Below are 133,629 nucleotides of genomic sequence, written 5' to 3'. Positions count from 1 at the left end.
GACAGAAGAGTGGGAGCTACACGTGCCACATGACTGTGAAGTTGCAACTTCAATCTAGTCTATAGTTTGTTTGGTGTTGAGCACCAGAGATTAAAGGATATCATAAATCACTTTGATGATGCTCCATCTCAGAATGAATGATGCTGCTGCGTCACCCCACATTTTGCATTTTTTAAAAACTGGTGCTGCATGGGCGGTTGGGTTTCCTTCTGTAAGTGAGCACGTCCGGCAGTGGAGATCTTTCAGTCCCTATGGGCACTGTATCAAAGTACCAATAGTGTAGATTTACTCAAATGTTTCAATCTATCCATTAGATTTGCCTCTTTGCAATTAACATTCCGTAACAGATTTTAATAATGTGAATATTATTCAGGAGTTGAAATATATGTGTGATGTAAGTATTTAGATATCATAATACTTTTTACTTGTACAAATAAAATGTTTATTTTAAATTAAATATACACAAGTCAATTTGTTTTAATTTATATATTTGTAAGGAGGTGAAAAATGCTGGTGCAAAGAGAGGTAGCAATTTGTTTACTTAATATGTGTCCTGGTGAATTAAATGTTATAAAAGTGTTATTGGTTTTTTTGGCCACTAGGTGGCAGTAGAGTAATTTGGGTATAATTAAATAGAACATGCACATGTGCGCAGTGCCACTGACCGCTAGGACAAGGTTCCATGGTAACAGAAACCTTATTAAGTTTTCATTACGCAGAAAGAAATACAGGAGAAAAACAAAAAAGTAAAGGAAATTATAACACTGGAAATATAACATACAACGTAATAAGATAATTAGGAAAAAATGGTCAAATGATCATGAGGTCAGAGGTCACACCATTTAAAGCACCAGAAGCTCAGGTCAATTACATATGGCTTACATCCCCTTAATACAGTCTTAAGGCAGGCCATACACAGGCAGATTTTAGCTGCCAATTCAGCAGATTATCTGCCTGTGTATGGGTATCCCCGACGGGCCTACCCGACTGAAATCTGGCCTAAAATTGGCCAGATTTCGATTGGGCAGGTTTGATTTTGCATCAGACCAATGAACGTATTGTATCACTGATAGAGTCCTCAGTCCAACGGTGCCTATGCCCGCAGGTTTAATTTGATCGTTTGGCCCTAGGGCCCATCTTATCACCCATCTTAGGTGGCAACCTCGCCAAATGAGCAGATCTTACAGTGTATACCTGTCTAGACTGTCCACATAATTCCAGTTTAGCCAGACTTTATGGAAATTCACTATAGTATCATATTTAAGAGATTAGCCCCCTTATGTAATAAAAGGTACTAAATTTGCCCAAGAGCACTTACCCATAGCAACCAATAGATGTTTGCTTTAAAACAAGTTACCAGTAATTCTACCTGCTGATTGGTTGCTATGGGTTACTGCTCCTCGGCAAACTTAGTGCCTTGTATTACATAACCCCCTAAATGCTAACTTTAACGTGAACAACCCCTTTAAAGGCAATAAGCCTTTTTATGCATTAGAAAGGGACAGTTGGGAAGATTGCATTACAGTTTTCCCTCTTTTATTTAAATGTTATTGGGTTGAGGTATTGCAGTCTGTGTTTTATTTAATTTTTAACCAAACCACTGTCAACCAAAACTAGTATAGTGCAGTATATGTGAGTCAATAAATCAGGCAGCAGCTATATAAGTATATAAGTGCCATACTTTGGGGCCGATTCACTAAAGGTCATTAACACTTTATGCATAGTTTTATGCATTAAAAAGTGTTCGTTAATTAAGTAACAACAACCTGGGATGTAAAAATATGCAAGCCCCGTATACCCTTAATGGGACTGCACTAGGCAAATCCATAATGGAGAAGGACCTTGGAGTCCTTGTAGATAATAAACTTGGCTGTAGCAAGCAATGCCAGGCAGCAGCTGCAAGGGCAAACAGGGTTTTGAGCTGTATTTTGAAGTTGTGGAATTCCCTCCCTGAATCAGTTGTGCTGGCTGATACATTATATAACTTTAAGAAGGGGCTGGATGGATTCTTAGCAAGTGAGGGAATACAGGGTTATGGGAGATAGCTCTTAGTACAAGTTGATCCAGGGACTGGTCTGATTGCCATCTTGGAGTCAGGAAGGAATTTTTTCCCCTATGCGCCAAATTAGAGAGGCTTCAGATGGGGTTTTTTGCCTTCCTCTGGATCAACTAGTAGTTAGGCAGGTTATATATAGGCATTATGGTTGAACGTGATGGACGTATGTCTTTTTTCAACCTAACTTACTATGTTACTATGTAATTTCGCTACTAGTCATATTGCGCAAAAATCTCAATCAAGTATCGTCCTAGAGTGATGCATCCTCGAGTTTTCAGGGAAACTGTCAGTTTTAGAATGGTAGTTTTCAGAAAGTAACGTGCGTAATAGTGTGCGCTAATATTGCGTGCTATGAAATAACGCATAAATGGACAATGAAATCGCTTCTTAATTCAGACAAGTGGTCTTTTTGTGAATCGATCATTAATTCTCCAAATATAAGAAGTGATATTTTTAACGCATGCTAAAAATAACACTCGTTTTTTTGACCTTTTGTGAATCAGCCCCTTTATATTAAACCATTAAAATAACTTTTAGCATGTTATAGAATGGTCTATTCTTAGCAATTCTTGAACAGGTCTTCATTTTTTTCATATTTATTTTTTTATATTTTTTTAATTATTTGCCTTCTTCTTCTAACTCTTTCCAGTTTTCAAATGGGGGTCACTGACCCAGTCGACCAAAAAATGATTGCTCTTTAAAGCTTGAATGTTGAATTGTTACTTTTATTACTTACCTTTCTATTCAGACCCTCTTGTATTTATATTCCAGTCTCACATTCACACCACTGCCTTGTTGCTAGGGTGATTTACAGCCTAGCAACCAGATAGCAGCTGAAATATTAAATTGGAGAGCTGCTGAGCAAAAAGGTAAATAATTCAAAATAACACAAATAATAAAAAGACCAAATGCACATATTCTTAGAAAAGCATTCTACAACATAATAAAAGTTAATTTAAACTTTTTTAATATACTGTATATATGTATATAATATATATATAGTGAAGGCTGTATATAGGTCCGGTGCTGCCTCCGCACTGGACCTAAACATGCCCCTATGTCGTGCATATGATGTCACTTTTTCAAAGCCTGAGACCCCTTACCCCCCTCACCCCCAGTTCCATTGCTGGATTTCCATCTGCGGTGGAGGCTGGGGCATTTTTTTTTAAAGAAAATATAGGCAGCCAAGGGCCACCCCCAAAACCCAAAACATGCTGCCCTAGGCACTGGCCCTCGGGTGCCTTATTATAAATACACTCATGGATATAATTCATCCAATGATTAACCCACATAATCTCTTGTAAAGAGAAAGTGCATAAGTGCTTAAACCCTTTCACTGAAAGTAGAACATTTTGTTTGTGTTTACTGATGATTTTTAGTTTGCCTAGGGAATCTATACAGGGTGCTAAAGCACTAAGGGGCTAAATGGTGCACCCCTTAGTGCTTACTTAACAAGCACTTGCACCTTGAAAATCCAGTGCTAGGCGCAGCGAGGAGTGTGAGGCTCTTTACACTGTGCCATATGAATGTAGGGGTATCCACACCTACCACACATGCCCCCTAACTACCGCTCCTTAACTTATGCATCTAAATGACGCACAAGTTAGGGGGTGGGTTTTACGCCTACATACCTCCCCCTTTCCACCCCTTACCAGTTTAGTGCAGACTAATGCTGTCAGCTGTCGGGGGAAGTCCAGCCTTGTTCGTAAAGTCCAGAAGGCAGTGTGCAAAGTGCAAAAAAGTTTTTTGCACTTTGTACATAGCGTTCTGTTAATGTAAATGATCTCCAGTGATGTAACAATAGAGAAAGCAGACCCCGCGGTCCTCCATTTTACATATAAAGGAGAGCAAATGGGTATTTATATACGAGTGTGTGGGGGGGAGGCAGAATGCATCAGGGCAGGGGGCCTGGTAATTTTATTACTCTGCACTAGGCCCCTTTGAAGATTTTTCTTGCAGAGGGGCCTGGTGCAGAGTAGTTACGCCACTGATTACCTCAGTAATGTAATGCTTACAAACTGCCTTTATGTCCCTGGGTGGGCACAAGAGTAAAGCGTAGCATCAAGATGTAGAAGTAGCTGTGCCAGCTGAGTGCCCTACTGCTCCTTCCTGGCACCTCAGAATAACACACAATGTAGGGCAGAAGGGAAAGACACCTATGTACCGCCGTTGTGTCCTTTTTTTATGAAGCACAGCCTAACACATTCTATTCAAAGCATAGTCCACAGGTCTCTGTGCTCTGTGGTTAGACTTGGGGTCTAACTACTTTTCCACTTACTTGTTCCTTATATTTAGGCATTACTTATAATCACCCAGGTGGTTGGTGGCATTATTTGAGCCTTACCCCATAACACCCCTTGCATGTCAGTCTCAGCTTGAACGCTATACTCTACCTGCCAAAATATGTTCTTTATGTTGCACTCTACACTGGTTTTGTAAGTGTAATACCTTGTCCCCAGTATCAAAAAAGTTATCAAAAAAGTTATAAACCCAGTCGGTATTTGATCCAGCCGGTAAATCACATGATAGGGGATCAGGGCTGAAATTACAAATTGACCAGCAATGTAATTGCCAGTCAATTTGTAATACCCTAGGTATCACTCCCTTCCTTGACCCTCTACGATGATTACCCCTCAGAAGGCCAGACCCATCTATACTCAGCCCATTTTCCCACCCACTCTGCTCATTTTCCCACCCCATGTTACACCCCCACCTACTCCCCGGAATAATCTTAAAAAAAGGTGGAAACCCTTGTGTCACCATCTCCTTGACCCCCCTCCCTATCTGATACTAGCCTTGCCCCCCTGTGAGTTCCCACTGACGGCCCACCACAGCACTATAACCATAGCTAACAAATCAGGCAGTGCAGAGAATAACCAATATTGGCAATAATTTCCAGGAATCCCTAATCCCTTTATTTACACAAAAATCGAGATCACAGCAATGTACAATAGAGGCATGGAGATGCTGTACAGCGCCTATATACACAATAAGACTAAATTATTTACAGGCCACACAGGTTTCAGTTACAGTATGGCACCTGCAATGCTGTTTTCCAACATGCGCATCATTGCCCTTCTGCAGCCAGGAGTTAAAATATTTCATATTCTGGCAATGAGCTGATTTTGCTGTGTGTGTGGCACAGGTTGCTCTTTAATCCATACTATATGTACATTAAACACCTTCATAATAATAAAAAAAATTCACAGTTGCTTGGGGACAATTTGGGGGTTTAATGCCCTCAGTTCTGGAATGGCTGGAAACATATGTACATTTGTGCAAACAAGTTTAACTCTTTGACCCCCCCCCCCCCGCTACCCTTACTCCTTTCTACCCCACTGGGGCTGTCATTCTGCCACCTGGTATGGACCAGTCCATTGCTCCACTTCCAGGGAGCACAGGCAAAGTCTTCTCTTTCTCAAATTATTTGTGATGCCCCTGCAAGAGCGCCACCTAGAGAAAGATTCTCTCCTTCCTTCATGGCTACCTATGCAACCTATGAATTCCAAACTTCATTTGCTGTAATGGGTCCTTTGCGTTTGATGCAGACTGTAAAGTGGCATTACAGTTCCATTAACACAAGCATATATAATCTCTATACCATTTGGCACTCACTGCATCTAACTGTTGGGTGACTGGCCCTAGGATGTCAGGTTCTGCTCTAGGGCATCCAGTACTCACACACTGGTCATTTCAAATAAGAGCTGTATTTAGGGGTGAAAGCAGGAATAATTGCCTCCTGTGCTCTATGACTAGAGACAGCCCTGTGCTTTATCTTCAGTGGTCAATGGAAGGAGATGTATTGGCCAACTGGACAGCTGTGGATGCTATTTTCTGTTTCATCACTAAGATGGCACTTGTGCATCAAAGTTCCAAACACAGTGGATCAGTAGTTCCCAAACTGTTGTAATTGGGGCGGGAGGGGGGGCTCAGCTTGAAAGTTAGTTAGGGAAAAGGCCTATTTGACATATACACCTATGTTTTATGACCAGTACGTTTTATGGTTTTTGGAATAAGCAGTGATGGAGGTCACTATATAAGGACTCTGTCTTACTGCAGTGACAATTAATCGTCCTCTCCAGGGGGTGCAGCAGCCATTTACCATCCAATGTCTGCCACTGGTCACATAGACCCAATTTGAGTTAAGTCTTTTGACCCAAGGGGTCCCAGCAATGTTTCACAGTGTGTTACTGGCCCTTTGGCAGAGATGATGTGTATATATAAAAAAAAAGTGCTGATATTTGACCTTGTGGGTCGACAAAGGCCCTTCCATGCCTGTCCTTTCTCTCCGACAAGTCCTGAATGTTTTACAATTCACTGAATCGTACTGATGGCTCCAGTTTATGTGACAGAGCTGCCAGCACCTTGTCGAATTTGTTGTATCTCTCCACCTGGCTGCCCAAGGCCCCCCGGCTTCCCCACAGCATCCGCATCTGGAATTCTGTGCTTGAGACTTCTAAGAGATCGGACCTGGGATGGAACCCTACGGAAAGGCAGAAAGAAGTAGATCAGGTGACCATGATTTTATATGTGATATTAAAGGGTTGGTTCAATTTCAGGTTAACTTTAAACACTGTATGTTATAGAATAGCCAGTTCCTAACAATTTTTTAGCTGATCTTCATAATTTTTTAATTATTTGCTGCCTTTAATATCATTCATGACAATATTCCCCAATAATAATTCTTGCCTTTGTTGGCCTTGTCCATATCTTTCTTTAGCAGTGGCTAAAAGCAGACTAAATGTCCATGGTTGGTAAGCCATACTTTCAGGCTCTGCTTACCTTGTAACCTCATCTCTGCGTTGGTATGGTAAAGGCCTCCATGATGTGCTACCATCCGGGCAGCCTCCAAGTGTGCCATAACCACTTCTACGCCATTATCAGAACTGTCCCAGGGGTCCCCACCATCCAGCAGAGGGTTGTCTCGCTCCAGAAGGGTGATGAGGGGAATGATGTGTGGGAAGGTGGTGTTGCTCAGAGGAAGGCTTTCTACAAATAGATACACATAGGATTAGCAATTACCATAATGGCCAAATCAGAGCAATCCAATCTGCCATTTTTAATGCTCCTGTGAGCAACAAATGCATAAAGCCATTTCACATAGTGATGCAAAAGGACCTCACCTTTGCCCTCGTTCATGCTTTTCAAAAATGGCTTCAGCTTCTTCTCATACAAGATGGCCCCCTCCGTGTGCCTTTGCCTCAGGGCTACCCATGTTTGCTCCAGGCGGGAGATCTAAGAGAGAGCAGGAGGCAGGTGCCATGGTTACCACACTGGCTCAAGAAGCTGTTATAATGCTTATACCCATTTGGTGGGGCTTACCCCAGGTTCTGCCACAGCCTCTCTCCAAGGAGAGAAGTACTCTAATTAAGGTCAAGTCATGGTGATAGCAGTGTAACATATCAGTTGGTTTGATTGACCTTCCCAAGAATTGCCCTTTCCTGTACCTGTGACATTTCCAGTGCGTTCATCACAGCAGCGAAACTGAACATGTTTCCCATGGTGCCCTTCAGCTCCGCTGCCAGCTGGATAGTCTTGTGCAAGAGAGCAGCCCTCTCCTCTGTGCTCCCCGTGCAACCCAAGATGTCTACTGCAATCATGATGGACATGGTGTGAAACCTGTAGGGGAGAAATTGCAATTTTTTTTTAGTCCAGCAGATACATGGGATACACGGGATACACAAGAGCAGTTTCACCGGTGATAGTGAATTAGTTTCACAATTTGGATGCAACACAGCAAAATTCTACCTGCTGCATGGTATGTACATTGGCACAGGGGGTATCAATTGGTCTAAGATGGTAAAGCTATGAACATTACAAATTTAGGCAGGAGATAATCAGTATTTAGAGCACAAACAGAGATAAATGTCCATTCTAGATAATTATAACTAATGGGCAATGTTCACCAATCCCCCAGTCTGCCATAGGGCAGGTGAAGTGGCAATTTTGGGGCTGGTGCTGCCCCCTCTTTCCTGCTCTGTGCTTAGAACCTTAGCATCAGAACGCGTCCAGAGAGGGCTGCAGAGAGTGCTCGCTCTTAAAGTTACCAGAGGCAGCTTTTTGTCACCCCTGGTAACTGGCTGCTCACTGCGGCAGGAGCGGCCCTGGACTGGTGATAAGGACAGTGCTCATTTGTACCCAGCATCCACTGACACTTTCTAACTTGAATAGGGAACACCAACATATCACCCTCAGACTGCCCCTCATGAATATAGAGATGCAGAAAGCAAGTGATTTACATACATCCACAGCAAAAACATGGTGGATTGTGCCTGTTGTTTTGCATTTTGCAACCTATCCCGCTATCTGTAAATGAGCCCTGCAATCTTGCCAATGCCTCTGTAATTCACCCCTAGCGCACAGTGAACTTGTCATTCTTTCTTTAGATCCATAGAAATAATCTCTCTCTCTATATATATATATATAAATATAGTAAATAAAGAAATCCCTATTATATTGTAAATCACTGAGGAGTTCCAGGATCATATAAAAGCACAAGGCCAAAGACTTGCCTTATGTATTTTAGCAGGGGGTACATTATTTATTATAATACCAAGTTTTAATGAGTTATGTGACTGAAAATACATCACTGAGCACCAATTATAACTGGTGACATCACTAAGCAAAGTTTATAAGGATATTCATGGTTCTTGTGTATTATATATAGATATATGTTCATGTCTCATATCTTATATAGCCCATAGCTTAGGTACCCATATCGTAACCAACCCATAGACATAAGTTTCCCAAAAATAGAGGGCCTTCCCTAAATACCTTTCTAGTAGGTCAAGTCGCAGTTGGTGGCCATGCGGCAGCGTCAATAGCTCCATGCCTGAACTTACTCCCATAATCCTTTGCATTTCTTTGGTAACACAGAGAATCCTGGCAACCTGGGAACAAACGGATGTTAATTAATTTTCCCTGATTCGAAACATTTTCAATATTGTGGAAGACACCAAAGGGAATAGTACTCCAATAGTAGATACTGAATCCCTTCGCTGGCAAAGGATGGTGGGGGGGGTACTAAATGTTTCCTGTAGTGTTGGCATGAAAATTTAAGAGCTCATTGTAGCATTGCTTTGTTTGCTAAAAATATACAGATATAGCAGCACTGGTTGGCTCCGGAAATGCTGTCTGGCCACTTTGTATGAAATGAGATTAGCATTGATGTGGAGTTAGATAGTAAATAAACACAGGCAATAAAACAAAATATATATATATAGAGACAATATATAGAGGCAATATTGTTGATTTCTTATACACTTAGCCAATAAAAATAATATATATCCTTTTGCTGCCAGCTAGCTAATGATTTTTTTTTTAAGGGATATTGTCATTTTATATTACCCTACTGGTACCCTACTCCTGGCTCTACCCTAATAAGTATTCCATGCTTCCTTTCTGCTAGTTAATCACATCAGTGGTTATCTGGGCAGCATGTGCAAGGGCACTACATTTGATTTGAGTTGCGGGGTAACAAAGTAGAAGCAGTTCTAGACCCTCCAGGACTCCAGTATTAGACAGGAACAATATGGTCATTCATGGTAGCAGTGGAAATCTAGGAAGATGGTAGCAGATATGCTTTCTCAAGTTCTCTACTGCCACCCCACAATCAAATCTATTAGGGATGAAATATCCAAACTAGCCACAGATAGCCTCAGGTCTTGGTCCCAGCACATAGTTGGCCATAATACAAATTGTTTTGGGTGGTGGGCCTATTCTGGTCTGTCTAATTCTTTCTCCATTATAGGGCCCTAAGGCCCATCATAATCGGACCACATGGTTTAAAGCTGCCCTTGCCCCACTGGACTTTTAAACATGGCCAATATATACGTGGCAGGCTATTGGTTTGCATATATAAAGTGTCAATAAGCTATAAACAGGAGGTCAAGTTAGCAGTAATTGTATGTGTATGGCCATTAGAGACTCATTGGTTGGCTTTATGATTATATAGTCACCACTATGTAACCTCCTTACCTCACAGTCTGTTTTTGTGATGTGTTTTGCTATGGTTTTGGCATCAACTTCTGCAAACAGCTCCTTAACCTTTTTCAGGATAGACATCTCTAGAGGTTTGTTGTCTGATGGGATGAGCGTTGACTTAAAGTTTGATGGGTTAAAAGACGATTTTGCTTCCATAGTGGGGACGATAAAGCACCCTGGGTCCCTGTCCACGTCATCCACCCCACGCATGCCCCCTGCCATGGCACACTCATCGACTCTTAACCTTTCCACGTAGCTCTTGGGTGGAAGGGACACGCTGAGTGCATCGTGTGTAGGGGAGGCAGGCCGCAGCTGGCAGTAGTGCCCATTGTCTGGGTCGCTATAACTGTTGATGGAGGGTGAGGGGGAGATGTTTCGGTGTGTGTGACTTGGACTGGAATGATGACTGTCAGCCATATTTAAAGCAGCCTTGTTGTTTGCAGGGCATACATAGGGTTCACTGGATCGTCTCAACACTGGGGAGCCTGGAGTGGCACCAGATAGTGGGGGTTTTACCCTGACAACTGGAAAAAGGAAGAGAAAAAAAGTCAATCCCTGTAGACTGAATCATGCCTCTATATGTATTTCCAGTAGCCAACAAGAATTCTTAAAACAACATTAACTGCTCTACAGGGTCTTTGAGGAATGTTTGGGGATTGTCTTAAGAGACTATATTTCCTGTTTTCATGCTGCTGAATTTAGATCAATTGCATCATAAAGCCAATTCACTACTGGGCAAACATAAAAATGTGCCTTTTCTAAAACAAGGCATAGCATATTGTGCAGCTAGAACATATACATTTGTGAAAACGAGTTGGAGCTGCCATGTTGCTTTATTTGACTGAGCCATTTTTCATGGTCCGCTGTGACATCTGCAATTCTAGACTTTAAAGACTGTGATTATGAGACAAGCCAGTCAGTATGGCGACTTCTGACCATATTGAGAAATACAAATATACAGAGAATGTTATCTGCACACAATAAGCATACGGTAGGGTTCATGCAATATAACATGGCAGTACCCACAGTAAGAATACAAAGAAGGAGTGTTCAGTACTGAGCAATGGGTGCTCAGTAAGCTATACCCTCATACCCTGTATTGGCTAAAGGAAACAGTATGGCAGCACCATGCATATGTATCTATACATTATATAGAGAAGAAATGTTCTGGGCACACATTTAATACTGTGGTTTGACCGGACAATTATGTACTAACCAGTGCTGTAGGCAGGGGACCCTGGGGTCTCTGAAATAGGAGACATTGGAGAGTGCAGGTCTTGTATTTGGTCCACACTGACAGCACAATTTCTGATCATATCTCTATGATGGGGGGAAGAGGAACCGCTGCAAGGAAAGAAGAAATCAGGTTACTGGGTGAGTCTGATCCTTCGGTTCCACCTGAAGGGCTGTAGAGTCAATGGTGCTAATATCCAGGACACTTTAGTCAATGTGACTAGTGATGCATGGGTCAGGAATGAATTATATCTTTGATGGCACAATCCTCCTTGAAGCTACTGCCCCAGGCACTATCCCACTAGCCTAGGCATCTTTGCTGACTTACGACACACCATCAGAACTAACTATAAGTAGACATATGTTTCCAAAGATTCAGTGTTTCCTAGCTCCGGTTTTGGTTCATTAATCTAACCCAAGCCCTAGGCTGCTCTTTGGCAAATGCTCAATTCTAGACTACTGTGGGTACCTCTGCTCCAAGTCCAGAGTAGCTCCAGATACTTTCTACCAGCACAAAGAATAAGGGATTATCTATTAATGCTGCATCTGAAACTGGCAATTCATTTTTCAGCTCTACTTTGGCTCCAGTAGACAGCTCCTGCTGTGAAGCACAGTCAACAAACATAGTCAATAAATAAGCTCCAGTCTGGCTTCTGGGTCTTGTTGCTGACTCCTAGTTCCAGAGCTAAGGACTACCTCTCCCTAAAAGGGATACTTGGAAGCACCTGTGACTTACAGAACAGGGTCCCATTCATTAGTAAGCTCCACCCAGCAGTTGTTTCTGTTGTTATGACCACACTACTATTAACATTTTTTATTTTCTTTTGTAACATCTCTTATCTTTCCGGGCAGAAGAAATGCCTTTCACTCCACTATAAAGCCAGTTTGTGATGCCTTACTGCCCTAGAAACCCAATGTGTCCAGGTTAGTTTTACCTGTTTGGGCAACCATTGCTTTTGTTGATCTTGTCTGCTGTGAGTCCATCTGTCATGGTAATGCTCCTTCTCTTCATGTGACCTTTTTGTGGGCTGCGGGCTCCTCCCTGCCTTCCAGGTGATAGCCCATAGCTGGCTTCCAGGTATCTCAGAGGGTATGTACGGTTGATTGGGCAGTAGATAAGGGCACTGCTCTGCTCTGACACTGACCTCCTGCTGCCCACGTAAAAGCGTACAAGGGCCGGGATGTTGTCAAAGCTCTCCTGCTCAAACAAATACTGTATTCTGGTGTAGCTGTCACTGGTCTTCACCATCACCTTGTTGATTTTAAAGTGCAGAGGTTCATTCTTCCATCGGCAGGTCAGGACATAGTCACCCAGGCTGGTGAGGGAATCCCGTATCAAGAAGTCCCCATTTCTCTGGACCAAGCTTTCAGATACCTGAGGCAATGGAAATATGTGTTATAATGTGAAGGCTCCATGGTTACATAGAGGAAGCTCAAATTACTTCTAGATGTCTCTAGATGACTTCCTTGATTTGGAAAAGATCCAAGCTATGGGCCTCATCAAAATAGTTTTGCCTGGGAATAATATGCCACTTTACCTCTCGTGGTATGCGTCCATGGTACCAGGCATGGCTGCGAAGGTCAGAGCTGTTGAGCTTTAATTCTTCTTCGAGCTCTTTGTGTAGTTTCTCAGGAGGGGTGTCCAGGATATACTTCTCCTTGGAGAACTGTGGGCAACAAAACACAATACACGTTACACGTTACATAGCCATGCACCATAAGATTGTTTAAGTATGTCAGAAAAAAGGGCATATATGCCAGTTCAATCCACTCAAGTAATGGTCTAGATTGGGCTAAGGCCTCAGGTTAACATGTATAAGATGGCACTGCCCATGCCAAGTGGTTGACTGTGGACTGAATCCATCACCTGGTTTAATAGATAATGAGACCCAATCAGATTTGATCAGGACGCCATAAGGTATACAACCAACTGGAAATTGCGTCAAGAGAGGCAAATTACCACCTGATCTTAACACATGTATGGGCACCTTAACTTCAAGTCAACAGGGATATACTGGTCCTGTCTTGTGCATTGTCTTTTTCTGCTTGCCCACGTGTGCATTTCCAGGAGCAAATGAATGAAAAAGAGCTCAGGCTGGCATTCACCCAATTCCTTACACTTCAATATTCTCACGTGCCTTTGTAGCAGCTATTCCCTTTACATATAACAACCACAACCATCTGACCCTGTATTGTATGACATGCTATACAGAGGGCTGAGCCTTCAGCTAGCCCCGATGCTCTTTCCATTGGTAATTAACATTTTCGTCCGATGCGGTCACTGTCTGATCCCAGCTGTTTGAGATCAGCTTTAGCCATTTAAATCAGGCTAAGGATTTCTTATCGCATATGGATTCTGCTCAGCAGCTTCTGGTGCTCATTAGCTTCTTTTCTGTGCCAGGAAACACATTGCCGAGTGAGGTTTAACACTCAGCCCAGGCAGCAGCTACTGTTTCCTCTGGATAAAGCTCACACCATCGTGATCTAATCCCCCTTACTGCGCCCAATCTTAGCAAAGCTGGTCAGGGGGTTTTACATAATACAGACGGTTTAGAGTCATGGTCTGCATTGTAATGAGCTCTAGTGGTTGGGAGAACACCTGAGCCTGTCACCCTTGCAAAGGGCTGGTTCCCCTGCCACTGCGATGATGTAATGCTCCAGAGCTGCTTCTCCCTAGAGAACTGCAAATGGAATCTGTAATTTTCTGTGCTCACAGGGATGTTCTCTTTGCTTGTTGTCTAGCATTCTCATTGTAACCTAGACTCTTGTTTTTCTTTCATGTAAATATCCCTTCTTTATATATAGTACCGACATACATCATTCGCTCCAATGCACTGTCCATGTCAGGTAGGAAATGTGCATCACAGACAATTTTTGGATAAGACATGTGCCCTGGGGGCCCCAGCTTGCAGAAAGTGTTCTTGATAGAAACCATAACTTATATTGCATAATAATTTGTAGGACATCAGGGATGTCTATCAGGGATGTCTACAAATCTCATGCTGCGTTTCTCTATTTAAGGAGTCAGGACCACCAGTACAGATAATATAAACATCCAGACAGAGATCCTTTCCAGTTGCATAGCCTTGTTGTAAAGGGGGTTTGTTTCTTCTGTTTATATCTAGTATAAAAGGATAAAAGGGCCCAGTTCCTGCTTTGCTGACATGGGCCAACCTTTTTGCTGAAACCTTAGCCTCCCACAAAATAGAGGCCCCCAGACTGCTACATATTTGTATATATTTAAAGGCACCAAATCCCTTCCAACATCACCAATTGCAGTTACTGAAAAATCTATTTAGTGGCAAGAACCTTTTTTTACTACCATATTACTGGATTTTAGACAAAATGGTTCCAAGGTTTGCAAATGACAGGGGTACAATTTAACTCACAAAATACCAGTGCTTTGAGGTTATTTTGCACAAAGCTGTTTTGCAGTGTACGTTTTTCCTCCTGATATTTAGTGGGATTCAGCTCCATAGGGAAGTGCTGAGTAAGCAAAAGCAAGAATTAGCTATTTTGTTCCTGCCAGAGGGGCCTTGCTCAGCTTGAGGCTAAACAGCCATAAAGCAGATCAATTCTGCAGCAGAGCATATTTTTTTTAAAGGTTTTTATACCCTTCTCTAGTTCCACTTTAATAAAGTCCTTGTTTACCCCTAATTTACATTTTTAAGGAGATGGGAAACTTTGTTGACATTCCCCTAATTATTTTGAGTTTTTTAGCCATGTGGTGAATAATGAGGGAATTGAGAGGGTAGACTGGTCTAATTATGGGTGGGGACACTCAGCCTGAATACTCCCTGGAGGGTACAAGGCTTAAGTAGATGCTGTTGCCATGCCAACCCACCCCCCTGTTAAAAGCCCTTGTGCTGTGTGTGCGGTCTGATGACTTCCCTGTTACAAGATTTGGCCAGCACCACAAACCCATACTGGATCTATATATTGATTTCTCTCCTTAAGTGCGGACAGGGCACTGCCTGATTCAATAAACCATGATAGGACTTGTTCTTAAACAAAGGTAACGAATATAGACCCAACAGGTAAAAAATAGTCTTTCTACTTCAACTTTATACTTACCGTTAAGAAAAAGGCTTCCAACGAGGTTTTATAGAGCAGTCCTGGTCAACTTGGGGCCCACCTCCATTAGCAAATAATAATGTCTCCATAACCTTCCTTATTTGATATTATTATTATAGAAATAATATATATTTGCCACCGAGCATGCCTACTTGTCTGCTGGGTAGATCTGCCTATTGTATTGTTTGGACATGGCTCACATATAAAAATGGCAAGCTCTGGGTGGCAGCTGTACCTATGCCTGGACTGGCAATCTGTGGGTTCTGGCAAATGCCAGAGGGGCTGTTGTAGGTTGCCATAGACAGTCACTATTTAGTGGGCTGGTGTGTACTTAAAATGTCAGGAGCTATTTTGAATCCAGAGGTACTAATGTACCACATTGCATTGCCCAGTAACCTTCATGTTTCACTGTGTACCCCAACTTTCCCAGAAATACCATACCAGCCCCCTCATTACTAACCAGTGCTGTAACTACTGGTGAAGGGACCTTAAAATGATACCCTCATCTATCACATTTAATTTTCTTAAAGGTATATCCCCACTGAATCCCCTTGTCTCTTTGATTAACTTATTGCAACTATACCGTGTATTTATTTGTATTCATTGTTATACTTTGTATTTATTATTATTTTAATAACCCCCTGTTGTATTAATCCATTCTACTGTTCAGTGCTGCGTACATAAGTAGCGCTTTATTAAGAAAGATTTACATGCATACGTACATACATACATACATACATACTGAATGTACCAGGGGGTGTTGTCTGGGCGAGAGAGGCAGAACACAGCAATGATTTCACACCCTGTTGGGCAGTGCACACAGCTGAACAGATGACATAATCCTGTCTCTCACTGACTCTCTAGATAGTAGCCAGACATTTATAGCCATTGACTAATCTTCTCCCCCCCCCCACCCTGTTTCTTTTTTTTTGCACCTACGTTTTAATACATTTTTGGGGGTTAGTAAGCACCTTTCCTTAACATCGGTGCTGCATCTGCTCCTTTACCTCCTATTGGCTAGGAATTATGTCACTGGTAGAGGTATATAGATGCTGTCATCACCAAAGCAACACCCAGTCATTCATACACTGCCTGTCACATTATGCATTAGGGGCACCCCTTTAAACCGCAATAGATGTGTGTGTGCCATTTTATTATTACCCCCTAAATTCATGCTCACCTTCCATGTCTCCAGTTCTGAAAATACCTACAGGCGGAAATTCAGCTATAGGGGTGGTGCAGTTGCTGTGCGGCCCTCTCTAACCATCGGGGGGGGGGGGGGGGAATGAATTACACACAGCACTAGGATTACTGATGCACCCCATGTAAAGTTCAATGGTTGCTCTGTCCCAGTCAATAGATGTAGCCTACACCCAGGAAAAAAGTAAACACTTTTAGCCCTCCAGCTGTTTAAGTACTTTGCCTCCCATCAACCCCCCTGATCACCTTTAGCTGTGGGGGGATGCTGGGAATTGTAGTTAAACATCAAGTGCAGGAGGCAGCAGGATTCTGTTGAAAGCTGCAGAGGTATCCTAGGGAAAGACAGGTGGGCTTTAGGCATTTACCCCACCTTTTCCTGTATGCTTGTGCACGTGCTTCTGCCCCATCCCAGCCACAGCCTGACCAACACCAGCCTTCTAGCAAAGCAGCACATCAGCACCCCTAACACATGGCTACTAACGGTCCTCTGAATAGCCCAACTGGTCAAACAATTCTCCAATGCAAATCAGCAGTTTTTAATTCAACATGAAACTAGCATGAATTAAGTGCCTTGTGCTTACTGCCCCCCCCCCCCCCCCCAGAATGGGCGCTGCTCCTTACCTGCACCTGCATGAAGGAGCCGCGGTAGAAGCAGCAGGCAGCTGCTGAGAGGGCACTCCACAAACTGCATCTCTCTGTCATGGTCAGTCCAGGTATCCTCCATCCAATGGCACAAAACCCAATCCAATCCTTGCCCTCCGATATCCCCTTTACTTCTATATTCCTAAGTTACTCCACTGAAGAGATGATGCTGCTGCTACTGGTGCTGATGCTGCTGCTGGATTGCAGACTGATGCTTGATGCATTACCTCATCCCTTGTCAAGAGAGCATCATGGGAGGAGCCTAGGCAATGAGAGAAATTTGCTCATAGCCCAAGCCTCTCCCACTAGCTTTCCCTTTCCATCACTGCTCCTATCTTCATATTGTCTCCCTGCCTGAACACTCACACATCCTCCCCCCCTCCATGCCTTTGCTTAGGTTTAGGCAAGGAAGGAGGGGCATGGTGTGTGCGTATAAATGAGCTGAATTGGTGGGGGCAGGGGCGACACATGGGGTAATGGGACCTGCTGAGATGGATTTGGGAAGTGACAGGTGAGGAAAGTAAAAGGTCACTCATTTGAAATCAAATATTCATACCCGTTTATATTTAAAGAAATCATTTAAATTTCCATATTTATAGTATTCTCAACTTCCGCTGCTAACGCAGTGAAGGGGTTAAGTGATGTTCCCTAATTTCTCCTCAATATCATTATTTTGTCAAAATTGGGTTTGTCTTTAGAATACAGCAGCCATATGAATACAATGGCTCTTAGGCTGATGTCCAACGAAGTGGGGCTCCAAAATGCCTTTCCACTGGCAACAATAGGAGTTGCCAGTAAATGAGCCCTTCGCATTGCTTTGGTTTTCCAAAGTCGTGCGAATTTGCCTGCAAGAGGAAATTTTGTGGGGCTTCAGAATATCAAAGCAATGTGACGGCCTTTCCACCAGCAACTCCTATTGTTGCCGGTGGAAAGGCATTTCAGAGCGGTTAGTCACCCACAATAGCAGGCGTTTATCGCAGATGACTGAACCACTCCGTGTGATATCAGGCTTATGATGTTGTTGGACTACAAATCTCTGCTCTTATCATCTGGGTGCTAGGGCTCATATCCCTCTGGTTGCTAGGGCTCATATCCCTCTAGGTTAGCCCCCAGAGGGATAAAAGCCCTAGCACCCAGGACTGTTATCTGGTTGCCAGAGTTTTATATCTTTTGGGTGCCACGGCTCTTATCCCTCTGGTTGTTAGGGCTCTTATCTCTTTGAGTGTTATGGTTCGTACCCTCTGGGTACTAGGGATCATATCTTATCTTTCACAGGCCCAATAAATAGTAACTCTCAGGCATTTGCCAGAATCCACAGATTGCCAGTCCCAGCCTAAAGGTGGCCATACACGCACCGATATTATCGTACGAAACCTCGTTTCGTACGATAATCGGTGCGTGTATGGTATGTCAGCGAGCCGACCGATGTCGCAGGAAGCTGCTGAAATCGGTCGGCTCGTCGATCGGCCAGGTTAGAAAATTTTGATCGGGCGCCATAGAAGGCGCCTGACCAAAATTCTCCCTTCAGAGCTGAATCGGCAGAAGGAGGTAGAAATCCTATTGTTTCTACCTCCTTACCTGCCGATTCAGCCCTGAATGGTGTGTGGCGGATCTGACGATGTTTCGTGCGACCGATGGTCGTACGAAACATCGTCGGATCGCCACGTGTATGGCCAGCTTAACTGTTATGCCTCTGGGTTTCTTATCCTTTTGGGTTCTAGGGCTCTTGTCCCTCTGGGTGCTTGGGTTGATGTATGCTCTGCAGTAACAATAAGCAACAGATATAGAACATATCTTACCTTTACATACTCACTTCCTGCATCAAGTCCACTGCACATACTGCAAAAAAATTGACAGAAAAGGATCATTAATGGGCAAATTTGTCTTGTGTGTCATTCGTTCATCATAAAGGGTTTTGAAGGCACTTACAGAGCCCACAGCAAAACTATTTTAGGTTCCCCACCTAAATTTTGGGGACATTTTTATTGAATATATATTAAAACTGCTGATCAGTCAGCATCTCACTGGTCCTCAATTACCTACTAGGACCCCTCCAGACACTGATTATTCTCCATTTATTTTATAGGAGGATAAATAAATTATGACGATAATGATGAATAATCTGCTGAATCTGGATCTGTACATCTACCCTGAAATGGCAGTAAAAGGAGAGATGCTCTCTACTTCCTATTTTACAAAAACACAGCAGTCCTGTCTTGCTTTTTAACAGAGATCTAGACATGCCCTAGAAAATGCCTCGCGAGGCAACTTCGGTGATTTGCCGAAATCGCCTGCGCAGCGCGACTTACATGTTCGCCGGTGGGATGGTAGTTCGGGGAGATTAGTCGCCCGTGACAAAGGAAATTTGTCGCGGGCGACTAATCTCCCCGTGTGCCAGAGTCCTAAAGTAGTATCTCACACAACACAAGGTCAGATCAATTACCCTTTATCTTAGAGGCATATTTGCTAAAATTGCTGTTTCTCTAATTTATCTATGAAGGAAAAAAGGTGGCCAAACACATAACAATTTTGATCTTTCCTGTGACCATCGCAGGAAAGATCGTTCATTCCCTCCATTGATGTTCAGGGCTGAATCGTCAGATATGGAGGTAGAAACAACAGGGATTCTACCTCCACCTGACAATTCAGCCCTAACGCCGATTTTGCTTGGGCGCCTTCAATAACACCGGATCAAAATCTTTTGTCCCACCCAATCGTCGAGAAGACAAATATCCGAAGCTTTTGTGATATCGGTAGTCTCGTCATCTGCCATATGAGGTTTCGTATGATAATATCTTTCACCTTAAGAAAGCTTAGCTGAGGCATAGCAAACAAAACCACTGAGCATAATCTGAGTCTTTACTTAACAGAAAATAATAACACGCCCAGAGTTAGTGCAGAAAGATGTACGTAATCGTGTTCAATCCCGGTAATTTATTTATTTTTCAGCTAAAAGCACAGAGATTATTGGTGCCCCCTAATAACACAGTGCCATTGTTTAGTGCACTAATTGTGTTACTTCTGCTGGAACCCTGCCATTTCCCTTCTTGTCACTGTTGCTCCCCAGTGTCCGGAGCATTCTATAGGTCCATTCTGCTCTCGGAGCAGGGGACACTGTGTTCCTGGTCAGGTTTCCTGGCTAAAGTGAATCATTGGGGGGTAAGTGTCAGGGTGTGACTTATCCTGGGGTGAAGCCCAAGCACAGGAAACAGCCTGTTGCATCCTTGACTCCACACAATGCAAGGTTTCCTCTGTCTCCTCCCTACATCCTCCCCTTGCTTATTTCTGACTCATGTACCAGATTTCAAAGCTATCCAGGATTCTGCTATCTCAAATTAGAAAATATTTTGCCTGCAATTGAAAGCAGTATTTATCCCTTCCTATTCTATCGTCTTGAATCTTGAAACAATGTAAAAGTATCAGTTCCCCTCCAGGTCTGTGTCAGCTCAGCTGGTTTCTGCTACATTGCTTCAGGAGTCAGAACCAACAGTACAGAGATAGATGCAACCAAGTGCTTGGGGGGTGATGATGCAGGATGCTGGGTGAAGTAGTACTGCTTTGGGGCCAAATACTAATTGGCTCTTCTCTAAACCCTAGTTGGCCATTCCAGTGCACGTTGGGGGTTAAATTCTTTGTATAAATAAATATATGGATTTGGCACTGTATTTATACTGCCATGTATTCTGGGGGGAATGATAGGCAATTGACACTGTATTTATCCTAATGTGTTTTAAGGGCATTTTATTAGGAACTGGCACTGTATTTATCTTGCCATGTGTTCTTGGGAAATTTTAAATGGAATTCGCACTGTATTTATCCTGACATATTTTTGGGCCATTATATATAGAAGCGGCACTGTATTCATCCTGACATGTATTGTGGGGGAGTTTTATGGTTAATTAGCACTGTATTTATCCTGATGTGTTCTGGGGAGATTATATATGGAACTGGCGCTATATTCATCCTGAGGGGGACATTCTGGGGACATTTTATAGGGAATTGGCACTGTATTTATCCTAATGTGTTCTGGGGGAAATATATATGGAGCTGTGCCTATAAGCACAATCTCTTAAAGGAACAATAACACCAAAAAATTAAACACTACTATATACCACTATATAAAAACCCTGGTGTGTAGCCATGGGGGCAGCCATTCAAAAGGAGAAAGGCACAGGTTATACAGCAGCTAACAGATAAACCCTGTAGTATACAATGGTGTCTTATCTGTTATCTGCTATAAAACATGTGTCCCATGGCTACACAGCAGCTTATTTATATAAACTATGGTAGTGTTCCTGAAACAAGTTTTTCCAGTGCAGGGCAACAGTAAATTATATTTTAATTACTTTAAACCACTTTCATTTTTTGGTGTTACTGTTCCTTTAATGAGCAGGCAGTATTGGTTGGTGGTGAGCGGGTTGGGATGGCGAGCAGAGCTGGGACCCCCTTTAGCTTTTAACTTTCTTGAATGTTAAGCCAAGAGAAAATCTTAAAGTCAGCCTTAGGGCTCTGGCACACTAGGAGATTTGTCGCCGGCGATTTTTAAAAGAGCGATTTGGCAACAAGACGAGCGACAAGACGCCAATGCTAAATCAATGGAAATCGCCAGTGTCAAAACATACGAGGCTACTTCAAATCGCCTGCTGTTTCAAATCGCACACAGACCCTTTTCTGAGCGACTTGAGTAAACATGATGGGGGGTTAACTGTTGAGTGTACCATGGGTAGCAGATCGCCTGGAGCTCAACTCGCATGAAATCTCTTCGTGGGTATTGTCGTGGCGACTTGTCGCCAAAGCGCCAGGGGGAAAAAACACAGGTGACAAATCTCCTCGTGTTCCAGAGCCCTTAGAATAAGGCATCTGCAGTAATCTCATCCGGCACTGACAGCAGCCTCCCCATATGTATTCATACAGATATACAGGGAGGGAAGTTTTCTCTTTATATACTATATATCAGGTATATATATACAACAGAGGTTTCTATGGCAGACAGCTGCTGTATCCTTGGCTGCTTATAGCTCCCTACAAACCTCTTCCGAAGCAGGACACTAAGGGGCTGATTTACTAAGACACGAATTCGAATCTGAATTGGAAAAATTCCGATTGGAAAACGAACATTTTGTGACTTTTTCGTATTTTTTGCGATTTTTTCGTCGCCTTTACGACTTTTTGGAAATTGTCGCGATTTTTTCGTAACCATTACGACTTGCGCGAAAAGTCACGACTTTTTCGTAGCCATTACGATTCGCTCGTATCTTGTCGCGACTTTTTCGTATTGAGCGCTCATAAGCGGCGGGCGAAACTTTCAGACTTAGCATGATTTTGGAAGCCTCCCATAGGACTCAATGGCACTCTGCAGCTCCAACCCGGCCCAAGGAAAGTCTCCCATAGGGCTCAATGGCACTCTGCAGCTCCAACCCGGCCCAAGGAAAGTCTCCCATAGGGCTCAATGGCACTCTGCAGCTCCAACCCGGCCCAAGGAAAGTCTCCCATAGGGCTCAATGGCACTCTGCAGCTCCAACCCGGCCCAAGGAAAGTCTCCCATAGGGCTCAATGGCACTCTGCAGCTCCAACCCGGCCCAAGGAAAGTCTCCCATAGGGCTCAATGGCACTCTGCAGCTCCAACCCGGCCCAAGGAAAGTCTCCCATAGGGCTCAATGGCACCCTGCAGCTCCAACCTGGCCCAAGAAAAGTCACCATACTGAAGCTTGAATGAATCTGAATCTTTCGTACTCGGCGCGAAAGCTGCGAAAAAGTTGCGACTTTTCGCGCAAGTCATAACGCTACAAAAAAGTCGCAACATTTTGCGAAACATTCGGAATGGCTACGAAAAAGTCGCAACAATTTTCCGAAAAATCGAAAAATACCGATCATTACGAAAAAAACGCATTCGGACGCCGTCGGAATGTTCGTGGGTAAGTAAATGTGCCCCTAAATTTGCTTATGGGAGACAGCTGCCACAGGTTATAAAATATCTTTACACTCCATTCTCATACAAAACACAGCCCTGAAATTCTCCCCAAAAATACCAGCGGGATGTAACCATCACACCCTTATGGTACTGACGTCATTTGTTACCCACCTTTCTGTTCTGCCTGAAACAATGCAGCAAAAGTCAGCTTTACTCTGAAGCTATAAATCGGCTAAATTGTTTTAGGAGTCAGGACCAGTAGTGCAGAGGAACTACAGATACTGCTTGCAAATGCATCTATATACGAATGTATATTAGAAAGATGCCTTATATATAAAGTGCCTATTTTGCCCATCTTGCCCCTCTGAATGAATAGAGAGAAAAAGAATTCTGGTTCTGGGGATATTGTACTCTCAGACAATGCACCACAGGGGGATGAGACCCCTTGCTCTGCACCAGCCGGCAACAAAGAAAGGCAAAAGGTCACATAGTTACAGTGCACTCTATCACGGCTGGGGGACCCTCTGACTGCCCAAGGGAAAGTAATGAGAAGCAGATGCACTGGGGGGGTATATGCAGAGGCAAATGCTGGGTGTGCACAGGATGACACCGATGAAATAGGAAAGTGTTAGAGCATGCAAGACAATGGGGAAGAATAACCAGGGTCTGCAAATGTTTAAAGGGGAAGTAAAACAGAAAGAGCAAAAAAACAAGAGGGATCTGAGAACATTCTTTCATACGGAGTCATGTTGCACCCTCATGTACTGTAAGTGGTGTGACCGGCAGCTGGCTTTGTTCATTTTTGAATTGTGGAGATTGTAATGCTCTGATTGGCTGCAAGTTGATTCTGTCCCTGCTCACTTCGGAGCAAAAATCATGATAAAACACTTACAAGTGATATCAGCTACACATTCCCTGCATTTGGAAAGATAGATAGCTAGAGCATGTTTAGTTATTTCCGTGTCAAGATGTATTATAGAGAATGATGGCAGCTGTAGTTTAACACTGTACTACAATCACAATTTTGACCATTTGATGCCAGTCCCATATTCAGCCCCTTGCCAATATTTCTCCCCACATGGAACTGCTTTCTCAGAACTGGGTGTGAAAAGCTGATATGATACCCCCTGGGCTTAGGATTCTCAATGTAACCCCTTCAACCAGAGCACTCAGCAACAGACTGGGGCACCTAGTAATAATAAAGCACACACTGGGTTAACCCCATCTCTTTGCTTGTGTGTGAATCTCAGCATGGCACAGACTCAGTACAAATAGGCATCATTCCCTGAAACTACAGCCGATGCTCAGAAGGGTAGGCAGTCAGATAGCTGGCAGCGTGTCACTTACCAGTAGCCCAGGTGGTGATATCGCTGGCCCAAATCCATCTGGAGCCTAAAATCCAAACTCATTTCTTATGGAGAAGTTATCAGTGCCTGTGCTGCTTGGTGTTTGTGAACTTGGGAAGGTCTGTGTCGGACCCCAAGCAGCTTCCCTCCTCCTCCCCTCCCTCTGCCCTGTATGGAATGTTCTGTGAAACAAGGGGAAGGCTCCTCTTCACTCTTGGCAAGTGATGGAATTCCAGGTCATTAGCATGCTCCTGGCATCCTGGGGCCTCCTCCCGCTCTCATGCAACACTCACAGGGGAAATTAATTTCTGGGGATGAGCGTGCTAAACTTCACAACTGACTGTTACTAAAGCAGAGGGATGTGCCGGGCGGGTATAGAGCAAGAGATGGGTCAGGGTGCCCAACACATGAGTTTATTGGCAACTTAAAATCATGGAAACTCCTGATCATTGAAGGAAATCACAACAAAGAAATCCCACAGGATTCTTGTGGCCCTTCCAGCAATTATTGTACTGAAACTTCCCAGGAGTCAACCTGGACTTCCCTCTTCAAATCAAATACCTAGAAAGATACATTTATAGGACCAGAGCAGTCATCTCCCTAACCAATATTTGAGTAGGGCTCCCTAAAAGAAAACTAAACCCTAAAAATGAATATGAGTAGAAATGCCATATTTTATATACTGAACTCACTGCACCTGCCTAAAGTTCAGCTTTCAAAAACAGTAATGATCAAGGCCCCCTATCTTGGATTTGTTAGGAGTGTCAGTGGCACTGCACATGCTCAGTATGCTTTGGGCAGCTGTTAAGAAGCTAAGTTTAGGGGTTGTCACAAATCATCAATCACAAAATAAAGGTGGCCATATATGGGACAATTTCTGCCCATGTATGGGCAACACCAACAGGCCTCCCCAACTGACATCTGGCCTGAAATTGGGAAGATCTTGATCGGGCAGGTTTGATTTTTCCATCAGATCAGGGACTGCATGTTGATGTGGTCCCCGAACTGACGGAACTTATGCCCACCATTTTAGTTCGATCATTTTGCCTTAGGGCCAGACGATCAAAGTAGCCTGATATCGCCCATATTGGTGGACAAATCAGGTGCTTGGCGACCTCACGAAATGAGCAGATCGTACATCGTATGACCACCTTTAGGTTCATTTGGCATAGAAGCTGATGTTACAGGGCTGATGATTAAATTCTGATGCTGACTGCATCATTGATGCTAATTGCATCACCTGAAATTGGCCAGATATCGATCGGCCAGGTTAAAAGATTGATGCGGTCCCCGAACTGACTGCCCCATTGCCGCCTACATAATCGGATTATTTTTTTTTCCGTAGGTGGGGATATCGGGGGAAGATCCGCTCTCTTGGCGATCTCGCCAAGCGAGCGGATCTTACCGTGTATGGGGACCTTAAGTCTGATTTCAGCCAGACAGATATTGGTTGGCCCTTGAAAGTCCAACCTTTGGTCACAGCCCCCTTTGCTTATAAAATATGTACAGATTTTGGTCATTTAACCAAAGTTTCAAGAAAATCTAGGAGAGCAAATAAATACCCCCCAAATCTCTCCCTAACTGTGCTTTAAGCTTGGCTTTTGAAACCCAAATCTGACATATCATACCATAATTCACTTTTTCCACTTCCAAAATAGTAGTCCAGTCTGTTTTAGGGTGAGAATGCTGGGCCTCTCACAGAACCAGAGAATCTTGTAACACTATAATACCCTGAACCAATGAAGCCTATAATTCTGCATCTTCAAGAACAAGGAAATAAAGCAACTCTGCCTCACTCAGAACCAAGGCATCATAAAGCTCAACAAAGTATGCATGCAGCTCTGACTCTACTAGAACCAGGGGACCATGCCTCACCCAGAACCAGGGAAACATGTAACTGTCATCTCCCAGAACCAGGGAACTATGTGATGCTGACTCTCCCAAAACCAGGAAGCCATGTAGTCACCTCCTTCCACTCTCCTGGTTTGGCAACTGCATACACTGGTGCTCCCCCTGTCCAGAACTGGCACTCCCACCCCTAACACAGAAGGGGGTGTGGTACGTGGCAAGGGGAAAACAGAGTGCTGGGATGGAAGGCCCACAGGCAACAGCCTCAGTGGGTCCCTGACACCCCAGTATGACACTGGAAACAGGTGATGCTACCCCTTCCAGAACCAGGGAACCATGTGACACTGTCTCTGCCAGAACCAGGAAATTATGTAACTCTCCCTTTCCTGAACCAGGGAACCATGTAACTCTCATTTTCCAGAACCAGGGAACCATGTGACACTGTCTCTGCCAGAACCAGGAAATTATGTAACTCTCCCTTTCCTGAACCAGGGAACTATGTAACTCTCATTTTCCAGAATCAGGGAACCATGTGACACTGCCTCTGCCAAAACCAGGAAATTATGTAACTCTCCCTTTCCTGAACCAGGGAACCATGTAACTCTCATTTTCCAGAACCAGGGAACCATGTAACTCTTCCTCTTCTATAACCAGTAAACCATGTGACACTGCCTCATCCTAAACCAGGGGACCATGTAACTCTGCCTCTCTCAGAACTAGGGAAAACTTTGTCTCTTGCAGTGCCTGGAAGGTGCTTATATTATTAGAGCCATCTACCGTATATCCCATGCTCTTACCCATCTTCCCAGCTGCCTTTGTTCTCTCCACGCTGAGTCTCCAAAGTCCCATTCCTGTTCTGTTCCTCTTTCTCTGTGGCATCCTGTGCGGGTATCTCCTGTCTTCGAGGAAGAGGATCATTGAGGGTTTCTACAGGCAGGTTTACCCCATCAGGCAGAGGATCATGTTTTTTTAACATTGTTGACCTGCTTGAGGCTTTAAGGGAGGGCACAATTATAATGTCATTGGCATCATCATCCACTTGATCATTGGCTAGCTGAGATGGCATATCAACTGGTACGTTACAGCTGCTGCCATTGTTCCCTCTCTCTTTTCTGGATTTTGGTCCACGTTTGGTGGAATGTCTGGGCATTGTTCCCATATGGGTGTACATGTCACATGATCTGGCATAATTAGGGCTTCTTGGTATAGCTGTGAGGTCATCCTGTGTTTTCTCGAAGCTTGCATCCCTGGTCACAATATCCTTAGAGCTGGCTCGGCGGAAGGGAAGGGGGAGGCTACTCAGGCTGCCGAACATTTTGAAGAACCCTACAAATATAGAAAATAGCAATTTGAAATGGGATACAACCTAAGGCATTGCAGAATTTAGTGTCAGGCATAGGACATATGCGCAATTATCAGTGTAGTGGGTGGCATTACAGAGGCAGTAAATCATTCTTATATGGATATCATAGATGGAGGGTGATTTTTGTGTTTGGGGTGACAAAACACATTGTTTTAAATCAGATTATTTTAACACATTTAAACATTGTTTAAAGCAGGGGTCCTCAAACTTTTTAAACAGGTGGCCAGTTCATGGTCCCTCAGACTGTTGGGGGGCCGGCTGTGTCCTCAAACTACGCCCACTCCCGCTGCCTACTCACCCCAGCCAGGGCTGAGAACGCAGCGGGTAAATTACCTTGGGGCCGGGCTGTACTTTGAGGATCCCTGGTTTACAGTTTCATTCAGGCTTATCCTCCACTAGCTATCTTTAATTTTATTTAAAACTTTACAAAGTTGGGGCTGGTGATATTGGTTTTCCCAGTATCCTGTTGGGCCTGCCACCTCCCCACAAAGACAGTCACCAGCCCCAACTTTGTAAAGTTTCAAAGAAAATTAAAGATGGTTATACATTCCACAGTGGAACACTATTTTTAATTGTTTCCCCTGGGGTTGTGGCCTAACAGTGTAGGGGAGATGGAGCAGAGCTGGGTGGTGGGCCCTTGACTTGGATGCCCAGTGAACCCCAGGTACCCCAGTTTGACACTGAATTGTGCCCATAAGGGGTATAATGCTGGCAGGAGAGCTTTGGGTGAAAATTAAGCAATATGGACAATGCCATTTTAGCATAAATCATACTATGCAGAGTCAGCCCAAAGTCCCAAATGACATTTGTTTCTTTATTTGTTGCCAAAATCAATCTGGCATTAAAAATATCTCAACCCCTTCCCGTTCTGACAAAAAGGAACTATTTGATTATTTCCTAAAAGTTAGATTGTCCCTGTTTGTTCTAGCTGGAAAATACCTGCCTTTCAGGCCAGCAGCGGTTGTTGTTATAATAACACATATTTCCAGAAGGCTTAGATGTAGTATCTAAAGGTGAAAGGTGGCCATACATGGGCAGATTTAAGATGCCGATTCGGGTCCTTCAGACATATGTAAATCTTCACGCAGTGTATAATCCTAAACCTGTATAAATTCCACTTACATTTAGTGCCAGGGTTGGACTGACAATCTGTGTATTCTGGCAAATGCCAAAGGGGCTGCTGTAAAATGCCATAGACAGTCACTATTTATTGGGCTTGTGGGGGGCTGTTTGGGACTCAGTGTACTTGAAATGCTGGGCCTATATTGTCTCTCAATCCAGACCTGCCAGGGCCTATATTGAATCTCCGGAACCCTGGAGGTATAGAGGACCCATGTGATTGATAAATACTTTCAGTATATTTTTATAAAAAAAAGTCTTATCCTCAAAGTTGAAATTTAAAATGAATTAGCTGTGGGACTCTGTAACTAGTTATGCAACTGGTCCACTGACTTCCATTGGGACATGAATATGGGGCCACAGTTTATGGAAAAATAATGTGTATTCTATAAATGTTATCAGTAAAAAAGATAGCAGCTTCATCTCTTGCCTTATAGGGATCATTTGTACAAAGAGCAGTGTACGAATATGTAAGAACAAGAAATATATTAATTGCAATACACATAATGTGATCTCTTGTAGAAAATGCAGCCTTGTGGATTTATATGGTAACAGAACCCTTCAGTGACTTTTAATATCCTTATAATTTACAGTAGGTGGGACATTATTCCCAGTAAATCTATATACTGTGCCTTGTGACAGGCTGTGGAACTTGCATATTTGTCCCCATATGCTTTGCAGTGACACTAGTATAATCCTGTTTGGGAGTGAAGGATTCATCTGGGGATACAGACAATGTAATTCCTATCCTCTTTGCTCAGACACAGGATTATGGTACAAAATCCACTCCATCCCTTGTTATTTATATATCTCTATACAGAAGCATGCAGTCTCACTCTGGGCCACAGGCAAGTCACAGCAGGAGAAAAAGTAGGAATTAACTCTATCATACCCAGAACAAACTTAAAAAGGGACTGAAACTTCCCCTGCTTTAAAATTATACATAAACAATGTATCTCCTAGATGCCTGCTGGAAAAATGCATAACTGGGCACTATGCCCATTCTGTTTCAAAGCAGAATACTGCCCCAGTTACACAACCCATGTTTCTAAGAAATACAGACTTGCTTCTTTCCACTGGCTTCTAACACCTGAGCTGTCTTTAAGGGGAGTCAGTGGCCCTGGGCCTTCAATACCCAAAGAACATCAGTTCGTAGTGGGGGCAAGTAAATAAGGCTAGTGGCATAACTAGATATTTCTGGGCCCCACAGAAAATTCTATTTAGGGCCAAGACATCTGATTGCTTTGGCCCAATTTAACCTAGCAACCAGGCAGTGGTTTGAAAGAGAAACGTGAATAAAGGGCCCAAGTAGAAACATAAGTAATAAAAAAGTAACAATAACAATACATTTGTAGCCTCACAGAGCAATAGATTTTTGCCTGATTTGGAGTCAGTAGTCCTTATTTAAAAGATAAAAGGAGTCAGAAGCATTCTGCAAATAATTAAAGGGGGGCAGCCCTTGCAAAGTCTTGAATGCGATTGTGTGAGGAGGGAATGAGAGAGGATTTGAGGAGCAGGTCAGTAGAGGAGGGTAACAAGCAGGTTGGTTGGAATCTAGAGATAAGTTCAGAGATGTAGGGTGGGGCAGAGTTATGGACTGCTTTGAATGTGAGAGTCATTAGTTTGAATTTTATCCTGGATGGTAGGGGAAGCCAGTGCAGGGATTGGCAGAGTGGCATGGCAGAGGAGGAGCGGTTGGAGAGTTGTATGAGCCTGGCAGCAGTATTCATTATGGACTGGAGATATTTGGGCAAATATCAAATATTGGCGGGTTAGATTTTCCTATTGGTTCAAGGACCACGTTGGCTTGTTGATGTGGTCCTCACCCCGACAGCCTGTATGCCAGTCATGTCCGGGTAAGGCACATTACTCTGGGGATGGAGCTTTGTGTATATATTCATTGGGTTCATTCTAGTTGAAGTTAAAACTCGACTAGAATTCTATTTGCCATTCTGCACAATCTTTTGATTTACTAATCAGCCAGATACTTGCCACTTATTATCTCTGTTGCTAAGGTCAGTGTTCTTAGCTACCAGATACCAGCCAAAGTGTCAGAATGGGCAACAAATAGAACATGCAACTGAGAGATGTATGATAAGGGAATCTGAGAAGCAAGCGATGGAAGAATTACCATGCAAATCTTCTCTTGTGCTTCCCTATCTTTAGAATCTCTTGCTCTGGTTTCAATATGTTTCAGCTGTTTGTTTCCGTTTAGTGCAAGGAAACCACAGGGTGTCATTTGGCATTTTGCGATTGTGTTTTGCCGATAAGCAGTACTTATGTCTGAAAACAATGTGTGGTATTGATGAGAGCAATACTTTTGCTTGGCTTCTGAAAGGTTAAGGTAACCGTACACTGGCTGATCCAACTGGGCTGCAGAACAACAGCAAAATCAGAGCTTGGCCCTAGGCATACGTATACAGGCCCGGATTTGTGGCGAGGCCTATGCCCTTAAATTAAACCACTACACCTTTAAGGGCCCATGATTGGCTCCACCTTTGTCCCTCCTGATGAGTGTCCATTCACTTGCACAGCCACCTACCATTGCACTGTACAAACAGGGTGATATCTAAACAATGGGAACTGCAGGTGAAAAGGACCTGCACCAACATGGTTGAAACCTATCAACCAAAGCTGGGCAGGTACTGCCAGATATAGAGGTCTGTTTAGAACTTACAGTATGTGGGGCATTTCCTTATGTAAGTCTTTATGGTAATACTATAATGGTAGTGTATAATTAAAACCTCTGTTTAATGTAACACCCCACTATGAAAGGGAACAAGTCCCTCCTATAATTTGTGTCATTGATGAGGTCGGCTTAATAGAAGACATGGCACATTGACTGTTTTGGGTGGTTAAAGCACTGTGCATTCGCCCATTTCAAAAACATGGCCTTTAAACTCTTAGACTTACATTGCAGTCAGCATCCATGCCCTTTTCCTATTACGCTGTAAGTCCTTGGGAGCTGCTGAAATTTGTAAACTGGCAGCCAATTGGCCCATGAGTGCCATCAAACCATTTTCATTGTTGCAATTTGAAGGAATGGCCTGAGTGCCAATGGCTTGACAAGCAGGTGCACCCATGCTTGGTCCTTGCCCCCCGGATAAGTGCATCCACACTTGCAGCTGACTGCAATACATAGGGTTTGATGGTCTGGCGGGACACTGGGAAAAAACCCGGTGGGCCCTGCTGACCCAGACATGATCCCCGCCTGATCTCTTCCACTGCCTTCCCTCCCCAAACTGCAAAAGTTGCACAGGGGGGAAGGAGCTGGTGGTCGTGTGGGCAGTAGGGGCCCCAGAGGGGGTGTAGGGCCCCTGGGGTAGCATTCCTGGTGGGCCTTGCACACCCCAGTCTGACCCTGGCCATACAAGTAAAGTAGGAACAACTTATTGTTGCAGGGACAAAACACTTGTTCCATGTGCCCTTGCCCTTAAAGAACAAAGAAAGATAGAGCCACTGTGGGGTGCCAAAATGTTAGACACCCCCAGTGACTTTAATCATTAACCTCTTACCCCAGGCTGGTACTCCTTTTCCATGGAAAAATGCACTGGCCTGGGATAGTTCTCAGCAGACTGGCTGCTGCCATGTTTCCCTACATATCCAGATGTCCCCTGTACCCTTCATAGTTGGTGCACGTGCAGTACAGGAGTGGGCATCTAAGTATTGCACGTGCCATGTCTGAAGTTATAGGGTGCCTGGGTAGGGAGGAGAATGTGGAAGCAGCTCACCCTATTGAGAACTACTTTGACAGCAAATTGGCACCACCCCTGTGACACTACCTCTCCTATTTCTTTAAATGTTCAGATCTGGCCATTAGGACTTAGGCACACTAGATGGGAAACCTTCTTACCCATCACTTACACTTGGAAGCCAGACCTGAATTGCTTGGAATAATCTGAGGGTGCCAACTGAGGTTAAATTACCCAGAGTGCCCTCGGGAAAAGCACAGTAGAAAGTTGGGAAAGAGTGGGCATACCAGTTAACCTTTGTCACGTATAAGCTACTAGTGTTTTCTTTTACCTAGTGTAATTGCCCCAACAATAGCCTTTTTGTGTATGCAATCAGGCGGGGCTCTTGAAGTGTTCTCCATAACAAGTGCCATACATCAGTATAACTCAATCTCATTAGGGTTTATTGGCCTGGCCTCCCGGCACACAATGAGATGCCATTTCCCAATGCTGTACTTCTGAAATAGGTCATTAACATATGAAAGGGTCTGTGTGTTCCGCCCCAAACTGTGTATTTACCGGATGCTTCTTGGTGGAAATTCGACTCTAGTTTCTCCCCAAACAAGCATTTTAGTATTGCACATCGGTCTGGAAAGCAATCCAGGCAAGACTCCTGTAGTCAGAATATACACGCTATGATGTACACTATTATTCATGCTGGCAGATCAAGGAAACAGGGCTTCTATCAGGATTACGTCAATTCCACTCCTTATAGAGATCTTGCATAAAGAATTAATGTGGCCTTTTCTGTTGCTATGTGGTGGAATTCATGCCAACTTAAGGTAGCCATACACGGGCAGACTTCAGCTGCCGATTCAGATCCTTCAGACCAATTTGGCAGCTTATATGACCACATATAGACACCCCCGACAAGCCTAACGAACTGTCATCTGGCCTAAAATTGGGCAGATCTCGATCAGGCAGGTTTGATTTTCCCATGTCCTCTGTCCAAACAGCACCTATGCCACCCATTTTAGTTAAACCATTAGGTCCTTATGCCAAATTATCCATTTAGCCCGATATCGTCCACCTTAGGTGGGCACATTGGGAGAAGATCCACTCGTTTGGTGACCTCAACATGTATGGCCACCTTAAAGGAGAAGGAAAGTAATTTTGGCATTTTACTGCCAATACATTCGCCGCATTAGTGCCACTTAGAAGGCTATATTTATTTAGCAGAAAGCTTCACTATACCTGAGTAAAGAGCCCTAGAAGCTCCCTCTGATAGCAGCTGCCATTTTAGCTTGGTCTTGGTAGCTTCCTGCTGCAGTTAAAGCCATTGGAAGCTCAGATCACACATTCCTAAGGGTGGGGGAAGTGAGTTCTTATACATTCTTATGGGAGGGGGGAGCAGGAGAAGAGAGAGAGAGAGGAGAGAACTGAGCAGGCTCAAGCCCCAAACCTGAATGAGCCCTAAGGGAGGAAATCTGATACTGAAGAACATGTTCCTAAAAAAGGAGACAATAAATCCTGTGTTTCTTTTGATAGACTCAGTGCAGTGTTTCTGTTTCTGAGTGCTGATGGCTGTATTTACATAGACTTTTCTCATAAAGCATACTTAGTTTTTACCTTTCCTTCTCCTTTGACTGCATGGCAAATAGCTTAGGGCTATAGAACATGGGCTTTGTGTCTGCCATGCTCAAACCGCATGCAATATAGAAAGGATAAGAGAAACTTAGCCTATGGTAAGGTGGACACAACTTTAGATATCACATTAGGGTGGACAACAGTAGTAGGCCCTGGTATTTCTGGACCCATTAAAAGCAAATATTTGTATAAAGAACCCAGTGAGTTTCTCATTGCTGCTGGGAGAAAATGGGCATTGTACGGTAAAGAAGGCCACAAGTTAGGGAGCAGCAGGGGATGCAACTTCACTGCTGATTTTAAGGAAGCCCATGGGCTCATAGAAACAGTTCTTTTAATGTCAATTGCTGCACACACATTCCATACAGAGGGCTGAGTGGGTTGAGGGTAGTTCTTTGGGACTGATGCCTAGGCCTAATATTAAAATCTTACTTGGACCCAGGTATGGACTGAAAATCAAAATAGTTCCTGGCATTTCCAGTACACTGAGGCCCAAACAGCCCACCACCAGCCAATTAAATAGTGACAGTCTATGGCATCTTACAGCAGCCTCTCTTGCATTTGCCAGAATCCACAGTTTGCCAGTCTGGGCCTGGTTGGGCTCCATCAAGAAATTTATAGTATACTGTTGGCTAGCTCTGTCCTTAGTGAACTGGAGGCCTATTTCTGCTATCTGTGTGTGAATAAGGGCCAAGGAATAAAAGCCAGCGGATAGGGGGGATGAAGTTGCCTGCAGGAAGAAACTTTGTGCGACTTCGGAAACTGAAGCAATGCGACTTTTATAGTTGCTGGTGGAAACCCTTTTCGGAGCGATAGCAGCGATCTATTGCGGGCAAGTAAGTCGCTCCATGGGGTCTTGCCCTTAAGGGGCTCAACTGAAACAGCATTAGACAGGTTTCCATTAGAGCAGTGATCCCCAACCAATGGCTCGTGAGCAACATGTTGCTCGCAATCCCTTTGGATGTTGCTCCCAGTGGCCTCAAAGCAGGTGCTTATTTTTCAACTTCTGGTTAGAAGGCAAGCTTTGATTGCATAAAAACCCATTGTAATTGCCAAACATAGCCTTCTGGCTTCCAGTCAACGTAGTAGCTATCAAATAGCCAATTATAGCTCTCATTGGCACCTCCAGGAAGTTTTTTCATGCTTGTGTTGTCTCCAAAACTTTTTTAATTTGGCTGACGGGTATAAAAGGTTGGGGATCCCTGCATTAGAGTCTAGGCTCACCGGGACATCCTTTGGTATTCAGGCATGGCCCACAGGGATATCTGTCCTGTGCATAGAGCCAAAAAGGTGCCCAGGCCTGGACTGGCAATCTGTGGATTTTGGCAAATGTCAGATGGGCTGCTGTGTACTTGAAAATCCAGGGCCTATTTCAAATCCTAGTCCATGCCTCAGTCTGCTGTTGCAAGGGTATGACTCCTTAGTCACCAATTGCTTGTATAATTCTACTGCTCAGGCACGTGTACATATCTGCTGAATTCAGATCTGCAAAGTCATAGCGGAAAAATCCTTGTGTATATAGCATAGGTAATGCCATAGAGATAAACATGGGGAGAAATTTGTCAAAGTGCTGACAAGAGGCAGCTGCCTAAAGCTTCTAATGGGCATCCTACAAATACTTCCAACGTAAAGGGAAACTCTGGCCATGCACTCTGAGTGGGGGCATTGCATCACACTCTGCTATGGCATCCTTGGATAGGAGGTTTAAGATTTTCTGACCAACGCTGTGTTCTGCGTCAGCACAGCAGCTGCAAAATGCTAAAACATTGGGGAAGTGGGTAACAGACTGAAGATAAATTTAATTACAACAGCTATTGGCACCCAATTATATAGCGCCATAATGAGCAACCTGTTCCACACGAAGTCTTGGCTCTAGGATGGTGTGACTCAGCAACAGATGGAGAGGCACAGATTTCAGATGCCCAATATAATGAGTGATATTGTGTAGTTGTAACCTGCCCAGGGAAACGTCACAGTGGCACAGAAACCAATGGTTAACCTCATGTTATAATGGTCGGAATTGCATATAACAGATAATAAGCCTCACGTAGTGTGAGGTAGCGTGGAAAGTGCAAAGAACTGAGACAAAGCGTCATGATCAGTGGTGTAACTACTCTGCACCAGGCCCCCCTGCAAACAAATCTTCAAATGGGCCCGGCGCAGAGTAGCATATACTTACTCAGCCCCCTGCCCTGACGCACCCCCCCAACCTCCGTCCACTCGTGTATAAATCCCTGCTCTCCTACCTCGGAGCGGGAGTGGGGATTTACATGTAAAATGGAAGAACAGACTGCGGGGTCCTGATTTTTGCACTTTGCACAATGTCCCACACATAGGAGTACATTCGCTAAAGGGTGAATTGTCTTTTTCTGTTAAAAATTCAGGAAAAAGACAATTCGCAGAGCATTCAGCACTTTACCAAAGGGTGAAGGAGACTTTTTGCTAGCGGAAAAGCTAAGCGCTTGAGAATTTTTGCATCTTTTCAACCAGGTGAATTTTTGCTCAGGCGAAGAAGTGATAATTCGGTAATTTATCAAACAGCAAAATTTTCTCTTCGTTACCCTTCTCATTAAAGTCTATTTCGCCTGGTTCTGACTTCTGAGTCACTTTGTGGATCTAGTATCAGTGATATAAAATCCTGCATTCAATATTCATATCTAATTTCAAATCACATGTGTTTTTTCATATTTAAAGTGATGTTCTTTATATAATTTGTAGTGTAAAACATATTTGACTTAAAATATTTCATAACTCCTGTACACATGCTGACTGCCATCCTCCCACAATTTTTTTTTTTTAAATACTCAAATGATTATAATTAATTAATATTATCTTAACCTGTTAATTGTTTGTGGTTCATTATAGTCATTAACATATCTATACTGTTTGTCCAGGTATTTATGAATGAAATTAATTAACCCCTCCCTTGGACTGCTTGGAACCAATTGGGTTAAAGGAGAAGGAAATGTAAAAACTAAGCAAGCTTTATCAGAAAGGTCTATGTAATTACAGCCATAAGCACTCACAGAAACGCTGCACTGAGTTCTCTGTCAAAAGAAACAGGATTTCTTGTCTCTTTGTTTTCCTGTGCCAGAGACACCCAGCTCTCTCCCCCTCCCTCAAGAATGCTAAGAACTCATCCCCCCCCCTTAAGAATGTGTGATCTGAGCATATACACTGGTCTTGGTGCAGGACCATGGCATTACAGAGCTCAGCATTTTTTTTCCTATGAGGCTTCTGATCATCTGAACAGAAGAAATATGGAGAGACTTAAGGGCACTTATTGAGAGAACTGAAGGTTGAGATTAACTATCCTTCTCCTTTATGGGGGAAATGTTGTTTGTTCAGATATTATGTTGTTTACTTGAAAAAGGGCTTTTCCCAACACATGTAGTGGAACACGCCAATAAACACTAATTTGCAGCAAAGTTCTTTAGTGTCAGGTGTCCTCCATTATTCTATATGATGTCTACTTTTAAAGGACAAGAAAAGTCACTTGGGGGTGCCAAAATGTTAGGCACCCCCAAGTGACTTTAATCGCTCACCTTGTACCCCGGGCTGGTGCCCGTTAGGAGAAAACAGCATGAGCCTGGGGTACCTGTAGCGTGCGCTTCCTCCTTCCTGCTTCGTTTTGCCGGCAAATTCCCGGGACCCACGCATGCGCATTAGAGTGAAAAGCTGTTAAAGTTCGGCTTTTTCACTCTACTGCGCATGCGCGCGCGAGTGAAGCAGGAAGGAGGAAGCGCTGTAGCTACCCCGGGCTGGTGCTGTTCTCTCCGAACATGGGGCACCAGCCCGGGGTAAAAGGTAGGCGATTTAAGTCACTTGGGGGTGCCTAACATTTTGGCACCCCCAAGTGACTTTGCCTTTCCTTCTCCTTTAATTAGTGCTACAACTGGAGCACAGGAGTGATAGCCTGTCTGAAGGAATTAGCTGAACTGGAATACTGGAATTGGAAGGACTTTGGAATAAATACACACATCTGTCCTGTATACATAGCCACTGATTTCTCTGAAAGATAGTGCCGCTAGAGAAAATTCACTAGGAAAAGTATGTGCTGGCGAAAAATCTCTGGCGAAAATTTGCTGCACCAAACATTTGCGTTTTAGTGAATAAGTGTATGCCTCACGAATTAGTAGTTGCGTGAAGTGTGGTGAAGCTTCCCGAGGCAAAACTTCACTTGTTAGTAAATGTGCCCCGTAGTGTCTATCAGCGATTTAAAAAACTGTGACTTAAAAAAAAAAGCTCTGCCATTTTAAGTACGCAGAGGTCTGAACAGCCTTCTACCAGCCCAATAAATAGTGACTGTCTATGGCATCTTACAGCAGCCCCTCTGGCATTTGCTAAAATCCACAGATTGCCAGTCCAGGTCTGGTGCCCATAGGTGCTTCATTATGGCACACCTAAATGTACCATGCATCATTTTCCTAAGGAAATGGGTACAGGGGGTTACAGTACAGAGAAGCAATGGGTGTGGTGCATGGGACTTCTATGCCTTCGCTCTCACCTACAGTTAAAACGAAGAAGTTAGATACACACAAAACCACAAGTTTAGATTAACTGACAGTGGCACAAAATATGTTTGAATGGGGTGTCCCCTCCTCCTCCGTTAACCCTTTTTTGATTAATTCTGGTGTCAGGAAACACAGTCATATGGGTAAGGGTATGTTTCAGGCTGCAGAGCTGTGGTTAGTGTTGCCTCCTGTCCGGTTTTCAGGCCTGCCCGGGTAAAAACCTCTTGCCCAGCTAAGAAAGCTGGCAGAGGTGGCAACCCTAGCTAGTTATATTGAAATTATAAACCTATTCATGTTCTTTTGGGCTTGGCCCTCTCACCTCTCATATTGGTTGTTGTCCTTTGCATGTAATCTGTATTTTTAATTTATCCAGGCCTGGACTGGCAATCTGTGGGTTCTGGCAAATGCCAGAGGGCTGCTGTAATATTTCATAGACAGTCACCATTTAGTGGGCTGGTGGGGGGCAGTTTGGGGATCTGTGTACTTGCAATACCAAAGCCTATTTTAAATCCCACTACAAATCTGAATATATATAAACCTAATTATTGCACAATACTGCTTGGCACTTTATACATGTATATATACATGTCAATACAGGTATGGTATCTGTTATCCAGAATGCTCGGGTCCTGGGGTTTTCTGGATAAGGGATCTTTCCGTAATTTGGATCTACACATCTTAAATCTACCGAAAAATTATTTAAACATTAAATAGGATTATTTTGCCACCAATAAGGATTTATTATATCTAAGTTTGGAACAGGTGCAAAAGGGAATCATTTTTACGGGAGATGGTCTTCTCGTAATTTGGAGGTTTCTGGATAATGGATCCCATACCTGTAGTAATAATAATAATTATAATATTTAGAAGTTTGGTTTGTAATTTATGTAATTTCCTGAGAACAGAACCTCCATCAGGGATTTTCATCATCAAAAAAGCACAGTATATTTTCTTCATTATGCAAAACACATTCTTGGGTAGAGTTCCCCTTTAATCTTGTAGTCAGGACAGAATGTGATTCCATTTAATACAGTGATTTTTTTCCACAATAGATAATTTATGTATTCTCCTAGTGTCTATGGGGAATTCTTCTGGGTACTCCGGTTTCCACCCACTCTCCAGGTTAACTGGCTGCTGATAAAACTTCCCCTTGTGTGTGTGAATGTGATAGGGACCTTGGATTGTAAGATCCACTGAGGCAGGGATTGATGGGAATGATGTTTAATCTTTATAAAGCACTGCAAAATATGCAGGAGCTATAAAAAGGATAATTAAGTAACCTACAAATATAGCATATTCTCACTGCATGTGGGCACTACATGGTCAGCATCTTCGGATCGCAGCTACCTCTAGGGTCATTACAGTCTACTATACCCAAGTTCCTGCAGCCATACTGAACAGAACAACACAACCCAGGTGATAATGGCATCATGAGAAGCCCTGCATCTCTGCCAAAGAGACAGCTATGCAGCGCGAAGCAAGTATGGTTATAGTGACTAGGCTATACTCAGTGTTCTGAGCTGCAGCATGCTCTTGCACTGGTGCATGCAAGGTGCACACAATAAAGCATGCAAGAAAATAGAAGAATGCTGCTCATACTTACGGAATTTCTTGTTCGTGGGTTTCTTTGTAGGGTCCCCCATTTTATCAGGTCAGGGGGTGGCAAGGCCAGGTCCCAGGTGCAAAATTCCTCAGTTTCTGTAACTTATTCTCAATGAGTGTAACGCACGTCTTCTGCTTCTCGACTCTGGCGGTTTATTTCCTTTCCTTCTGCTTGGGTAATAGTCGCACATGGCCCCCCCCCCCCCCGCCCTGTGAACTTGTAACTTTTCTGACACCCACTGTGGTTTTTTTTTTTGTTTTAGAGATGAGCCTTTGAACCACAAATTGGGTGTGAGTTAAGAAGGAGCAACTTTTCGCTGAACATCTAACAAATGACAACTCCCTTTGATCTGATCATTTTCTGTTCAGGAGCCACTGGTAGTATTGGCTGGCCCTGTGAGGTGCCCGGCTGTGCATTGTGCATCAGTACTATATACAGGGAACATGTTTGGCTTCCGTATTCTGTCTGCCTCTGCCAGCTTCCTGTGACTGAAGGCATGCATTAATGCATGGCCCCAGCGCACACTAATTAGTATCAGAAAATCTTGAGGTGCAACTGAAAATTTCTATGGCCCCCAGACTTTTTTCCAATGTTTTTACTTAGAAAGGAACAATCTGATTACAAACCTGTACTAAAATTGCATAAGTTAGGCCCCTCTTTTTTCCTGGCCCAAAGCAGTCACAGCACCCGCTGCATCCTGTTATGGCACAGGGATTCTGGCAAATGCCAGCAGGCCTGGTGTAAGAAGCCATAGACAGTCATTATTTAGTGGGCTGGTGGGAGGCAGTTTGGGCTTCTGGGTATTTGGAATGCCAGGGCCTATATTGACTCCCAGTCCAGACCTGGGTCCATCAGAGGGTGGATGTGCAGCTACTAGAGGTTGGCAGAAGAGGCACATGCATATGGATCAATTCTGGTGGTGGTGGTGGGATGCTAGGCACATACCTCTTCTGTCTTTCTCTACCCAGGCCTAGACTGGCAATTTGCGGTTTCTGGCAAATGCCAGAGGGGCTTCTGTAGGATGCCATAGACCAGCGTTTTTCAACCACTGTTCCGCGGCACACTAGTGTGCCGCGAGATGTTGCCTGGTGTGCCGTAGGCAGGGCCGCAATTTTTACTTTCAAAGGGGGCCCGGCGATGCTACAGTTTTTCTTAGTAGCTCGGGCCCCCTTTAATAAAATCCGGGCCCTGTCATTGGTTGCGCCCCGTGTGTACGGGTGACGTCAGTACGCACGGGGCGCAACGTTATAAAAGGGCCTGTGTGCGGTCGCGTGTAGGCAGAAGTGCAGAGGCGGCGCGCGTGAGGGAAAGATGCTGCTGAAGCCGCCGAAGAGCAGAAGTAAAATGCTGCTGGGCACCAATGTATTAGGGGGGGCCACGGGGCACACTGACTTATGGGGGCACTGCTGCTGGGCACCAATGTACTAGGGGGGCTGGCTCTTGGCACCAATGTACTGGGGGGCACTGCTGCTGGGCACCAATGTACTAGGGGGGCACTGCTCTTGGCACCAATGTACTAGGGGGGCACTGCTGCTGGGCACCAATGTACTGGGGGGCACTGCTGCTGGGCACCAATGTACTAGGGGGGCACTGCTCTTGGCACCAATGTACTAGGGGGGCACTGCTGCTGGGCACCAATGTACTAGGGGGGCACTGCTCTTGGCACCAATGTACTAGGGGGGCACTGCTGCTGGGCACCAGTGTACTAGGGGGGCACTGCTGCTGGGCACAGAGTTAAATTTTTTAACATTTTCTAATGGTGGTGTGCCTCGTGATTTTTTTCATGAAACAAGTGTGCCTTTGCCCAAAAAAGGTTGAAAAACACTGCCATAGACAGTCACTATTTGAGGGACTGTTTGGGCATCTGTTTAGTTGAAATGGACTGTGCCTACCCCTCGTTTGGACCTTGGGTAATGTTGCAGCTGGGCCAGTATTTTACCAGCCTGGCTGTTAAAAATTACGCTTGATGCCAATGTTATTAATAGGTTATAAAGTTAAAAATATAGGAAGGCCGGTATATTTTTTCAGAATAGGTAGCAACCATAGCTTGGGTACAGGTAAGGCAACACAGGGCTGATTCTTGGCCTGTGTATAAATATCTCTTTGCAAATCCCTATTCCACTTGCCACAAAAATAAAACCTGGAATTCAATCTGACCCTGTGTATAAGTATCTGTATGTTTGACATATAATGCTTCTCTGGTACAGCACTGTTGCATTAATAACAATAACCCAACTAGTTCTAGTTCTACAATACCTGTGATTGCAGTTTGATGTGTCTCTCTCATATCTGTTGCCTTGGTCAGTTGCCCTAGAAACAGGTGTAGGGAACCCCAGATTTGAACATTGGCGGAAAAGAAATCATTATAATCCTCCCATAACAAATAACACGGATTGCAAAACTCGTTTTTTCTCTTAGCAAAATGTAAAACCCTTTGCTTTTAATCAAAAGTTCAAGTTCCCCTCTGGGCCATTGAGTGACATGACACTGTAAACATCTTTGAGTGATGCAAAATATGGTTTCACACTGTTCGCAAAAGTTACAATTGAAGTCACCCCACCCGCCATATAGCATTTTTGTTCAAATGCAAATAGACTAGATTGTATTGAGCAGCCCCCTCCCTTCCGCTAGTTGGTCCCTCCCATTACCCTCACTGTGCTGTGTTTGGGCGATTCCATGTGAATAGGCGGAGGGTTGGAATACACAAGCGCGGCGAATTCTATTGGGCCACTGCGGGGTTGCGACTGAAAGAAATGCCGAGGCTGTAAGGCCTAAGACCGTCCTTAAACTGCTACTGACGCCTTCAGTGTTTTCACACACGTCTCCCAGTAGGAGTCCGAGGCTTTGCGGCCTAGCCCAAGTCAACCCGTCAGACAGCCTGAACTCGTCGGCTCAGCACCGGGAAAGGCCGGGGCCCGGCGGCCTGTGCCCGGAATCTGATTCTCGAGGGCCTTCCGGCTCGGAACCCCCTCCCTCCGCCATGGCCAAGAACTACGACTCGGTGGAATTCCCTTACTGTGATGAGGTCTCCAAGTACGAGCGGCTCGCCAAGATCGGCCAGGGCACCTTCGGGTTAGTTATCTGGTGTCCATATCCTTGTATAGCTTTTTAGCTGTAGACACACAAACAGAGTGAGATTACATAGTAACATAGTAAGTTGGGTTGAAAAAAGACATACGTCCATCACGTTCAACCATAATGCCTATATATAACCTGCCTAACTACTAGTTGATCCAGAGGAAGGCAAAAAACCCCATCTGAAGCCTCTCTAATTTGCTGCAGAGGGGAAAAAAATTCCTTCCTGACTCCCAAGATGGCAATCGGACCTGTCCCTGGATCAATAAATAGATTATTGACACAGATATGGAGTAGAAGTATACATCTATGGTACATAGCTATGTAAAAGGGGAATGTGTACCTGAGCTATGTAAAGGGCTATAACTAGGGATTTATAGTACATACAGTATGGAGTACACAAGGTATAGTTGGGATATTAGTATGGATCTATAGTTCATACAGTAATATATACACATCTATATTTATGACCTTATCCCTTTATACCTATTCTAACTATAGTGCCATACCATATATCCTTATCATTCCTCGCTATATAGCTCTGTCCAGATTCCCTGTCTCTGTATTGGGATTCTGCGAAGTACAGTTCCATGTTACACAGGTATGGGACCCATTATCCAGAATGCTCGGGACCTGGGGTTTTCCGGATAAGGGTTCTTTCCGTAATTTGGATCTACTACCTTAAGGGCTCTGGCACACGGGGAGATTAGTCGCCCGCGACAAATCTCCCCGAACTACCATCCCACACATGTAAGTCGCCGGTGGGATGGTACACGCTGCGCAGACGATTTTAGCAAATCGCCGAAGTTGCCTCACGAGGCATTTTCGTTGATTTGCAGAAATCGTGCCACCGCGTGTGCCATCACACCGGCGACTTACATGTTCGCCGGTGGGATGGCAACTCGGGGAGATTAGCCGCCCGCGAACAGGGAGATTTGTCGCGGGCGACTAATCTCCCCGTGTGCCAGAGCCCTTAAGGTAGTAGATCCAAATTACGGAAAGAACTGTAATTTGCGAATTAAATGATTTAAACAGTAAACACAATAGGATTGTTTTGTCTCCAATAAGGATTAATTATATCTTCTTTGGGATCAAGTACAAGGTACTGTTTTATTATTAGAGAGAAAAAGAAAATCATTTTAAAATGTTTATTATTTGATTAAAATGTAGTCTACGGCAGATGGCCTTTTCGTAATTTGGAACTTACTGGATAATGGGTTTCCGGATAAGGAGTCCGATACCTGTACAGTTTTTCTATCAATATAATTTTGCTGTATGTGCCATTATTCCTAGTCTGTATGTATAGTTTTATTACTGTACCCTAGATGAATGTTCTAAGTCGTTGTATAGCTGCAGGGTACAATCCCTATTATACAGTCACTGAGGGCTTTTCCTTTCTATCGGAAGGATGGCTGCCAATCATGGAAGTTCATTTATTTATTTTTTTTATGCTGGGAACTCATTGACTCATCTGTTTCTATGTGTTGGACCCACAGGGAAGTGTTCAAGGCCAAACATCGACAGACGGGGAAGAAAGTGGCACTTAAAAAAGTTCTGATGGAAAACGAGAAGGAAGGGGTAGGTACTAATGCTGTGGTCTGCATGTAACAAGACCCTTTTATACCATTCTGTTTAGTATTTTTATAGTGAATAATGCACCCCCATAGTAAAATAAAAGGATATTTTAAGTCACAGAGGAGTTCCATGGCCATATAAAGGACCCAGTGATTTTATACAGGTCATGAAACTCTAAGGCGGTGATCCCCAACCAGCTGTTTATGAGCCACATGTTGCTCCCCAACCCCTTGGATGTTGCTCCCAGTGGCCTCAAAGTAGGTGCTCATTTTTGAATTTCTGGCTTGGAGGCAAGTTTTGGTTGCTTAAAAACCCAATGTAAAGCCACAGTCCACATAGGGGCTACCAAAAAGCCAATTATAGCTCTTATTTGCACCCCTAGGACCTTTTTCCATGCTTGTGTTGCTCCCCAACACTTTTTCCATTTGAATGTGGCTCATGGGTATAAAAGGTTGGGGATCCCTGCTCTAAGGTAATGTCTAATATTCTCATATTTTACAACAGGGAGGTCCATTAATTATAATACCCAAGTAATGTGACGGGTATAACATCACTAAAAGCCAATTATAGCTGATGGCATCACTAAGCACCATTTATAAGGATATAGTTTATTATTTAATTATGGCACATGTGTGTCTCTAACTACATCTATCTAATGAAATCATGTTCTTTTTCTCAGTTTCCTATCACGGCTCTGCGAGAGATAAAAATCCTGCAGCTGCTGAAACACGAGAACGTAGTTAACCTCATAGAGATCTGTCGGACAAAAAGTAAGAAACATTTTGTGTCTCTCTCACTTTGTGCTGCATGTGCTGTGTTGGGGGGTTGCAGCTTGGGTGGTGGCTTTTACAGCCAAAGACACACACAGCATGGTTGTTGTGAATGTCCTGCCCCTTAGACTCCCTATCTCTGTCTGGCTCTGTCTTTCTTATCCTGCTTCAATTGAAAACCAAGCCAATGCCATACACATTGCATGGAAGCTGCAGCATCTCCTCTGCCAGGTGTAGAACAACCCAGTCCTTAAACCCAGTGACCCAGTCCTTCAACACAGTTTAGGTGGTGTTGGAGGGTTTCCAGTGGACTTGACAGTATTGGCTTATAAGCAATTTGACTGGGAGGGGAGTGTAGGGAACCTTGCTAAAGCAGATCACTCTATTTGTCAGGGGCTGACTTTGCGCCCTTTTGGTATATCAGTCATACTCTATTGCTACCCCTGCTGCCATAAGTCTAAATAGCAGTGCAGTGAGCTTTGCTATATATATGCATCGCATTGTTTTGGGGTAGACTCTTGCTCAATAAATTTGGTTACCTCTCTATGGCCCTTTAAAAGAAATATGTTCCTGGCAGGGGAGAGTGGGGTATAAAAGTGGAACCTAGCAAGACCAAATTATTTTTGGAACTATGTAGAATGCTAAGGCATAAACTCATAGCCAGAGTTGTGCCACAGTGCCTGCATTTGGTATGAGGGTCCCTGATGGACACATTTGGTCCTGCTTGGTGTCTGCCCTTTGTAAATGTGCAACTGTTGTGCTTATGCTGCTTTTGTGGGGCCGTGCTCTAGACTCTCTTGCCCACCTAGTTTCTCCCACAGCCAACCAGTACAATAGATGCAAAGGAACTATTTTCCTGGTGTTCGACTTTTGTGAGCATGATCTAGCAGGCTTGCTGAGCAATGCTCATGTCAAGTTCACGCTCTCCGAGATCAAGAAGGTAATGCAAATGCTGCTCAACGGCCTCTACTACATTCACCGGAACAAGGTGAGCAAGTGCTCCATTCTCTTCCCATCCTGGGCATTTACTGTTCTTGTAGGACCTGTGTCTAATGGACTCATGCCCACAGATCCTGCACAGAGACATGAAGGCAGCAAACGTACTGATCACCAGGGACGGAGTGTTGAAACTTGCAGACTTTGGGCTTGCCAGAGCATTCAGCCTTGCCAAGAACAGCCAGCCAAACAAGTACACCAATCGCGTGGTTACGCTCTGGTATCGGCCCCCTGAGCTACTCCTAGGTAAGGACGGTCATGTGGTTATATGCACTAATAAAGTCTGAATCCCCCAAAAAGGGAAGCTGTCGGGTCATAACATTCATGTCTGATGGAAGCCATAATAATAGTCTTTGCAATTGATCCAGCTCTGATGCAGGATATACTGTTAGCTAATGTATATCTTAAAGGGGACTTTAACTTTTAGCATGTTTATAGCAGCTTTTCAGTAGGTCTTCATTTTTTATTTATTGTTTTTGCTTTCCCCTTCTGACTCAGCTTTCACATGGGGGTCACTGACCCCAGTAGCCAAAAAACTATTGCTCTCTGAGGCAACAAATTTATTATTGTTGTTACTTTTTATTATCTTTCTAGTTAGGACCCCCTTTATTCATATTCCTGTCTCTTTCAAACCTTTGCCTGGTTGCTAGGTTAAATTGGGTCCTAGCAACCCAATAGCTGCTGAAATTCCAACTTGAAGAGCAACTGAACAAAAAAAACTAACACAAATGAAAAAACAAAAGTCAATTTGCAAATTGTTTCAAAATAGCACTCTGCATTAAATTAAAAGTTAATTTAAAGATGAACTACCCCTTTAAACAGTGTGGATAATATTTTTCCCATTTTCTGCTTGTAGGAGAGCGTGATTATGGTCCTCCCATTGATTTGTGGGGAGCAGGGTGCATCATGGCTGAGATGTGGACCAGAAGCCCCATTATGCAGGGGAATACGGAGCAGCATCAGCTAACACTCATCAGCCAATTATGCGGTTCCATCACACCAGAGGTGAGTTTTAATGAATTGCTCTGGTCCAGGATCATATCTAGGACTAAGTGGTCTCATTGGTCGTGGGATAACTAAACTAAAAAAAAGCAATTTACATTAATTATGTTTTATTCAGTTTCAGAGCTATTTAAGTATTTAAAGTTTTTAACTGCCAATAATGAATTTTTTAACAATGCTGTCACCTGCTGGTTGGTTCCTGTAACTGTTGTATTCTGATGTTGCTCTGCTTAGGAAAGAGATCAGAACCCTTAGATATCTGTAAATCTAATTAAACACCTAAACCGGATAGTTTATTTTATTAATATATTTTAGGTCTGGCCAAATGTGGACAAATATGAGTTGTACCAGAAGCTGGAACTGCCCAAAGGCCAGAAAAGAAAGGTGAAGGAAAGGTTAAAGGCTTATGTGAAAGATCTCTATGCACTGGACCTTATAGACAAGCTGTTGGTTTTGGACCCGGCTCAGAGAATCGACAGTGATGACGCCCTGAATCATGATTTCTTCTGGTCTGACCCGATGCCTTCTGATCTGAAGAACATGCTCTCTACTCACAATCAGTCCATGTTTGAATACTTGGCACCTCCTAGGAGAAGAGGCGGGCACATGCCCCAACAGCCAGCCAATCAGGCACGGAATCCTGCTGCCACAAACCAATCAGAATTTGACAGAGTCTTTTAAAGACATTCTTTATTATTTATTGGGAGGAAAAAAAAGACTTTTTTTAAAAATATATATATATTTTTTTTAATTCCTTTGTAAGTAAGCCTGTATAGTATGGGGAATAAGGACTAGCTGCATACTTTTGTTAGCATAATGATATTCAGAAGCGTGGCATTCGTGAAACAAAACTTTTAACTGTGATACTTAATCTAAAACTCTTGCTACCATGCTGATACACACTGGTCAGTGAATCGAAAGTTTTCCGAACAGCTTTCTGTGCTGCTGTACCTATGTACTTGATAGGGAATGTAAATAAAGTTTTATGTTCTCCTATTATTTTATGGCTTTCTTTCTTGCCATTTTAAATTATTATTAACATTTATTTATAAAGCACCAACATATTCCGCAGCGCTGTAAATAATCTGTTATTTCCATGGAACATAGGTTGTGTTCTCCACCAGTGTTTTTCAGCCAGCACATGCTGGCCATGCTGTTTTATTGGGAAATACAGGTAAAGTTTGAATAAATCATGGGCCCGGATTCTCCAGGCAGACACTGACTAGTGATGAGTGATAACATGCTGCCTACCCTGTTTCCACATTTTGGGGGATGGCCATTTTATGTATAAAACATACATTGGTTTGCTAAGTGGCCTAGTCCCTGCCCATAAATTGCTTCTACAGATATTCAGCCAATCAACTAATCATGTGATCCAATTGTTACTGAGTGGGCTACAGTTGAAACAGGGTCATCCATTGATAAGAATTGCCATGTTTGTGTATAAGGCCAGTTTGTACATATATTTGACTGGACGACTAGATATTCCAGAATGCTTTGGGCCTTTCCTAGTGGGGGCTAAGATTTATTATACCCCAGTTCTTCTGTCCCAAAACACTGGAGCACATTTAAAAACGCTGTGCAATATCCAGTAGAAACCAATCACAAATTAAACAATGAAAAGCAAATATGCAATTGGTTGACATGGGATACTGCCCACGTACAAATTTACCTAGTGTTGATAAATGAGCCTCCCTTACTATCCCGCGTACATAAGTACCTGGGCTGTAAGGCATAACAACCAATCTGTGATTAGTGTTCTACCCCCTCCCTCACTACAATTCAAGAGCCTGTTGCCTGTTTTTCATGTGCTTGGGCCCTTACACACAAGCATTCCAGTAATGGGTTCAGTTAACCATCAAACGCAGGTGAGACTCAACTGCATTTAGTGGCTCAGAGCAGCCCTGTAAGTACAACCTGCATATAAAATGTGCAGGGGTTGTTCACCTTTTATATTAACTTAGTATGTTGTACAGAATGCTATTCAGAGACAATTTGCAATTGGTCTTTATTTTTTTATGTGTGGTTTTTGAATTATTTGGCATTATATTCAGTCTCGAGTTTGGAATTTTAGCAGCTATATGGTTTGCTTGGGTCCACATTACCCTAGCAACCAGGCAGTGGTTCAAATGAGAGACTGGAATATGAATAGGAGTGGGTCTGAATATAAAGATAAGTAATAAAATGTAACAACAACTACAATTGTAGCCTCAAGGAGCAATAGTTGGGGTCAGCGTCCCCATTTGAAAGCTGGAAAGAGAAGCGGAAAACAATTTAAAAAATGATAAACAACGAAGACCAATCGAAAAGCTGCTAAGAACTGGCCATTTTGTAACATACTAAAAGTTAACTTAAAGGTTAACAACCCCCTTAACTCCTGTGTTCCCAGGCAGCGGAATGCATAGAGTGCCTGTGGGACCTTTTGAGCTACAGATGTGCTTGCAGTTAACTGATTTCATTCTGTCTAATCATACCCATAAATGCGTGAGCTGTCGTGCATGTTATTAAAGGGGTGGTCCTTTTACATTTCCAGCAGATTAACACACAAATGCTGATCTTGTTATACTGTGGAAATCATACCTTGGTCAGACATTCTTACTTGTGTGGTTTAACAACTGCAAAGATGGGATTACAGAGATCCTGTTGGTTTTTCTGAATGCGTTTATAGTACATGTGCTGCTGTAACAGAATTCTCAGGGACAATCGGTGGTCAAAAGGCAGCTACTAGCACCAGCTTCTTATGGCAGCTACTAAAATAGACTCTGCTGATTATTTACTGATAATTGTCTCTATGTGTGTTTTAACAGAGGCAATTCTCAGTATTGTCTATGGCAGGGTATTTTCAGGTGTTTAGTGCCGTAAAAAAGTAGCTGCTACTAGTAGGCTCTTATGTGTCATCACGCTAAGACCCACATAGCGAGTTATTAGCACACAATAGATCACTGGTACTGCAGGCATCTCCTTGCCTGCAGGAGAACCTTTGTGTAACTTCAGAAAGCTGAAGCAATGCCTCAGCCTTTCCACCGGTGAGTCATATTTTTGCCGGTGGAAAGGCATTTCATAGCAGTTAGTCGCCCACGGTCACAGCAATCTATTGCGGGCAACTAACTGACTCCATCGGTCCTTAGCCTAAAGGCTGGGGTGACAAAGTTTCCCCAAACATCAATATAGTTTGTATTGTACATGTAGTTGCCACTGCACTGGTGGCTTCAGGATCACAGGGTGATGGTAGAATTGTTAACCTGTATAGATACCTCAGGAACAATGTGGGCGTTGGATGGGGGAAAGAGAACCAATTCAGTCTTAGAGAGGTTTAATTTAAGGTAATGTTGGGACATCCAAGTGGAAGAACACATAAAGGGGAAGAACAACATTCTGGCAGATCATCTAAGCAGAACTATATTCAGACCAGGGGAGTGGTCTCTGGATCAACAGATATTTCTAAAGATTACGAGACACTGGGGACTCCCAGTTATAGACTTTATGGCAACCAGAAGAACCAGAAGTTAAAGACATTTTGTTCCCTAACAGACAGGAATTGTCTGAATTTCCTAGATGCCATGCCATTCAGGTAGGGTTTTCCCCAGTATATTTTCCCACCATTCTCCATGATTCCCAGAGTCATTTAGAAGATCAGGCAAGAGCAGATGAAGACCATCTTAATAATCCCCTTTTGGCCAAGGAGAGTTTGGTTTTCTCTTCTGATGAAGATGGCCAGGAAGGAATTCTGGATCCTGCCTCAAATTCCGAGTCTGTTGACACAAGGGTCGGTTGTTTGCCAGGATCTTGCCAGGCTTTGGTTAACTGCCTGGAATCTGATAGGTTCATCAGAGTTCATCAGAGTTGCAAGAAATTTCTCTTGAAGTCATTGACATTCTTTTGCAGTGTAGAAGGGATTCTACAAATAAGGGCTATTCCATAGTAATAGTATTCCAGAGTCTGGAAAGTTTTTAGATCCTGGTGCACAAGAAAAAAGGTTTTCAACAACCAGGCTTCAGTACCTCTCCTGCTAAAGTTTCTTCAGCCAGGGTTTGACAAGGGACTGGCTGTTAATACGGTAAATGTCCAAATCTCTGTGCTCTCTGCCCTTTTGGGTAAGCCTCTATCATCTTTTCCCCTTATTAAGAGGTTTGTGAAGGCTATAGCAAAGATAAGACTGAAGGTGTATCAACCTTTTCCTTCTTGGGATCTTTTTCTTGTGCTAAGGAAGCTGTGTGAATCCCCATATGAACCCTTGGAGGATTGTTTCATCAAGTGTCTTTCTTTCAAAGAACTTTTACTAGTAGCCATTACTTCTGCCAAGCAAATTAGAGAATTCCAATTAGCAGGAAACTTTTTCAGGGAAGACTAGAGCACTTTGACCCGAATTTCAACTTCCAGCGAACATGTTATTTGAATATTTACAATTAAAATGCTTTTCAGTCACAATTCCCCATAAGGCCACTAGTAATACTGAAAGTAGACTGGAGAGATATCTCCGTCGACCTGACTTGGTGAAAGTGCTAACGTACATGTATATTGTATTACTGCAAACGAACACCACTCAACAACATAAGGTTAAACAACAATGGTGTGAAGACATACCAGACCTAGAGGAAGAGATGTGGAAAGATGCCTTAAAACAGGTACCCCAAATAACCATCTCCAGTGGAGATAGATATGTACAGATTAAGTTCCTGAATAGAGTGTATCTTACCCACAAAGAGTTGCTAGAATATATCCTGGGGCCTCTGACCTGTGCCCTAAATGTCTTAATGAGGTGGGGACCTTTTACCATGTCTTTTGGGAATGCTCAGTAATAAATGGATTTTGACGAGAGGTGCTTAGCTACGCTGAGTCGGTACTGGCACTTCCCAATATTTTGTCACCCAGTCTATGTTTACTAGGCATACTGGAAACCCTACAATTATGCTGCTTACAACTGCTATAATATACCAAAGAGGCATTATTATTACACTGGAAATCTACAGGACCACCCTTGCTGAACTTCTGGAAAAAGCTTAGTGATGACTCTTTACCAAAACAGAAACTGGTGTATCAAGCCAGGAGTAGGGAACCTATGGCTCGAGAGCCAGATGTGGCTCTTTTGATGGCTGCATCTGGCTCGCTGCCAAATCTTTAATAAAAAAAAAAACGGGGGTGTCTTCTATTCACCGAGCGCAGGCCACGCCCTCCTCTGCATCGCATCCGCATCAGGCATCCTTGGGACCCACCTTACCTTGCCCCAGCAACCGCAGCCAAACATATTGTATGGCTCTCACGGAATTACATTTTAAAATATCTGGTGTTTATGGCTCTCTCAGCCAAAAAGGTTCTCGACCCCTGCCTTATACAAATTTGGCTGCTTATCAGACTGTGTATGGGCACTAACGGCAGGCCCGCCTGACCGACATCTGGTCTGAAATCGGCCAGACCTCGATCAGGCAGGTTTGATGCGTTCCCCAAACCGACGGAAGCCTATACCCATCGTTCTAATTAGCCCGATATTGCCCACCCTTAGGTGGTGATATCAGGAGAAGATCCGCTTGCTTGGCGACCTTGCCAAGAGAGCGGATCTTAGCATGTATGGCCACCTTAACACCTTTGTACAGCACTACAGGATGGACATCTTAGCAGCTCAGGAAGCTTCCTTTGGCAGTAAGGTCCTTCAGAGGGCGACGTAACCAGGAAATGCACCCTTGCTTGCATGTTAGCTGTCATGGTTTGCTGCCGTATGGGACGTAAAATTATACTTACCGTAATTTACTTTTCCCTTAGTCCCTTTGGCAGCAAGAATTACAATCCCTATTAAATTGTTTAAGCATGTGTGTGTATACTCTTTATTTACTAATGACCTCTATTAACTCCTATTTATGGGTGAGGTTCATTAATGCTTTCTTTTCCCTCTCCACTGGTCCTCCATGGCAGGAAAGATAGAATAAATCTCATGGTAAGGGACTAAGGAAAAAGTAAATTATGGTAAGTATAAGTTTACTAAGTATTTATGCTAATGTATTCTGGGATTGGCACTATATCTATATTACCATATGTTTTGGGGCATTATATATTGAATTTCTACTGTATGTATCCTACTGTGTGTTCTGGCTTGTATGAAATTAGCATTGTATTTTGTGTTCTAGAGTGTTATACTGGCCCTGGAATACTACGAAGGAATCTGTGTAGAAAATGTCTTTATCCTCCTTAAACACAAAAAATCACCCTCTGCCTATAGCAAAACAGGAATCCATGCTGCTTCAGCTGACCTCCCCCCATAGCCCCCACCAGACGTCACCAGTCCCCTAAAAGTTTCTTTTAGGAGACTTAGTTTCCAGTTAGTTAACTGTTTTTTTGCAGATTTAATCAGACGACATTGTTTGTGAAAACCTGCTTGCAAGCAGCACGCGGTCCATGAAAACAGGAATTACACACTATGCCCTGGGAGAATATGTAAAAAACACTGCCTGCTCCGCCCCGTGTGCACACCCCCAGGCACTTATCAACACTGGAGTGGACTGGAAGGTTTCCACCGCACTTGCCTGGCTCCCACACTCTACTGTATATCATCTTGTTTTTGATACACTTCCGACAACCTTTGGCCTAGCTACTTGGCTCACTGGAGTGTGTTTACCTCCTGCCTGTGACAGATCGCCATGTCCAAGAATCTTCATAAGGTTGGTTACACTCAAAAACCCTAAAGAAAAGAAATAGTGAGTACTGTGTGTGCAGCTCCTCAGCAGGTAGGACATTCCAGTGCAGATTAAAGTGCATGTAACGTTAAGTGACTTTTCTACATTTTCACTGGTTTTAGTTAGTTTTGACTCCTGAAACAATTTAACTAAAGTCATCTGATTAACAGATTTACTGTTAACATCTGCTAGAATTTTTCAGGAGTGAGAACCAGAGAAGAGAAAGAAATAATGTTGCTTTTGGAACAAGTATGAGTAATAGGAACATCATGTGGCATAGTTAGTAGAATGGCCAATTGTCTTACCAGCTTTGTCCATAATATAGCTGAGAGGCATTGATATTGCTGACATGTCTGATTAGGGTTTTTAGGGATTCCATTAATGTCCTGGTCTAGGCCTTCCATCTGTGTCCAGGTAGGTGCAAGGCAGTTCAAGTGAGGTAGGTGGGAGTTTCCTAGTATCTCCATTAGAAGGATGCACCAAGAGTTCATAGGAGACCTGAATGGCTATATATGTCCCGGATTTTGGCTATTACTCCCAAATTCTGACAGCTACAACATCTGTTATGAACTTCACTAGCTGGGGGGGGGTTAAAAGTTCTTTACTTGAGAGGTCTTGAGAGGAAACTTCAGCGACTTTGGCAAATTGCGGCACCGAGTGTCCATCCCACCTGCGATTTACATTCTAGCTGGTGGGATGGCATTGCGGGGAGATTAGTTGCCCGCGACAACAGAGATTTGCCACGGCGCAGCTAATCTCCCCTTTGTGTCACAGCCCCAAGAGAAGGAGATTGTAAGATATTCTTTGTTTAATATACAAGCTGAGAGGGAGCCCAAGTCCACAGTCTCAATTAAGCCAAGAAATGGTCATGACCCACCACCTGCTGCCACCATCTTGCCCTATATATTGTCTCTTAAGGTGGCCATACACGCACCAATAATATCGTACGAAACCTCGTTTCATATGATATTCGGTGCGTGTATGGTATGTCGGCGAGTCGACCAATATCGCAGGAGGCTGCTGATATCGGCCGACTCGCTGATCAGTTTGAAAATTTTGATCTGGCGCCATAGAAGGCGCCTGACCAAAATCTCCCTTCAGCGCTGAATCGTCAGAAGGAGGTAGAAATCCTATTGTTTCTACCTCCTTACCTGCCGATTCAGCCCTGAATGGTGTGTGGCGGATCTGACGATGTTTTGTGCGACCGGTTGCACGAAACATCGTCATTCCGCCACTTGTATGGCCAGCTTAACAGCTAAAAACCCCCACTATGTGCAGGGTATATTGAACCTAAGTTACTTCTATAGTAGAATAGTGGAAAGGTTTATGAAAGCTAGGCCTTGCCACATTATTAATGATACTGAGTCAGTAAAATCAATGCTGTATGCCATATATTGCTTAGGTAGGGGTCTCAAGATTAATACATTGAGCACAACACGTTCTTGTCAAATGTGCTGTCTCAGGCACACTAAGCATCTTTCCCGCACTGACGTCACTGTGGCCATTAGTCCCCGCCCTGCGTGTCTCAGCTGGGAAAGTTTCCGCCACGCGTAAGATGGCGATGACAGCTCTCCGTGTCTTACTGGGCTGCTAGGTCTGGGGGTGTGTCCGGGACGGGCCCCTCAGCATGGCCCCAAGGTACCGAACTTTACACGTGGTGCTACGGCTGCTTCCACCTTCGCCTGGCCCCAAACGATCCAGGAGCCTCAGTACCCAGACTGCCCCGGCTGTCAGAATGGAGTATCAGGTATACCGAGTGTCATGTGGGCTTAGCGGGTTACATCAGCCTGGGGAAGAACACGTGGTACAGGGGGATGAATGAGAGCAGGCTTGTGTGGACGCGGGAAAGGGAGAGATAAATATGTCAAAATCCCCCTATATATTGAACCATGGTATGGCCCGCACTATTCTACAATAAGTGAGATGTTACCAAATGTGGGAGGTGATGAAGTTGGACACGCAGTAGTGTGTGACTGTTCTCTCATGCTTCTTAACTTCTCTTGCATGTAGCCAATCACTGTATTGGCACCTCTATACTGGGCACTTAGCTGCATCTGTGGCAGGGGCCCTTGGTGCCACAGTAGGACATGCAGATAACCTTTTGTCCTTTTAAAGTTGGACTCTTCCTACTGTAGGGATATACACCCAGGGCAGATTTCATTGATCCATCTCTCTACCTGAGTAGGGGGGTTATAATAAGTGAAACTTCCTTTCCTTTTTCTTTGGTCACTGGCAGAAATGACAAGAAGATCATGAGAGTTGCAGTTCTGTAGAAATGTGCTTAGCTGTTTCTTAGCATTCGATACAACTGGATTAGTGTATAGGTTATAGTTCATATATGTCAAACGCAAGCCCCGGGGGCCAAATCCGGCCCACCTGGCTGTTTTATGTGGCCCTTGGTGAGTGTGTCTGACCATCCAGCCTGATCAATTTCCATTTTCCTCAAATAGTAACTAATACTAAGGGGTATATTTATCATGCTGTGTAAAAAGTGGAGTGTAGCATTACCAGTAATGTTTCCCAAGGCATCCAATCAGTAATGAGATTTCAACAGTAGCAAAGCATCTATTGGCTGCTATGAGCAACATCTTACTCCACTTTTTACACATTGTGATAAATATACCCCTTAGTATCTTACTAAGTATATTAATAAATAATTTGGCCCGCGACTTAGCCTGTATTTTAGATTTCGGCCCCCTTATGTGATTGAGTTTGACACCCCTGTTATAGCTCCTCTATACCCTGTTTCCCCGAAAATAGGACATCCTCCGAAAGTAAGGCACCCCCCGAATTTTCACCCCCCTCGGAAAATAAGGCACCCCCCGAAAATAAGACACCCACCCAGGACTGGGTGATAAATCTCGCCCAAACGATGGAATAAATGTGTACTGTATTCTTCTTCATGGAAAAATAAGACATCCCCTGAAAATAAGACCTAGTGCATATTTTGGAGCTTAAAAAAATATAAGACAGTGTCTTATTTTCGGGGAAACACGGTAGTAGCTTAAAGTGCAGCGCCCAAACAGACCGAGACCACCGCTCCTCTCCCATTGGTGCTTTTCATTATGCACTTTCCTCAGGCACCAATCAGAAAACAGAAGCACTTTAACAGTTATGGTTACTTTGGACACAGGAGACTCCCTCCCCTTTCGGTTTCCATAGGGAGACTTATTTGTGCATAAAAAGGTCAATGAATAAAAGCTGTGATCAGCAGGAATGGTGTGCGTTATAGTTCACAAAATAATAGGAGGAGTTTAGCAAAGGGATTTGTCCTTTGAATAGGACAGCCTCCCAGGTTCATGTTTGGTTAGATAGGAGGGAAAGTGACTGTCTGGCCATAAAGCTTAGTGCTAAGCAAACACCAAGGCCATTTATTTTATAGAACAACAGTATGAGCAGGATGGTGACATTGCGCTGGGATTCTAGATTTGATTCCAGCCTGAGCCTCTATGTTTCCCTGGCCGTGTGGGTTCTCTCAGGTCACCCCAGTTTCCTCCCACACCCCCAAACGCCATACGGGCAAGTCAATTGACTCCTACAAAAATGCCTGGTATGTGTGACTGTGATAGGGACCGTAGACAACTGTAACCTCCACTGGGGCAAGGACCGATGGGAATGTGATAGGGACCTTAGATGACTGTAAGCTCCACTGGGGCAAGGACAGATGGGAATGTGATAGGGACCTTAGACTGTAAGCTCCACTGGGGCACAGACTTATAGGAATGGTGCATAATCTCTGTAAAGAGCTGCAATCTGTTTTTTTTAGTACCTGGGACACAAGCAATCGCTGGAAAGGACAGCCACCAGCCCAGCTACTTTTCATTAGAGGCACAGGGAAGTGGGGCCACCCTGGAGGGGTTGTCTTGGTGCATTTGGGGGAGAGGGGAGGGTGCACATCTGACCTCAGTATGTGATGTGCCTAGCTGGCTCCCCGGGGTTGACAATCAGTTTCAGGCCTAGTTCCAGTTGGCACGTTTGGAGACTGGCAACATTTAAAAGCAGGTATGTTCGCTGACACCTGGTGGGGTTTTTATAGGGGTCAGTAATGGCTACCAACAAGAAGCAAATGAGTAAGGTCTGTTCCCCCCATTTTCTCAGTGCCAGGTCTATTTGGCTGGATCATGGGAAGCTGTGATTGCTCTTGTGAGCAAAGTTGTTATCCTGACTCAGTAGCCTCGGCATATCCTGTAATGTATCCTGTGGGTTAGCGTGGCTGTGACTTTTTTTTTACACACACACACACATTGCCCTGTCTGATCAGGAGGGACTGGCTGTCTCTTTTATACACAAGATGCCCCTACTTTTACTATCTTTTAACCCTGCAGCCCCCTACATCTTGCTGGAGGTGTTAAACTATGGCTTAGGTAGTATTTATCATAGAGAGAGGGTATAGTTATATTTCAAGGACTTTAACCTCACAGGGTGTAAGTTGCCATATCTGCTGTTAAATTAGATGCTTGGTGGTAGGGCCCAAACAGCGCCCCCCACCAGCTCAAAAAATAATGCCTGTCTATGAGATCATATAGCATTTGGCAGAATCCACAGATTGCCAGTCCAGGCCTGATTGGTGGTCAGTGGATTTTGCTGCCAGTTGTCCTTGGCCACATGCCAGTGTTACTAATGATGTCACAGCCAGTGAATCTTGCTTTTTATCCCCATAGGATGCGATCCGCACCCTAAACACCCTGCAGACAAATGCCAATTACCTGGACCAGGTCAAGAGGCAGCGGTATGATCCAGCAGAACAGTTACAGATGATGCGGCAGTTCCTGGAGAGGAGCGGCTTGCAGGTTTGTCTTGGTGCCATGGATCCAATTAACCACAGAAATTCTGTGACATTAAAATGTACATACATCTGAACAGATTTTGGCCTGATATTGGTCAGGGAGAATCAGAATCCACAGATTGCCAGTCCAGGCCTGGGGCAGACTTCCATACTTAGGCCAATAAGCTGTTGATTCTTTCTGGAGGGGCTGAGTTGGCAGGCTATATTGGCCAGCATTAAAGGAGAAGGAAAGGCTAATAAAGAGTTAATCTCAAGCTACAGGCATACCTTCAGTTCTCTCAATAGTGCCCTTAAGTCTCCCCATATTTCTCCCGTTCAGATTATCAGAAGCCAAACAGGAGATAAAAAACGCTGAGCTGTGTAAAGAAAGTTCCCATAATGCCTCACTCCTGCACCAAAAGCAAGACCCGTGTACATGCTCAGTTAGTTAGACTATGAGGGAGCTTCCTGCTGATCCACATTCCTAAGGGGAGGGGGAGCAGGAGAGAGCTGTGTGTCTCTAGAAGAGGAAAACAGGCACAACAAATCTTTTGACAGAGGACTCAGTGCAGCGTCTCTGTGAGTGCTTATGGCTGTATTTACATAGACCTTTCTGATAAAGCTTACTTAGTTTTTACCTTTCTTTCTCCTTTAAAGTTGTCGATATATTTAATGATATATTTTTGAGTTACTCAACCTATTTTTCTGACTGAACTGACACACTAATGCTATGAGTCACTGATGAATATTGGCTGCTCTAATTGGTTGATTCCAGCAAAAGGCCGTACTGACACACAGCAATGGCTTGCCATCTGGAAAAAAATGTTCAGTTGAGGAAACCATTTAGCTTTAAGAAAAACCAAAATGAAGCCAAAGCATTAGAGGAACAGTAGCGTCAAAAAAAGGAAAATATATTAAAGAAATTAAACTGCAATGTACTGCTGCCCTGCACTGGTAAAAGTTGTGTGTTTGCTTCAGAAACAGTACTAGAGTTTATATAAAAACCCTGGTGTGTAGCCATGGAGGCAGCTGTTCAAAAGGAGAAAATGCGCAGGTTATATAGCAGCCAACAGATAAACCCTGTAGGCACTAGAAAGGGTGCCGCTGCCCCATCAGTCAGAGCAAAGTGCAGGAATGTTTGTGCTGCCAGGACCTGTGTTTTATGGGTAATCTGTTAATGATTCCATGTAAGTGCTGAATGGGCAGGGAAGCAGTGTAGAGCCATGTGCTGCAGTTCATATATCCTTTGGGTAATGATTTATGGCTTGTTTGACTGGCTTCAGTCTTTCACTTACTTTGGATATAGTGCTGTGCCAAGCAGTGCCAAATAAAAACCCAGTTAAACATTCACTCCTTATAAAAGGAATTAATGGAAAATTTTCCTAATGAAATAAATTAATGTCCAGGGGTTCTGTTTGGCAGCCTTAGCTTATGGCACATGTCCGTTAAGGTGGTGGCCATGGCAGACAGGGCCATTTTGATGCTGCTGCTTAGTTCCAGATGGCTGCAGTGGTCAGAATGGTGCAGTCACCTGCCCTGTAATGTCCAGTTATGACAAAACTCTACTCACAATCCACCAGCATCCTTTCATCCCTTGTGGCCCCCCACTGCCACAGGGCCCCTGACCTGTATCCAACTGATGGTGACCCTAACTGTCAGGTGGCAATGGGAAGTGGCAGGAGGTGATTCCTTGTGCCCTAAACCATAACTTTTTGGCCTCATGCACAAGACATCATCTAATATACACGTGATATGTCTGAAGGCAAAAGTGTAGCACAGAACCTAAAGGCATTCATATAAACCGTTGCTCTGTTTCTTCTCGGCTTAAAAGGCAAATATGGATGAGAATCTGGTTAAATAATGATCCATGTGTTGGAGGTTATTTGTCACCAGGAAGTAAAACTTCCCCCTGCTTCCTGTGTGCCAATCAATTACTTATACCACAAAATATCTGATTGGAATGGTGGAACAAACACTTGACGGTCGAAAAATCATTAAAGGTGGTCATACACAAGACAATTATTTTTCTTTCAAAGACCGATTCCAGAACTATCCGATAATATTGTTAACTTATCCTATCGTTGATGGTGTGCGAACGATCGTCGGGCCACTAATCGGCCCAACATATTGGGCAAACAATTGATCAGATAGGTTCAGCAATAAAATCTGCCAGTTGGTGTGAGTGCCAGACATTTGTTGTTGAACGATTCTTCTTTGCGCATGTCATGATTGCCAGCGGAAGTCAACAAACATATAATGATGTACATAAACGTTCTATGTGGAACTTTAATATGCTTATTGGAGGGTTTGCTCGTATCAGAACACTACTTATTACATAACCTTTAATAAAACATGTTTTTTGGATAGTGCAGGAAGTTTCAACCATTTCACAAAACTACTGGTAGAGTTAGGGTATGGCACTCATAGGGGCATGGGGCAGGCAGGAGTATGGCACACACACAGAGCATAGGGCAGACAGTCTGCCTGAGGTGATCTTCCTGTTTTTTACGTGAACGATACAATGACATCTTTTCAATTAATCATTGTCTGTGGATGGCATATCGTATGGTAAACCGATCGTCAAATGATTGTGTACCGATTAGTTAATCGCAAAATGAGTGAAATCGGCTCCTGTATGGCCTCCTTAACTTGGAATAGGTGTCATAATATATTCTATCCTGATTGGGGGGTTGTAGGTTTCTATCTGGGACTCATATATAACCTGTCTGTCATGTCTGCAGGTGGAAGACTTGGATAAGTTGAACATTATACATGTCACTGGAACTAAAGGCAAGGTGAGCAGTGCGTTAGCTGACATTACCCTAAATGGGGAATGTAAGCAGTTCAATACTCTTAGGCAAGAGTTCCAATTGCCCCCACAGATGTTTTTCCGGTATCTTCAATTAAGGCACGCTTTTTGGTCCCAATTTTTTTCCATCACCCACTCTCCATAACCAATACAACTTTGGAGTTATATCTTTGTAGACTTATGACAGATTTATGACCATAAAAATGGTCAGTTGACAAACCAGATTTATAGTAAATGAGGAGATGTGGGATGAGGCACTTGACTCACTATGTCAGCCAGGGATAGGTACATTAAGATTAAGTTAATTCATAGAGTTTACTTGACACCCCAGAAACTTTCTAATATATACAAGGGAGCCTTTGAGCAATGTCCTAAATTCCGCAATGATATCTGCTCTTTCTTTCATATGTTTTGGAAGTGTCCAGTCATACGTACCTTCTGGTGTGAAATACTGAAATGCATTAAAAAATACCCTCACACTGCCCAGCATATTGTCACCAAGTCTGTGCTTGCTGGGTGTAACTAGCAACCTTAATATGAGAAATTACGAGAAACTCTGTTACTTGCAGCTGTTTTATTATGTCAAAAAAGCTATACTTTTAACCTAGAAGTCGAACAATCCCCCCTCTGTGGCATTTTTTAAGAAACTGATCAATAAAACCCACCCCAGACAAAAGCTAGTATATCTCACTAGGGGATGCCCAGAAAAGTTTGACAAAATTTGGGAAACCTGGCTACAAGAGCAGGAACAGTATTAAGTCATTGTATTTAAATGTTTTTAGTGACTAAATGTATCTTCCCCTCTCTCTCTTCTCTCATTCTCTCTATCTCTGCATATTTTTCTTTCTTCTTGTGCTTGTTTGAAAAACTAAATAAAAACTTAAAAAAAAGAAAAGGTGAGCAGTGGGTAGAGGAATTGGTGCCCTAGTTAGGGAGCAGATAGGAGGAGGTGGTGCTTTATAGCAGCAGCAGCAGCTTGGACTATAGTTGTGACCTGTACTGTATGTTTTAGGGGTCCACGTGTGCTTTCACGGAGCAGATTTTACGCAACTACGGTCTGAAAACTGGATTCTACAGGTAAGTCCAGGTTAATTAATTTACTTAAAGGGGAACTCCACCCAAAACGTTCCAGTATACATTCATTACACATTTTCACTGGTTTTACCTTTATTTGTAAATGTTATTGTAATGCCAACTTCCCAATGGATAATTAAATGTCATTTTGACCACATGGAAGATTTGCAAAAGTTGCCCAAATTATTTTACTGTCCGGAAAAAAGGGGACAGGGGCCCAGTCACCCACAGATCTTGCCCAGCTCAGTAATGCATCTCTGCTGATCTTACAGCTCCCCGCACTTGGTACAAGTGAGAGAGAGAATCCGGATCAATGGGCAGCCAATCAGCAAAGAGCTTTTCAGCAAATACTTCTGGCAGGTGTACAATCGCTTGGAAGAAACCAATGTAAGTAATACTGTAGGCAGAAAGTTAGAGGGATATACTAACTAAGTTTACAGTGCTGTAATTTGTCAACCAGTGGGCTAATGTGTGGGACTGGTCAGTACTTGAAATGAGCCTTGTTTTCTGCTTTCCTCCTTTAGGATGAAGAGAACCCCTCCATGCCACCTTACTTCCGCTTCCTGACCATCATGGCTTTCCACATCTTCCTCGAGCAGAAGGTCTGTCTTCACCTAGGCCTGTCCTATTTGCATCCTTCATAAATTCCCCATAATTCTATGTATTACTTAGTAAAACAAATTAAGCATTCTGTTAGATTTTATTAATCAGGCCAGTAGGGGGCATTGTTTCATCTTGTGCCATAGAACTGGAATTTTTCTGGCCTACATGGTGGAAGGCCCATAATGGAAGCCCGTTTTGACCACTCCCCCTTTTTAAACCACAGCCACTTCAAACCACACCCATGTTATCACAAGAGCTTTTAAGACCACCCCCACATTAATGGTGGCAGCGCAGCAAAAACGAAACCCAAATGGTTGGGGCTCACTGTAGGGATATCACCCTTCATTCATTTGTGATCAAATGTCATATTAAGACCCTTAAATCCATATGCCTCCTGTTCCCCTGTGGCTAGCACACCTTAGGGACCATATAATGACTATTTCCATGTCTGCCTGTGTGTGCCATACTCTGCTGCCTGTGTGTGCCATACTCTGCCTGCTCTATGCTGCCTGTGTGTGTCATACTGTACCTGCTCCTACCGTCTGTCTGAGGTGTGAACAGGAAAATTATGTGCCCCTTACAGTCTGAGGTGTGAACAATGCAGGGGGTGAACAATACAGGGATTAAAAGGTGTGAACAGTACAGCCTGCATCTGAGTTTACAGCCTGAATCTGATGTGTGAGCAATGCAGGAGCCAGTTAATCTAGTACTGATAGTACTGATACTATTTAAAGGTTACACAAAGGTAAGCAGTAACAGCAGCCAGATAGGTGGGGGGGCCACACAGAGGACAGTCCTGTGGCACGCACTCAATTGGACACCAGGGCAGCAGTGAAGGTTAAACAGCTTTATTCATAAATACATCCTATGACATTCCTCATATACCTGGGATACATAACTACTGCACTGCTGTGATAACTACTGTGATGTTTCTGTGGAACATACTCTCCCCATTTGTGTGTTTCAGGTAGACCTTGCTGTGCTGGAAGTTGGCATTGGTGGTGCATATGACTGTACCAATATTATCAGGTGGGTAAAAGTACATTAGTATTATTGGGATTAGTCTGCAGCTCTTACACATTTCCTAGCGTTCTCTAAGAGCTTTAAAGGGAGTCTGGAAGTTGTAGTTCCCAGGGTCCATCTTCTGTGGTACAAATGAGTTTGTGACGCTAACCTGGCCCAACGTTCTGCTACCCACAGGAACCCAGTGGTTTGCGGTGTCTCAACACTGGATATCGACCACACGAGTATCTTGGGAGACACGATTGAGAAAATTGCTTGGCAGAAGGGGGGAATATTTAAGGTATGTAGAGTGTCTAGAAATGCTCTCTTGTGTAGGTAGTGTATTTATATTCCCGATACTGTGGTATTGTGACACTCCTGCTTAGAAGGACCCACATTTTACATATAAAGACAGGGAAAATATTCTACCTACCTGATGCAACTTGTGAAACCACAAGAGGGAGCTATTTCTCCATCAAACTGCTCTCCTTGAATAAAATTACCAAAGAGATCAAGGCAATAAGCAGACCCTGATCAAGTCCCCTGTGGGTTGAACAAATATATGGGGTAGTATTATCTATGACTGCAGTTCCCTGTGGGGAGAGTGGGAAAAAGCAGAATATCCAGAATAAACCTATTCAGACATTGAGAGAGCATACAGGCTCACCCCCTGCCAGTGGAAGGTGAGCAGCCCATCAGCAGAAAGAAGTGATAATGGAAACAGTGCATACTGTAGTTGGAAGTAACATCCCATGATCGCCCTCAGCGAGATATTTGCCACTAATTGCCTTGATTCTTCCTTACTAGTATTTCAGGAGTGGGGGCTTTCCTTCCTCCATTTCAGTGTTATTTTCCCAATTATGTTGATTTTTATCTAACCTGTCCCATCTTGCAGCCAGGTGTCCCTGCATTCACAGTCTACCAACCTACTGGACCACTGGAGGTTCTAAGAAAAAGAGCAGAGGAGATTGAGGTAAGGTCTCTGCCCAGTGTGTACCCACCTATCCTGCCCACTGGCACTTCACTAACAGTCCTTCTCTCTCTCTGCAGTGCCCCCTCTACATGAGTCCTGACCTTGCAGAGTACGAGGATGAGGGCATCACCCTAAAGCTGGGTCTGAAAGGGGATCATCAGAAACTTAATGCAGCATTGGCATTACAGTTGGCACAGACATGGCTTCAGCGCCAAGGCTATCCAGGTGAGATCAGTTGCATAACCAGAACAGAGGGTTCTACCAGAGACCTCTGACAGCACCCACAGTCTGACCAGGAGAGCCTGTTCTGACAGTCAAGCTGAGCTGGTTGTGGCTTGATCCTTTTATAGGGTGAAGCACAGTTCATATTGGTCCTGCAAAGTATGTGTCTCTTATTTACTAGAGACACAGACATTAATTTTAGAATGTGTGACTATTACTTTCAATATCTTGTAATCCATAGGAACCAGTTAGTTTTTACAGGTCTACTGTACTCAAGACAGAAGAGAGTTCTTGGGCCTTAAAACTTAAGCTGGTCCTTCAGACCGATTTGGCAGCTTATTTGCCTGTATGGTATTTGTATGGGTATCCCCCAATGGGCCTCGCCTATGAATATCTTGCTGAAAATTGGCCAGGTGTAGATAGGGCAAGTTTGATTACCCTGTCAGATTTGGGAACACATTGGCTTATTGATGCGGTATTTGGTCCGAGAGCTTCTATACCAGTCGAATTAAGTTGATATCACCCAACTTAGATGGACATATCGGGAGAAAGATGTGCTCGTTTGGCGACCTTGACAAACAAGTGCATCTTAACACGTATGTCCACCTTTAATCTGGCTTTAAGTACCTGAGGCGCAAGGAGTTTAAGTGATTGGGCAGTGGGTGTTGCTGAACACAGGCCACAGAATGAAAAATAGTGTAAAAATGGGGTATCATCTGGATGATCTTTTCTCTTAAGGTTTTGGGGAACAAAAGAGTCCAAGCTGCCACCTTCCCCCAATGAAATGGCCTTTTCCTTTGGCGTCTGCCTTCCGCCCCAGTATCCCCATGGTGCAAGGTGAGAATCTTATTGTTTACCTGTAAATAAGACTTACCCAGTATGTGTTTTCCTAACAAAGCCTCTCCTAGTCTGTTGTCTGCAGAGGAGTCATTATAGCTTCCTGAACTACCCACAAAATTGCTCTATAAGGGCTGTGACAGCTAAATGATAAATTGCCGGTGGGATGGCATACGCGTACATCCCACCAGCTAGAATGTAAATCGCCGGTGGGATGGCATACGCGGTGCCGCGATTTGCCAAAGTCGCGGAAGTTTCCTCTCAAGGCAACTTCGGCAAATCGCAGCGCCGCATTTCGGGGAGATTTGTCGCGTGGTGACTAATCTCCCTGTCTGTCACAACCCTAAAAAAGCGTTTAGGGAATAATCATTTTTTTTTTTATTCTTTCTTGTTCATTGATAAATGAAGACTCCGTGACATGGGGGTCCTTACAATGCCTAAAGTCATGACTGGTGCCTAGTGCATTTACATGTTGTAACTGTGTATATATTGTGTATATTTAGCTATTTTACTGCCTCCTATAACTCAGTTTTCTGTCTGGATAATCTACAGGGCTGCAGGATACCATTTGGCTGGGGAGGACACAGGTCTTAAAGCGGGGCCCAATTTCCTACTATATAGATGGGGCCCATACCAGTAGCAGCATAAAGGCCTGCATCAGGTGGTTCAGAGAGGTGGCGCTTAAAGAAGAAAAGGCTGGAGGGTAAGGAATGGCCTTACGGCAAACTCTGCCAATCTTTGGGCCTATAGCACATGGGCTATATTCTGCACTGGCATTTTTTAGCCAGGGTGAAGAGACCAACCATGCCTGTCCCTTAGTTTAATGGAATCTGCCTGTCACCCATGGTAATGTTACTGAACTGAATGACTGGCTGAAAGGCAACGACCAGGTGCTTCTGCACTTGCTGTAAAATGCCAGCGTAAAATATAGACTCTCATTTATCTTACAGAACGGAAGGGGGGGGGGGGATGCTCTACATGCTGACACTGCATTCCAAGCTATTAATGTGGTTTGTATTCTCTTGCAGAGGTTCTGTGGTTCGGGTTCTGCTGTTTAATGCCACGGGAGAGAGGGACATGGCTGCCTTACTTAAGCTTCTGCAGGTAAATGGGGGCTGCAGGGGGCTGGGTTGCTCGGTGCAATCAGAGCTGATATATATACATATATAATCCGACAAGCTAGACTTGGGGGTGCTGGGAGTTCTTATGTACTACAGTACATAACCTGAAGGGGAAGCACGTCTGTGTTTGTGACAATAAGCCCTTCCGGCCACCAAGGATGCATTTTGGATGATTTTGGTATTAAATTAAGACATGGTTATTGTTTCAAAGCTTTTTTAAAAACTTTTCTTTTTTTTTCTATTTGGTGCTGGCATTCACTTTTCTTTCTCTCCAATAATTCTTTTAAAGCCCTGCCATTTTGACTATGCTGTGTTCTGCCCAAACATCTGCGAAGTGTCTGGAGTGGGAATGGCAGGTAAGTGCCTAATCTCTGCTCATCACCTTCTTGTCTAGTGTTTACAGATTAGGAGTCTAGTAGTAGCTTGAGTGCAGGATAGAGTACTGATACACAACATGGAGATTTTGGGGTTTCTTTGAAGCTTGTTTTATTGGCTGCAATATGTGCAATTAAAGGGCATGTCAACCCCAAAAATATTTTTTTACATAATTCTAAGCAATTTTCCAATATGAAATAATTAAAAATTTGTAGCGCTTTACAAATTATGTGTAAATGTAATTGCAATTGAAAGCAGCATTTGCTGAACTCCTGGCTGTTACTTTTTAAACCATGTTGCAACTGTCAGTCTCCTCCAGCAAGGCAGGTCTGTCAATCTGCTGCCTTGTGTTACATTGTTTCAACAGTCAGAGCCACCAGGGCAGAGAATAGAAAAGGACAGGCAAACACTCCTTTTAATAGCAATTATATATACAAATAACTCAAAAATCATTACAAATTTGTAATAAATGTATATTGCAAAGCTGCTTAGAATTTTTTGTTTTCTTTTATTAGTCAAAAAGTAAAATTTTGTGTTGCCTTGTCCTTGCCATACTTGTCAGCCAGACATAGCCTGTCAATGTCAGACCACATCTGTTTTGTGACCGGGCCACTCCCCCTGTAGGGATTATAATATTACATGAGGGATAACTGAGGCCCATTTTATAGGTCCAGCATTTGGTTAGGTTCCCTTAGCTCACAGAAGGCCCGGACTGGCAGTATGGGGATAGCTCATAGCAGGCCCAGACTGGCAATATGGGGATAGCTCATAGCAGGCCCAGACTGGCAATATGTGGATTTTGGCAAATGCCAGAGGGGCTGCTGTAAGATGTTATAGTCAGTCACCATTTTAATGTGCTGTGGGGGGTTTGTTTGGGCCTCTGTGTAATTGAAATGCCAGGGCCTATTTTGAATCTCAGTCCACACTTGGCTCATAGCAAGGTTATGGCCCCAGTTTCTCTGCTATAGTTACCTAAGAACATTTTAAGCATTGACATTCTCTTTGATGCCCCACAGTTTGGGGACTACTGGGTTATAGTGATAATAATATATTAGTGGTTATCCATACAATGATCTGCTCCTTTCCCAGATCAGCAAAATTTCAACGTAACCCTGGAGAATGTCCTGACCCGATGCCTGGAGAACCAAAAGATGTGGAATCAGCTGAATGAGGAACGCAGCTGTTCCACTCCATGGAGTTCTGCCCTGCCTGTAGATGCCCTCATTAAAGACAGCCCACGTGGCTCTCCACTGCTTCTTACCCCTTCCTCTGAGCGCTTTTTGAACTGCAATTCCTTAGTGTTCCCTTGTATCTCTCATGCCCTGCAGTGGGCAACCCAAGGAAGAGATAAGGAATTCCCATGCCTGGACATTAACCTGCTCCACCACCACCCTGTCGCCAGCTCTGGGTCGGTACTATTGAGAGAAGCAGCACGGGTCCAAGTTCTTGTTACTGGGAGCCTGCACCTTGTAGGGGGAGCCCTGAAACTGCTCGACCAATCCCTGTCCCAGTAGTGCCATGGCAATTCTTAAAGCATTTTTACTTGAATGAAAGGGCTTCTCCCCACTGCTTGTTAACTCTTTAACTACCAGAGGCCTCTGTGATGCGTTTTTAGCATCTAATCTGTAATTTTTTTTTTCTGAAATTGTTTAACACCTGTGGTGCTACAGCCCCCACCCCTGCCGCCATGTAGTTGCATGTCTGTCTAACGCTGCTATTTCCCAACAGTCCTGATGCGGGTGCCTTGTTCTACAATAGTGAGAAGTACCTGGGTACTGGGTTTTTTGTTTCTTTTTCTTTTTTTAGTTTTACAAACTGCCCAATATATTTATTGCTTTATTCCTATTTATTAATTTGGTGTAATGATGCAGAATGTCCAGTAGAGGGCTGCTTAAGCAGCTGGCCACAGCCCATCGGGATTCAGTATGCACGGTTCCTTATTCAGATTGCTCTGTAGCAATAAAACCACATGTTTTGTTTCTTCTTTTTTTATAAGATATGTGTTGGGTATGCAGTATTTGTATTATAGCAACATGGAGAGTACTATATCTAAAACAAAAACAAAATATATATATATATATATATATAGATATATATATATATCTATATATATATACCTCTCCTGCCTACCCCTAGTCCTAGTCCCTTTTCATTGCCCCTGTCACCTGTCATTATGCGGTGGGAGAAATAACTTCACGCGATGGAACTGCAAGGAGGCGACCAGGTTGCCTAGGGCACCCAGTCGTATTGGCTTGCCCCTGCAGGCTGAAAATAGCTAGCAATGATAATAAACCAAAAACATATAAAATGAATAGTAAAGACCAATTGAAAAACTGCTTCAAATATGTCCATTAATAAAATTCTAATGGAGTTATGTAATAAAATGAACTATGCTTTCCCAGGTGCAGTAACAGATAGCAATCAATTTACAGGTAGCACCTGGGCAAATATAGTGCCTTTTATTACATATAGGGGTAAAACTTACTCGATAGCCTTTAGTTTGTGATACATAATTGAAAATAGAGTTAATCTGGTTTTTATAAGCAACTCAGATTAACTCCCATACACACACCTAATGTTAAGTTGACAGTAGTAAGTTAACTGATTGTGCCACCAAGGAACTTGGAGCTGTTGTACACTGTTTGAGATACATCATCCCTGTGGCAGTTTTGTTCCATGCCATCCAAGCTATTCTGCCTTCCAGCCGATGCCTGATTGCACAGTATCTTCTGTCTCTTTCCTCTTTATGTTTATTCTTTATTTTTATAACTTCAACATTTTACCCAGCACCCTCTGCAGAACAGAATGGTTCCCATCAGTCCCTGCTGCACTGCCCTGATCAAGGTCATGTCTGACCGATCTGTCCCCTAGGTAGCAGAATAACCCCACCACTTGTGTTTTTAAATCCCCCCCCCCTTCCCATCTATTCCAGCACAAATCTCAGGACCTTCCTGTGTTGCGAGGAAACCATAGTCTGGCCATGTGCCCAGTTCTGTGCTGTTGGACTGCCGCTTGTAGTCTCCTCCTCTGCTACAAAATACTGGCACTCTCCAATGAGCTCTGATCCCTTCACATGGCGCCATAGGGGACCCCTTTTGTTGTCAAGAAGCCTGAAGGGGAAACCATTTACTTTGTTTAAAAATTCTTGTGTGTGATGCAGCCCAAAAATCTGCTTCTGATCAAGACTCTTCCTGATCTGCTCCCAGCATTTATTTTATTCCCCACCCCTCTCCTGAGGGAGACGTGCAGTCTGTCCCCTTGTGCAATTCTCCATTTTAGAAATATGTGATTGGCGTTCGTACATTTCTGCTCCCCCCTGGCCTTTGTGGAACAGCAGGCAGTTTAAAATAATATCAAAGAACTTTTCTTTTTTTAACAATGTCCCTGAAAATAGGTTTCCCTGCAAAAAAAAAAAAAAAAAAAGGGCCCAGTCGTTAAAATTTTGAGGGACTTCAAAGTGGATCTGTTGTGCTGGAATACAGTAGTTCACACTTTCCCAAATAGCAGAGGGTCTCTCTGGATCCCCCTATTTGTTTTTGTGGAATGAGGAAGGGTAAATGGCATAGTCTGTTTCTTTTACACATTATACAGCATTGACATCTGTTCCACATAAGCTTACAATCTAAGGTACACAGTGGGGTCCCTTTATTCACCATCCTCCTGCCAGAAGGCTTACAAGAAGGGCATAAAACAAACGGGACCTCTGGAGAAGTTCCAACAACTTTTGTGCCCTTAGTGGGGCCAGGTTTGTGAAGGGAGGAGCATGATTGCCCCTTCACATTATATAATAATATTATAAGTGATTATCTGGGATGCCCGCATGCAATGTGTTTTACATTCAATGATTCCAACTAATGTGAAAGGGTAGGTATTGTTGGACACTTCATTGTCCACGAGAAAGAAGATTGCGATGCTGTTGGTTTTAAGTGCCTTTACATGCTGACCCCTAGAGGCTTATAGAGCAGCTATATCAGATTTGTTGCCTAAAGCTGGTCATACACGTATTGATTAAAATAACCTAGTTTGCACGATTTTCCAACTGTGGGCTCAGAATTATCACCCTGATAATTTTCATACCATGAAACCGGACGCGCCTTCTCACACACGGGCGCACCAGTGAGAGGCACACATCATCTGCTGCGACTCTGCCCGAAATGAGCAGCGCATCGCCGCTCCCCTCCTGGTCGGCCAACTTGGGACAGGCAACCCTTGGCTGCGTAAAAGTGAACAGCCGACCATCTACCTAAGGTCTCCAACCCTCGGCACTTAACCCCTTGGGTACTGTGCCCATGGTCAACAGGCCCCCTTGGGACCTGGAAACTGCACCTGAAAAATATAATTTATTAGGAATTGGATTCACTTGCCTACCGCAGTTAGGAAAAAAACACTGGACTGTTTTACCAACCCTTTTTTATAGGAATGGTTCAAATTAACTTTATTGTTCACTTGTCCTACCAAAGAGGGGAGAATAAATCTCAGAGTTGCTGCCGTATGGAACGTAAAGGAATGCAGGAATGGAATGAGTTACCTGCAAGTTCCGCCCCTGCTCTCTCCCCCACCTCTTTAGCCCTGATCTGCCCAAGTTCCTGTTCCTATTAAGGCATTTTATACCTTCTCTGCCCTAATGCTTCCAAAATGTCCCCACACCCTGCCTACAACCTGGGCTCTCCTCCAAGAATGTCCTTGCACAGGCGCATGCACGCAGGAACGGAGGGGTGTGGGAGGTACCCGGCCAAGTTGCCTAGGGCTTGATACCAATGTTATTAATAGGGAATAAGGTTAAAAATATAGGAAGGCCCGTATTTTTTTCTGGAAAAGGTGGCAACCCTAGTGATAGCCCTTGTTGGGGAGGTATACAGAATGTAACCAGTGACCTATGAAACAATATGTTATCAAATTAGGATATACATTTAACTTTTTATTGACCTTTTTCCTTCGTTTTGAGTTGGTCTGTACCTCACTGTATCACCTGGCAAGAAATAATGCAGATTTGAGCTGTAACAGGAATAAGTGTGGTAGTAAAGGACACAACTGTCCATTCAATGGATAATGCAACCAAGCATGTATGTGTGCTCATAGGTTGTGTGTGCCTCATAGGAGCCAGAGGCATGGATTTTAGTTGTTTATACATGTTAGGTTATCCAATGACTCGTACTACTAGGGAATTTTCATGAAAAATTTCATTTATATAAGTAAGGGATGTTTTACATGGTATAGAGATCTCCAGTGTTTAGTTTCCCTTCCTCTAAGGTCATGTTGGGCCTCTATCTATACAGGGGCAACTAGTATTATAGTTTTCCTGTGTCACCCCTAGGGGCTGTTTGCTGTGAGTATTCGTGTGCCTAGGGCAGTGATACGTGCAAATGGGTAAATAAACAGATTATGTTGTATATGTTTGTTCAATTATGGCTTGGGCCAGGCATTTCCTGGCCAATTAGGAAAGTACCACAGGAAATAAAGAGCCTGTCACTTCACACGCTGCCTGGGGTACTTGAATACATGATTAATAACACAAGACATTTGGATACACATCTAAAGAAATGCTTTGGAGATTAAAACATTTTTCGTGGTGGGAGAGTGAGGAGGCCACTTTTCCCCCCTCCGGCAGATTGCTTAGCAACCATTTGCTGCCACAACAAACAGTGTGCAACAAACAATAGGCGCGTGCCTTTCTCATTTGTTGGCTGTTAACTTCCAGCAAATGGTGTGGTTGTCTCTGTGGAATACATGGTGGTAAGGTCAGCCCACCAGCAAACTGCTTACTGATTGGTGCATGCTGCTGCAGTGATTGTGTTGTATCCAAGAACCAGGATAGGTAATGGTAGTAAGGATAATAATGGCTCAAAGTGGTACAGGCACAGAGCTGCTGTAACTAATTCCCAGGGCAGGTGGGGTGCAACTGTACTGTGCCATGCGGGAGCACCTCAGGCCATGTGGCCACCGTCAGGGCTACATCCTGGTATCAGGGTTTACTCCCTTAGCTAAAAACCTAAAAGACCTTAGGCAATTTCCTGTGGTGTAAAGTCTCCTAGACGTATGGCAACGCCCCGACCGCCAGAACGGTTTGTGTGACATACATAGTAACATATTAACATAGTAAGTTGGGTTGAAAAAAGACATATGTCCATCAAGTTCAACCATAATGCCTATATATAACCTGCCCAACTACTAGTTGATCCAGAGGAAGGCAAAAAACGCCATCTGAAGCCTCTCTAATTTGCCACAGAGGGGAAAAAATTCCTTCCTGACTCCAAGATGGCAATCGGACCAGTCCCTGGATCAACTAGTACTAAGAGCTATCTCCCATACCCTGTATTCCCTCGCTTGTACTGAGAGCTATCTCCCATACCCCTGTATTCCCTCACTTGTACTGAGAGCTATCTCCCATAACCCTGTATTCCCTCACTTGTACTGAGAGCTATCTCCCATACCCCTGTATTCCCTCACTTGTACTGAGAGCTATCCCCCATACCCCTGTATTCCCTCACTTGTACTGAGAGCTATCCCCCATACCCCTGTATTCCCTCACTTGTACTGAGAGCTATCTCCCATACCCCTATATTCCCTCACTTGTACTGAGAGCTATCTCCCATACCCCTGTATTCCCTCACTTGTACTGAGAGCTATCTCCCCTACCCCTGTATTCCCTCACTTGTACTGAGAGCTATCTCCCATACCCTGTATTCCCTCACTTGTACTGAGAGCTATCTCCCATACCCCTGTATTCCCTCACTTGTACTGAGAGCTATCTCCCATACCCCTGTATTCCCTCACTTGTACTGAGAGCTCTCTCCCCTACCCCTGTATTCCCTCACTTGTACTGAGAGCTATCTCCCATACCCCTGTATTCCCTCACTTGTACTGAGAGCTATCTCCCATACCCCTGTATTCCCTCACTTGTACTGAGAGCTATCTCCCCTACCCCTGTATTCCCTCACTTGTACTGAGAGCTATCTCCCATACCCCTGTATTCCCTCACTTGTACTGAGAGCTATCTCCCATACCCCTGTATTCCCTCACTTGTACTGAGAGCTATCTCCCCTACCCCTGTATTCCCTCACTTGTACTGAGAGCTATCCCCCCTACCTCTGTATTCCCTCACTTGTACTGAGAGCTATCTCCCATACCCCTGTATTCCCTCACTTGTACCGAGAGCTATCTCCCCTACCCCTGTATTCCCTCACTTGTACTGAGAGCTATCTCCCATACCCCTGTATTCCCTCACTTGCTAAGTATCCATCCAGCCCCTTCTTAAAGTTATATAATGTATCAGCCAGTACGACTGATTCGGGGAGGGAATTCCACAACTTCACAGCTCTCACTGTAAAAAATCCTTTCCGAATGTTTAAATGGAACCTCCCTTCTTCTAAACGGAGTGGGTGCCCTCGTGTCCGTTGGAAGGACCTACTGGTAAATAAAGCATTAGAAAGGTTATTATATGATCCCCTTATATATTTATACATTGTTATCATGTCACCTCTTAAGCGCCTCTTCTCCAGTGTAAACAGACCCAACTTGGCCAGTCTTTCTTCTTAACTGAGACTTTCCATACCCTTAATGAACACAAAAGTTTTATTAAAAACTATAAGCCTGATGATGAAAAACAAGCTAAGACTAAGGAGAAGGTTAAAAGCAAATTTAATATAGAAACACTCCTAGCAAAACATTTCTTTGAGCAAAAACATTCTGTAACACAAATCAGGTAGTAGGTACTAGAAAAGACTGGGGTCGCCTGCAAAGAAAAAACTGCTCTGTTCAGAAGCATATTAGATTTGGAAACTTGAAACACTGTTCCCTAAGGCTGATGCCACATGTGGCGTTTTTACGCTGCATATTTTCTCAGCCTAAAAACGCCGCACAAGCCACACAGCCCCTGACTAAGGCGTTTTTCAGCCTAGTACTGGTGACGTAGCAAATCCCGTGTCCATGGTGCTAATAGTGCGAAATAGTAAAAAACGCCGCGTATTTCCGCTAGGTCTGGCAGCTGCCTTTGCGTATACATAGGAATAGCTTGCTTTGCAAATACTGGCGTATTTCAGCCAACGCTTGAAAAATCCATGCTAAGGCGTTTTCTAGCAAATTTATGCATTGTGTGGTTTGCTTCAAGTCTTTTCAAGTTATTTCTATGGATGATGATATCGGGCGTTTTTCAGCCGCTCAGAGAATTAGAAAATACGCAGCGTAAAAACGCCCCGTGTGGCATCAGCCTAAGGGGTTAAATGAAAATTGGAGTTTGTCTTGTTTTTTGTAAATAGTATTTGATACATATACTTTCTGTTCACAGATAATCCAGCACTGGTGGGGGATAACAGAAATTAAGGTAAAGTTAACAGCCCCACTGGTGAAAAAGAGTTTGTGTTTAGTAATTGCTTTGCGATATAGTACATGAATAACAGTGTTTTTCTCTTTAATTATACTTGAGTTCCACATATGTTTTCACTAATTTATGCTATAAGTGACAAGGTCAACTGATATACTCTGGATATTGCGAGAATGGATTTCTGCGGATCTTTATATAGGACTTTTTTGTACTGACTTTTTAAAAAAAAATTTTTGAGCTGGACTTTTTCCACAAACAATATCCCTGAATAGGATTGGTGGTGCTTAATTATCCTGTCAGTCACTCACCTCCTGATTAGGCGTGGGGTTTCATCACTGTTTTAAGCTTTGTCTTTTCACTGTGTAATTATCCTGACGAAAGGAGGGAGTTGATTTTTTGTGGTACACTGGCATAATAAATGCGGTGCCTCCCCAGCTGAATTTTGTTTGCAGTCTCAATTTCTGCATTTTTCTTTGCACTCCCTTTCTCCCAGCCATCCAGAGAGGGCACATTCTACTTCCTGTGGTTTGCACCTGAAATCACTTTAGAGTCGTGGTTTAAAGTTTACAGACAAAAGTCAAGGTGGCATAGTGGCTAGCAATGCTGCAGTGCAAGGTCTGATACCAGCCTGCTATCTGCAAGAAGTCTGTATTTTCTCCCCAAGTCTGTGAGGGTTTCCTCTGGGCACTCCAGGTTCCTCTCATGCCCTATATATATATATATAAATATATATCTAAGCAGAAAAACTGTCAGCACTCTTAGGATTTTCATGAAAGATCAAAAAGGTCAGTTTGTCTTCTGCATTCCCTGACGAAAGTCCCAAGTGAGGACTGAAACGTTGGTAATAAACTTCACCGTTTGCATTGTAAAAGCCTTGATGACCTTTTTGATCTTTCATGAAAATCCTAAGAGTGCTGACACTTTTTCTGCTTGAAGATTTTTTGGCTCTAGCACCAAGGTATAGTAACTTTATATGGTGTGCTTCACATTCTGGACTTTGTATATATATATATATATAATATGTATAAATACATGACATGGCTTCTAAATAAAATAAACACTAGTGTGTGGCCATACATGGGACTGACCCATGCAGTAACCAACTGATTGGATTATGCACTGAACGGATACTGTGCATTGCATTGTCCTGTTGGTTGGGGCCACAGGACTGATTGGAACAGTAGGAAGTGAAGGGGAGCTGCAAAAATACAGATCCTCTTTTGTTTAGAAATTCTCTGTCAAGGCTGATAATCCATAATCACAAGACTGTTGTCTAGATGCAGTCATGTAACTATAGAGGAAGCAGACCCTGTGGTCACAGGGAGCCTAGGTGATAGGGGGCTCAGACTGAGATCCGCTGCACAGAAAATCTCCCTCCCCAGCCTCTTTGTAAATGTAAAAGTGCATTGTCTACTACTAGTAGGGACATGCGCATGAGAGAGCAGGGATGAAGGAACGGGGTTGCTGTCTGTGCAGGGCCCCTCCGAAGATTTTTTCTGCGGTTGGGCCTGGTGACTGCTTGGTACGCCATTTTCCTGGCCATTGTTCAGCTGCATAAAACAAATGGGTTAGTGGGCTAATTTTGATGCCTTCCATTCGGTTTGGATGGATTCTGAATTTGGAGACGAGCCAACTTGTTCCACTGCAAAAAGTCATCTTTCTTAGCTGCCCAGTTGGACACCAGGTTAGGCATGATTTCTCTGCCAATGGAGAACGTAGAGAAGATTGCAAGGATTGTGGCGTCAACAGTCCAAGCAGATTTTTTGTCAGCCAGAAACTTTCTTGCCTTAAAGGACATCTAAACCCCACACACAAAAATGTAATCAGAGAACAGCCTCTGAAATCTTTCAATACCTGCCACACTGGTTGTCCAGAGGTTAATAGTAAGGCTGCAACATTTCTTTAATCACTTAGAGTTCCTTCTCTTCCTGTAACCCACTCAGCCCCCGCCCTCAGGAATTTGCTTTGACTTCTAACTTGTGGGCATGCTCAGTTGTAGAGATGTAGTGAACTGTTCGCCGGCGAACTAATTCGCGCGAACATCGGGTATTCGCAAGTCCGCAAATTCGCGAACTTTTGTTCGCCATTTTGGGTTCGCCGTGGGTTTTTTTGCGCCGCGTTTTTTTGCCTCGGGTTTTTCCGCCGCGTTGTTTCGCTTCGGTTTTTTGCCTTTGCATATACATAGGAATAGCTTGCGTTTTTATTTTGGCGTTTTTTTTTGCGGTTTTTTTTTGGCGTTTTTTTTACAAAGTATTTTTCAGAGAAATTTTTGCCCTTGATCCCCCTCCTGCATGCCACTGTCCAGGTCGTGGCACCCTTTAAACAACTTTAAAATCAGTTTTCTGGCCAGAAATGGCTTTTCTAGGTTTTAAAGTTCGCCTTCCCATTGAAGTCTATGGGGTTAGCAAAGTTCGCAAATATTCGCGAGTTTTGGCGAAAGTCTGCGAACGGGTTCGCGAACATTTTTGGCGATGTTCGCTACATCCCTACTCAGTTGTTTTAAGCTCAGCTAAACTAAACACGCCCCCCAGTCTAGCAGCCAGTAAAGAGATGGCACTGCAGGTTCCCATTGAAACTCAGCTCTAGCTGTCTGCTTCAATTTTTTTCTCCCAACCTCCTCGCCTGAGCTCAGCTCAAACACAGCAGAACTTTTATCAAAGACAGTTGTGCCTGTGTGAGCCTGTATTCTTGATGAAATGTATGCTGAATAAGGGTCTGTGTATGGTAGGTTGTTTGCAGATTTACATGTATCTGATTTTGTATCAGAGGAAAAATGGCCACTAGGCAAAAGCTGCTATTTGCTTTAGGAACATGTGATGGTGCTGGCAAATGGAGGGGGTATATACAGTACAAATTATGCCATTTGAGTGGGGGGGGGATGTGCTCAACTGATATACATTGTAGACAAATTTAGGCTTTTCATGTCCTTTAAAGAAGGAGGAAAGGTAAAAACTAAGTAAGCTTTATCAGAAAGGTCTATGTAAATACAGCCATAAGCACTCACAGCAATGCTGCACTGACTTCTCTGAAAAAAAGATTAGTTGTGTCTGTAATTCCTGTGCCATAGACACGCAGCTCTCTGCTTTCTCCCCTCTCCTGTTCCCCCCTCCCTCAAGAATGCTAAGAACTCACTCCCCCCCCTTAGGAATGTGGATCTGAGCCAATCAGCAGGAAGCTGACTCATAGTCTAACTAACTGAGCATGTTCAGTTTGGTCTGCATGTCTGTGCAGGAGTGTGGCATTATGGGAACTTTCTTTACACAGCTCAGCGTTTTTTCTTCCTGTTTGGCTTCAGATCTTCTGAATAGGTTAAATATGGGGAGACTTAAGGGCACTATTGAGAGAACTGAAGGTATGCCTGCAGCTTGAGATTAACTCTTTATTAGCCTTTCCTTCTCCTTTAACAATTGGTCTAGTACGTTGCGCAAGATGGAAAATGAAACCTGCTCAGCTCAGTTTGAACGAGGAGACATTTCAGAGGCTGACAACTATTTGGGGGGAACCCAAGACAGATCTAATGGAAACTCCACACAATTTAAAGAGCAAGATTTTCTTCTCCAGAAACCGGTGTCGCCAGGCTCAAGCAACGGATGTTCTCTCCCAATCATGGACGGGCCTTTGGGCATATATCTTTCCCCCTCTGCCTCTAGTTCCTCAAGTCCTTTGCAAGATCCAGAGGGTGCAGATGGAGGCTATAGCCATAATTCTAGATTGGCCACTCAGAGAATGATATCTGTTGCTGAGAAGTCTAGCAGTCAATTAGCAGATACGCTTTCCCCTCAGGTGAGTCAGAGGTCATTTTTGCATCTAGCTCCTCATCGCTTAAAGGACATGGAAAGGCAAAGTCACTTGGGGTGCCAAAATGTTAGGCACCCCCAAGTGACCTAAATCGCCTACCTTGTACCCCGGGCTGGTGCCCCTGTTCGGAGAGAACAGCACCAGCCCGGGGTAGCTACAGCGCTTCCTCCTTCTAACAGAGAAGTCGGCTTTTCACTCTACTGCGCATGCGCCTATCGGATAGTCGCAGCTAAAAGAAGCAGGAAGGAGGAAGCGGATCGCTACAGGTACCCCGGGCTGGTGCTGTTTTCTCCGAACAGGGGCACCAGCCCAAGGTACAAGTTAAGCGGTTAAAGTCATTAGGGGGTGCCTAACATTTTGGCACCCCAAGTGACTTAGCCTTTCCATGTCCTTTAAGGTAAGCGGCCTGGAGGTTGGGAGGACTAGGCTAAAGAGCCAAGGCTGTTCATATCCAATTATAGAGACTTTATCTAAGTCCAGGAAGAGCACCCCTTCCATGAGATATCAGAATATTTGGGAACAATTTTCAGTCTTGGGGAGTGGAAAATACAGTGGACGTGCTGTATCAGCACCTTTGGGGTGCAGGTTTTGGTATTATCCACTATCCTTGGACAGACCTATACTAAAAAACCTTTGATATTGAGGTTTTTTAAGGCAGCTATCAGATTAAAGCCACCAGTTAAAGTTTGTGCTCCAATGTGGCATCCCCATCTGGTGCTTCAGCTTTCATGTTGTCTCCCTTTTAGCCTCCGAAAACTGTTTCCCTTTGGAATCTGACGCTAAAGTGGTGGTACTGGTGGTGCTGACATCAACCACACGTGCTTGTGAGCTTCAGGCCCTGTCTATGGATTACTCTTCATTCCAAGCGATTCTGTAGTTTTGCTTTCGGTCCCACAGTTCTTACGTAAGGTGGTTTCCAAGTTTTACATACAGGAACACATTATTCTCCCAAGCTTTTGCCCTCTAGGGGAGGAGAAGGGAGTTCAGAATTTGAATGCTCTGGATGTCAAGAATTGTCTTAAGGAGTACATCCATAGACGGAGAGGCTCTTTGTTATACCAAGTGGCTCAGTGAACGGTCAAGCCGCATCAGTGGCCACTGTAAAAAGATGGATTGTGCTAGAAATCAAGAAAGCCTATATGGAGCAGGGTGTTCTAGGACCTTTTGGAGTACAGGCTCATTTGACCAGAGGAGTTGCTTCCTCCTGGGCAGCAGAAGCGGGGGGAAACAATTTGCAAAGCAGCAATAAACTGAATAAGTTTATTAATATTATAAATTGCACCCTAGAGCATCAGCTTCTTTTGGGCAGAAGGTCCTTCAGGCAGTCCTTTATTATTTGATTACATTTCTTGCAAGCAGTTGTATACTTTCTTGTACTCATCTTCTATGGTGATGGTGTATTGCTTGGGTACTAACCCATATTCGTTTTATGCTGCCCAGGGATAGCCAGGAAAATAGAAACTTTTTTCATACTTACCATGATTTTCATTTCCTGGCCATCCCTTGGGGTATCCCTTTTAGTCGCCCGCGATAGCAGAGATCTATTACGGGTGACTGAACTGCTCTGTGGATCCTTAGCCTTATTCTGTGTGACCTTGTCAAATCTACAGCTGGACCAGTTAGGGTAAAGACACACAGAGCTACTTAGTAGCAGCTACTTGTCATGGCTACTAAATGCCAGAATATACCCTGCAAAGTCTTCTTTCTTAGGGGGCCCAGTCACATTGTGAAAGTTATGCAATGTATGTAGGTTACACATAACCCGCATCTGTAACTGCATCGTAAAATCCTACCTGCAGGGTACCTGCTTTTCTTGTGGGTAACCTGCGGGGTACCTGACCTGCTGCAGGATTCTACTGCGGGTAGGCAAATTATTGCTGGGGCCCTGAAAACCACCGTGGTACATTGAGCCCAGCAAAGAAAGACTGCTGCAAAATCGGCTGAATAATTTCTGTACAGAAAATAAAACATAACAATAAATTCCTCACTTGATATTTTATTCAAATTCTTAAAAAAAAGTATGCAATAATAATCTTATTTACGTACAGACTGATATCATAGATTTGTGTTGCTTGTGAGACTTTAAAAATCTTGATTCTTGGGGTTTAAGGGGTTAATTGGGTATCCTCACAGATATGTACACACTAGGAATAATCATAGTGGATTTCAGCTGAACTACAACTCCCAAGAGTTCAAGTACCTTGGGCATGTCCTTGGCCAGGGTCAGGATAGCAGCTTTTGTGAGGATGCTGGCACAATGCTGGTAATGGCTTGTGATGAGCAAATCTTTTTTTACCACGTTTTAGCATAGGTGAAAAAAGGCGTGGTCACATAAAAAAAGACTTGTTTGTCAAAAAAGTTGTGCCGTACCCGCGTTTCGCGTTTTTTTTTCTGCCATCTCACAAATTTTCTGGTGAAGCTAAACGCCCCAGGTTCACTTATAGGTCTCCTAGATAGAATTAGGGAACATACTAAAATCAAGCCTAAAGGCCCCCATACACGGGCCGATAAAAGCTGCCAATATCGGTCCCTTGGACCGACTCGGCAGCTTATCTGCCCGTGTAGGGGTAGAAACGAGCGGACTGGGCGACCGATATCTGGCCTGAAATTAGCCAGATATCGATCGGCCAGGTTAAAAGATTCAGTCGGATCGGGGGCAGCATCGGCTCGTTGATGCGGTCCCCGAACCGACTGCCCCATTGCCGCCTACATAATCCGGTCGTTTGGCCCCATGGCCAAACGATCAGATTATTTTTTTTTTTAGCTTCAAGCTCCCCAAAATCGCCTACCCGTAGGTGGGGATATCGGGGGAAGATCCGCTCGCTTGGCGATCTCGTCAAGCGAGCGGATCTTACCGTGTATGGGGACCTTTAGACAACATCAAAGGATTATTAACAGCTCACTACGTCTGAACTTAGCTTCCAGGGAGCTGTACCCTGTAGTAGCTCTAGGGCTTCGATCCTGGGCCAATTTTCACCCACAACATTCTGGTTTGGTGTACGGTAGGGTTGGGCAACTTTTTACATAAATATTTACAATGAGCGCACAACTAGTGTGGTCTCAAGAAAGAACTCCAAATTGAAGCCTGCACTATTCCCATAAAGTAAGGCAATAGGATCCCACACTATCCATCTAAAATGTAACTTTTATTGATCAGAATAAAAAATAATACAAATTATTATTAATTCCCAAACGCAACCCCCTGAAAGTACGTACACAGCCCAAAATATAAAAATAGCATCTGATACCTCAAATGCGGATAAGTCAACAAAAAGTTAAGAAATACTTGTATCCCTGCCTACAATGCACATGTGTGCTACTTTCCCTTTAGATTCCTGGTGAATACGCATATTGATATGCTAAGCAAGTGTTTGCAGTTATAGGTTGCTGTGTTTTTTGTTTTTCACTTTGTTTACATTCACTTGTTCGTTGCATCTTTTCCACCTGCATCTAAAGTTGCACACATGTGCATTGTAGGCAGGGATACAAGTATTTCTTAACTTTTCTATCCCTTTGAGTCTTCCTATGGACTAATCCGCATTTGAGGAATCCTACACTATTTTTAAATTTTGGGCTGTGTACATACTTTCAGGGGGCTGCCCTTGGGAATTAATAATAGTTTTTATTATTTTTTATTCTGATCAATAAAGGTTACGTTTTAGATGGATAGTGTGGGGTCCTATTGCCTTACTTTATGGGAAAAGGGTGCCACCACCCTTCTTCATTGTTGGGCAACTTTTTAAACCAGGTCCCTAGGGATACCTAGTCAGCTAATCTTAGGCAGAAACAGTAGGCACCCAACGAGGCAAATGTTAAATATCCTGGCATGTTAACCTTTCTTGGATGTTTACAACGCTGATGCTACTAAATGCAGTCTGACAGCTGGAGGTGTTGGTTTAACCACCACAATATATATTTACATATACATATTATATATATGACACTTGTGCAATGTTAGATAATAAACAATATATATATATAAATATGTGTACACTACTAATTTCTTGGAAATATATTTTCTACAACCTTACAAAATAATACAACAGTCCATAATAAATATATACAACCACTAGTTTCCAGTAAAAAAAAAAGAACAAACAAAAAACCAAAGAGGCTGACCCAAATCTCTGCAGTTATGCTCAGCAACATCCCTCTCCCCAAGAATGTCTGTAGAATTAACTGCAGAGACCATGCTGATTAAGGGGAATTTCCCTTAAAAATTTATGAGCCCTGGAGAATTATAGTATCTATATTACTTCCAGGCCCAGATTTGTGGCGAGGCTACAAAGGCCCGGGCCTAGGGCGGCACAAATTTAGGGGTGGCATGCCGCCCTGCCGCAACAAAATTTTGACATTTTGCTCCCAGACGGAGCAATGAGGATTTCTCCCCACTGCTCCGTATGGGAGTTAAATGCCTGCGCATGTGCGCTTGCGTCGGCGCGGCACGGGGGGAGGGGTGTTTGTTTGTGCATGCACAGGGGGCGTGAATGGGGGGCGGCCTAGGGGCGGCTGAATTTGAAATCCGGCGCTGATTACTTCTTCTTTAAAGAGAAGTAAAATTAAGTTGTTCAGCACTGTGGTTATGTTTCCTGAGTGCCGTATTCTTTTGTTTTCCCAGTGGGTCACCTGTGCCATTTCTAGGATAGCACATGTGTAGTACATGTATTTTAGTAGAAGTTACATACCACACAGAAGATGGCAGCAGAGTGCTCATGACAACTTGTCATCCCCCAGGGGCTTTACTTTTATTTCTCCTTTAACTTTGTTTTTTATAGTTTTTTTTTAAAAAGTATTTTTGATCTGAATTTGCTCCAAAAATACAGCAATACCGGTGAAACAATTTGCCAACCCCATGACACTGGGTCCTGGTGATAGTACTTATAATAGTATATGGAGCGGATTTTGGTGGTGAAACATGAAAATATGCAGTATGCCACCAAAATGCACTCCGTGTGCCTACAAGCATTGAGGCTGAGATTTAGCCCATGCGGTAGAAGCCTGTTATCTCTGAAGGGATTAGTAAACCTCTAAAATTAGCTGATGTAAAATTGATGAGTGAGCTGTTCTTAGAACTTTTGCAATTTAAATTCATTCATTTTTTAAAATCCAAGATATAAGGGGTTAAAATAATATTAATATATGAATGCATTTTATTACAAGAGCGCCACCTGTTGGTCACTTTCTGAACATGAGGTCAGAAATCATCTGATGTTCCTCTGGTTAGGAAAAACATTAGAAACATCCGATAACATTTTGCACATCTTTCCTAACCAGAGAATACCAGACCAAACCTCTATCTTCTGACAGCTTCCTTGACTACTTCATGTTCTGAAACTCGCCAACAGGTGAATAATTTAACAGTACTTTAACCCTTAATATCTTAGAATTATAAAAAAAAAAAAAATAATAAATGTAAATGGCAAAAGTGCTTAGAATAGGACACTCATTCATTTTAAATCAACTTATTTAAAGGTTTACTTATCCTTGAACATATAAAAACATACATTATACTAAATGTTCATTTTAATTTTCCTATTTAATCAGTTCAGCATGGCTAAGCTACACTGGCAACCTTCTGAGAACATCAGACTGCACCAGATATTCATAGAGAAAACTCTAAAATGCTGTTCCTACGCAGGAATCAGCAATACGCTACATGTTTGGAACATGCAGCAAGTCAGGCTTTCATACAACTCCTTGTATCCCTCAAAGCATGGAAATAGCATCCCTCTTCATATACTGAAGGTGGAGTTTGTCGCCAATTTGCCATATTTCAGTTTGAGAAGTCTCTGCTGTAGTTTAACCCAGTTATGCAGAAGGCTTACATAAAATAATTAAGTTTGGACTCTAATTTTAAAAGATTTGAACTTTTTTTTTTTAAATATTCAAATTGATACTAAATGCCATTCTTTTATAAAAGAAAATATTTTAACATGCACAAATATTAGGCAGTGTTTTTATAGAACAAAACTTCATGTTTGTATTTGTTCTTGGAGCGCCTCCTCTCTTACTTGGGAGACAGCTGCAGGAGCCAGAGCCCACTTAAAAAAATGTAAGTACAATACAATTCTTCTGAATATGACCATGAAAACCACTGCCTATTCATTTGTGATAGCACAAAGCAGATTTTTTTTTTTTTAGAATGATTCCCATTAAATGGAAGAATTGCATTTTATAGTGGTCCTTAGGAAGCTGATAAAGGAACTGGGCCTCATTTATGAAGCACAGGGCATCGTGCAAACAGCCAGAAGAAGCACATGCAGAAGAAGCACATGCAGTGGTGCTGCTGCCATGAGGCGGGATGAAAAACTCGCCTAAGGCGGCAATGCCCCAAAGTTACCAGGGGTAGTAAATAGCCACTCCTGGTAACTTTAAGAGCTGAATTTCTGTTTTATAAAACGGAAATTTGGCTATGCAAGTGCAGAAAGTGCAATTGCAATGTCTACACTAGCGAATCGGCCCATCCGGGACCCCGGCTGGCAGTGTAAAGGTAAGCATTGGGGGAGGCGGCATTGCAGGAGCCAGGAACACCCCTGGGCACTCTAGTGCATCTATAAGGGGGAGCTAATTATGTACCTCTTCTGTCTCCTGCCCCCAGTCTGGGCCCTTGTCCCCCCCCATTGCCCAACATAGGTTGCAGGGTGTGCTTTGCACCTGCCCTGTTTTGGGTTTTGGGCAACCCATGTAATGTAACTAATGAATACAGCTCTGACTAATAACAAGCATTACTGTATTCATGAGAAAAGTACAAACACATTGGGTGCTCCATGGATCAGTCCAAAGGGGTGTCAATTCATTCCCTGTAGGGTTCCAGCAGTGGCACCCCTGGGATTTGTACATGAGGGTTTTTGTGCACAAATGTAGTTTGTTTTTAAAATATATAGCTTATATTAGCCATTGGCATGTGCAAGGATCTGCTTGGGTTTTCAAGATATATACATTTTTAAAGCTGCAGAGATTCTGATGGGGAATCAGCCTAACTGCAGCAAGACAGTATTGCATGTTTAAGGATATGTATATTCCAAATACTTCATGGGTTCACAGATTCATGGGTTCAAAAGCAACTCAGAAAAAGGATACAATAATGTGAACAAATGGTGAGTAATGCTTTTAGTTTTCCAAACCGATAAGTTATTAACCAGTGGCAAAACATTCACTGGGTTCTGGTCTCATGCATGGCTACTGTAGTCTGCGTAAGGCAAGTGCAAATGATCAATGCCCAGAAGTCGTCATTCTTACATGGCACCGAAACAACATTCGTTTATTGGTGCAGTGCTTAGGTTGCAGTGAAGACCTCTTCCTTGTCTCTGAAACATGTGCCTACAACCATCTCTTCTTCTTCCCTTTTTTTGCAAGTTTTCCATTAATACTGTCTTTACAAGGACCAGTGTAGGAAAGGGGACATATCCTGTTTTGGTCTGTTTACAGTAGAGATCTGTGTGAGGCCTTGTTTGGTTAGAACAGCGGTGTATATCATCGCTCTTCCTCTGATCGTTGGATCTTCTCAATCATAGAATGGGTGGAGGAGGTGGGGTTGTCTTTGTTATGCTCTGCTGCTGCTCGAACATGGAGTACTCTGGGTACTGTCGATGCTATGGTTGGTGCTGCTGCTTTCAGAACCTCCAGCTGCTGTAGATACTGACTGCATCTTAAAGGACAAACCTAGAAGAGTGTTAGATAATTTAGGTTTGTGTTAAATATGGATGCAAATCATTCTGAAGTTCATACCTCTCACTGAATCCTTCCAATAGAATAAGGGCAATATAAACTAGATGTGGGTTAATAAGAAAGTTAAATAAGCACTCTTAAAGTTGTAGTACACCTTTATGTTACTTTAAGTATGTTATAGAATGGTTAATTCTTAGCAACTTTTAAACTGATCTGAATTTTGGCTAATTTTGGAACTATTTGCCATATTCTACTGACTCTTTCCATCTTTCAAATGGGGGTCACTGACTCCAACAGCCAAAAAATCTATTGTTATTGTTACTTTATATGACTTATCTTTCTTTTCTGGCCCTCTCCTACTCATATTTCAGTTTTTTGTGCAAACCACTGCCTGGTTTCTAGAACATCCAGATAGGTGCTAAAATTCCAAACTAGAGACCAATTGCATATCCTTATATCACACCATGGGGCACATTTACTAATCCACGAATCCGAATGGGAAAAATTCGGATTGGAAACGAACATTTTGCGACTTTTTCTTATTTTTTGCAATTTTTTCATCGCCGTTACGACTTTTTCGTAAATTGACGTGACTTTTTCGTAGCCGTTACGATTTGCTCGTATATTGTCGCAACTTTTTTGTATTGAGCGCTCATAAACGACGGGCAAACCTTTCAGGACTCAATGGCAGCTCCAACCTGGCCCAAGGAAAGTCATAATATTGAAGCTTGAATGAATCCGAAACTTTCGTACTAGGCGCGACGGCTACGAAAAAGTCACGACAATTCGTGCAAGTCGTAACGCTACGAAAAAGTTGCGACAATTTACGAAAAAGTTGTAACGGCTACGAAAAAGTCGCGACAATTTACGAAAAAAATCGCAAAATACCGATCATTACGAAAAAAAACGCATTCGGACGCTTTTCGGACGTTCATGGATTAGTAAATGTGCCCCTAAAAGTTGATTAAGGTAAACAACCAATTTAATTGACATTGTATATATACATGTATAGTGCCTAGGGTCTTGTTTGTACAGAAACTATGTCACACAAAGATTTCTTTGGTGCGCTTGGGCAGATTGGGGGCAACAAAAACCCTTTGGTTGTCTCTTTGAAGTTGTGGGTTTCTCTATAGGACAATACCATGCATAAAGGTACTATTTAATAACATCAGTTCTATCAAAGAACTCATTGATTACCTGGAACTGCTGAACTCCTCAAGGGGAAAAAATATACGACAATTATTAATATTGATAAACGTGTTGGATTTGTCTATCCCTGTAAGTTTTAACATCTGTAGGGCCACATATTGCAAATTTCAGGCTAAGGGCCCCTTAGGTGTTGCTGGTCTACAGATGTTCCATAGTTGGTGTGGGCCAAAGCAAATAATAACAGTTGCAAAGCAACAAAAATACAGAATAACTGTAATATACTCACGTGTGCGTGTGTACATGCACCACAAGGCAGCTGTAAGCAGCGCTCCAATCATGAACACCCCAAAGGTTATTCCCAGTACAGACGGCATGCTGAGACCTGGGTCTGAGCAGACACAACCATTCAGTCACAAGTTTTATATTTATTTTTACATTTATATTTATTTTGTGTGATCATTATAAAATCTAGACAGGGCTCCCCTGTCCCCCCTGTGTCCCTGGCACATTCCCTCCCGCTTTGTGGTGATGCGCCCTTATTGTCTGTTCCCCGTCTCCTTTCCTCTGGTTTCTTGTTTATTTTGGCTTCCGGTGGCTTCCTTCCTTGCCTTCTCATCTCCCCTCCCACATGAGCTAAGGTCAGTGCACACTCTTCCTGAGGTCAGCAGTTACCCCTCTCCTGACTGTTTGTCATCTGTGACATCACTTTGGCCTGGGGACAAGGATGGCAGAGGCGCCAGCTGCTCTCCATGGCCAATTTACTGAGTTCTTCTTATTAGATATTCTTCAAATAACTTTTTGGGAGGCAGGCCCAGACTGGCATGCTGTGGACAGGAGATGCCACAGACATTCACAATTTTATTGTGCTGTAAGGTGCCATAGACAGTCACTAGTTATTGGGCTGGTGGGGGGCTATTAGGGCATCTGTGTAATTGAAAGACCAGGGCTCATTTTTAATCCTCGTCCAAAACAGTTGGGGGGGAATCCAGTAGCACCTCTCATATACTTAAAGCACATTAGGGCCAAAACTAAGGGTAGGTAGAAGAGGCCCCTGTCTAGGGCACAATAATGGGGCGCTAGGCAGGTACCTCTTCTGTCTCCTACCACTAGTTTGCACTGTCTTTTCCTTCAGCCTGTCACTTGACACTGTGTGCTCCCACTCCCATGTGTACGTGTGCAGGGTGGAAGAGGGTGAGGTGGCCGGCCAGGTTGCCTATGGTGTATGACTGGCTTGGCCTGCTGCCCTTGAACCACATGCTAATGTTCATTATAATTCCTGAACTAGACGGGTCATAAAGTTTAATGGACTTTCTGATCTCCCACATGTACAAATATTGCATTAAAGAAGAAATGCCAAACTAGTGGCTTTACATGCTAGAAGCAGGGTGTTCAGACCAGCTTCCTGTTCATTTAATTGGGAATTTAGAGGAGAACCTAATATTAGAAGTAACATTTACGGGGGAGTGTAATAAAAGGTGCAAAATTTGCCCAGGTGAAGTAAGCTAGACCAACCAATCAGCTACACCTAGTTCTTGGTATATACTAGTGCACACTGCCTGCTGAGAAAATGTCACTAATAATGTCAATAAATGCTTCATTGTTCACTTACTCTGATCTATTGGTCCATCAATGGTCACGTCCAAAGAGCTCCGCAGTTGGTCATAGTACTCGCAAGCCTAGAGCGGGCAGAAAAGTAATTTAGCATCGAGAAGTAACCCAAACACCTTGGACCTCATGCAGTGGTAGAACTACAAATACCAAGGTCCCCACCTGAAATTTTGTGATTGGTATTTTAACTATGCAAGAGTCAACATGTGAATGTTATGATATGTCTGAGTCACATGATACAGGTTTTATAATAAGATAAAATGTTAGTGGCCTGATGACAGAAGGAATCCTCACCGGTTGGTTGTTAACACAGAAGATACAGGTCAGCCTTCCACCACTTGTAGAATGAAGCTCAGTGCTGAAGTTCCAGATAAGACTATTGGCAACAAATGTAGTCTCTTTGACTCTCTGCATTTTTTCATCCACTTCCAAAAAACACTCATCAAGAAGCAAAAAAGGCTCTTTGATGGTCACCTACAAGGGAAAAAAGCACATATGACATTGGTGACAAGGAAACTCATTATAACAGTAATTATTAAGCCCCCAAGAGCATCTTAATCATTAATCACTTATACAGAAGTATGTATTAGCTATGGGTCATTGAAAAAAACATAATGGCAAGGAAAAGTTTAGATTATCTTTTGCTAGGGGATGTTCTGCAGTTCAAGGCAAGTGGCCAAATCTGGCTGATCTAATCATAGGTCCCCTCAGACAATTACTGGATCATACAGAATCTTGCAGACTCATCATTAAAGTACTCCATTTATGGGCTAGTGCAGTCCTTGTCCTAATTTTCAGCCTGTATCAGCTTCTGTATAACTAGCAGCCTTATGTTCATCATGGCCATGCTGAACTGGGACAGCCCATTCCATTCTCCCAGAAGGAATAGCTGTCTGTTCATACACTATTTACTGTGATAGTTTTACTGTGAAAGTAATGATAGAACTATGCCAGTATTATATAGAATAACACTTTTAAGGTTTGTACCTGCACATGGATATCTTCACCAAAGTGTAAGTTGCTGGTAGTCTGGGAGAAATCAGCACTGTGTGACATCAACATTTGGACCTGGACAGGTTTGCATGACAACAAATCCTACAACAGAAGAGAAAGGTAAAATAATGTTCACAAACAACTTGTTTGATTAGAATCAATGATCCCAATCACATTTACAAATACTAGGATTCATTTTTAAGTGTGGGAAGAACCAGTAGTACCCAGACAAAGCCCTCATACCCACAATCCCATACATAAACCTTGCCCTGGCTAGAATTATTGTCAGGACCCCAGCACAGCACAACTGCCACTTTGTGTGTGCATCACTTTCTCCCTTTCTCTAACCTAACATTTAAAATTTGGTTGCCATGATCTGCATCTGAATCACCCAGAATCAAGAAACTAGATTCATTTTGCATATAAATGTAATTTTTAATATTATTATGCCACTCTATTCAGGGTCACTATGTCACACATGTCACTAGTTACAGGGGCATACATGGCAGTTTCTGCAAGCCTTTACCCTTAACAAAGTAAGATTCTAAACACACAGTAAAACACTTACTGGAAGTTCAAATGGGAACATATCCACTTTGTGAACCAGCTGAAAATAATAACAAACAATTGTTTAAATGTGCACAACACACCAAAAGATTTCCTGTAGTTACATTTTGCACCACTTAAAAGAAATGTTGAAAGAAAGGTTTCTTTTATTCTCTATTAAATGGAGAAATTAGTTGATATACAGTACCATACACACACACAGGATATTTCCATATATATAAATAAGGGGGGAGGGGGTTGTGCCCAAAGTTCCTGGCTGGCCCACCTTGTTTTTCCCAGTGTCCCATAGGCCCAGTCCAACCCAATTACACACAAGTAATTTAACCTGCACTTTGAAATTGTTTATTGTACAAATGGATCACATAGGAGCTTTGAGTGATTGGGTATGACTGCTTATCCCGCTGCCTGATTAGGCCATCCACACACTGGTCCAAAGTGAGCTGATTCAAATAATGGCCTGGGGAATCATATTGAAGGTCTAGAGAGATCAGATGAGGACCACATGCAGCTTTTATCCTCTACCTTCTGAGTTGCCCCAAACCAAAGCAAATAGGTTTGCCAATAAAGGTTAAATTGCCATTTAAAAGTTTTAATCTCATGCACTGACCTCAGAGTAAAAATAATCACCGGCTTTATCAATTTTGCATTTCTCCAATGATGTGACCCATAACTTGGGATCTCCTTTGATTTCATCTTGGCAGTCTTTCAATGTAATAACAGGCAAAGAACCACAAACCTAAAAAGAAGAGTAGAGAATACATTTTATATTTATGATATTAGTAATATTATTATAGGTATTGGCCATATCCCTGTATATTCTCCTGGACAACAGACCTTTGCTTCCTAAGTTGGGCTACGTTTTAACTCATATTTGGTGCTCTGTTTTACCTCGGGGTGTAGCATGTGCAGTACCCCTCCACAGAAAGGGTATCTGACCACATTTATTGATTATTTTTAATCAAAGGGGAGAACATTGTACATATGCTTTTCCAGGGGCTTGGTTGGTGGCTAGGTAGAAGAAGAGTTGTGTGGGAAGTGACACAGCAGCCCTATGAGCTAAGACTGACACTGACCTTGAAGCTTGGCTTTCCAGGGTATCTAAGAGATAAAAAAAGCATTCTCTTCAAATATTACCTCAAATGGCCTTCAGGCTGAGCCCCACCTTCTCCCCACCAACACTACTCCAAGAACCACCACTGTCAGGACCTGCCTGTACTCGAACTCTGGACTTTATATTAGGCAGGTTCTGCATTACCTCGCTGAGCCACAGGAGACCTTGGGCATCCAGCACTAAACATTATATTCACCCCTCTTTGCTCCATTGTTCAGACTCGCCACCTCCTCCTCCCTTAGTAAGCCCAGGTGGTTGCAATTGGACAATTAACGGGCTTTATAAGCCAGTTAGAAGCAACCCCTGGTTGCTTGTTCATAAAGCCCTTTTTGTGATCCTGTGACTGTACCTGCCTGACTCCTGCCTGACTCCTGCCTGGTTCCTGCACCTGTACCTGCCCGTGTTCCTGCCTGACTCCTGCCTGGTTCTGTTCTCTTCACCCCGTTCCTCATCTCCTGTCCCTGACTTCTGTTGGATCTCCCGGTATTGACCTCGGTCTGTTTAATTGACTGCTCTCTGTCTTCAGCCTGCCCCTGACCACTGCCTGTTATTCGGACCCTCCTTGCCTGCTGCCAGTCCTGACCCTCTGCCTGCTTAACGGATTTGTATTGTTTGCCGCCTGCCTCTGACCACTGCCCGTTTTATGGACTTTGTATTTCTTGCTCTATCCTTATAATAAATGTCTCTGCATCTCAACATGCCTTCTGCTTATCTACAACAACAGTACCCTTTATATCTGTATTACACAGCATATAGGCTCCTACCTGCCAGCCACTCACCTGTGGCTGTACCTGACAACCACCCACAGGGAAACCAGACCCACGTTTTGGAAAACACGGCTATATATCATGACCTGGATAAAAGAAAATCTTCCTAGACATCACTGAAATTGCTTAGCCAGCTCGAGTCCAGTCAGGAGGATGAAGAAATTCTTTTGGGTATAATGAGAACAGAACTCGGTATTCTACTGCCCAGCAATTATTTATTCCAAAATGCTGTTGAATAAAGAAATTTCATAATGGAAATTTCATTTAATTATTGCATCAATAATGAATTTGGCATCGCTCTGACTATCTAAAGCTTAAAAACCAGATGTTTCCAGCATCTACGGAAACTTGGAGTTCCTCTGCTTACTTTTGTGTGATGGTGTACTCTATGCCCCTGAGGAGCTCTAATCTGCATTATGTAGAGTGGTGTTGAATTGCTTCCAATACAATGGCCAAGTCTGTTTCACTAAATGGGCAAAAGAGGTATTTGCCCAGGGACCACTAGGAAATTGGGCCCACTATTAGACTTTTTATCTGTTATTACTTTTGCCTGAAGCATTCCCCTAAAGTGGAAGATCACTTGTTTTAATCCACCGGGGAAAACAACAGTTATACAACCTACATAAAAGACTGAATTTTTCATGTTTTATTTTTTTCCCATTTTCTAAAAATGGTTTACTCACTCCCATAGCTCTTGCTCCAGGTGCACCTGTACCTCAACTCTGCCTTGGTCAACACAGACCATCTTTTTATTGGCCACCATATTATATTCTACCTCACCTACTTGAGGGTAACACCATCACAAATGCACAGGGATGGCCTTAGGGGGCCCACCAATGCGGCCCACTGGCACCTTAATCAGCCCTCAAAGTGGCAGATAATCTTTTGGTATAGACACGCCAAATGAAAGTATTTGTCTCACCTCCAGTATATGCTCATGCAACAGTATTGTCAGGTATTTATCAGTGCATCTGACCACTTTCTCAGACTTCACTGCCTCGTAACATTTTTCTACAGGTGAAACGGGGGGGGTTGTGGGTGTCCCCTTTGTAGTAAGTTCTGTGGAAACACAGTTGAAACATAAAAAAAACCTTCTATAGGTTCAACTTACATTAAAACAGTGGTATCTTAACTAAGGTATTGCTAGTCTACCATAAGCAGAACACTATAAGCACACAAGGATACATACAAGGATACAAGGATAATTAGCATTTTAGAAACCCAGCTTTCTCTGTGGCATTCGAGTGGTCTAGAGCAGTGCTGTCCAACTTCTGTGGTACCGAGGGCCGGAAATTTTCTGGCCTACATGGGGGAGGGCCAATAATGGAAGCCCATTTGACCACTCCCCCTTTTAAAACCACACCCATGTTATCACAAGAGGTTTTAAGACCATGCCCACTTTAATGGTTGTAGCGCAGCAAAAACCCAAAATGGTGCTCATTCCTATGTGAAAGAATGATAAATAAGGCACACCCTTAAAGCCATATGCCTCCTCTTCCCCTGTTGATAGCACAGCAACCCCCAGCACATAATTACACACCTTAGGGGACATATAATGACTATTTCCAAATGTTAACAAACTGCCAGAACAAACCCCTGCCAGTTTTACCTCCCACAGGCAGCATAGGGCAGGCAAAGTATGGCACACACAGGCAGCATAAGGCAGGCAGAGTATGGCACACACAGACAGCATAGGGCAGGTGGAGTATGGCACACAGGCAGGGTAGGGCAGGTGGAGTATGACACACACAGACAGCATAGGGCAGGAAGAGTATGGCACACACTGGCAGCAAGGGCAGGCAAAGTATGGCACACACAGGCAGCATAGGACAGGTGGAGTATGACACACACAGGCAGCATATGGCAGGCAGTGTATAGCCCAAACTGGCAGAATGGGGGCAGGAAGAGTATGGCAAACACAGACAGCATAGGGCAGGAAGAGTATGGCACACGCTGGCAGCATAGGGCAGGAAGAGTATGGCACACACAGGCAGGGTAGGGCAGGTGGAGTATGACACACACTGGCAGCATAGGGCAGGAAGAGTATGACACACACTGGCAGCATAGGACAGGCAGAGTATGGCACACACAGGCAGGGTAGGGCAGGGAGAGTATGGCACACATAGGCAGGGTAGGGCAGGTGGAGTATGACACACAGGCAGCATTGGGAAGGCAGAGTATGGCACATACTGGCAGCATAGGGCAGGCAGAGTATGGCACACACAGGTAGACATACTCTGCCTGCCCTGTGCTGCCTGTGTGTACCATACTCTTCCTGTCCTATGCTGCCAGAGTGTGCCATACTCTGCCCTGCCTATGCTGCCAATGTGTGTCATACTCTGCCTGCCCTATGCTGCCTGTGTGTACCATGCTCAGCCTGCCCTATGCTGCCTGTGTGAGCCATACTCTGCCTGTCCTATGCTGCCAGTATGTGCCATACTCTCCCTACCATACCCAGGCAGTACATACAATGACAAAATGCTGGCACTGTTCTTGCAGTCTGTCTGAGGTGTGAACAATGCAGGGGGTGAACAATGCAGGGATTAAAAGGTGTGAACAGTACAGGGGATTACATGTTTAAACAATACAGGGGGTTTAAAGCCTGAATCTGAGGTGTGAACAATGCAGGGGGCTAGTTAATCTCAGTACTGATATCATTTAAAGTTTACACAAAGGTAAGCAGTGACAGCAGCCAGACAGTTGGAGGGCCACACAGAGGGGGGGAGGGGCGCCAGTTGGACAGCCATGGTCTAGAGCAGGGATCCCCAACCTTTTTTACCCGTGAGCAACATACAAAAGTAAAAAGAGTTGGGGAGCAAAACAAGCATGGAAAAGGTACCTGGAGGTGCCATATAAGGGCTATGATTGACTTTTTGGTAGCCCCTATGTGGACTGGCAGCATATAAAAGGCTCTGTTTGGCTTTACACTGGGTTTATGCAACCAAAACTTGCCTCCAAGCTAGTATTTAAAAAATGAGCACCTGCTTTGATGCCACTGGGAGCAACATCCAAGAGGTTAGTGAGCAACATGTTGCTCATGAGCTACTGGTTGGGGATCACTGGTCTAGAGCATATGTGTCAAACTGGTGGCCCGCGCGCAACATCCGGCCCGGCATGTAATTATATCCGGCCCGTGGGGTTGGCGCACGCATTCGCCGTCATTCAAGAGAGACAGAGAGAGCTGGCGGGAGAAGCCGGAGTTCTGGTGCTTACTTCATTTTTTGGCTGGCACAGGTACACAGGGCAATATGGCTGCTGGCATAGGTACACTGGGCAATAAGGCTGCTGGCACAGGTACAAGGGGCAAAATGGCTGCTGGCGCAGGTACATGGGGCAATAATATGGCTGTTGGCACAGGTACATGGGGCAATAATATGGCTGCTGGCACAGGTACATGGGGCAATAATATGGCTGCTGGCACAGGTACATGGGGCAATAATATGGCTGCTGGCACAGGTACATGGGGCAATAATATGGCTGCTGGCACAGGTACATGGGGCAATAATATGGCTGCTGGCACAGGTACATGGGGCAATAATATGGCTGCTGGCACTCCAGCTCTGATAAAATGATATAAGAGCAAAGACAACTGAATTTTAGTGTGTTCAATAAATGTTTACCTTGTTCTGCCCGCGACCTAAAGTGTGTTTTGAATTTTGGCCCCCTGTGCAATTGAGTTTGACACTCCTGGTCTAGAGGAACAGAAGAGTTGTTGTCCAATACTCACCACATGGAAAAGACTGGGTTATAAAAACAGCATTTGGAACTGTTAGATACACTATAGTATTGGCTCCTCTATTTTTTGCTGCCTGGATCAGACCCTCCCTGGTGTCAGCAAGCAGTGTCCCCTGTATGGATGCATCCATAGTAAGGAGTGTGTAACTACCAGATGTCTGAAATGACAAAGACATAACAACTAATATAAGAATTGAGAAAGAAAAGTGTACACCCATATCTTGTGTACGATCATATAACTGAAACATCCAACAACACATCTAGAGAATACAGTGGATTGGAGGTTAGCAAGAACTGGTGAACTGCTGTCTTACCTCAATACGGAAGTCACTTTTCAACATGACATCCCAATGGTAGTCTTCTTCACCTTTAAGCAACAGAAGGGGCTTTTCCTCACATTCCTGGTCTGTTGCTAATGTCACTTGTATGTGTTTAGACCTTGCAGACAAAAGAAACACAAACCAATTGTTATCCAATTGCCCCAAGAGATAAAGAGCTACTAGTAAAGCATTCTTAACATTTTATGCTTAGTTAGTAATACAAATTTACTGGCTCCTTAGGGCTCTGGCACACGGGGAGATTAGTCGCCCGCGACAAATCTCCCTGTTCGCGGGCGACTAATCTCCCCGAGTTGCCATCCCACTGGTGAACATGTAAGTTCGCCGGTGGGATGGCACACGCGGCGGCGCGATTTCGGCAAGTCGGCAAAAAAGGCCCAAATAGTCTCCCAGCAGCCCACTAAACAGTGCTTGTCTATGGCATCTTACAGCAGCCCCTCTGGCATATGTCAGAACCCAGTCCAGGCCAGTGCAGGCCTGATTACAGTTAATAATTACAGTTAATAATGTAGAATGAATTCCCCTTCCCAAAACAATTATGCAATTAATCATGCACAAAGAAACTCTTATTATGACTAGTGCCCTTCATTCCATGGACTTTACCTAGAATCCTCTTTGGCACAGCTTGTTTGAGAATTAAATGGGTGGGTCACGTGCATAATGTAAGCATATTTTTTATCAGCATTGTCGGGGGTATTAACTTTACAGCTCTGGATTTGTGATTCTTGAAGTTCATACTGCATAATTCCCATCGTTCTGAAACCATTCTGCAAGATACAGGAATCAGCGCTGCAACTGAAAGCTGTAGAAGGCAACACAAGTAGCATTAACGGCATGTAAAAAGGAGGCAATACCAGATCCTATTACTTGTCCCATCTAGTAATTAGTCTAGTGTTCTAAGCCCATCAATATCAGTATAAAGTGCACACACTGTAATTTAGTTTCTATATGTACAGCATGCATAGCATTGGACTGGGGACCCTTTCGCCTACACCTGACCCCAAGGGCCCCCACTGCTACGAACTACATCCCACCTCCACTGCCACCACCACATCCATCCAACCGCTCCCCGAATACCCCCCAGACCCTCCATGAATACCCTCCCCAGCAAACACAGAATCTCCAGTGGGTCAATCCAACCCTGAGCACACACCCCTTCCTCCTGTGCTTTCTTTTTAAAGCATAACACTTACCCTTTCCCATGTTTAAGTAAACTTTCCCTGGTTGTTCTAGTTCTCCAAAAAATGTGACATCCCCATATTTGGTCTGAGCCCATTGCAAAAGTTTTTCACTGTCATCCATCCAAGGCTCTCGAGTCTCACTGCAAGATAGTTCTTTCGGCATCTTTTCTACAATAGTGGGTTCTGAATACTTTGGCAAGAGGAGAAGAAATGTTGGATATGGCTATTTTTCTGTGTCAAACACAGCTTTACAGAGATAAAAAATACATAAAGGGAACTTTTGTAAGACCACTGGTACAAAATGGGCTTAGAATGCCACAGTTGAATTATTGGAACCATTGGAAGCCTGGAACCACTGGAAGCTGCTTCCATTTGCACTGTGTAGCAGTCCATGGCAGTCCAATGAAAGACAGAGGATTTACTATATAAAGCACAGGACAAAGTGTATCACTCAAAAGCTTTTACATACTAAAAACAACCAATGTACTTTAAAAAAACAAACAAAATAAAAAAACAATAAACAAGTTAATATCAGCCTATTTCAGTACATTTGTTAACCAAGACAGTTACATTATTATTATTGTTATAAACGGTGCTTGTGATGTCATCAGATAAAATTGGTGATGTAATTTGTGTTACATGACTCACTGAAACTTTTGTATTACTCCCTGTTGTAAAATATGACGTTTTAAGAAGTCACCTTGGAGTTCCGTGATCTGTATTAAAGCACTCCGCCTTTGGCCTTGTGCCTTTATATGGTCATGTAACTCCTCAGTGACTTATATTTTACAGTAGGGGGGACATTATTCAATACATATATATTTATATATGTGTGTGTGCACATGACAGCCAGGATACTCACATGAAGAACTAGTGGAAGATTGGGTTCAGTAACATGAAGACTGACAAAAAACGAGTTGGTGTTAATAATCAGAACCCAGTTGTTATCTTGTATTTGGGACTGCCCCATTCTTCTTACTTCCAGATCCACTTGCTAAACAAGAAAAAAAAAAATAGTAAAAAATCTCCGATAGTAAAGCATCTAAGGCACACTGAGCAGGGGATGCCTGGGCTATGTAGTGTGAATAAGTGAGTGGGGCATCAAATGAATTGTGGATTGCCCCTCCCATACAGGGCCTTCCCCATGACCCCATGGGATCGTCAATGTCAAAACTACATGGCAACTTGAAATAAGGTATTGGAAATTCATGGAGTGGATTCATGTTGCTTTCTGCTGGTATACCCTAGGAAACTAGAAAAAAATGTATGTATATAACAAAATAACAGCAATTTTACATTGCGGGGGGGGGGGGGGGGGTAAGGGGGTAGTAGGGTTTGCTATTCTGCCTCGGCCATGAGACTTTCATGAGATACTTGCCTTGTGCACTAAAATAATAAATAAATAAAATGATTTTCAAGAGAATAGGGAAATGTCTGAAAATCATGCAACACATTTGATTTTTTTTCCTCCCATATTGATTCCAACATGAATACACATGTGAATAAACCTCACACCACTAGAATGCGAAGTACAGGTATGGGATCCCTGTTATCCAGAAAGTTCCGAATTACGGTAAGGCCATCTCCCATAGACTCAATTATAAGCAAATAATTCACATTTTTAAAAATGGTTTCCCTATTCTCTGTAATAATAAAACAGTACCTTATACTTGATCCCAACTAAGATATAATTACCCCTTATTGGGGGCAGAACAGTCCTATTGGGTTTATTTAATGGTTAAATGATTCCCTTTTCTCTGTAATAATAAAACAGTACCTGTACTTGATCCCAACTAAGATATAATTACCCCTTATTGGGGGCAGAACAGCCCTATTGGGTTTATTTCATGGTTAAATGATTCCCTTTTCTCTGTAATAATAAAACAGTACCTGTACTTGATCCCAACTAAGATATAATTACCCCTTATTGGGGGCAGAACAGCCCTATTGGGTTTATTTAATGGTTAAATGATTCCTTTTTCTCTGTAATAATAAAACAGTACCTGTACTTGATCCCAACTAAGATATAATTACCCCTTATTGGGGGCAGAACAGCCCTATTGGGTTTATTTAATGGTTAAATGATTCCCTTTTCTCTGTAATAATAAAACAGTACCTGTACTTGATCCCAACTAAGATATAATTACCCCTTATTGGGGGCAGAACAGCCCTATTGGGTTTATTTAATGGTTAAATGATTCCCTTTTCTCTGTAATAATAAAACAGTACCTGTACTTGATCCCAACTAAGATATAATTACCCCTTATTGGGGGCAGAACAGCCCTATTGGGTTTATTTAATGGTTAAATGATTCCCTTTTCTCTGTAATAATAAAACAGTACCTGTACTTGATCCCAACTAAGATATAATTACCCCTTATTGGGGGCAGAACAGCCCTATTGGGTTTATTTAATGGTTAAATGATTCCCTTTTCTCTGTAATAATAAAACAGTACCTGTACTTGATCCCAACTAAGATATAATTACCCCTTATTGGAGGCAAAACAATCCTATTGGGTTTATTCAATATTTAAATGATTTGTAGTAGACTTAAGTTATGGAGATCCAAATGACGGAAAGATCCCTTATCCGGAAAACCCCAGATCCCGAGCATTCTGGATAATGGGCCCCATACCTGTACTAATATCGGTTTTAAAATTTAATGGGCAAGTTGAAAATTAAAGGGCAAGTACCATGGTATTAGAATCCCCCCAGTCAATGTAAAGCATACCCCCCAACTGTCCCGCTTTTCGCTGGACAGTCCTGGTTTTTATAGCCCATCCTGCTGTCTCGGATAGTTCAATGAATATCCCGCATTTCCGTAATAGATTACGGAAATGCGGGACATTCATTGAACTATCCAGCACAGCGGGATGCGCTCCAGCTTCGTCTGTTGCTTTGCTTCTTATGCCTCTCCTTGTGCAGCGCGACAGGCCCTATAAGGTATACGATTGCCCTAAAATGGGTCACAGTGTTGATTAAGTGGTGTAAACTAGCAAGGAAGCAGGGTGTGCTCCCCTAGGGCCAACAGGTGCCTATATACAGACCAAACCAGAATCCACTGAAGCCTGGCAAGCTTTGCAGGGTCCACAGTTGCAGGCTAATCACACAGATGGGTGCAAATGTAGGGCTCCTGAGCAAAATTGTGCCCAGGGGCCCTTGAGCCTGTGTACTTATCTGCATATTCAAAGGCATTATTTGTGAATGTAATTAAAAATAGCTTTCGTTTACTTGTCCCTTTCTGTTTTTCTGGTTCTGACTTTTGAAACTGAGGCCAGCTCTCCTCCAGCCAAAACCCCCAGTTCTCACACTACCATGCATGCTTCTTCACAGGACATTTCAAAACTAGGCTGTCTGGGTCAAAATAAGACAGGTGGCAACCCTAGGACCAGGAGAAGCAATGCAGAGAAAAGAAAGGGACAAACGAACACTGCTCTCAGTGGTGGTTGCCAGGGAAGTATGTAGGTCCTGTGTCACCCTAGGCACCAGACCAGAAGTACACCTCCCAGATGGTGTAAGTCACACGCACGGCTGCACAAGTGACATTCAGGGCACCAGACCCCTCACACTCCCAGCTCAGCCTCTGGATTTTCACTAGTAGGTCTAGCTGCAGCTGCGGTGGGTCTTTTTTTTTTTTTTTTAACACTTTTTTAAAACTTTTGTTGATTATATAGAAACCTGAATATATTTAGGTAAGGCCCTAAGGCTCTAAGGCTGGCTATACATGCCCAGATTTGGTCTGACCAAATGCCAGAGGGGCTGCTGTAAGATGCCATAGACAACCACTATTTAGTGGGCTGGTGGGGGGCTTTCTGGGCTAGGGTTGCCACCTGTTCAGTTTTTTCTAGGGCCTTTTGGGTTTCAGCTTTGTGAAACCCAAACAATAATTTGGCCATTTGAAAAACATTTAACTATTAAGATACTTGCTGCGATTTTTCTATCAATATGACTTACTTCTTAGCATACTTAATTTCTTACATCTCTCACATTACAGAAAGAAAAAGCAAAGCAGTCAAAAATAAGGAATTGTTTTTCTGAAAAAGCATTGCTGTATTTGAGCTCTTTCTAAATAATTATTTTCTGTATAACGAACTTGCTCATCAGGCAGAATATAGATAGAGATAGGGTTGCTATCCCAGTTTTGCAAAGGGCTTTTTGGTTTAAAACAAAGAAAACACTAAGAAAACTGGACAGAAATTGATGCAATGACCCCACTCCGACATAACCCGATATAATCATCCCCAACCCAGCTTCACTTCTACACCCCTGATGCCCTCAGCCCCCGCCCCTGTTTGGGTCAGGGAGACTGATATAAAGAAGCCACCTGCATATTCAATTAACCCCTGAGCCTCAGGCACAGCAGCTGCTACTGCACCCAAACCAGGAGGAATAAGTATAATCAAGGTTAATATCTCAACAAATGTAGAAAAGATGAATAAAAAGATTAAAATGAAACTTTCTGTTTCATTCAGCCTGGGTTTTTAAAATCCTTAAAAACCTAACAGAGTAAAAAAATCTTAGAATACCATTCTCCGACTAATGCTGAAAGTTCATGTTAGGGTGAATTCCCCCTTTATTAATTATAATAACAGAAACCTTTTCAAAAACCTATGCCTCCCATTTCGTGTACCCCCAACGAATGAGATGAGTCTGTAATGAATTCCATAACCTGCCTGAATCACAGTAAAGAAGCTTTCCCATTGTGATGGTAAAATCTTATTTCTGTTGGTTGCAGTGGATATCCCTCGCTGGATGAACATGTGAAATGAATCATTCCTTCCCCCCCATTTGTTTTCACAAGTTTCATTGTATGTAATAACCAGAGCCAAAACATTTGTTTTTAATTGAATTTCATTTATTTCTAAAGGCAAACATAAGAGATCGCCAAACTGCAGAACAGGTCAACAGTTTCATTCTGAGTCAGTAAAAAAATCTGAATTTGCACAGATATGAATAATAGGGAGGCCTGTGGCCTCATTCACTTTATCTCCATATCTGCCCTTTTTTTCTTTTATACATTGTAACTGAAGCAAAGCCAACAGGGTCTTTCCTGCCCTCTTACAAAAGAGGGTGTTTGGCCGGCAAAATAACCCCACAGTTTTTGCGTTCCACAACGACAAAGTGTCGCCCTCAATGATGCCGCCTCAAGATCCGACTCACTTTCTATTTTTGCCTCCAGGCAGACATTGTTTCCTGTCGACTGAATTAAATCGGCAACTTTTGCTTCACTTCCAGTAATTCTTCTCTGCACCTAGAATGGCTCATTTTTCCCCCACCCAGATCTGCATGCCCTCTGTATACATACACACCACATACAAACACGATATCCTTTTCAGTCAGAGCTAGTAAGATAACTATGGCCCTCCAGGCCTGAGTGCAAAATGTGCCCCCATCTACATCCTTGTTCCTTGTACTCACAATCCTCCTAAACTAAAAGCCTGTTAATATCACCCCGCAGTATCCCCCAAGGGCCTCATGGGGGGGAGGCAGGCTTGGGTACAGTTGCACCCCTATAGTTATTCACTAATCAGAGCCTCCAGAGCAGAAATAAAAAAGACCAAACTACCTGGTAGACTGGGTTTCAAAATAGGCCCGGCGTTTAAAGTATATAGAGGCTGAGACAACCTCCCTGGCACAATAAATAATAATTATCTATGGCATCTTTCAGCAGCCCCTCTGGCATTAGCCAGAATCCATAGATTGCCAGTCCAGGCCTGTTATATACTGTATATTGGTTATTTATGGTTAGCACTGCTTCCTTGCTGCACTGGGGTCAGCAGGACACAATCCCCAAGGAGTTTGCATGTTCTCCCCGTGTCTTTGTGGGAAGGCCACAAAGGCCCAGGCCTAGGGTGGTGCAATTTTAGAGACAGAACGTGGGAGCAGGAGATTTGTTTAACTATCCTGAGAAAAGTAATATTAAAGGAGCAGTTCAGTGTAAAAATGAAAATGGGCAAAATAGATAGACTGGGCAAATTCCTTCCTTCTTTAAAGCTCTCTAAGCTGTTAGCAGTCAGTAAATTGAGGGGGAGGTCATATGGGACATAACTGTTCGGTTAGTTTGCCTTTGAATCTGACCTGCGTGCTCACAAACTAACTGAACAGTTATGTCCCATGTGCCACCCCCTAAAGTCACCGACTAACTAAGAGGTTAGAGAGCTGAAAGCAGGAAATAGAGTTCTGGCTATTATGTTAGACATCTGGTCACTCCAGTCTTTATAGATTACATTTTCCCCTAACTATTTTACAAATATTTTTTAATTTGCACAGTCTATCCATTTTACCCAGTTTCATTTTTACACTGAACTGTTTCTTTAATAAAAAATACTGTGTACTTACCATATTTGTCTGGATATTTAGCACATAGACCTGCTTCTTAGACCCCTGACTTAAGCAGCCCCGGCTGGTGCTGTCCGTTGTCACTGTAATGTTTTCTATGCCCATTGGTTCACAAGTTGGGTAATTCAGTGGATCTGCAAGAGGAAAACATCAATTTTAGCCCAAAATAAAGGGTAAATAGAGAGTAAATAGAGAGTAGGAACTATCCACAAAGCAAGGTTGCCACTCTAGTAGATGTGTCTAAGATAGGCCCATTCATTAAAGCACGAATTTCAGATTGTTAAAAGCACGAACGGAAAAATTTTGTGGTAACCACGATAATTTCTGATGTGCATACATTGTGCAAAAATTTGTCTCGTGGTCGTACAAAAATATCATGGTTGCGATCCAAAAGTTACAAAATTTTCGTATCGAACGATTGTAAACGGCACAAAAACCTTTCTGACTTTGAAACTTCAATGCATGATTTTGGAAGCCTCCCATAGGAGTCAATGGAACCTGGCCAAAAGATAAGTCACGATACCAAAGCTTGAATGAATTCCGAAATGTTCGTAACCATTGCGGAAAATACGACTTTTCCGTGTGAATTTAAGCAAAACGCGAAAAAGTCACGTAATTTTAACTATATTACCGTGGTCATTAAGTTCTAAACTTCAGAAAAATTTTTTTTTTGCAATCTTGGTCATTGTGCTTTAATGAATGGGCCCCATAGTGTTTAGCATTAAGTATCAACAGACTTTATTGCTACTATATTTCTAAAGCTCTGACATGTAACCCCCTTAACCTCTGGGTTCATTTGCTAGAGCCGATCCTTCTCCTATTCTTCTTGGTGATAGCTTGTGTACATTACGCAGACCCTTACAGGAGGCTTGAAAAAAGTAGAGTGCAACTGAGGTTGTAATATGATTATTTGTTGGGTTCTAATATAAGATACATAGGGGTTCTGGCCATTGAAAGTGACTTAACTGCCTTATACCGTAATACTAGTGATATTTATTCTGTGTTTGGTTGCCCTGATTTTATGCAGATCACCAATAGGTGTAATTCTGTTGACTGTAGTTTCACTATATTTAAAAGATTTGGTCAAATAGGCCAAATGATGAAACTATGGTATGCGACAGATGCAGGACAAAAATGGGCTTATGGGTTAGAAATAACATGAGATGCAGCAACATGAGGCATCTGGTTTTGTGGGACGCAGCTACATCCAAAAAGCCATTGCCAATATATAAAGGCTCATTTTAGATATGTAGTGGGACTCCTGCCATTGGACCCACCACATATACAAAAAGCCCTGTCTGCCATTTCCAAAAATGATAATGGTAAGAGCTCTGAAACCATGCCTTGTTTCTCAGACATAAAATATCCACATACAAACTAACAAAAGCTGTGCCTTGACTTCTACTGTGCTCCCAGAGAAAGACAGTGGCAGTCAAAACACCCTTTCCCTCCTGTAGCCACTTCCCAATTAAATGAATTGAAATGACCTATGTATGGCAGGCACTGGTCAGTCAGATGGATGGGGAAACACTCAAGAACAATTCAGACAAAACCAACATATTTCAAAAGAAAAGTGTGTCCCATTCAATTCAATGGACAAAGATGGAGAAGACAATTCAATTCCTACTGTTGTACCATGGAGGCCTGGACTCAAAATAGACCCTAAAAATTCAAGTACACAGAGGCCCAAACTGCATGATGCCAGTGACTGTCTATGGCATCATGCAGCAGCCACTTTGGCATTTGCCAGAATCTACAGCTTCTGGTTCCATGGCAGTTGTGAGCTATAGGCCTTAGACTTACATGGCTTTAGCCTTAGGCCTGTGTTACTAGCACTTTCCATGGTGAAAACAGTGAGTACCTCTCCCTACCCAAAATACACATAAATACTCTTGGGACAGGGCACCAATTACAGATGTAACCTATGTTACGTCTGGTGCATCTCTGGTTAAAATGATTGGATATAGAGATCTAGACTGCAAGCAACCAATCATTCATGCAGGCCATGATCATATTTTATATCTATAAATGGAAGGTTAGCACCTTTGTGTGAGTGAATTGTGTATGGAGTTGTGACCTTGCAATAGGAAGGACAGTGGCACTCGGCCAGTGTTCTCCATGCAATAGTAGGGACAATCTGATTGAGTCACAATCCTGTGTCACTCAGTAGTGGGAGGAGCCGTCTCATGTAACTGGAGTTCCCCTTTTGTTCCACCACGTGCTTCACGGTCAGTCAGACGCACCGGTTTTGGGTTGTATAAATAGCCTCTTGCCCTCTGAGTGTGCAAGCTGCTTCCTGCTCAGGGCTGGGGACAGACGCAGCCAAGTTCAGCATGGATTAATAGGAACTTTAATTAGTGAAGGGGCTTACAACCAACCCCCATGCTGGGTCACCAACATCAGACCTCCCTATTGTGCTCTATTTCCTGTTGGTAGCATAAACATCCCTTATCTGGATGCAACAGGCAGTCCCTGTATGAAGCTATTCTCCTCCCTGGCCCTATGCAAAGGTCTGCTCTATACAAATACAATAAGCGCAAACACGGACATATATGGACTACATTGGACTGGCATCCAATGTTATCCATGTAAAGGGTCACTTCTCTACTATACCCCATATTACACAAAGCACATTGTAAAACAAAGAAGCCTCAGATCTGGAGCCATTAAGAGGCCTCAGAAGGGCTTATTTGGTCTACAGATCTACAGCTGGAAAGACCTGCAGTACCGTTTGCTCTTACTATAAGAAAAAGCCAGTGGTGTAGCTAGACGTTTCTGGGCCCCCGTGCAAATAGTTTTAAGGCCCTATACCTACTGGCCCACCAGCAATTGGAGCATCTGCTTCCTCTATAGTTACATCCCTGCTTTGCGCATACATACTTATTGTAGCTAGATGTTGCTGAAACACAGAGGATGTTGGGAGACATAAATTAGCAACAGCTGAAGTATTACATGGTGGCTATTCCCGTATTTGAGGAATAAAAAGCAACAGGAAGTGACATAAATCTTGGGAATTTGTATTTCTCGGGTAACTGCACTGGGTAACAGTACCCTTGTCCGACCTGCGTCACTGACAGGCCAGTTGGCACCACATTATGTCGTTATCAGATAAAGTCACACAGGCGGGTGCCGTCGAGAGAGGCGCGCGCTGGATCAGATAGGAAAGAAAATGTAGAAGGGAAGTTCTCTGGAATAAAGAATAAACGATGCCTCCTACTCCCCACCAACACCACACTTAAAGGAACAGTAATGCCAACAAATAAAAAGTATTTTAAAGTAATGAAAATGTAAGGAAAACAAGCTGCTGTGTAGCCATGAGGGGCAGCCATTCAGTGTGAAAAAAGAAGAAAAGGCACAGGCAGATAACAAATAAGCAGATAGAATCCCATTGTATTCTACAGAACTTTTCTGTTATCTACTAATTAACCTGTGCCTCCCTTTTTTCAGACTAAACAGCTGCCCCTATGGCTACACAGCAGCTTGTTTACCTAAACTATAGTAGTATTACTGAGACTATAGTAGTATTACTAGTAGTATTACTAAGACCCAGGCAGCAAAACAAGTAAATATTTACAGATAAGTGTATAATAGCTGCCTATGGGGTGACTTGATAGTTAGCACTGCAGCCCTGTATCTTTGAGTTCAGTTCAGCTGGCTATAAGGAAGATGAAGTTGAAGAAGAACATGATATACAGTATATAGGATCTGGAAAGAAAATATGTGTCGAAATAGACTGACAAATAAAAAGGCCAGAAAAAGAAAAGATTGGATGATATGTGTGTCTTAAGGTGACCATACATGTTAAGATCCTCCCGATATCCCCACCTACGAGTGTGAGATATCGGGCAAATTTAGGCTAATTCCATTGTTTGGCCCTGGAGCCAAACGATCAATGGGCACAGCCAGTTCGGGGACTGATCGATATCTGGCAAATTTCAGGCCAGATTTCGGTCGGCATGCCCATCGTTGCTGCCCCTACACGGGGCAATAAGCTGCTAAATCAGTCTAAGGGACCAATATCGGCAGCTACAATCAGCCCGTGTATGGCCACCTTAAAGGAACAGTAACACCAAAAAATGAAAGTGTATAAAAGTAACTAAAATATAATGTGCTGCTGCCCTGCACTGGTAAAAGTTGTGTGTTTACTTCAGAAAGTCTACTATAATTTATATAAATAAGCTGCTATGTAGCCATGGAGGCAGCCATTCAAAGGAAAAAAGGCACAGGCACATAGCAGATAACAGATAAAACACTATTGTATTCTACAGAATTTATCTGTTATCTGCTATGTAACCTGTGCCTTTTCTCCTTTTTTCCAGCTTGAATGGCTGCCCCCGTGGCTACACAGCAGCTTATTATATAAATTATAGTAGTGTTACTGTAGCAAACACACCAGTTTTACCAGTGCAGGGCAACAGTGCATTATATTTTTATTACTTTAAAGCTCTTTCATTTTTTAGTGTTACTGTTCCTTTAAGACAATGAGGAACAGCAGGGAGAGGAAACTGTAACACAGATGCTAAGCCCATAATTAGGAAATATCAGTGAAATCAGGGTGTAGGGAGAAAAATAATCAATGTAGGAATGACCATTTCTGCAGAAGAAAAAGAGGAGCCAAGGTAGGCACAATGCCACTTGTAACAAACAGGAAATATTTTCGTGGAGACAACAGAGTACATTATTTTTAATCAATATAATTTCCTGTATCTTGTCTTAAAGTTGGCCACCAGAGAGTGCAAAGCAGGAGAAAACAGGTCTTATTGCGGCCTGGGTGCCCAGCTACCCTAGAATCATGGGATTCTAACAAAGGTTTTCTGGAACAAATAATTTCCCCGGAGGTACATTAGGAGGAGAGTTAACCTGGGCTTCAGTCAAAGAGGAAAGTAAATCCGGACTCAGGGCTGCTACAATCATATCCTTAGGAATAATAGGGTCAGGTTTACACTTCTTTTGAGGGTTGGAGTCAAAGCTTCTGGACAGGGCATCTGCTTTGACATTTCTTTCTCCAGGTCTATAGGTTATAATGAAATTAAAACAAGAAAAGAATAATGCCCACCTGGCCTGTCTAGGATTTAAGCGCTTAGCTGACTCAATATACAAGAGATTCTTTTGGTCTGTGAATACTGTAACCACATGTTTTACCCCTCCAAGAGATGTCTCCATTCTTTAAATGCCAATTTTATGGCCATTAATTCCCTATTACCTATATCGTAATTCACCTCCATAGGAGAAACTGTTTTAGAAAAGTAACCACAAGGGTGAACCTGACAACCACTTCCCCATTGAAGTATCTTATTAGCCAGTCAGTCAATTTGGGGATTGTTCTTGCGCAACCAGGGTAGGCCTAAAATCACAGGGGTATGTGGATAATCTATGATGAAAAAGGAAATTTGCTCTGTATGAAGGGAGCTCATAGACATGGAACAATCTACAGACTTGGAAGATATAAACCCACAGCCTAGAGAAGTTCCACCAATTGCTAGCAATTTAACTGAGGAAGATAAAGAAGTGTGGGTATTCCGTGCCTGCAGGCAAAGTTAAGATCCATTCCGCCCCAGAATCTATGAAAGCCGAACTTTCCACACAATCCATATCCCATCCCAAAAGAACCAGAATCATGACTTTAGAAGAATATTGTTGGGGAGTAGAAACGACATTGCCCAAGCAGAACTCCCTAGACCTGCTTAGGCTCTGTTGTTTCCCGGCTTTTTGGGACAGGTGCTACGGAAGTCGCCCCTATTCCCACAGTACAGACATAACCTGTTAGCCTACCTACGACCCTTTTCTTCATAAGTTAAATGGGTAGAACCCAACTGCATAGGTTCTTCTGAAGGCCTAGAGGCCACCTTGGGTTTGGGTACAAGTTCTGCAGAAAAGGTTTGTGGAGCAACTGCAGAAATTCTTTCCTGGCCTCTTTCCCTGTGCCTCCTATCAATTTGAATGGCAAGATGCATCATGGAGTCTAGGGAGAACGGAGCAGGAAAATGTATCAGGCTATCTTTTACAGGATCCGATAGACTGACTCTAAACTGACTTCGTAAGGCAGTATAATTCCAGCCCATTTCTACCGCCCAACGGTGAAATTCAGTTCAATAATCCTCGACCCGTTGTTTACCTTGCCTAAGATTATGAATCGCAGAGTCAGCAGAGGCAAAATGATCAGGGTGGTCATAGATTATTGCCATGGCCTTAAAAAAAGGACTCAAGGTATGTATGGGCTGGATCAGAGGGAGGTAAACTAAATGCTCATAACTGAGGATCCCCAAGAAGAAGGGTCAAAATTAACAAAAATAACTTTGACCTCCTTAGTGGGAAAAGAGCAAGGGAGGAAACCAAAATATAATTTACATGCTTCCTGGAAGGCAAAAAATTTACTTTGCCCCCCGGAGAACTTTTCGGGGAATGGAACCTTAAGCTCCACTACAGGAATACCTGAAGCTGTGGGTAGGGATCTGCTTCCTGGGAGAGAAGCAGGAGTAGGAGGAACAGGCTGTTGTTGGAGCACATCCAACCTTGCAGAGAGTCTCTGGAGACATTGGACAATCTGGTCTTGTTGGACTTCTTGTTCTCCAAGTGCTGAAGGAGATTGGCCAGGATTGCTTAGGAGGAAGTGGGAGAAGAAGTGGCACCTTCAGCATCGATATCTGGACCAACGTAATGTCACAATCGGTATCCCAAATCTCAGAACAGGCGCCAAGGGTCTGGTCATGGCTCCCACTCCCACCTATATCAGCTGCCTTTCACGTCGGGAGGAGCCCTTCGCTACTCGGATGCCACCAGGACTTATAGTGAGAGACCCAAGGAGAGAGTTCTGAGCAGGCAAGGGAACCAAACCGTGTGGCAGGAAGAAGGGGAACGAGTCAGCGTAGTCAGAGGTCAGGCCGGCGTCAGCAATGATCAGTCAGCGTGGTACTAAATCAGAATCCAGAAGAATAGTCGAAAACAGGCAAAGGTCGGTTCAGGCAGCAATACGAGAATAGTCAGGAACAGGCAAGGATCAGAACAGAGCAAAACAATACGGAGCACACACCCAGAAACTATCAGGAAGTAGGTACGTTAGTCAATGAACACAGGGCAGTAAGTGCTTTAAATATTTGAATTTCGCACCAAAATAATGCCACATGCGTGCCGGACAAAAGAACGTATGTGTGCATGCGCCTAACAGAGAAAGATGGCTGGCATCCCCGCCCTCCCACTAGACCACCAGGTATTGTTCAAAGGCCTATTATACTCAATAGAATAAGAAGAAACATGGCAGGATATACAAGACATTGGGGTATTTAGTAAAGCAGCTACAAGTACTTGAACCCAAATCAAATCCAAAAGCCTCTTAACTCTATCCCCAACATCTCCATGAAGATGTTCATCTATTTTGTACACATTTTATTAGCCAGGGACATCCCACCAGGCTGTATATTTTGAACACTGTTGGTTTTGTTTGTTTGTTTTATTAACCCTCTGGGGTAGTAGAGGAAGTAAGTGGAATTAGAATATAGGGAAACTAAGGGGGAAGAAGCTGATGGAACAGGAAGACACAGTACAGATGTTTATTTTAACTTTCTCTAAGTTTAAAACCAGGGTTAACAGGCTTTAAATGCTAAAGGTTTAAACAAGAAAGTATGGAGAGTATGTTAAAAAGTTCCTTTTTCTTACACAGCAAGAGCCCTGGAGAGTTCAGCCAGACCTCCCACTCCTCAAAGCTTTAGCTAGAAACAGGATGGAAGAGCACTTCAGCTCTGTGCAAATGTTAACAGGATGGAGACAGCTAGACGCTCGGACACAGCACTTGGAATAATTCGCCAGGGATGGAAGAGCCCATACAGTCACAATGACCTTGCTGGCTTTTGCGCCAACTCCCCACTGACCAATCCAGGCACAGTGTAGACCATCTGTCGGGTGTAATATAATATGTCCCCCAGGCCCCCATTCTGAAGGCCAGACATTTGGCAGGGACCAACAAAGTGCAGATAACTGGAATATGTTTTCACCATACCCTGTACAGCAGTAAGATCCTTTTTGTTTGGAGCAGCATCCATCTGCTACATGCCTAACAAGCTTATGCTATGAGAATGTACTGCTAATATGGATTAATTACTATTTCTTATTGAATTGAACCAAGATGGGCTTAACAAGACCAGGCTCCATCCTGTCTCCAACCTCCTCCCTATAATTCTTTTGCTGTTATTTTTTAAAGCCACTCAACTGCCATATTACTGCATGGAATATATCACAGTGATTGCATTAGGTCTGATGCACATTTGGTTTAGGGTTTGCAGATAGACAGGCCGAGCTAATGGCTGACCCGCGGAACAGCTGGATTTGGTTTGTGATCCCCAGCAGCTTGTCAAGCAGGCAGGCTGTATAATGAAGTCACAGTAGCAAAATGCCACCAGCTGGGGCAGAACAAGAATGTGACCCATTTTTGACATTTGTAAGACTATGTTTCTCATTAGACAAAAAATGTTGGCAAATAGAAAACAGGCAATTGATTCTTATCTGACTAATGACCTGGTATCAGCTGATGCACAATAAGAAAAGCTCTGCATCCGTATTACACATGCAGAGCATTTCTTATTGTGCATCAGCTGACCCCAGGTTCCAAGAAAGAGGAAGGAAAAGTTCCCAACTTTAGTTGAAGCACCTCTTTGAGGTCCAACATTTGGTCCAAGTGCCCTTTTGCTTATGATAAAGTTAAATAAATATGAAAATACTTCTATATTAGTTCTTCAGACACAATTCCAAGAATATCTAGGGTAGCTAATATGTTTTTACCTCAAATCTCACCCTAATGGATCTTCAAGCTCAGTTTATCTAGTAGAACAGATAGGGATTTCCTCTCATCTCACCCTAAAAGCCTCGCGAGGCAACTTCGGCGATTTGCCATCGACCGACTTACATTTTCGCCGGTGGGATGGCAGGTAATGGCAACTCGGGGAGATTAGTCGCCCGCGAACAGGGAGTTTTGTCGCGGGCGACTAATCTCCCCGTGTGCCAGAGCCCTTACTGTTCTTCAAACTGGGCCCCTCCAGTAGTCACTGCGAGACCCACAGTTTGGGAACCACTACTATAGTAGATCTATGGCCAGGAATTGATGAATGTGTCCCAGACAGACCAGGACTTGGAAGGGTGGAACTTCAAATTGTGGTCTGCTTGTCAACTGTCCTCATGGCCAGATCAAGTATATAGCCAAATCAGAATTTCAGCTTTAAGAAATTAGCTTCCACTTCTGATAGCAAAGTGGTTGACTATTTTTTTAGCCAATTAATCTGGACTGACTGATGTATATATGGTTTGCCCCAGAATATACTTTATGTGAACATGGCCCTGTAAACCTCCTGCGCTCTTTTCCTATCCTTCATTGATAGTTTGTTGTGAGACTCCAGTTTGTTATTACGTAATGGCAAAGAACTTTTAATTATAATATATCTCTTTCCTAATGGCATCTGCAGAGGATAACTATGAGAACTTATGGAAACTGTACAGTGCAGTATTCTCAGCAATTCCTTATAGATTTATGTGGCGTGCAAGGTTTTGAGTAATTTGGTTCATTTGACGTCCTCCTGCACCTATATCTAAGGGGTCTGTCATGCAGATAGGATAGGATATTTCACATACATACTTACATACATATGAAATAATAAAAGTCAATAATCCTTCTGATCCAGCTCCCCCATACAGAGACTAGTATTGTTCCATTTTTTCCATGACATACTTTGGATGTTCTTACATGATACATTCCAAGTAGCAAATCCAGGGGGTGTAATAAATTAGAAGAACTTAATTTAGAGGATGTGGGACATATTTCTGGGCCTTGAGAAAACCCCCCTTTTTGGTGCTTACAACATTAGAAATTTTTTGTGCTAGCCTTTTAAGGAACCAATGATTTAAAACCCTCCCAGCTCAGTCTATAGAGAAATTCCGATATGCAGAGAATGTAGCCATTAATACTCCACAGCTGGATTACCTAAACCATTGCCTAAAAGCTGTCGCTGAAGTCTGAGCAACCCCAACCAAAGGTTGGCTTAGAATTCTGGGACTTGTAGTTTAACAAGTACAGGCTGATCATCCTTGCATTAGAGACTTATAGCTGAAAACTGTTCTACATATATTTTAAAATAATACAAATTTTTCCAAAGCTTATTTGGCAAGCATACAGTTTCAAGCATAAATGGATAAAATAATTACAGTAGTAATTATTAGTAGTAAAGGTGTCATGCTGTTTTTTACACAGGAAATGGATATGCTTTTATCATGTGATAAAAAAAATGTGTAGCTCAAGTGTCTAGTTCCTGTTATTTCACTGGTATTAGCTCCTATGTTGTACATTGGTCATCTGTGTTTGGGGTCCGCTGTAGGTCAAGGGTATGCTATGGAAAGCAGCTGAAATGTTGTAGAACTACAAAACCCAGCACACCCTTGGAATACCTTAATTATTTCAAATTATTTCAGCTAGTGTTTCTTTTAAACCTTTTCTAGTATCTTCTTTGGGAAATATTGTTTCTAAATTTAAAAATTAAATGATAACATTGCCCAAATTTAACAGGTAGTCAATATATTAATGATCAAATGAAATAATTTTATGATATAAATAGGCGAACCAAGATGGGGTTTGGATTCAAATTCATAAATTGTTTCAGGATTGGGCCAAATTCAGTCTAAACCAAAAACATAGGTGCATCTGTAGATTCACAAAACAAGTGGAGGACAGAAAGGTGGCTGTGAACTAGAGCCCCAGGTATCCATGTCCCAACAGCTAGAGAAGATAGCACTAAAAGAACTTCTCCACCTCTGTGTTCTAAGAAGTAAAAGAACCATTTCGCATTGTTTCTTTCCTAGCAAAGGGGTTCATTTTTGCTTTTTGCAGTTGGATGCAACAAAGAGTGTGAGAACAACAGACACAAAAGAGCTGGCAGCTGAAATCAACTTGCCTTTGAAAGAACACCTACCTTTCTAAGGTGAAATTAAAGAAGTAACTACAAAAACACAGAGTGGTCTTATATCTTGAAATCAACCACAGAGGATTGTTATTCACTTGAACAGAGACTTACTTGAGTGTCCCATGATGTGGCAGAGAACAAAGATCATTAGCTGTAATGCTCTCATCCTGTTGAATCTGTTCTTCCCGTTTCTACGGAACTTCTTAGCCTGTGTCCAGTGGTGCAGGCTTAGAATAAGCTCCCTGCAAGAGGCAGAGTGGTGTCACAGCTGGGAGGAGAGGCACAGGGTAGAGCGGAATAAAATAGCCACAGAAATCCAGATTTTGTTCCTCGTGAAAGGACTGACTAGTTATAGAGAGAAGGAGAGAAGGAGAGACAGTCAGACAGTTGAAAAGGAAGTCTGTAAGATAGTAATTGAGGAAGAGACAAATGTCCACATTGCTCCACGCTGCACAGATACAGCACTATAAGCCCTCTGCAGGAAGCTGATGGGACGGAGGGAGGTCTTATACAGCTGTAGATCACTGGCCCAGAAGGAAATGCCTTTTACACAAGTTAAAGTACAAAAAAAAAAAAAAACATTCTCTAAGGAACCCACATACCAGAATATGGGCCAAACAAACAGACCCCCCTCCTCCCTCCATGCACACGTCCAGCAGGAAGAATGATTTTAACTGTATGAATGCCATATCAACTTTATGGTGATGTCCAACTTCAATGAGGACATTGAATACAGCTTCTTTGCATGCCTGTGATATGAAAATCTAATTGCAAGCATCTCTTAAGCATGCTTCTCTTAATGCTTTGTGTAATACGAATGTGCTACATAAATATATAATAAAAAATGCCACTAAAGCAACTGGTATCCATAATACCAAACATCAATTGAAAATTCTGTCCTTGACATCAAATGATTTCATGTATTGTAGATTCAGTGGGAATGGTGTCTCTGAATATTCTCATTCATCCAGGTCATGATATCCAGTATCTAGTAGAGTTTTTCTGAGTGGGAATGGTCTTTAACACACAAACTTTGCCTTTGGTGTTATGAGGATAGAAGGGTTATGGAATGTTTTCTCTGTATTTGTATATTTGGTTGTATAATTTACTGGAGGCCCTTGGGTTGGATGCAACCCTCCAAGGGATGGAAACAACCTGCTCAAAAGTTCTTACAGATATCGTTGTGTGACATCGACATCTAATAATCGTCATTTATGAGCCCTGCTTGCAAGATTTCATTGGGTATAAAAAGAGATACCACTACCAAAGAAATCAAGATAACCTGCTTGGCCAACGAATCGTGGGTTGTGGGGGGGTCTCACAGCCTACTTTTTCCCGGTGCCTTGGCCAGGTCCTGGATGCCCTTCCGCTTGGTGTCTGGGAATTTCATCTCGTTTCCCAAAAATCTAAACGACTGGAACACTATGAAAAGGCAGTTTTATGATGTAAGTGGCATTCCCAATGTGTTGGGTGCAATTGATTGCACCCATGTGGCGTTAAACCCCACCCAAGACAGGGAGCATATATTCAGGAACAGGAAGAGCTACCACTCCCTGAATGTACAAGTGGTGTGTGATGCACATATGAACATTCTGAGCATCGTGTTGACTTTCAGTGGGGAAATTCAACCTGCTGCCATTCTCACAGCATTAAAGGAGACATATTGGATAAATTGGAAAACCCTAATTTTGTAGGCAATTATGAATAATATACGGTGCTGGTTTCCCTTTGGGCTAAAAATTAATCCTATCTGTAACAATGGCCCCTTTATTGGAGCTCCCTATAGATCGTATCACTTCTCTGTCCGAGTCTGAAATGGAGAGTGGGCGTGTCCTAACGGTCCCTGCCAGAAGCACCGTAGGAGGGGAGAGCCAATCACAGCCCTGCAGTCACACAAGCACAGACAGGCTTCAGTTCCCTATCAGGTCAGCCTAGCTGCTGATTGGTTCTTATCTTATAGTGCAGTGTATGGAGGGCCGCCGGCTCCCCAGCTCATCCAGAGAATTCAGCCAGCAGGAAGTGGAACAGATGGGCGGGGCTAGTGGGGTTTTGGTGGAATTTCTCAATAAATCAGTCTGAAACACAACTTTTTTTAGCACAATCCTTCTATATCTAGAGGAGTATAATTCACTGGTACATTCATAATTTTTATAGGATATGTCTCCTTTAACACCAGGGTCCCCAAACATTTTACAGTTGGTCACTAGGGGACTACAGTTTCAGGTTTGAAAAGTGGGTGGGGCCACCAATAACCAATCTGATTTCACCTATTGAATTTTATTGGATTGATGCCAGGGTTTCCGAACTTTGCACAGTCAAATGGTAGAAAAAGTGGGCGGGGCCACCAAAAGCCAATCACATTTCTTTTATTGTTTCCAATGGGGAAATTCTAACTGCTGCCATTCTCACATGTTTAATGTCAGGGTCCCCAAACTTTGCACAGTTTGTCACTGGGCGACTAAGTTCCAAGTTAATAACAGTGGGTGGGGCCAACAACAGCCAATCAGATTTCACCTATAGACATACTTTTAAATTTAAACTGCTGCCATTCTTTAAATATTAATACTAAGGTCCCCAAACTTTGCAGAGCTAGTCACCAGGTAACTGCGGTTCAGAGTTAGAAAAAGTGGGCGGAGCCAACAACAGATCAGATTTCATTCAGTGACTTTGGTTTTTCAAACCAACATAAGGAATTCTGGGAATGAATTCCAGACTCTTAAAAAAAATCCCATTTACATGGGTTTATCCTATAGGCTATAGCTCACCCACTGGGTTTGAAGCTGAAGCCAGGACAATAGCTGATCAGATTCCTTTCACTACACTACACTACACTGATGAGCCCCCAATAAGGGCGAAACCGGTCTGTAGTTGGGAATCTGATCAGCTATTGTCCTGGCTTCAGCTTCAAACCCAGTGGGTGAGCTGTAGCCTATAGGATAAACCCATGTAAATGGGATTTTTTTAAGAGTCTGGAATTCATTCCCAGAATTCCTTTTGTTTGCTTTTGTCTGTGTGAGGCAGTCTCCTCAACCTAATTTATTTGTTTGTCAAACCAACATACAGTTTGTTCTCAAACTTCCCTTTCTAGTTGGCAGTGTTGTTTCACAGAATAGATATTTTAGCAGTTTTGTTGATAAAATGAATTCTGTGCTATAGAATATTCCTTTCTGTCACAAGCATCTATTTTATCATGAAAATCTAGCTTGGTTTGTTACACCATTATACATTTTGTCAAAATTTTGTTCTACATAATTCATTCTGTAAGTAACTTGGTTCTTTTGTATGGATTTACAGAATGTAGTTTTTGTCCTTTTGTGTGCAAAATTGATTTCTTTTTTCACTAGAAATGTGTCTTTTGTATACTTTTTTAACAGTGTATATGGCCACACATTCATTCTGTGTACTAGGGATTGTATTTTGTAGACAAAATGTAATTGGGACAAACGGCACCCCATATTAATTGTCAAGAAAAGGATAGAGGTACTTATTACAAGTATGCGATTTTTGATCTGGAAACCTAATATCCAGAAAGCTCCTTATTACAGGAAGCCACTTTCCCACACAGTCCATTTTAAGAATAAAATTCAGTTCTTTTTAAAATGATTCCCTTTTACTCTATCATAATAAAACAGCACCTTGCACAGGTATGGGATCCATTATCCAGAAACCTATTATCCAGAAAATTCTGAATTAGGGGAATGTCATCTCCTATAGACTATAAGAAAATAATTCAAATTTTTAAAAATGATTTCTGTTTTCTTTGTAATAATAAAAAAGTACCTTGTACTTGATCCCAGCTAAGATATAGTTAATCCTTATTGGAGGCAAAACAATCCTTTTGGGTTTAGTTATTGTTTAAATAATTTTTTAGTAGAATTAGGGTGTGGAGATCCAAATTATAGAAATCCCATATCCAGAAAACCCCAGGCCCCAAGCATTCTGGATCACAGGTCCCATACCTGTATTTGATTCAAACTAAGCGCATAAATCTATTTTGTTTAAATATTTTGTAGTGTACTTATGTTATAGTTACCCAAAAATAATGGAAAGATTCCTTTTCCAGCAATCCCCAGGTCCCCAGCATTCTGGATAACAGATCCCATACCTGTATAACAATATATAATAATGCAAGACAATAGTTATATAGGCAGAACTTTTCAAGGCTGACCCCTGAACCTAATGTTGTTTGTTTAAATCGGAAAGTCTACAGTTACAAGGAGCTGACGTGGGATGCGGCACTGTACTAGACTGGGTGTCGGACAATAAGCTTAACAGGAGCAATATATTAGGCATTACATTCTGCTAACGTGTTGTAACCGGGGAATCTGTACACTTTTTGGAGAGGTTTAGAAGACATTGCTGGCTTGAATATTCTCTCTGCAGGAAACAGAGAGACAGATATTTTTGGGATTTGATTGTGCAGCTAACTCACAAAAGAAATAAATGGCAGGGGGCACTTCCTGTCTGTCACCAACATATGATTGGCGACAGTTAAGGGGCAGGAAATACCCTGTCTGCATTCTTATTAGCTTGTGTGGTGTGCAACTGGCTATCCAGTGCAAGTAAATCAATGAAATCGGTGGGTCAGAGGGACAGACAGAGGGAGAGAGATATGGGGACGCATAATTAGAGCAAGCCGCCAAAAAATCCGCCAAAAACAGGAGGTGACAGGCAGCAGCTGTAGGTCGCAGACGAGTCTATAAGCAGCACATGAAATAAAGCGCTGGATTTTTATCAGAAAAAGTATAATAATGGCAAAGAAAAAAAAAGAAAATACTTCTCCAGAAAAGCTTAACAATGGCTTACTATAAAGATCCAAGATAAACACTATTATTTTTTTTAAGGTAAGGGTGCCACTCTGCACAATAATGTAACTATTTGTGCCAGGGCCCGGGTGCAGGCTGTGCAGCCAGGATCCCCCCTCCAGACACAGTTTTCAGCTGGTCCTTAGGGGGTGCAATCGCACCCCCAGTAGTTTCACCCCTGCCTCTGTTGGATTACATATATATGTACTACCCTGCCATGATAACTGTATAAGACTAATGCCATATGGGGCTGATTCTCAGCCTTGCATATAAGTGCAGGGAGAGAATCAACAGATCCACGGGCATCTGCTCAGTTGTGTGTCTGCCGGGACCAGCGTCGCCTGGGTGCAGACACACTAAGCAGATTTAAGTGGCAAAACACAAGATTATGGCTACTGCCACAAGGGACTGATTCTTGGCCTGCGGATAAATGCAGGCTGAGAATCAGCCCCCACGCTGCCATCAGCCCTCTCCTGTGTCTGCACCCTGAGCCACTGCGTCGGCCAGGGTGCAGGTTTACAGAGCTTATGCATTTTAACACTGAAATCTGTCTGTGTGCCTGCACCCAGCCCCACGCAATAGCTCTCGATGCAGATACATGTAGGGACCCATAGGGTTAACATGTCCCTATGGCTTTAAACCCTACAACTTCCTTAGTCTGTGCTGTTACTGGGCAAAGACCCATGTATCAGTTTATAGTTTTGCATACGTGTCTTATTGGTTAACAGGGAGACCACTCCCTTGGCACTCTGATGTAGTATTTAGCAGGGGGGTGGGTCTTCCTCTTTGGCTGCATCTGCTGAACCAGGTGTAAGTTCCACTGAGCCTGGGATCAACAGGGCCCCAGTAAAGCCTTCTACCCTAGAGTCTGCATCTAACTCTAGTGAAGTCAGGGAAACAGGGACCCCATGAATGAGGAGTTGTAAGTATCAGGATAATTTATAAGAGCACTTTCTAGGAAAGTGAGCAGTTTCGGCTCCAACCAGGAGAGATTGGCTGGAAGTATTCTTCACTACAGGCATTGTTGCCTTAGAGCAGGGCCACGGTTAAGACGCAGGTATTAGGTCAGTTCCTATCCCTGATCTATACTCGGCTGTGAGGGATCCTTGGCTGCTAAGGGACACTCTGAGGATACAGATACTTGACCAGGCTACTCTCCACAGGGAGGCCGTGCTGGTTGGTGGTCCTTACCCTCCCCACCCTCGGCTGAGGTGGGCTATACGGGTGTGCTGTTTGTTCATTTCAGCAAATAAATGATTTAAAGGCATTGCCGACACACTGGTGTGCTTCTTCCCCTTTGCAAAATATACATGCTATATGGGTGGACGCCATATATTTCTACCTTCTGTGCAAATACCTGACCTGATCTCCACTGTGTGAGTATTGCTATAACCCTGCATATTGATTGTCTCTGACAATAAACCAATTCTTCAACTGCGAGAACCTTCTGGCGCCCATTTGTTATTCTGCACTGCACACAGTTACAGTGTGTGGTAGTTGCACTACACCATAGCTCTTTTTGGTCACTTCCACTTAGCAAAGGCCCATCCTGAAGGATTGAGTTGCATGTACCCCATGCTCTAAACCTACACTAGCCGTGCTGTTGGCTTGGTTACAGCCAAGAAGGGGTTACATACAGTAGAGGGCTGATGCTAACATAGGGAGTAATTCTTGGCCTGTGTTTATCTGCAGTTAGAATCAGCCCCATGTGGCAGCAGTGCCGGGCCAAGCTGACCGGGCGCCCTTGGCAACCTGGTCGGCTTGGCCCGCCCCAACCAGCCCCCCTCCCCCCACCCCCCTGTGTGTGAACATGCGCAAACGAGCGCACAATGCACCCACACAGGGTGGCGGTGTTGCCGGGGCTGCTGCAGTGGGGGGAAAGGGTCTGGAATTAGAGTTAGGTAAAAGAAGAGGTACCTGCTTGGCACCCCCCACCATTGCATCTTATGTATGCGCCTCTTCTGCCTACCCCTAGTTCCGACCCTGTGTGGCAGTAGCCTTATGCATTTCAGTGGCAAAATCTGCTCTGTGATCTCCACCCATGACAATGCAGTAGCTCAGGGTGCCGGCACAAAAGACTGCAGTTTTGAGCAGAGGGGCAATTTCTTGGGCTATGCAGGTCGATATACTGATATACTGATGTAAAGGTTCTGCCTTGTGGTGTATACTAACAGTATGTAAGCAGGGGAAAAGAATGATATTTTTGATAGAAGAGTATACTACAAAAGTGTAATTACTAATTGAGGGACAGATATACTGAGGTACAGGTACTATCCTGCAGCATTGCTAAAAATATAGGAAGGCCAGTATTTCTTTCCAGAAAAGGTTGCAACCAAAATTTAGGAAGTACATTTTAAGAAGACTGTACCAAGATTTAAGGCATGACAGTAAGCAATAGAAGCAATTACAAGTAATCAAACCTGCTAAGGCCATTTCCAACTGGGTGGGACTCTTCACTTTACACCACCTAATCCTTTACCTAAACTGCTTGTCCCAATTAATCCACTTAAACAACCTCTGCTTGTGGCAAAAAAAAACCTTTTTTTTTTCATTTTGGCTGCTAGTTTAATCCTTTGCATTCAGGGCAAAGGAGAAATTGTAACTAAAGGGGTTGTTCTCCATTAATTTTTGCATTATGTAGACAATGATTATCTGTGACAATTTTTTATTGATCTTCACTTGTATTTGAACTATTTAGCTTTTTGTTCAGCATCTCTCGTTTGGAATTGTAGCACCTGTAAACAGTAAACTGGACCCCAGCAATAAGGGAGTGGTTTAAATAAAAGACTGGAAGATGTAGAAAGAGGTAGGTAGATAGAGAGTTAGAGAGTTAGGTAATAATAGAGATAGAGATAATAGAGATAATAGATAGATAATAGATAGATAAATAATAGATAATAATAATAGATAATAATAATAATAATAGATAGATAATAGATAGAGATAATAATAGAGAGTTAGGTAATACAAAGTGACAAAGGGACAGACAATTCAAAAATTATAATAATTCAAGACCATTTGAAAAGTTGCTAAAATAGAATATTCTGTAACATACTAAAATTTAATTTAAAGTGATAGTGACACTAAAATACATAGTACATAGTAGTTTTATTCTTTATTGCTTGTTACTCTTTATAAATAAAGAACCAACATGTTTATGCAATACTTTTCAGAAATTATTCTAATTCCGATCCAGATAGGATTTCTGTAAGGAAGAATAGCCCCCCCCCCCCGTGCATTACCATGCCTATATTGGTCCCTGATCCACACCTCACCTTCCAGCAGTCTGGGCCTTCCACTTCAAATGGGCCCCAGACAGGATTCCAGTCTATGCCCCATCCCCATGGTGGCTCTGTGTGAAATTTACAGTTAGTAGGGGCTAATGTAATAAATGATCTTACATTTGCAATTTGTCTAGTAACTGATAGCAACCAATCAGCAGGGAGTGCTTACTGATTAAAAACATTAGATATGGGCAAACATATTATATTGCCCCATAAGTTCCCCATTGTATTCACACACGTCGGTTTCATTAGTTTCCAGTTAACATGTTCTCTGCTCTTCACCATGCTGAAGTTTCTTAACCCTCTGTTAACAGTATGTGTTGCACCAGTCACCATAAGGCTAATGCCACATGAGGCGTAATGCAAAGTCTTGCGTTTTTATGCGTATATCGGCTACATGTGCCTGCACCCAAGCATATCTCATTCATTTGGGTGCAGGTACATGTAGGAGGCGTAGGGCGGAATTTTACGCTTGTCGAAAACATCCGCCCTACACCTTGTGTGGCATTAGCCTAAGTTTCATTCTGATAGTCCTTATAAATGTAGCATTCCTACCTTAATTATAGCAATAGAAGCAGATTCTATTGCTATAATTTAAGGTAGGAATGCTACATTTGTGTTGTGGCTTATCCATTCATAGGCCACTTTTCTAAAGTTATGAGCTTGAAACCTTTCATCCTCTGTATAACCTAATTTCTTTTTATTTTGCATTTGCAAAAAAACTGTCACATTTAAGTAGTGCACTTCTTTAGCTTTATGCAGTAATAATTGAAATGAAATAACTGGAGGGTGTTTTCCACAAGAAAAAAACCCAGTACAGAGCATGTACAACAACTGTGCGCCAGAACCTCGGAAAAACTGTGGAACCACCTCTCAAAGGTTCGTTACAGCAAAAAATCAATAAACAGTAAGAAATCACCACTCTGTGACCTCTTTACAGGAATAGAAAGATTATGCAAACATTGGACTATAATTGTCCTACAAAAAATTGTAAACACTGTGGCAAACAAACACAGTGGTGTCTTACACAGTATGCAGTGGCTTTAGAATGGCTTACTTGTTTTTTGCTACCCTACTCATGTGAAAGAAAACCATTAAAACCAGAATATCTTGCTTACTGCCTGGTAACTGCACCTAACATACAGATATTCCATCAGTCCAGTTAAATATCATCCTCAAGAGTTTATTTCCACTGATTTCAATTGTGTGAAGCGTACTGGTGATTTTATATGCAGTTGGCTTGGACATTTTTCAGGCAGAGAAAATGATTCTATATTATAACCATACTGAACAGTATAAATAATCTTAATCTTAACATTAATATCCCATGTAGATGACCCACTACCCTACCATTTTAGTCCAATCATTAGTTTATCAGGGCCATAGAGATATTTTTGGATGAACTAGCCACAACATGTTGGAACATGTTTTTTGCCCCATATTTCTAGGTTCTCTGTTGCAGGTAGAGGTTATGTATGTAGCACAGGTACTACTGCTTAGGAGTTTATTGTGAGTTAGGATCGATAATCAGTAACTGCTTTAAGGCATGCTGTCACTAAATGTATCTCCAAGGGAAGGTGTTGCAGGCAGCTTACCAACCTATTTTCCTCTATGCCCAGTGGCCTACAGTTGGCATTTGATGCAGAAACATCTTAGTTATTAAATTGGTTGTATGAGATATTGTGATGTCAAACGTTGGGAGTAGAAATTCTTGAATTCTTGAATTGAAATCTTTATTTTTGTGCACCTTAAGGTGGCCACACACGTGGCGATTTTCGATCTTTCGTGCGACTATTGGTCGCCATACTTGCCATACACGCACCCAATACCACATGAAACGAGGTTTTGTACGATATTATCAGTGCGTGTATGGCCAGCTTTAGTTTAGGCAATGTGCTATAGCAGTAAAATTGATAAAGTGATGTTATGTGTCCCCCATCAATAAATCTCTTTTCCATTCTTCCCCTGCTTTCTATCAGAGAATGGAATTCACTGCTCTCGAAAATATTTTCTTATTAAAAAATGGAAAACACTACTTTTTATCAGTTCGGATGTTTTCCAGAAGCCTCTGCATATAAGTTTCTTCTTTTCTTCCTTTCCAAAAGTGCTTTCAGCTGCCTGTAACTATGTACCAAGGTCAAAGGTGTCCATACAGCTTTCTGCAAGGAGATTTGAGATCTCCAAAAGGAAATACCTCACTGTGAACTTTGAATTTAACACTTGCAAACAAGGACAGCTAGCATCTGATGGCACAAATATTCCACTAAAGTGCATGTATGAGGATGGCCAGACCAAGCTTGACTTTTGAGAGAAGCATTCTTCAAACAACCCTTTTCCTGTTCTGGTGAGGAATGTCTGTAGCCCAAGGGGAAGGTGAAAAAAATGAAAGACAATTAAAAAAAGAATAACTAGGAGCCAAATCGAAAGACCTTCATGTTTCATTGAAGTCGTTTACTATTGAAGAAAACAGGAAGAATGTGAGGATATCTAAGGTTTTGGAACAGAGTGACTTTGAGATGCAAAGTGCACCTTCCTAAAGGAAGGAGAGCAAATTCTTTAAGTCTCTTGAGGCCTGAAATGACGTGTGAGACCAGTGATAGACAGAATCCAACCAGGCGAGCATTGTGTTTTCAGGAGCTAAAAGTTAGGCGCATCCAAAAGTTTGTTTATTTTTGATAGCAAGTTTTGCTTTGGAGATGAAAACTGAGAATCTTTATACTGGATAATAAAGAAGATATTGTACAGCGTTTTTTTCCAAATAATTTAATGTACATATTTTGCAGGACTACACAGTAAATGGTAGTTCAGGACTATATATAGTTAGAAATTATCGACAAAAATTGGCCCTTCTTGCAAAAAGTTAGAGCCTATAGGTTTTATCATGATGGTGCAAGTATAGTAAGCCAATAATCAATTAATTAAGTCTCTCCATCTTTCGTACAGGATATCTGATGCCCTTCTGCCTTCAGGAAACAATTAGTGTTCTGGGGGACTAATTTGGCCAGTTGGATTTTAGGTTCAAGGGAGGAGCTGGGGGAAGAATTAGAAAAGTTTTTGAAGGAAACTTGGGTAGGTGGATGCTTGAGTTGTAGCTCAAAACTGTAAAGCACTGATTTTATGTATGTATTTTATAGGAATATTGAGGGATCTTTAGGAGTTTATGATTATCAGTTAGGAGTCAGTCAGAAGATGGTAATGTTTGGCTTGAGTTATAAAAGATCATGATGGGATTGATCATTTATTGTCTAGGCTCATTTACTAAGGTGGGCTAAGAGACTAGTGCTTCAGACACAACTTTGCTCCTCCAAAATAGAATTGTACGTGTTAGGTTTAAATTGCCCAGTTTGTGACCTCAACTTGTTTATCTTTTATAATGTGCATAAATAAGCCATGGGGAGAGCTGGTGCGAGCTTTGTGTATGGACTCCAAAGGAGTTAGTATGGCTTTAATGATGTATTTTGTATACAGAACTTAGTCCACAAGTCTAAAGGTTCAGCATTTCTATAACAGTAATGATCCAGGTGCAAAGTTTTGAGCAAAAGCAAAATCTATGATTTTGTTTAGCGTGTCAGTGATGCTGTACATGCTCAGTGTGCTCTGGGCTGTTTTTAAAAGCTAATGTATGTCAAATAAATCCTCTTTTTCTACTTCATGATTTTTGACCCCTCATCAAGTAGAAAACGAGGATTGCCAGGCAATGTCATTCTGTGGCTACTAAAGCAAATAAAGTGCTGTCTTGTATAAAAAAGGGGCATTGACTCAAGGGATGAGAACATAATTTTGCCCCTTTATAGGTCCCTGGTAAGGCCTCACCTTGAGTATGCAGTGCAGTTTTGGGCTCCAGTCCTTAAGAAGGATATTAATGAGCTGGAGAAAGTGCAGAGACGTGCAACTAAACTGGTTAAGGGGATGGAAGATTTAAGCTATGAGGTTAGACTGTCGAGGTTGGGGTTGTTTTCTCTGGAAAAGAGGCGCTTGCGAGGGGACATGATTACTCTGTACAAGTACATTAGAAGGGATTATAGGCAGTTGGGGGATGTTCTTTTTTCCCATAAAAACAATCAACGCACCAGAGGTCACCCCTTTAGATTAGAGGAACGGAGCTTCCATTTGAAGCAGCGTAGGTGGTTTTTCACGGTGAGGGCAGTGAGGTTATGGAATGCCCTTCCTAGTGATGTGGTAATGGCAGATTCTGTTAATGCCTTTAAGAGGGGCCTGGATGAGTTCTTGATCAATCAGAATATCCAAGGCTATTGTGATACTAATATCTACAGTTAGTACTAGTGGTTGTATATATAGTTTATGTATGTGAGTGTATAGATTGGTAGGTGTGGGTTGGGTGTGCTGGGTTTACTTGGATGGGTTGAACTTGATGGACACTGGTCTTTTTTCAACCCTATGTAACTATGTAACTATGTAACTATGCTTGTCCTAGAAGCTACAGGGCTGATTATTAAATTTGAACTGGCTTCTGAGCTGCCATGTAATGAGAATCTGAATTAATTTCTAATTAACATTATATTGTGACATATACTGTATATTGTGAGTCAGATAAGTAACAGCAGCCCAGAGCATTTGCTGTGAATTAACAGAGAAAAAGATGGGGAGCTACTGGAGCATGCTCAGAGGAATGTGGTTTTCTTCACTAATACAAAAACCTCAAAACATAATGTGCAGCACTTTGAACCTTCTCGTTTCTTAAATTTAGGCGTCCTTTTAACATGCCAAAAGTTTCGTAATTTTCTTTTATTTGAACTCTCTCTTGGAACCATTAGTGTCCCTGATAAAACACTGGCATCTTTAGAGGAGTTTTTTTGTTGTGCTGTCCCACGTAGAGGCTATGTGGCCATGCTTGTTTGTTTTCTGGCAGTGAGAGCAAAATGAAGAGAACAGACAGAATTCAAGCCTGTGCCCCCCCCCCCCCCCCCCATGGTGGCCCTGTGTGAAATTTACAGTTAGTAGGGGCTAATGTAATAAATGGTCTTACATTAGCAATTTGTCTAGTAACTGATAGCAACCAATCAGCAGGGAGTGCTTACTGATTAAAAACAAACATCTGATTGGTTGGAATGTGGTAGGGCTGAGGCACACAGGGAGATTAGTTGCTGCGTGACAAATCTCCCGAAATGACATCCCACCGGCTAAAAAGTAAATTGGCAGTGGGATGGCATACGCGGCGCGGCGATTTGCCGAAATCGCCGAAGTTGCCTCGAGAGGCAACTTTGGTGATTGCGGCGCAGCGTATTCCATCCCACCGGCGATTTACATTTTAGCCAGTGGGATGGAATTTCGGGGAGATTAGTCGCTCACGACAAGGGAGATTTTTTGCACGGTGACTAATCTCCCCATGTTCCACAGCCCTTACTAGATATGGGCAAACATATTACATTGCCCCATATATTCCCCATTGTATTTGGATGAACTAGCCACAACATGTTGGAGGCTTTTTTTGCCCCATTTTTCTAGATTCTCTGTTGCAGGTAGAGGTTATGTATGGAGGTACATATTAATGTAGCATGATGTTTGCCTTTTTTCAATAGCACAGGTACTACTGCTTAGGAGTTCATTGTGAGTTAGGATCAATAATCCTATTTGCTGAAATCGAGGCAACTTTGCCGATCGCGGCACAGCATATGCCATCCCACCGGTGATTTACATTTTAGCAGATGGGATGGCATTTTTCCCGCCGACTAATCTCCTCGTGTGCACAGCCCCACCCCCATGTGTGAAATTTACAGTTAGTAGGGGCTAATGTAATAAATGGTCTTACATTTGCAATTTGTCTAGTAACTGATAGCAACCAATCAGCAGGGAGTGCTTACTGATTAAAAACATTAGATATGGGCAAACATATTATATTGCCCCATAAGTTCCCCATTGTATTCACACACGACGGTTCCATTAGTTTCCAGTTAACCTGTTCTTTGTTCTTCACCATGCTGAAGTTTTCTTAACCCTCTGTTAAAGGAACAGTAACACCAAAAAATGAAAGAGCTTTAAAGTAATAAAAATATAATGCACTGTTGCCCTGCACTGGTAAAACTGGTGTGTTTGCTACAGTAACACTACTATAATTTATATAATAAGCTGCTGTGTAGCCACGGGGGCAGCCATTCAAGCTGGAAAAAAGGAGAAAAGGCACAGGTTACATAGCAGATAACAGATAAGTTCTGTAGAATACAATAGTGTTTTATCTGTTATCTGCTATGTGCCTGTGGCCCTGTGCCTTTTCTCCTTTGAATGGCTGCCTCCATGGCTACATAGAAGCTTATTTATATAAATTATAGTAGACTTTCTGAAGTAAACACACAACTTTTACCAGTGCAGGTCAGCAGCACATTATATTTTAGTTACTTTTATACACTTTCATTTTTTGGTGTTACTGTTCCTTTAACAGTATGCGTTGCACCAGTCACCATGAATTTAATTCTGATAGTCCTTATAAATGAAGCAGATTCTATTACTATAATTAAGGTAGGAATGCTACATTTGCATGGTGGCTTATCCATTCCTCATTCTCTGTATAACCTAATTTCTTTTTATTTTGCATTTGTGGCATTTGCAAAAAAACTGTCACATTTAAGTAGTGCACTTCTTTGGCTTTATGCAGGCCATGGTCGCAAATAAATAATTGGAGTACGTTTTCCACAAGAAAGGAACCCAGTACAGAGCATGTACAACAACTGTGCGCCAGAACCTCTGAAAGACTGTGGAACCACCTCTCAAAGGTTCGTTACAGCAAAAAATCAATAAAAACAGTAAGAAATCACCACTCTGTGACCTCTTTACAGGAATAGAAAGATTATGCAAATATGGACTATAATTGTCCTGCAAAAAATTGTAAACACTGCTGGCAAACAAACACAGTGGTGTCTTACACAGTATGCAGTGGATTTAGAGTGGCTTACTTGTTTTTGCTACCCTACTCATGTGTAGGGATGTAGCGAACCTCAAAAAAAAAGCGAACTTTGCGAACCCCATAGACTTCAATGGGAAGGCGAACTTTAAAACCGAGAAAAGCCATTTCTGGCCAGAAAACTGATTTTAAAGTTGTTTAAAGGGTGCCACGACCTGGACAGTGGCATGCAGGAGGGGGATCAAGCAAAAATTTCTCTGAAAAATACTTTGTTGACACAGCGTTGCGTAAAAACGCAAGCTATTCCTATGTATACGCAAAGGCAGCTGGCAGACCTAGCGGAAATACGCTGCGTTTTTTGCTATTTCACGCTATTAGCACAATGGAAACGGGATTTGCTGAAAAACGCCACGTGTGGCTTGTGCAGCGTTTTTAGGCAAAAAAACGCAGCGGAAAAACGCCACACGAACCCAAATTGCGAACATACGCGATGTTCGCGCGAATTAGTTCACCGGCAAACAGTTCGCTACATCTCTACTCATGTGAAAGAAAACCATTAAAACCAGAATATCTTGCTTACTGCCTGGTAACTGCACCTTACATACAGATATTCCATCAGTCCAGTTAAATATCATCCTCAAGAGTTTAATTCTACTGATTTCAATTGTGTAAAGCATACTGGTGATTTTATATAGTTACATAGGGTTGAAAAAAGACCAGACTCCATCAAGTTCAAGACATCCAAGTAAACCCAGCACACACAACCTATACTGACCTATCTATATACTCACATACATAAACCATATATACAACCATTAATACTAACTGTAGATATTAGTATAACAATAGCCTTGGATATTCTGCTTATATGCAGTTGGCTTGGACATTTTTCAGGCAGAGAAAATGATTCTATATTATAACCATACTGAACAGTAAAAATAATCTTAATCTTCACATTAATATCCCATGTAGATGACCCACTACCCTACCATTTTAGTTCACTCATTAGTTTATCAGGGCCATAGAGATATTTTTGGATGAACTTGCCACAACATGTTGGAGGCTTTTTTTGCCCCATATTTTTAATTCTCTGTTGCAGGTAGAGGTTATGCATGAAGGTGCGTACATATTAATATAGCATAATGTTTGCCTTTTTTCAATAGCACAGGTACTACTCCTTAGGTAGTTTATTGTGAGTAAGGATCGATAATCAGTGACTGCTTTAAGGCATGCTGTCCCTCATCAAAATTAGATACCTGCAAGCTCAGTAAAGATAATTCTATTTATAACATATGCATGAGCCTTAAGGTGGCCATACACAGACAGATTTCAGTCCTTTGGACCCCCGGTGACCCTATTGTACTATATCTGGCTGAAAATCAGCCAGGTGTTGATTTGGCAGGTTTGAGTTTTTAGTTGGATTCCTCGCTTTGAATTTTCATATCCCCTACATTGTAATGTGATTATTTAGTCCTAGGGCCAAGCAATCACATTAGCAAAATATCACCCACTCAGGTGTGCATATTGGGCCAACTGAACGCCGCCGCGTATGCCATCCCTCCGGCGATTAACATTTTCACCGGTGGGATGGCATTTCGGGGAGATAAGTCGCCCGCGGACAGGGAGATTTGTCGTGGGTGACTAATCTCCCCGTGTGCCAGAGCCCTAAGTCTGCAGTACGGATTCTTGAAAAAGTTAAAAAGGATGGTGGTGATTTTTGTTAAAACCCGTAAGGTATTTTTTGTATGGACATACTTTAATAGAAGTACAGAGCGGTGGGTGGTCTCAGGCTTTGCCAATGTATAAAGTTGGTAGAAGGGCAGTCGTGTAACAGTAGAGGAAACAGACCCTGGGGGGGGGCACAAGGACATGGGGGTCTAGATCTTGTGGAGTTATGCCATTGTAGGAGAGGGCTGGTGTGTTTGGGTAACTAGGCACCCATTCATCCTATATTTTAGCATTACATTTATCATTTGCTTTTAGTGTGGAGCTGCACCCAAGAGGAGATTATTTAATTTGATGTTTAATGTTAAATTAATTTTGCATTCACGTAATTTTTGATCTGCCCCACCCTACATCTCTGAACTCATCTCTAGGTACCAT

The 133,629-nt window shown here is 42.9% G+C and overlaps 4 protein-coding genes across 9 annotated transcripts; 2 read left to right on the top strand and 2 right to left on the bottom strand.

The window, feature by feature from the left end:
• Positions 1 to 4,945: 4,945 nt before the first annotated feature.
• sh2d3c (SH2 domain containing 3C) lies at positions 4,946 to 40,337 on the bottom strand. Of its 3 annotated transcripts, XM_002935488.5 has the most exons (12): positions 40,208 to 40,337; positions 27,091 to 27,619; positions 18,988 to 19,027; positions 12,811 to 12,939; positions 12,208 to 12,647; positions 11,256 to 11,383; positions 10,034 to 10,563; positions 8,831 to 8,946; positions 7,504 to 7,675; positions 7,180 to 7,291; positions 6,839 to 7,045; positions 4,946 to 6,539 (listed from the first exon to the last, which is right to left on the bottom strand). In XM_002935488.5, the coding sequence occupies exons 1-12, from the start codon at positions 40,245 to 40,247 to the stop codon at positions 6,364 to 6,366; spliced, it is 2,619 nt and encodes an 872-aa protein (XP_002935534.1). In that variant the 5' UTR covers positions 40,248 to 40,337; the 3' UTR covers positions 4,946 to 6,363. The 3 variants fall into 3 exon arrangements, with proteins under 3 accessions (XP_002935534.1, XP_004916763.1, XP_004916764.1); XM_004916706.4 differs by lacking the exons at positions 27,091 to 27,619; positions 40,208 to 40,337 and adding an exon at positions 24,447 to 24,610; XM_004916707.4 differs by lacking the exons at positions 18,988 to 19,027; positions 27,091 to 27,619; positions 40,208 to 40,337 and adding an exon at positions 17,168 to 18,494.
• Positions 40,338 to 42,823: 2,486 nt separating this feature from the next.
• cdk9 (cyclin-dependent kinase 9) lies at positions 42,824 to 48,624 on the top strand. 3 transcript variants are annotated; one of them, XM_012968193.3, is made up of 7 exons: positions 42,824 to 43,279; positions 44,779 to 44,860; positions 45,537 to 45,627; positions 46,449 to 46,615; positions 46,698 to 46,869; positions 47,480 to 47,628; positions 47,941 to 48,624. In XM_012968193.3, exons 1-7 carry the CDS (start codon positions 43,188 to 43,190, stop codon positions 48,304 to 48,306), a joined length of 1,119 nt encoding a protein of 372 aa, XP_012823647.1. In that variant the 5' UTR covers positions 42,824 to 43,187; the 3' UTR covers positions 48,307 to 48,624.
• Positions 48,625 to 54,122: 5,498 nt separating this feature from the next.
• fpgs (folylpolyglutamate synthase) lies at positions 54,123 to 70,070 on the top strand. Of its 2 annotated transcripts, none has more exons than XM_012967889.3 (15): positions 54,123 to 54,275; positions 58,952 to 59,080; positions 61,797 to 61,850; positions 62,877 to 62,941; positions 63,211 to 63,325; positions 63,463 to 63,540; positions 64,509 to 64,570; positions 64,742 to 64,844; positions 65,439 to 65,516; positions 65,594 to 65,741; positions 66,477 to 66,575; positions 67,128 to 67,278; positions 67,604 to 67,679; positions 67,986 to 68,052; positions 69,161 to 70,070. In XM_012967889.3, exons 1-15 carry the CDS (start codon positions 54,255 to 54,257, stop codon positions 69,583 to 69,585), a joined length of 1,671 nt encoding a protein of 556 aa, XP_012823343.1. In that variant the 5' UTR covers positions 54,123 to 54,254; the 3' UTR covers positions 69,586 to 70,070.
• A 14,010-nt stretch (positions 70,071 to 84,080) lies between these two features.
• Positions 84,081 to 117,085, bottom strand: eng (endoglin). Its single transcript, XM_012969535.3, has 15 exons — positions 116,693 to 117,085; positions 105,645 to 105,778; positions 100,169 to 100,300; positions 99,319 to 99,496; positions 98,729 to 98,927; positions 98,102 to 98,225; positions 97,780 to 97,945; positions 94,975 to 95,111; positions 92,782 to 92,910; positions 92,176 to 92,214; positions 91,602 to 91,709; positions 90,909 to 91,088; positions 90,616 to 90,682; positions 89,293 to 89,394; positions 84,081 to 87,851 (listed from the first exon to the last, which is right to left on the bottom strand). The coding sequence occupies exons 1-15, from the start codon at positions 116,745 to 116,747 to the stop codon at positions 87,733 to 87,735; spliced, it is 1,869 nt and encodes a 622-aa protein (XP_012824989.1). The 5' UTR covers positions 116,748 to 117,085; the 3' UTR covers positions 84,081 to 87,732.
• Between the last annotated feature and the right edge of the window lie 16,544 nt (positions 117,086 to 133,629).

Source organism: Xenopus tropicalis, chromosome 8, assembly GCF_000004195.4.
Source record: "Xenopus tropicalis strain Nigerian chromosome 8, UCB_Xtro_10.0, whole genome shotgun sequence".
Classification (NCBI taxonomy): domain Eukaryota; kingdom Metazoa; phylum Chordata; class Amphibia; order Anura; family Pipidae; genus Xenopus; species Xenopus tropicalis.
The sequence above is the reverse complement of the archived record's forward strand: the minus strand, read 5'-3'. Positions and strand labels throughout refer to the sequence as shown.

Excerpts from the sequence above, each read along its gene's own strand:
- eng (XM_012969535.3), bottom strand. The coding sequence starts at position 116,747 with ATGAGAGCATTACAGCTAATGATCTTTGTTCTCTGCCACATCATGGGA. Across the intron at positions 92,215-92,781 it reads GTGATTATTTTTACTCTGAG|CTGGTTCACAAAGTGGATAT; the intron begins GTCAGTGCATGA and ends TATTATTTTCAG. Across the intron at positions 87,852-89,292 it reads GTGCATGTACACACGCACAC|GTTTGTCCTTTAAGATGCAG; the intron begins GTGAGTATATTA and ends ACACTCTTCTAG.
- cdk9 (XM_012968192.3), top strand. The coding sequence starts at position 43,188 with ATGGCCAAGAACTACGACTCGGTGGAATTCCCTTACTGTGATGAGGTC. Across the intron at positions 46,616-46,697 it reads ACTACATTCACCGGAACAAG|ATCCTGCACAGAGACATGAA; the intron begins GTGAGCAAGTGC and ends TCATGCCCACAG. Across the intron at positions 46,870-47,479 it reads GCCCCCTGAGCTACTCCTAG|GAGAGCGTGATTATGGTCCT; the intron begins GTAAGGACGGTC and ends TTCTGCTTGTAG.
- fpgs (XM_012967889.3), top strand. The coding sequence starts at position 54,255 with ATGTCCAAGAATCTTCATAAG. Across the intron at positions 64,571-64,741 it reads GACTGTACCAATATTATCAG|GAACCCAGTGGTTTGCGGTG; the intron begins GTGGGTAAAAGT and ends TGCTACCCACAG. Across the intron at positions 67,680-67,985 it reads CCTTACTTAAGCTTCTGCAG|CCCTGCCATTTTGACTATGC; the intron begins GTAAATGGGGGC and ends ATTCTTTTAAAG.
- sh2d3c (XM_002935488.5), bottom strand. The coding sequence starts at position 40,247 with ATGGGGGACCCTACAAAGAAACCCACGAACAAGAAATTCC. Across the intron at positions 27,620-40,207 it reads ACCCACGAACAAGAAATTCC|GGTTCTTCAAAATGTTCGGC; the intron begins GTAAGTATGAGC and ends CTATATTTGTAG. Across the intron at positions 11,384-12,207 it reads AGCAATGGTTGCCCAAACAG|CGGTTCCTCTTCCCCCCATC; the intron begins GTAAAACTAACC and ends CTTTCCTTGCAG.